Source organism: Peromyscus californicus, unplaced genomic scaffold (genome assembly GCF_007827085.1).
Source record: "Peromyscus californicus insignis strain IS unplaced genomic scaffold, ASM782708v3 Scaffold_4__1_contigs__length_199733344, whole genome shotgun sequence".
NCBI classification, from domain to species: Eukaryota; Metazoa; Chordata; class Mammalia; order Rodentia; family Cricetidae; genus Peromyscus; species Peromyscus californicus.
Window position 1 is genome coordinate 189283569 of NW_026294562.1, and position 144179 is coordinate 189427747.

Here is a 144179-nt window from a genome sequence, read left to right on the forward strand (position 1 = left end):
GAGGTGAAGCGATTGATGTTCACCAACCACCAATTGTTATTATACAAAAGAGTAATATAACCTCTTAAGATGGAGGAGAGAGTGTAAAAAGCAAGAAAGGTAATCACTAGGGTGAGAATGTTCTGGGTTATTCTGGATTCAGGGGAGTTTCTGATGGAAACATGAGTGCTGCGGATGTGTTGAACCCTCTGCTTGTGTCTGTAAAGAATAATAGTCATGGATCCACTGGACCAGGCCATGAGCACAGAAAAGAAGACTTCAGGGCATACTACCAATGCTGCATAGAGTAAACTACCAATTTCATCGTACTCTACAATGGAGCAATATTCATAATCTCGTTTTCTTGTCACATTTTTGCTATTCCTATTGACAAGTGTGTATGCAAAATAAATGAAATTTATGAACATGTACATGATCCAGAGGAGGGAAATGTGGCAGCTGATGTTCTTCTCTACTTTGAATTTATGGTTCTTCCAACAGGACTTCCTGGAACTAATGGTCAAGGCCTGGAAGACACTCAAGAGGCAAGCGGTGCCAATAGACATACTCCTACCAAGTCCTTGAATATATACTAGAAGCTTGCATCCAAAATCACTCAAGAAATACTTAAATCCCAATAATGCCATTGTTTGGGGCACTCCTGCAGAGAGAATGACCAAGGCATTGGCTGCCATTATATTCATGAGAATCAAGTCTCTGGGCTTTAATGTCCATTCTTTGCAGTAAAGGTATAGGTAGTAGAAAATTAGGGAGAAATTTCCCAGAATTCCAGTTGTAGTTTGTGATAAGAAAATAATTATGATTGCTAGGTTCCAGAAGTCCATTCTGTGATTTGAAACAATTTCCTTTAATGTATGACAGCACTAATCATCTGGTCAAATAAATACTGACAAATATTTACCAGCTACAGTAGATGAAGAAGTATTTACACCATGGAGTACTGAGGGACTGAAACAAAGGGTCTTTTATGCTCAAGTAGGTGTTGAAGGCCAGCCCTGACCACTTCAAAAGACCTCATCCACTAATGTTTGACAAGAGTAGAAACTATCTGCTGGACCAGAGCCCTATCAGGAAGGCTCCTCTTCTCCAAGACCCCTGGCAGACCCTGCAACCTCCACGCCCTGACCCCATGCCCATCTGCCCAAGACCCCAGCCACTTCCTGAGATTTAGAGACCAGCCCCCAGGTCCCATCCTGCCCCAGACTTCGCTTCTGGACCAGAGGTAAGTGTCTGAGCTCAGCCTAGATCCCATCCCTGGGCACCAGCCACTCCTGGGAAGACCTGCCCAACTTGGCCCCAGGTTCTGGGGACTGGGCAGGTTCCCTTCTATCCCTACCAGGAAGGCTCCCCTTCTCCAAGAACCCAGCAGACCCTGCATTCTCCACGCCCTGCCCCCACGCCCATCTGCCCAGACCCCAGCCACTTCCTAAGACTTAGAGACCGGCCCCCAGCTCCCATCCTGCCCCAGAATTCCCTTCTGGACCAGAGGTAAGTGTCCAGGCTCAGCCTAGACCCCATCCCTGGGCACCAGCCACTCCGGGGAAGACCTGCCCAACTTGGCCCCAGGCTCTGGCCACCAGGCAGGTTCCCTTCTAGCCCTACCAGGAAGGCTCCTCTTCTCCAACAACCCCAACAGACCCTGCAATCTCCACACCCTGCCCCCACGCCCATCAGCCAGGGACCCCAGCAACTCCCTGATACTTAGAGACTGGCCCATCCTGTCCCTGGACTTCCCTCTGGACAAGAGGTGAGAGGTGAGTGTCTGGGCTCAGCCTAGATCCCATCCCTGGGCACCAGTCACTCCGGGGAAGATCTGCCCAACTTGGCCCCAGGTTCTGGCCCTACCGGGAAGGCTCCCCTTCTCCAAAACCCCTGGAAGACCCTGCAATCATCACGCCTAACCCCATGCCCATCCACCCAAGATGCCAGCCACTTACTGAGACTTAGAGACCAGCCCCCAGCTCCCATCCTGCCCCCGGACTTCCCTTCTGGACAAGAGCTCCCATCCTGCTGGACACTTCCCTTCTGGACAAGAGCACCCATCCTGCCCCCGACTTCCCTTCTGGACAAGAGCGCCCATCCTGACCCAGACCCTGTCTGGACAAGAGCTCCCATCCTGCCCTGGACTTCTGGTCTGGACAAGAGTTCCCATCCTGCCCCAGAGTTCCCATTTTGACAAGAGAGCTCCCATCTGGACAAGAGAGAGAGACTTCCTGATTCTGTCAACTCTGTCTGAACCAAGTGTGCTGATAAGACCAAGAACGAACCACAAGGAGATGGGCAGACGTCAAGGCAGAAGTACATACAACAAAATGAAGAGCAATACAGCATCACCAGAACCTAGCCCTCCTCCATCTAGACCTGAACATCAAAAATTGGAAGAAGCAGAAGAAAACAGCCTTATGAATAAGATCATGAAGAAGGTAGAGGCTTATATAGAGGAAAAGACAAAAAAAAAGGGAAGAACGCTATAAAAAACCCTAGGAAAAGACAAATAAATTAGAAGAAAACAATAAAGTCCTGAAGAAAACAATAAAGCACTGAAAGAAAATAATGAAAAAGCAATGAAACAAATGAAGGAAACAGTCCAAGACCTGAAAAGGGAAATAGAAAAAATGAAGAAGACACAAACAGAGGGAATTTTGGAAATAGAAAATCTGAGTAAATGATTGTGAACTTAAGATGCAAGTATAACCAACAGAATGTAAGAGATGGAAGAGAGGATCTTTGGTGTTAAAGATACAGTAGAAGAAATAGATTCATTAGTCAAAGAAAACACTAAAGCCAACAAAGTCATGAACCAAAATGACCAAGAAAATTGGGACACCATGAAAAGATCAAATCTACAAATAATAGGGATAGAAGGAGAAGAATACCAACTCAAGGGCACAGAAAATATATTCAACAAGATCATAGAAGAAAACTTTCCCAACTTAAAGAAGGAAATGCTTATGAAAATACAAGAAGAGTATAGAACACAAAACTGACTAGACCTCCCCAAAAAGTCCCCTTGCCACATAATAATTAAACAACTAGACATACAGAATAAAGAAAGAATATTAAGAGCAGCTAAGGAAAAAGGCCAAGTGACTTAGAAAGGCAAACCCATCAAAATAACGCCTGATTTCTCAATGGAGACTCTGAAAGCCAGAAGGACATAGACAGATGTAATGCAGACACTAAGAGACCATGGATGCCAGCCTAGACTAATATACCCAGCAAACCTTTCAATCATCATAGACAGAGTGAACAAGACATTCCAAGACAAAGCCAGATTTGAACAATACTTATCCACAAACCCAGCCCTACAGAAAGCACTGGAAGGAAAATTCCAACCTAAGGAAGTCAGATCCACCCTCAAAAACACTGGCAATAGATAAAACCACAGCAGTAAACCCCAAAGAAGAGAAGTACACACACACTACCACCAAACAATAACAGGAATGAACAATCACTGGTCATTAATATCCCTTAATATCAATGGACTTAATTCACCTATAAAAAGACATAGGCTTACAGATTACATATGAAAGCAGGACCCTTCTTTCTGCTGCAAACAAGAAACACATCTCAAATTCAAAGATAGACACTACTTAAGAATAAAAGGCTGGGAAAAGACTTTCCAATCAAACGGTCTTAAGAAACAAGCGGGTGTAGTCACCCTGATATCTGGCAAAATAGACTTCAAACTAAAATCCATCAAAAAAGATCAAAAAGGGCATTACATACTCATCATAGGAAAGATTCACCAAGATGAAATTTCAATTCTGAACATTCATGCCCCAAACACAAGGGCACCCACATATGTAAAAGAAACATTACTAAAGCTTAAATGACATATAAAACCCCACACATTAATAGTGGGAGACTTCAACTCCCCACTCTCACTACTGGACAGATCTCCCAAAACGAAACTTAACAGAGAAATAAAGGACTTAACTGATGTCATGACCCAAATGGACTTAATATCTACAGAACAATCCATCCTAACAAAAAGGAATATACCTTCTCAGCACCCCATGGAACCTTCTCTAAAATCGATCACATACTTGGCCACAAAGCAAATCTCAACAGATACAAAACAATTGGAATAACCTCCTGTGTTCTATCAGACCACCATGGTTTAAAGTTAGATTTCAACAACAACAAAAACTACAGAAAACCTACAATCTCATGGAAACTGAATAATGCTCAACTGAATCACCAATGGGTTAAGGAAGAAATAAAGACAGAAATTAAAGACTTCCTAGAGATCAATGAAAATGAAGACGCCACATAGTCAAAATTATGGGACACTATGAAAGCAGTGCTAAGAGGGAAATTCATAGCACTAAATGCCCACATAAAGAAGTTGGAGAAATCTCACACTAGTTACTTAACTTCACACCTGAAAGCTCTAGAACAAGAAGAAGCAAAGTCAACTAGGAAGAATAGACACCAGGAAATAAAGTGAGAGCTGAAATCAATTAAATAGAAACAAAGAGAACAATACAAAAATTAATGAAACAAAGAGTTGGTTCTTTGAGAAAATCAACAAGACAGACAAGCCCTTATCCAAAGTAACCAAAAGACAGAGAGAGAGCATCCAAATTAACAAAATCAGAAATGAAAAGGGGGTCATAACAACAGACATTGAGGACATCCAGTGAATCATCAGTTCATACTTCAAAAACATCTGCTCCACAAAACTGGAAAACCTAAAAGAAATGGATAATTTTCTGGATAGGTACCATATACCTAAGTTAAATGAAGACCAGATAAACTATTTAAATAGTCCAATAACCCCTAAGGGAATAGAAACAGTCATTAAAAGTCTCCCAACCAAAAAAAGCCCAGGACCAGATGGTTTCAGCGCAGAATTCTACCAGATCTTCCAAGAAGAGTTAATACCAATACTCTCTAAATTGTTCCACACAAGAGAAACAGAAAGAATATTACCAAACTCCTTCTATGAGGCTACAATTCCCTTGATTCCTAAACCAAACAAGGATACAACAAAGAAAGAGAACTACAGACCGATCTCCCTCATGAACATTGATGCAAAAATACTCAATAAAATACTAGCAAACAGACTCCAAGAACACATCAAAACAATTATCCACCATGATCAAGTAGGCTTCATCAATGGGATGCAAGGGTGTTTCAACATATGAAAGTCTGTCAATGTAATACACCATATAAACAAACTCAAAGAAAAAACCGTATGATCATCTCACTAGATGCAGAAAAATCATTTGACAAAATCCAACACCCCTTCATGATAAAGGTCTTGGAGTGAACAGGAATACAGGGAACATACCTAAACATAATAAAGGCAATTTATAGCAAGTCAACAGCCAATATCAAATTGAATGGAGAGAAACTCAAAGCAATTCCACTAAAATCAGGAATGAGGCAAGGCTGCCCACTCTCCTCATACTTATACAATATAGTACTTGAAGTTCTAGCCAGAGCAATAAGACAACATAAGGAGATTAAGGGGCTCCAAATTGGAAAGGAAGAGGTCAAGCTTTCCCTATTGCAGATGACATGGTAGTATACATGAGTGACCCCAATGATTCAACCAAGGAACTGATACACCCTATAAACACCTTCAGCAACATAGCATAATAAAAGATCAACTCAAAAAAATTAGTAGCCCTCCTATATACAATTGACAAAGAGACTGAGACTGAAATCAGAGATACATCACCCTTTACAATAGCCAAAATGACATAAAATACCTTGGGGTAACACTAACCAAGCAAGTGAAGGACTTATATGACAAGAACTTTAAGTCCCTGAAAAAAGAAATTGAAGAAGATGCCAGAAAATGGAAAGATCTCCCATGCTCATGGATAGGCAGGACTAACATAGTAAAGATGGCAATTTTACCAAAAGCAATCTACAGATTCAATGCAATCCCCATCAAAATACCAACACAATTCTCCACAGACTTGGAAAGAATAATATTCAACTTCATATGGAAAAACAAAAAACCCAGGATAGCCAAAAGAATCTTGTGAAATAAGACGACCTCTGGAGGCATCACAATCATGACTTCAAGCTCTACTATAGAGCCACAGTAATAAAAACAGCTTGGTACTGGCATATAAACCAACATGTAGACCAATGGAATCGAATTTAAGAGCCTGACATTAATCCACACATCTATGAACATACAATTTTTAACAAATGTGTACAATGGAAAAAAGAAGGCATCTTCAACAAATGGTGCTGGCATAACTGGATATCAACATGTTGAAGGCTGCCAATAGATCCATATCTGACACCGTGCACAAAACTTAAGTCCAAGTGGATCAAGGACCTCAACATAAATCCAGCTACTCTGAACTTGCTAGAAGAGAAAGTAGGAAGTAGTCTTGAATGCACTGGCATAGGAGATCACTTCCTAAATATAACACCAGTAGCACAGACACTGAGAGAAGTCAATGGGACTTCTTAAAACTGAGAAGCTTTTGTAGAGCAAAGGATACAGTCAACAAGGCAAAGCAACAGTCTACAAAATGCAAAAAGATCTTCACCAACCCCACATCTGACAGAGGACTGATATCCAGAGTATATAAGTAACTCAAGAAATTAGACATCAAAATGCCCAACAATCCAATTAAGAAATGGGCTTAGAATTAAACAGAGACTTCTCAACAGAGGAAACTCAAATGGCTGGAAGACATTTAAGGAATTGCTCAACATCCCTAATCATCAGGGAAATGCAAATCAAAACAACTCTGAGATACCACCTTACGCCTGTCAGAATGGCTAAGATCAAAAACACTGAAGACACCTTATGCTGGAGAGGATGTGGAGCTAGGGGAACTCTCCTCCACCGCTGGTGGGAATGCAAGCTTGTACAACCACTTTGAAAATCAATATGGCGCTTTCTTAGAAAATTGTGAATCAATCTCCCCCAAGATCCAGCTATACCACTCTTGGGCATGTACCCAAGGAATGACCAATCATACCACAGGAGCACTTGCTCAGCTATGTTTATATCAGCATTGTTTGTAATAGCCAGAACCTGGAAACAACCTAGATGCCCTTCAACTAAAGAATGGATAAACACAATGTGGTACATATACACAATGGTATACTACTCAGCAGAGAAAAACAATGACATCATGAGGTTTTCAGGCAAATGGATGGATATAGAAAAAATCATCCTGAGTGAGGTAACCCAGACTCAGAAAGACAAACTTGGTATATAATCACTCATAGGAGGATAGTAGATGTGGAACAAGGATGACTGGACTGCTACTCACATCACCAGAGAGGCTACCTGGAAAACAGGACCCTAAGAAAGACACGGGAATCACCCAATGACAGAGAAATGTATGAGATCTACATGAACAATCTGGACATGAGTGAAGGTAATGAAGGACAAGGCTTGAGGGAAAGAGAGCTTGGGGGAGCCTGAGATCCCAGCTGGATCAACAACAGAGAGGGAGAACAAGGAATAGGAGACCATGGTAAATGAAGACCACATAAGAATAGGAAGAAGCAAAGTGCTAGAGAGGCCCACAGAAATCCACAAAGATACCCCCACAATAAAGTGCTGGCAATAGTCCAGAGACAGCCCGAACTGACCTACTCTGGTGATGGGATGGCCAAACATCCTAATTGTCGTGCTAGAAACCCCATTCAATGACTGAGGGAACTGGATGCAGAGATCCATGGCTAGGCCCTGGGTGGAGCTCCGAGAGTCCAATTAGCGAGAAAGAGGATTGTTTATATGAGCAAGAATTGTTGAGATCAAGGTTGGATAAAGCACAGGGATAAATAGCCAAACAAATGGAAACATATTAACTATGAACCAATGGTTGAGGGGCCCCCAACTGGATCAGGCCCTCTGAATGGGTGAGATAGTCAATAGGCTTGATCTGTTTGGGAGGCATCCAGGCAGTGGGACCGGGTCCTGTGCTCATTGCATGAGTTGGCTGTTTGAAACCTGGGGTTTATACAGGGTCGCTTGGCTTGGCCTGGGAGGAGGGGACTGAACCTGCCTGGACTGAGTGTACCAGGTTGATCTCAGTCCTCAGGGGAAGCTTTGCCCTGGATGAGGTTGGAATTGGGGGTACGCTGGGGGGAAGGGGAGGGGTTGGAAGGGGGGAGATCAAAGGAATCCTTCGCTGATATGTAGAACTGAATTGTATTGTAAAATAAAATTAAATTAAATTATAAAAAAGAGTAGAGACTATCCATGTACATTACTATGAGAATGTGCAATACCTCAGAACATACATAATGATGGAATGAGAGCCTTCAAGTTTAACAGAAAATGAAAACATTCAGAATGATGTCACATTGACCCAAGACAAATAATGAAAAGTGACAGCCCATAGAAACAAATATAATGAAAGATATCCAGAATATATTGAAATTTTCTAGATGTGTTTTAATGAAAAAAAACTTCAATAATTTCAACAAAATTAAATATATCAATGCTTAATGTGTATCTCATCTAAAAATGAAAGATATGGAATGAGAAATTTATAACCACTCAGAATACACCTATGATCTTTGACATGGCCAAGATTCCATCTTGACTCAAATAGAGCCATCTTTGGTTTAACATGAAACAACTCTCCTTTTTCTACTCTATACTTGAAAAGTCTTTTGGAAAAGTACTATACTCATTCTACAAACTGAGGGTTGAAATGCCTCAAATAACAGCATGTTTTTATCTTCTGTTAAATTGCTTGATTGCTGTACTCACCACTCACCCCTGCCAACTGCCAATCAGGTTATGCCTGTTCTTATATGTTTGCCCTTACAAGCTCCCTGTAAATTGAAGTTGAGGCTACAGTGTGAGAAAAGTTTTTCTCCATGTAGTAAACGAATTCACTTAATATAGACTCTCAGTTTGGAATTTTGTCATGCTGAGTACTTTTTGGTGTTTACCCTGCAACAGACTTAGATGAGGGTAAATTATTAAAAGCACAAAATGCATTAGAATGATGTTCATATGATAACTCACATCAAGTAAAATCATGGCTTCATGAAAATCCTTTCACATAGATGCACACATGTGTGCACACTCATTTCAGGTTTGTTAGAAAGAGGAATATCCAGTATGATGAAATCTCACATAATAAACAGCAGCATAAAATAAGGCAAAAAAATGCTACCATAAATGACAAGGGGAAGGACAATATATGATGAATGAAAGCTACTGAGGAAATGTTTAGGGTCTCTATTGAAACTGTTTCTGGAATAATCATGGACCAATCCTTAGTATTAGAGTAAAAATGATAGGAAAGTTGAAAGTTTTCAGTCCATCAGGTCAATGTTGTAAGAGTAAATTCTCAGCACACCATACTCTATTCCTTTAGCAGAAGTTGTCTGAAATGATTTTAGTTATGGTCATATCCCCTAGAAGAAATAGACAGAGGCAGCTTTGAATCAGTGCCAGGCTGAACCATTCAGTCCCAGTATATCACCAGTGTTCAATACAATCATCAGCCATGCAATGACAGTCAGTTGAACAATCAGGGGAACAGAATTGGCTATGGGTCTTGGGATCTGATCATATACTAGCAATCTCCACTTTTCCATGTACTGGCACTGTAGAACACCATTGGTTTGGTTACAGCAGAATATAGAAAATATTCTATTCAGTGAGTTAAGACAGGCCCAGAAAGGTCACTAGCCTACATTCTCTCTCTATGTGGTTTTATCATGTATAGGTGTTAGAAATATATGTTTATGTGGAATGAGTGTATGACCAGACCAGGAAATGAGAATGGGGCTCATACAGGAGACAGAAAAACATGAACAAAAGAAAGAAAGATAAAAGGATGAAAATACCAAACTTGAAAATTTTTGTAGCTAAACCAAGAACCTTGTAGCCAGGCAATGCTCCTGAATGTAACCACCAAGACTGTGGAAAATTTCTTACTTCTGCTTAAGTAGAATAAATACAAACATACATGCCAAGAACTCCAGTACTAAGAATAACTTTGGTCTTAGTTACGATTTCTGTTGTTATGAAGAGACACCATAACTGCAGCACGTCTTATAAAGGATAATATTTAATTGGGACTGACTTACCATTTCAGAGATTAAGTCCATTAACTTGATGGCTAGAAACATGGCAACATGATGGCAAAATTTGGTGCTGGAGAGGTAGCTGAGAGTTCAACATCTCGATATGCAGGAAACAGGAAGTGAACTGCCTCCCATACTGGGCATAACCTGTGTATTTGAGACAGTTTTCAAACCTCATCTCTGCAGTGACACATACTCCAACTATGCTACCCCTACCCTAACAAGGCCACACCTAATAATGCTACTCCTTATAGGCCAAACATTCAAACACATGAGTCTATGGGGGCCATCCCTATTCAAAACCACCACATTCCACTGCATGGCCCCCACTGAATTGTAACCATAACATAATGCAAAAGTGCATTCAGTACAATTTCAAGAATCTCTATAATTTTTCAGTCTCAAAAAGGTTTTGAAATCCAAAGTTTGAAATCTCTTCTCAGATTCAGTCTCTTAAATGTAATCAATCCCCTATAAAATCAAAATAAATAAAAAACAGATCACATGCTTCCAACATATAATGTCACAGATTTTATATATATATATATATATATATATATATATATATATATATATATATATATATAACTGTTCCAAAGTGGAGGAAAGGGAGGATAGTGAAGAAATATTGGAACAGAGCAACATGAAAAAACCACCAGGGCAAACTCTAAACTCTGCTCTTCTATGTCAACAGCTCCTTAGATCTCCAGGCCATTTCAACTTTGTTGATTGTAACACACTTCTCTCTTTTAGGCTGGTTCCATTCCCTGTATTCAGTTATCATCATCAGGTATGCCACAGCAATTGCATCTCTAAAATCTTGGGGTCTGCAAGGCAATCCAGGATTCACTTTCACAGATTCACAAGATGGTCTCACTGGGGCTCCATGTAGGGACACCCCTGTAACATGCCTGGCCTCATTTGCTTTCCTTAGCCACAGGAGGAGGGAGAATCCATAACCACTTTCTACTATCCTTGACTATAAAGCCAGGATCACATGGTATTAGCTGCCAAGTTCTGCTGCTTGCTGTGGCTGGAACATATCCCCTTGTTCAACAGCATTTTCACCAACTTTTTATTTTCAAAGTTTTCCTTCACCCCTAATCATGAATATAATGAAACTGGCTCTGTACACCAGGCTGGCCTTGAACTCAAAGATCTTTCAATTATAGCTTTACCAGCTTACTGTTTTTGATGGTTTCCTTCATTGCCTAAACTTGGCTGATCTGGAACTTTCTATCCAGACCAGCCTGACCTCAAAGTCAGAAATCTACCAGCCTCTGCTTTTCAATGCTGAAATAAACAGTGTGAACTTCCAAACCTGGCTCTAAAATTTTTTTAATTATTTTTCATAAGTTGAACACTTACATGAGTCTGATCTTACCCTAAGGTAATCACTCCCCTTATTACATTACTTAATCTGTTTATATCCTTGAATTAAACTTGCTCCATTCCACTTGCTGGTGCTCCTTTTCTCCTCAAATTGTACATTTCGTATTTTTCCTTCCTTAACTTTCTCCTTTTAATTAAAGAAACATGCACAAGAGTGAACACTGTTAGTTACAAGACAGTCAACTCCATACTATTTTGTGATATACTCTGCCAATGGTATTAAACAAAACTCTTAACTTTAGGTCAGAAAAACTTTTCAAACAAGGGCAAACAGCAGTCACATTCTTCACCAAAATATCACAAGACCATTCTCTAAGTCACATACTAACATTATTACCCTCTGAAAACTCTTGAGGCAGGCCTCCACTGTTCAAATCATCCTCAGCACCACTGTCTTCCATGATCCAATGAGAATGACCCATTAAGCCTGGCTTAAAGCATTCAACTTCTTTCTAATCCATAGTCTCAAATTCCATATTCCTCCAAATAAAACCAAGGAAAGGCCTATCACAGCAATATACCACTCCCTGATGTCAAATTCTGTCTTAGTTACAGATGTCATTGCTGTAAAGACCACCATGACTATGACAACACTTGTAAATAAAAAATTTAATTGTACCTAGCTTACAGTTTTAGAAGTTAAGTTTTGTGGCAAGAAATATGTTAGAGTGTAGGCAGATGTGTAGCTGGAGAGGTAGCTTAGAGTTCTACATCTTTATCCACAGGCAACAGGAAGTGAACTGAGTCCCATGCTAGGCATAGCTTGAGCATAGAGAAATCAAAGCCTGTGCCCACAATGACACTCTTCCTCCAACAAGACCATGTCTGCTGCAACAATGTTATACCTCCTAATACTGTTACTCCCTAGAGTCCAAAACTTCAAACACACATGTTTTTGGGGAAAATACATACCTATTCAAACCACCACAATAAACAAAGTAAATTTCTTTTTCACACTGAATCAATTTGGAGTTTACAATCCAATAATAGTCTTGGGAGTATCAACTTGCATATCATCCCCATGGGCTCAGTATCAGCCCATGATCAATTAATCAATATAAACATCATAGAATTCTCCACACATGGAGGTTCTTGAAAATCTTACACTTTTGATGTTTCTGTATCTAATGGGTTCCAAGTGATATTTTAGTTGGGAAACTCCCATGCAATGTATGGTTATGTGTGCTAAGTACTTAAAATACAAAAAAAAAAAAGCGAGTGTGGTTTAAGTCTTTTGGTTGAATGGCAGCTGATATCTGTACATGAAACTCAGAAATCACAGTTGAAACCAATATCCCAACAAATGCCATCCCGTTTTTGTGAACACTGACACTGACTAATATGTTAATTCACTGAAATGTTTGTCAAGATATAATCACAAAAATGTTCTTTGTTTATGCTTTTGCTGTTCCATGTGATAATCATATAAATAGGAAATGTGACATCATTTATGATACACAATGTTCAACAGTGGACACATGAAAACACAATATCCCTGGTTGCTTTTCAAGGCTCAACCTACCTTTTATTGTTTCCTTTCTGAGGTGCCAGGCACATTTCTAGGAAGTTGATGCCAATTGTCTAACCATGCTGCATCTGTGAGGATAGAAAACAATACAAGTATTGACAAGATGCTTCACCTAAAGACCTGATGTGGCCTTGGAGAATCTGTGACTGAAAAAGACTAAGAAGTATCTGTACCACATCTTTGAGAATTGAGTATTTTGTTGTCCACCTGCAAGCAGTGTAAGGAAGGAAGAAGAAATGTAAGAAATTTTAAAGAGGGGCTGGAGATAAGGCTCAGAGGTTAAGAACACTGACTGTTCTTCCAAAGGTCCTGAGTTCAATTCCCAGCACCCATATGGTAGCTCACAATGATCTGTAATGAAATCTGGTACCCTCTTCTGTGTACATAATAAATAAATAAATCTTTTGTAAAAAAAAAACGAAATTTTAAAGAAAAGAGATAGTGACCAATGATCACCACAGTATGAGACCACACCAGTGCTCAAATCTGTGAGGTTACTCTGCCCAATTCTGGTAAGGCATATTTGTATTCACAGCCATAGAACACTGCACATGAAAGTACAGAAGGTACTGGTTACATCCAGTGAACTACAATGTTCACTCTACTAAATATTCACTTACTTAATTTTAGGTGTTAAGAATTGAGTGTATAAGAGCAAATAAAATTTTTATGAGTTAATTGCATATATGGCAGATAGTAATGACAATTTGTGAGTCACTGTTATCCTGTTAGTTTGATACTTTTCTTGATCTTTCTAAAAGTATAATGCAGACACCATTGTGATAAGACTTTAGAAACACTGAAGATGAATGACTCTTTAAATCCAACAGCTGTTTAGAGACAGAGTGGATACAGGAAGGTCATAAACACGGCTAATTTGACACAAACACAATCACCTCAGTTTGTGATCACAAAGCTGTCAGGGATGTTCTCAGACACATTTAATTCTTAGATGCAGTTTGTGTTCCCCACCTTAAATTTTTCACATTGTTTGTATGTAAATGTATGCTTTTTACTGTATCTTTTCATTTGAGAGGACTAGAGCAATGGCTAAATAGTAAAGAACACTTGCTGCTGTTGCAGATGACCTGGGTTTGGTCCCCAGCACCCACGTGGTGCCTCACAATTACCTGCAACTCCAGTTCCATTGATTACCTACACCTTCTTATGACATTGAGGTTACTAAATTCTCATAGTGCACACAAATATATCAGGCAAAACATTCATACACAAAAAATAAAAATAGATAAATAAATACATCTTTTTAAAACTAAGTTTTCACTTCAATATGAATTTTCACTTATAGAAAAATGACAAATTCAAATAAGTATTTCAAGATTTAAAAAAAAATACAGTGTTTTAAGTGTGGTTTGAAATGAGAGAAAGTTATCTCCTAGTTCAACATCACAAGAACAAGATACACCTGTTGTTTATGATTCCACCAGAAATATGCATTGTTATTATGGCAGAGGTAAAAGAATATTGTGGCAACTATCAAAGAATTACAAACATTATTACTCTACACACAATGCAACTTGAAATACTAACCTGTGATTAACAAATAACAGCATGAGAAGAAAATTATATCACTAAGACAATTGACTTCAAATTCTGCATGTATTTGCTAATATTCTTGGTGGTGTTGTTTTTAAGTCAGGTGTCACTATGTGGCTCTGAATATCCTGGAAATCACTATGTAGACCATGGTGACCTCAAAATCACAGAGCCCTGCCTATCCCTGCTTCACAAATGATGAGATTAAAGCATTGCACCACCACAACAGGATTATTTGATAATTCTTATATTGATTTATCTATTATAATGAAATTCATGATGCATTAAAATAGAGGTGGCACATGAGATAATAAATAATCAGAATAATGAGAATCCTTAAATATTGTCCAATGAGATATAACACTAGTACGGATAAAAAGGATCTGAGTGGTACAGCCCAGGCCTTCAAAGCACCAGGCCCTATATTTTGTTATCAACAAGAATAAACAGTGAGGAAAGGCACTGTATCAAGTTCTTCATATCAACTGAGTAAGAATAGTTCAAGAGAGATACTCAGGACATATGCGGTTCTCATTGTAATTGCCCAATGTTCTATCATCCACTCCATTTCTCCTTTTCATGTTCAAGAGGGAGAGTTTTCAAATCAGTCATTCTACAACTGACCATTCAGTACAAAGTAACTACTGCCTCTATAACCAGATAATAAATGTAGTGTCACATAAGAATACTTTTTACTCCAGAAACATATTTACATACTACACTTTTATAGAGTTCTATGCTTCTTATATTTCAATTTTAATGTCCAATATGGCCATGAAACCATGATAACTCCATATTTAATAATACTTCAAACAATGTCAACACATCATGGAGTGTGAGATAAATTAACACACTGACTTATTACCATAATTCTTCAGAACCTTCACAGATGCACTGTGATATCCTTATATACCCACAATAGCCCTCAGTGGGGGACTTATATTACAGTAAGAACCAACAGGGACTGGCACAAGGTTAGGAACACTTCTATCTTTCTCAGTAACTTCCTAGCTATGGAATTATTCCTGCACCTTCTCTCTCTGTTCCATGGAGCTGGTTCTACCCCAAATTCCCATTACCAGAAATAAGCACTTACCCTTGTCTCTCTCCTTTGCTGGATCTTTCACTTCAACTGAAATGCTAAGTACTCTCCTGGCTTTTACATCTGCAGGATTGTGGGGTCATTGGGCAGATTCCAACCCTTAATAAGCAGTTGGAAGGGAGTCAGATCACACCTGAGGTAGAGGTCTGTGACCTCACCTCCCTCTAGAACTGCAAGTTTTCATTTCACCTGACAAGGTAATGAAAGTGTTGACTTTGAGAGACAAAATAATTCATGAAACTTTTCCCGTTGCTCATTAACAAAGATACCGAAGAGTTTCCTGTGAATATCTCCACAGAGACAAAGACTTTTTAGGAGGCTTTGAGTTTTCATGATCCCTGAAGGCTGATCAGATCTCCTGTGGAAGGTGTTAGAATCTTTGGAGTGAGTTTCTTAATAAAATTAGTAAAGTTTCTTGGTCTCAATGGATACAAGTTTCACTGACTACTTGAGCATAAGTTAAATTAGTTCTTTAAAAAGGAAACAAGACCTGAACTGAGGCAGCACCACTTTACATGCCAACATGAATGGAAAATCTTTCAAAGATCCACATCTGGATAAAAAGCTACAGCTAAAAGTACAGATAAAGGGAGAATAAGTCTTCTCTAGGGATGTGTCCCTTAATTAGTTACTCAATACCATGTTGTCAGCTCTAAAATAGATACATACATGATCAAAAGTAAATGGACTTAGCAGATTATAAATTTGCATGGATACATATATAATTAAAGTAAAAGAGGCTATGAATTTGAAAAGCAGCAGGAGGACAAGGGAGACTTGGAGTAGGGAGAGAGAGGGGAGGAAGTGATATAAATACAATACTCACACATGAAATTCTCAATAGAGGGTGATGCCAGTGTGACTAGAATAAAAGATGGGAAGTTAGAGAAAGCAACAGAACAGAATGGAAGTGGGAATTTAGTATAGTAGGATGTAGCACATAAATGGAGAAAAAGATATAGAATTCAGAAAGAATCAATTAAAATGAAATATTCACAAAGGTTTTATATGCAACCTTATCAAAGTGTAAACTGATTATTAAAAATAAGAAGAAAATATTTTAAAAACAGATCTTACGCAGACAAAGATAAACCACTGTTGGCCTGCCAACTAGAACACCATCATAAAGGCACAATGGAGTGTCAAGGTCATTAGCCAAGGAGAGTGAGAGCAGAGTGTTCCCAAGACTACCTCAGAGTTGCTTAGGGCATCCTCATATTTTGCAGATGTTGGTCTCTGCATGGGATTTATGATCCTATTAAAAGCTGTGCTTTCCAAGTCCTAGGGATAACAGAAATCTTTGGGAGGATGAAATGTGGCATATACTAACATCGGTTTGCTATAATTTGATTACATATTCCCATAAAATGGACAGAATTTAAGGGAAAATGTAAGTAATAGTTAGAATAAAATAAATATATATTTTATCAAGTAAATAAAGGTTAGTGTACAAAGCATGGATATAAATAGACTTGTAGGTTTTCAGAAGTTTTGTCTGTTTAGTGTCAGGCATCATGGATTTTAGAATTTCATGGAGAAAGTGTAATTTGAAGCACATATTCTCTTCCTAAGGGAGTCTTGACTTATATGGGAAGCTAGGCCCTCTATCACTTGTATCTCAGTGCATTTAATCAATATTGTTCGAAAAATAATGAGTTCCCTAAATGTTTTTGAGATTTTAATGTAATTACATCATATGCATCTCCAATTCTTTCCTCCAAACCCTCTTTTATACCCCTCCTCACTTTCTTTGAAATTTGTAGAATTTTTATGCATTATTGTTACCCAAATATGTTATGAGTGTTCTCATGCTTCTTGTAATCTTAAAACTGATCACACTTGAAAGGGGAAATTAGCCATTACAATTAACATGGCACATTGTAAGGGATAATATTTAGACACTTCATAGTGGAGAAGGTACCTGAAATGGCTTACACCACTAATCAGATCGGTGAATACCCTAACTGTTGTCATAGAGACTTCATCCAGGAACTGATGGCAGCAGATGCAGAGATCTACAGCCAAGCACCAGACCAAACTCCACAAATCCAGTCTTAGAGAGAGAAGAGGGATTTATTAGCAAGGGGCATCAAGATCGTGATAGGGAAACCTACAGAGACAACAAACCAAGTTGAGAATTTTAGACTAACAGCTGTGGAGTATCCATGCGACTGGACTAGGCCCTCTGCATAAGTGAGGCAGTTGTGCAGACTGATCTGCTTGCAGGACTTCATGGTAGTAGGATAAGGATCAACCCCTGGTGCATGAGTCGGCTTTTTGGAGCCCACTACCTAAGGTAGGACACTTTGCACAGCCTTGATGCAAGAGGATGAACCTGGACTTGCCTCAACTGAATGTTCCCCATACCAAAGTTAAATCAAGACCAGATAAACTTTTTAAATAGACCAATAACCCCTAAGGAAATAGAAATGGTCATTAAAAGTCTCCCAACATAAAAAAGAACCAGATGATTTCAGTGCAGAATTCTACCAGAATTTCAAAGAAGAGCTAATACCAATACTCTTCAAATTGTTCCACACCATAGAAACAGAAGGAACATTACAAAATTCTTTTTATGAGGCTACAGTTACCCTGATACCCAAACCACACAAAGATGCAACAAAGAAAGAGAACTACAGACCAATCTCTCTCATGAACATTGATGCAAAGTTACTCAATAAAATACTGGCTAACTGAATCCAGGAACACATCAAATCAATTATCTACCATGACCAAGTAGGCTTCATTCTAGGGATGCAAGGATGGTTCAACATATGAAAGCCTGTCAATGTAATACACCATATGAACAAACTGAAAGAAAAGAACTACATGATCATCTCATTAGATGCTGAAAAATCCTTTGACAAAATCCAACACCCCTTCATGATAAAGGTCTTGGAGAGATCAGGAATACAAGGAACATACCTAAACATAATAAAGGCAATTTACAGCAAGCCAATAGCCAGCAGCAAATTAAATGGAGAGAAACTCAAAGCAATTCCACTAAAATCAGGAACAAGACAAGGCTGTCCACTCTCCCCATACTTATTCAATATAGTACTTGAAGTTCTAGCTAGAGCAATAAGACAACAAAAGGAGATCAAGAGGATAAAAATTGGAAAGGAAGAAGTCAAACTTTCATTATTTGCAGAAGATATGATACTATACATAATTGACCCCAAAAATTCTACCAGGGAACTCCTACAGCTGATAAACTCCTTCAGTAAAGTGGCAGGATACAAAATTAACTCAAAAAATCAGTAGCCCTCCTATATCAAATGAGAAGGGCCTGGGAAAGAAATCAGAGATACATCACCCTTTACAATAGCCACAAATAATATAAAATACCTTGGTGTAACTCTAACTAAGCAAGTGAAAGACCTGTATAATAAGAACTTTAAGTCTCTGAAGAAAGAAATTGAAAAAGATATCAGAAAATGGAAAGATCTCCCATGCTCATGCATAGGTAGGATTAACTTAGTAAAAATGGTAATCTTAACCAAAAGCAATCTACAGATTCAATGCAATCCCCATCAAAACACCAACACAATTCTTCACAGACCTGGAAAGAACAATACTTATTTACATGGAAAAACAAAAAACCTAGGATAGCTAAAAGAATCCTGTATAATAAAGCAACCTCTGGAGGCATCATGATCCCTGACCTCAAGCTCTACTATAGAGCTATAGTAATAAAAACAGCTTGTTACTGGCATAAAAACCAACATGTGGACCAATGGAATCAAATGTAAGACCCTGACATTCATCCAGACACCTATGAACATATGATTTTCGACAAAGTAACCAAAACTGTGCCATGGGGGAAAAAAGCATCTTCAAGAAGAAATGGTGCTGGCATAACTGGATGTCAACATGCAGAAGATTGCAAATAGATCCATATCTGTCACCATGCACAAAACTTTAGTCCAAGTGGATCAAAGACCTCAACATAAATCCAGTTACACTGAACTTGATAGAAGAGAAAGTAGGAAGTAGTCTGGAACAAATTGGCACAGGAGACTACTTCCTGAATATAACACCAGTAGCACAGACACTGAGAGCAACAATTAATAAATGGGACTTCCTGAAACTGAAAAGCTTTTGTAGAGCAAAGGACACAATCAATAAGACTAAACGACAGAATACAGAATGGGAAAAGATCTTCACCAACCCCACATCTGACAGAAGGATGATCTCCAAAATATATAAAGAACCCAAAAAGCTAGTCATCAAAATACTGAACAATCCAATTAAAAAATGGGCTGCAGAGCTTAACAGAGAATTCTCAACAGAAGAATCTCAAATGGCTGAAAGACATTTAAGGAATTGTTAAACATCCTTAGTCATCAGGGAAGTGCAAATCAAAACAACCCTGAGGTATCATCTTACACCTGTAAGAATGGCTAAGATCAAAAACACTGAAGACAGCTTTTGTTAGAGAGGATGTGGAGCAAGCGGAACACTCCTCCACTCTTGGTGGGAATGCAAACTTGCAGAGCCACTCTGGAAATCAGTATGGCGGTTTCTCAGAAAGTTGGGAATAATTCTTCCTCAAGACCCAGTTATACCACTATTACTGAACACATTCACTTCCCTGTCTTCCCATGTCCACCCTACTTCCTTGTGAATTCCACCAATGACAAGAAAAAAAAAAGATAAAAAATAATAAGTCCAAGTTGTGTTGTCTATATACGCACTGGAACATTGTCAGTTTTCTTTAATAAAGCCATTATTTTTTAATTAATTAATTAATTTATTTATATTCATTTATTTATATGGGTGCAGTTTCCCCTTCCTCCTCTCCTCCTAGTACCTTCCACCCACTCCCCTCTTTTTCCATCCCCAAACCACTCCTTATTCCTCTCTGTTTAAGAAAGGGCAGATGTCCAATGAGTATCAACAAAAGTGGCCTACCAAGGTGTAGTAAGACTAAGCACCTCCCATGTATTAAGGCTGGGCAGGGTGACCCTTATATCTCATCTAAATCAAGAGATAATAATGAGAAATGTACATGGCTGAGAGAATATCTGTATGTTCTGGCAGCGCAAAGGTTCCTGTATCTTTTCTCAGATGCAGCCATATGTGGTTTAGCCTGAAATTGATTCTCCCTTCTCTAACCATGCCATTAAAAGTCTGCTGGGAAAGTACCTAACTCTGTTAAAACAGTGGGGCTGAAGTTCCCCAGCTAACAGAAATATTTGGGATCTCTAAAATTGCTTGCTTGCCTTGCTTCCCCCTTCCAAGTGCCAACCAGAATGTTGATTTTCTGAATGCTTTGTCTTCACAGGCTCCATGTAAAAGATATTCTAAGCTGCTCTGTGAGAAGTGTTTTTTCTGTAGGGAGTCACCAAGCCTTCTAAATACAGACTTAGATTATGGATTTTACCACAGGGATGATGCCACCTTAGACTGTTGGCAGTGATTGAGGGGTGCCTGGACTGGTCTACTCTGGTGATCGGTCTAGTGAATACCTTAAGTGTCACCATAGAGCCTTTGTCCAGTGACTGATGGAGGCAGATGCCGGGATCTGCAGCCAGGCACCAGGCTAAGTTCTGGGAATCCAGTAAAAGGGAGAGAGGAGGGATTCTGTGGGCAGGGGATGTGGAGATCATGAAGGGAAGACTTGCAGAGATGACTGGCCACACTTGTGGAGACCCATGAACTGTGGACTAGTGGCTGTGGATCCTCCATAGAATTGGACTAGGCCATCTGGATACAGGAGACTTGTTTAGCTCAAACTATTTAGGGGACACACGGGCGGCAGGGGCAGGGTGTTGGGATCCATCCCTGGTGCATGGTCATGCTTTTGGGAGCCTGGTGCCTGCGGTGTGGCACATTGCACAGCCTTGGTGTGGCAGGGAGGGACTTTGACCTGCCTCAGCACGGTGTGCTGGGCTCTGCTGACTCCCCATAGGAGACCTTGATTTAGAGGATGTGGGGATGGGGGGTGGCTTGGGAGAGAGGGCTGTGGGGTAGGAGAAGGGAGGAGGGAGGAGGTGAGATTTGTGGGTAGTATGTAGGGTGAGTAGAAAATTTCTTAATAAAAACATGGAAAAAAAGAATATGGATGTTAGTCAGGGTCAGTGATCTTTGGGTCTTTATTCCACAACAGTCTAAGATATGGAAATTAATTAAAATGTTGGTTCTAGTCACAACCTACTTCATAGTAAGTTATGAGCTAGCTCATATAAAAAGTCACACCTCAAACACACACACACACACACACACACACACACACACACACACACACACACACATGTGTCCAATTCATGTCAGGACTGTTAGAGACAAGGGAACATCTGGTGTGATGAAATCTCACAGAATGAGCAATAAATTAAAAATGGGCAAAATATGACAGTAGAAGGGTCAAAGGTAACGACAATATCTGACAAATGATAGCTACTGGGGAAATGTTTAGTGTATCCATTGAAATTGTGTCTGGGACAATCAGGGACCACTCAGAAGTCTATGGTGGAAGTGATAGGATAGAAGTGATTTAGAGAGTCCATCACTGCAGTGAAGTTGGATGAAACTCTCCGGACACCACACTCTTTTTTGTAAGAGAAAGTGTCTGTAAACCACTCTTAAATTGGATGAGATTCCTTTGCAGAAGTGGAGAGTAGCAGCTGTGAATCAGCACCAGGCTGAATCCTGCAGCCCAGAGAGGGCAGTGTTATCTATCTCTCACATTCATCAGCCATGGAGGGACAGTCAGCTGGACAATCAAAAACCGAGGCAGAATTGGCAGTTAATCCTGGCGTCTGAAGTAGTTTAAACAGAGTGGGAAGGTAAACAAATTTAGAAACTCCCAAACACAGTCTCTATTTCCCTATGCGCTGGCACTGTAGAACACCCTAGGGAACAGATACAGCCCAAACTAGAAACTACTCGATTAAGTGATGTTAGACAGGCAAAGAAGAACAGATAGCACTGTTCCAAGTATGATTTCATAGCTTTCAATTTTTAGGAATGCGTGTTTGTGTGGGAGTAAGTGTGGGTAGTTTCCAGGAGACTTGAAAGGGGCCCCAAAGAATGTCTCAGAGTAGGGTGGGGACAGTAAAGCGATACATGTGTGTGTGTTTTGAAAGTGAAAGTAGGAATAATGTACAAAGGACCCCATGAACTGGGAGGAGAGAAGAGAAACGGGGAAAGGGGAGGGGTTGGGCCAATCTAAACAGTAAGTATGAAAATGCCTTTAGGATGCTTGATATTTGTATGCTAATAAAACATGAAAAAATAAATAAATGAAACAAAATAAAAATCAGTATAAAATGAAGGAAGAAAATTTTGAAAATACCGAATTTGGATGTGCTTATAGAAAAACCATGATCTCATGTCCTGTAAATTTCTGTGAAGGTCACAACAAATATTGTTGAAAGGGTTGCATCTGTTTAAGTGAAAGAAACATAACCCTACACTCCAATTAACATACACTGCTTCTGTTTTTCCAACATTCTATTCAGTATTTAACTATTCTGAGAAGAAACAATTATTATAATTACAATTCCATTTGTGTAATCTAGAGTAATTTTTGTAATCTGTAGTTCCATCTCTTTAATTTTTGAAATAAAATTATAATTGCATCATCGTGACTTTCTTCCCTCCCACCAGTTCCATGTACCCACACAAACATTTCATCTCTAATTCATGGCCTCTGTGTGTTTATATAAAATCTTCTCAATCTGTATAAATTTATTTCTACGTATTTGATTTCAGTTTTCATCATTTGGTGCTAGATAATCAATTAGATATTATTTTTCCATACTCACAGCAGTTCTGTCATCGTTCATGGTTTTAACAACTAACAGGAAAAAAAAACAACTTCTCATTGCAAAAGTAGTAGAGTATTAAAAAAAAAAGCTAATAAAAAGGCAAAAAGAAGAAAAAAAAAGAACCTATTCAAAATACAGAGCACAACATACGGTGTTTTGCCAAGCCATACTTGTACACCCACAATAAAACTCCTGCACTCAGGGCTCAGGGAATATTGTGCTGGAGGAGTCAGAAAGATTGTAGGAATGAGAGAAATATATATGTGCTGTGAGACTTCATCTCCTAAAAATGTTGGGGAAGCTGCACCCATGAAGTCTCAACTTGCCTGCTTATAAAAAATCTGAATAAGGACAACAGACATGCTAATGCAGAAGAGGAAAATACCACTGGCTTCCAGTAATCTGACTTTTAAGAATAACCATACAAATGAGTTTACTTTTGACATCATCCAGTAGCAATCAAGGGATCATTAACTTGTGGGCTACCGAGACATGCCCAGTGGTGGCCCATCATCAATGAACTGTTATGCACAAAATAGAATTCTACATACCAATTCTGGCCTCAGGAGATTCTACGTCATCACAGCCATGGGGCAAATGGGTGTCTGCTGCTGGCCAGAAGGAGAGGAGTGCACCGGCATCATCATGCAGCAGAGACAATGCAGCCACAATGACCAATGTGAACATGGATGGTTCCACGGTGTTAAGAAAGTATGTGAAGAGTTTGCTGTGGTCCTGTGACCACTGAGGTCCTATCCAGCATCAGCCATCAAAGAGAAATCTCCTTTCACAGATGATTCTCTGTTTCTTCTCTCACAACTGCAAAAGCTAGAACAGTCTGCTGTAAGCTATGTGAGTTCAGGTCTGAACTAGTCTTTCTCTTTCACTAGAGAAACCAGCACAGGCAAAATACCTACAGAGGGACTGATTCCCCTTGATACCTCAGGGTAATAAGGGTTAAAGAAGGTACATGAGATGCTCTTTCAGTCCTATTAAGCTCTTCTTGGTACTATTTGCTATGGTTTTAGCTGTAGGTTTGTACCACAAAAAAGGGACGTGGTATCATTGCCATTAAAACACGTGGTGACAGTGCTTATGGGTTCACCTCCTCTCCCTTTCCTTTGGAAGAAAACTCAGGATCTATTCAGTGAGTACTGCAGTACATGGCAAAACTGTGAGCTAAGAGAGAGGCTTCTTACAGACTTGAGCCACCCCTGCTTGACTTTATAAGCTCCCCCTTTTTAACCCTGGCTTCCAGAAAAAAATTGATAATTTTCTTTTTCCTAGTGAAAACATTAGTGCACAGTTGGAATTAAGAGCTATGTCCCTTTGTAAAGGGAAGTAATAGTAAAAAAAGATCTAATGTCATATGTATGTGTATAAAATGTAGAAAAGGCAAATATCTGTAGATATCAATAGCAAATAATTCTAAAGGGGTTTCATTCTCTATACCAACTTTACATTTTCATAGTTGGAGCTCACTGCTCAAAACACTTCTGTTTGAGTTTCTAACTGTGTTTTATGATTTTCTCTTCTGGATATATCCTTGGACATATGTACAGACACAGATCATATTTTTGTCCTGTCTGTCTAATATGAAATATTGTATGTTGTAAATATAATTGTATATATAATTTAATTTACCATATATTTAGGCAACTACACTATGCCTTAGCTACGAAATTGTAGGTAAATTTCACATGAATGTAATGCTAATATTGAAGCTATTTTTACCTTTATTGAATTTAAATTTATGTAAAATTATCTTTGCTATGGATATCACTCTGTATGCTGTGAGTGTGTTGCTCTGATTGGTTAACAAATAAAATACTGATTGGCCAGTAGCCAGGCAGGAAGTATAGGCAGGACAAAGAGAGAGGAGAATTCTGGAAACAGGAAGGCTGAGTCAGGAGTCATCAGCCAGACACAGAGAAAGCAAGATGTAAAGATAGCTGTAAGCCTCTAGCCTTGTTGCAAGGTATAGATTTATAGAAATGGGTTAATTTAAGATGTAAGATCTAGCTAGCAAGAAGCCTGAGCCATTAGGCCAAACAGCTTTAATTAATATAAGCCTCGGTGTATTTATTTGGGTCTGAGCAGCTGCAGGCCTAGCCGAGACTAGAGAAAACTCCAGCTACATATCTTTTTTTTTTTTCCAAGGGAGGGTTTCTCTGTGTAGCTTTGTACCTTTCCTGGAACTCACTCTGTCTCCAGGCTGGCCTTGAACTCAAGGAAGTCTGCCTGCCTCTGCCTCCTGAGTGCTGGGATTAAAGGCGTGTGCCACCACCACCCAGTTTTTTATTTTTTTATTTATTTTATTTTATTTTATTTTTTTTGGTTTTTCGAGGCAGGGTTTCTCTGTGTAGCTTTGCGCCTTTCCTGGGACTCACTTGGTAGCCCAGGCTGGCCTCGAACTCACAGAGATCCGCCTGGCTCTGCCTCCTGAGTGCTGGGATTAAAGGCATGTGCCACCACCACCCGGCTATTTTTTTTTTATTTTTATTTTATGTAAAATTTATTTTTAACTGGCTACATTTTTGTCTTTGAGTAATTGTGCTTTATAACTGCATAATATAAGCCTACAGAATACTTCAGGATTCACGAGGATAGTTTCCCATCTGAGAGAAGGGGTTATAAGATGGAACAAAGCAAAGAACAGTCAGATGAACAAAATTATTTATATTAAAAAAAGGAGTATTTTAAGGGGTGATGAGTGGTAGTGTTGCAGATATCCTATGATTATAATGTTATTTGGTGCAGATGTTCTCAGTCCTGCTAAGTCTGTCTTTTCCCATTGGTGGGATCTGGGGAATCAGGGAGTTAGAGTGATGGTGCAGTGGGTAAACACACATGCCTCCAAGCCTGAGAATTCCAGAGGCTTACATGGTTGAAGGGGAGACATGATTCCTTCCTTTGAGTTGTTCTCTCTCTCTCTCTCTCTCTCTCTCTCTCTCTCTCTCTCTCTCTCTCTCTGTCACTCTATCTATCTATCTATCACTTTCTAAAGTATAAATAATTGTTTTAGCCTTCTCACCACTGGACCGTCAGGCACAATGCTGCAACAAATCTGAATTGAATATTGATTATGAGGCATTGTGCAACATGCCAACTCAAAGTGAAGGATACCGTAAGGATGACTGCTCACCACAGCCAGGACACTTCCAAACTCAGGAAAATTCTTGTGAAAATGACACACTTTCTAATTCCTCAAGAATCGAATGTACTGGTTGCTGGGGAGCACAATATTTAGCATGGCATGGAGACAGTAGTCCTGCCTGTCTGTCAAGACTTCTCTAGATAAAACGTTAAGTGACAGTCACAGAGGTATAACCGAATCTCATACACAGATATGGCCGTGGGGATCCTCTTCCTGTCTCAGAATGCACTGGCAATGCTGGGTATCTCAGCCTTGCTTTGCTGTTTTATCAATGTTGTATTCTCTGGGATCAGATCTAGGCCAACAGACCTAATTGTCAAATACCTGACTATGGCTAACTTCATGGTTCTTCTCTGTAAAGGAATCCCTCAGACAATGGCTGCTTTTGGTCAGACATATTTTCTAGATAACATTGCATGTAGACTTGTTTTTATTTTTATTTTCAGAGTTGCCAGAGGATTATCTCATGCATCTATATCACTCTTAACTTTATGCCAGGCTATCTTGATCATTTCAAGGAATGCCGAGTATGTATAGTTCAATGCCATAACCCCCAGTATCATTGAACACTCTCTCAAACTGTGTTGAGCCCTGCAAATAATGGTAAATGACTTCATTCCTGTGCTTGTGACAGACATGTGGGATGGAAGAAACTGTACTGGGATTAGAGATTTTCTATATTGTGCTGTAGCCAAGCCTCAAAAATCTAATCTACACAGTTTATGTCATCTTATTGGCATCCTTTCATATCATGTGTTTGGGAATCATGATGTGGGCCAGTGGTTCCATGGAGCTTTTCCTGCTTTAGCACAAGCAGTAGATTCAAAACATTTGTAGAGCTCTGTGTCCTAGGTCATCTCCTGAGACCAGAGCCACCCAAATCATCATTGTCCTGGTCATCAATTTTGTGTTCTTTTATACAACTCCTGGTATCTTAACCATGTGTTTAAGCATTATAAATGGAACCACCAGGTGGATGGTCAATGCCAGTGTAGAACGAGCTGCATGCTTCCCAGCACTTTGTCCCTTTCTTATCATTGGAAACTACAACTCAATTTCCAGGCTCTGATGGACTTGCTAATATTGAAAAACAAATGTTAGAATTCAGAGAGTTGTGACATTTATACTGCATACCCTCTTTTGTTCTTTTTGTTCTATTTTCTTCTATCAATATATTTTGTCTAAAAGGTGAGACTTAGCTATAAGCTTACACTTTCTGAAATTTCAACTTTAAACAGGGTTTTACCTAAGGATGCATGAAAATATGAAAGGTATTAGCTATTCTTTCTGATAAAATTATTACCAATAGAAAAGTGTCAACAGCAGGACTACATGTATCACAGCAATTAAGAGTTTTTATGAGAGTGCATCTTAATCAAAGATACATCATGAATGAGAGAAAATTTATGTTCAATAGAAAAGAGAAAAAAGGAAAGAAAAGACCATGTAAAAAAGCAAAGAAACAAAAAATGAAAAGCTACAGATAATAAGTGCAGAAAGAGGTAGAATTAGTCTTCACTAGGAATGAATCCATTAATTGTTAATCCAATATCGAGTGCTCAGCCCAAAAAGTATATACATATGATCAACACTAAACGGACTTAACAGATTATAAATATTCATATATACATATACAATTAAAGTAAAAGAGGCTATGAATTTGGGAAGACAGCAGTGGAATCTAAGGAGAGTTGGAGTAGGAAGGTAGAGGAAATGAGGTTAAATACAGTCCTCATATGTGATGGACCTCTGTGATTCTAATAAAAGGTGGGGAGTGAGAAAATGAAACATAACAAAATGGAAATGGGAATTCAGTATAATAGAACATAGCAGAGAGGTGGAAACAAGGAGATGGAGTAGGGAAAGAATCAATCAAAACGAAATGTGACAAAGATTTTATATATAGTTAGTTTCCAAAGCCTTCAAGACCCTGAGGCATTTTCACAGCAATTACTGTGTCTAAAACTGGGCATGCATGTGCCCAGGATACAGAGCAATTGGCATTTGTGGAATATCCTCTCTGCGACATGGTGAGGGCTTTGTACTGTAGGCCAATATCTAGACTCAGAAAAGGGTTCAGAGGCTCCTCAGGATCATTGTGAAAGCACTGTCTTTATCCACAATCTTTCTCCAAATGTAGCTAGCTTATAGAAATCCACTATGATGCTTCACTATTGCTCCATTGCATTTTTTCCACTTTGCAAACTCTTTGAATGTTTTTTACTAGTTAAAGTTCCTTAGTATTGACCTTCCTAGCCTTCCATCCATTGTCAATCATCTGTGTCTTCCACCCTCCTGTTCTCTGTCTCCTCCAAATCCAAATATCTTAGACAATTCCCTATGTCCTCTGTATTCTACACCTTTATTTGCCAGGTGGCAGTGGCACAGACCTTTAATCCGAGTACTCAGGAGGCAGAGCCAGGTGGATCTCTTTGAGTTCATGGCCAGCCTGGTCTACAGAACAAGGTCCAGGACAGGCATCAAAACTACTTGGAGAAACTCTGTCTTGAAAAACCAAAAAAAAAAAATTACTACCTATAGGTCTCTTTTCTGAATGTTATCCTGAAGTTACATTTACATCCATTTGCACACACACACACACACACACACACACACACACACACACACACACACCACCATATATATATATATATATATATATAACATACATTATAAGATAGTGTCTTACTTAGGGTTTTCTATTGCTTCAACAAAACACCGTGACTAAAAAAATCAAGTTGGAGAGGAAGGGTTCTTCTTTTTCTTTCTTTCTTTCTTTTCTTTCTTTCTTTCTTCTTTCTTTCTTTTCTTTCTTTCTTTCTTTCTTTCTTTCTTTCTTTCTTTCTTTTTTGCTTACATCTCAGCATTGCTGTTCATCACTGAAGGAAGTCCTTATCATTTACTTAAGAAAATATAATGTGACACTCAAATGCAACTTTTATGTTGCCTGATGGTTTCTGTTGAATATAGATAGCTGTAAGAACAAAGAGGAAGGGAAGCCAACAAGAGAAAATAGATAGAGAAGCATAGATGAGAGCAGAGAGCAAATGAGAAATAAGAAAGTTATCATTCGAATATGTATGTTTCTTTACTAAGACCCAGAGATAAAAATTAGCCCCCAAATCTCCTTACTCTGAATCATTCTCTCTACCAAACCCGGGAATAGCCTGGAAGCTGGTCTTTCAGACAGCAATAGGACAGGAAGTAAACCAGAGCAGGATCCCAGAGACAAGCTAATCAGAGTCCATGGAGGGGAGCTACTTACTGGCTTGCTTCCTGTGGCTTGCTCATCCCACATTCTTATAGAACCCCCAAGCCCAACATTCAAGGGATGACACCATCCACCATAGGCTGGGCCCTCCTCCATTGATCACTAAATGAGAAAATGCCTTATAGCTGAATGTCATTGATGCATTTCCTCAACTGAGGCTCCTTCCACTAATGATTCTAGCTTGTGTCAAGTTGACACCCAAAACCACCCAGTATAGATAGGATCAACATATAAATGGGAACAGAATTTATTTTTTGTCTTTCTGAGTTTGGGTGACCAGGGTTACTATTATCCATTATAAATCCACCAATTTTCCTATGTATCTTGTGATTTCATTGTTTACCCATCATCATTTGTCCATTTTACATATGATTACAAATTTAAGTACCAATTTATCTGCTTATGGATATGTAGATCCCTCCAAATTTCTTTTCTATAGTAAATGGAGCAGCAGTGAACTCGGATGTAAAAATATGTCTATGGTATGATATGGAGTTCTCTGGGTAAATGCACAGTTGTTCCATTTTTAATATTTTTGAAACCACAAAACTGATTTCCATAAGGGTTTTGTTAATGGCTTCCAAATGTTTGTTGATGAAACACAAAGCATTACTGTGTTGCCAAAGCAGATAAAGACAGAATAAAAACACAGAAAATTTATAGGTCACTGTCACTGATGATACAAAAGTTCTCAATAAAATAGTAGCTAACCAATTTTAAGATCATGTCAAAACCATCATTCAATTAGAATTGATTTCTTTTTTGGGGATAGCAGATCAACTCTAATTCTAGCACCTGAAGCTACACAAGGGTCCATTTTATAAACTTCATGGGACTGTTGTACACATTCAATAAAGTGACCACTGTGCAATACCACTGAGAGTCGCAAAACCAGGAACACACTTTGGATTGCTTAAACAGAATCCACAGAGTTAAAAACAAAATCGGAAGCCATCCAGAGTTACACTAATTGTCAAGTAGAGGTTGTACACGGAATACTTGATATAACAAGTCAATAATCTAGCAGGGACATTGAATGCAACTTCACAGTCTCGTCCTGTTGTGTTCTGTAGGGAAGTTTTTCTGATTATTAGCCACTGGTGGATATAGCAAGGACCAAGGTTTTCCACAGAAGGTGAAACATATTAATATGACTCTTTGGTACTGATGAAAGCTAAAGCAGTTGTGATGGGACCAGGGCCCCCTGAAGAACAAGTTCATTGCCAGCTATGGATTCAGTTTTTCTTGCTGTTAGAAATGTGGTACACAGTGGTGTCTGTGAATTCATCAAGCAGCCATGATTCCCTGACAGGAGTAAAGCAACAAGAAGGGCAGATTTATTGACAGCATTTTTTTGTTGGCTACTACAAACATTAGGTGTGCACTGGGAAGACTCTCCTAGCTGCAAGTTCAAGAATGTAATGGGCCAGGTGGTGGTGGCGCACGCCTTTAATCCCAGCACTGGAGGCAGAGCCAGGTGGATCTCTATGAATTTGAGGCCAGCCTGGGCTACCAAGTGAGTTCTAGGAAAGGCGCAAAGCTACACGGAGAAACCCTGTCTTAAAAAACCTAAAAAAAAAAAAAAAAAGAATGTAATGGTTCTCAGCTCATCCAGTCTGCTGATTCAAGAAAATGACAAAATTCCCATACTCATTTTGGCTAATGTTAGAAAGACTTTCTGAATTGAATTTTTAAGTGTGATGGGAGGAGTAAAAAAGGAGATATGAAGCAAAACATATCATGTAATTACTTACAATAAGATGAAGAGGTTTTGTTCCTCAACCATACAAAACTTAATCTGCACAGAATGGAATAATGACTCATAAGAACAAAGGGTCCAATGATTGAAAACATAGAGAAGTGAAGCAGGTGATGTTCACAAGCCACCAATTTTAATTATGCAAAAGAGCAAGGCAGCCTCATAAGATGGAGGAGAGGGTATAAAAAACCAGAAAGGTAGCCACCAATGCCAGGATGTTCTGGGTGGCTCTGGGCTCAGGAGAGGTTCTGCTAGAACCAGTAGTGCTGTGTATGTGTTGGACACTTTGCTTGTGTCTGTACAGAATGACAATCATGGAACTGCTGGGCCCAGGTGATCATCACAGAAAAGAGGATTTCAGGACATTTGTGTCTTGAACCATCATTCTAATGCATTATCTGCTTTTAATAATATTTTAGATATTACTGCTACAGAGTAAAAGACCTAAAGACCACTCAGCTATGCTGGAATAAGAGTAAGAAATGGGGGGAAGATGTTTTGGGTCAAACAAAACAGTAAATATTACAAAGCCATAAATAAATCAGCTACTTTTAAGATAATTAAATACAAAAAGAAAATAAATATTAACAAAAAGTGAAACAAAAAGTATTCTAATACTAAACTTGGACATGAGTGTAGATAAACCAAGAACTTTATAGCCTAAGGTAATCTGTGAATGTCCCTAGGAAGGTTGTGGAAAACTAGTTAGATCTGCTTAGTTCAAACAAATACAAAGCTGCAGGCCAATAACCCTGCTCTAAGAATAACATGTCTTAGTTTGTATATATTGTTGTCAGGAGACACCATGACAAAGGCAACTCTTATAAAAGAAAACAGTTAATTGATCCTGGCTTAAAGTTTCCGAAATTTAGTACATTATCTTCATGGTGAAAACATGTAGGGAGACATGGTGTTGGAGAGGAATCTGAAAGTTCTACTTCTTGATTCACAGGCACCAGGAGTTGAACTTAGTCCTACACTGTGCATAGATGGAGGACATTAGACCTCAAGGCCTAACCCCACAGTGAGTCACTTCCTCCAACAAGGCCACACATTCTAGTAATATCATGTCACTCATTATGAGCCAAGCATTCAAACACGTAAGTCTATAGGGGTCATACTTACTCAAATAGCTACATTCCACTTCCTGCCCACAAAGGCTGGTTGCCATAACAATTTGAAATGCATTTAGTCCAAATTCAAAAGTCCCCATAGTCTGTCACAGTCTCAACAATGTTTAGAAGTCTAGAGTTCAAAATCTCTTCTGAGATTCATGCAATCTGTTATCTCTAATTTAGTTTATAGTAAAATCAAAAATTTTAAAAACAGATCACTTACTTCCAACTTACAATGGCACAGGATATAATTACTCTTCTAAAGAGGAAGAAAGGTAGGGTAGTGAGGAAATACTGGATCAATGCAAGACCAAAAACCAGCTGTTCAAATTCCAAACTCTTCATCTCCATGTCTGATGTTAAGGTGCTTTTCAAATCTCCAAGTCTTTTCAACTTTTTTGATTGCAAAACAGTTCTTTCTTGGGTTGATTCTACTTCCTGTTAACATCTCTTCTGTAAGTATCCCATGATTCTGGCATCCCCAACGTCTTGGTATGACCCAGATAATGAAGACTTCAACTTCCCAGCATCAAAAAGTGGCCTAGATAGCTCTCAATGAAGGGGTACCCCTGAAACTTTCCTGTTCTCAATGACTTCCCTTGATCTTAGGGGGAGATTACATTACCTATTCCTTTAATCATTGACATTAATGACAGACACTTTGCCAAAGCTGCCAAGTTCTGCTGCTTTCTGGGCTGCAACAAGCATGCCTTTTCAACTCCACCTTCACCAGCTTTCTGTTTTCTGTCGTTTCCTTCTGTGCAGAAGCTTGGCTGTCCTGGAACATGTCTATCATGCTGTCTTTGAACTCAAAGTTGTTTAAATTACATCTTCATCAGCTCTATTTTTGATGATTTCTCTCACTGCCTAAGGCAAGATGTTATGGAATTACTCTTAGCCCAGCCTGACCTCAGACTCGGAGATCCACATGCCACTTCCTCAGCCTCTGCAGTGTTGGGATTAAGGCATCCACTATCACACATTGTTCTCAGTTTTCTTTTTATTTCTTTTCACAAGTTGGAAACAGCAAGGTGGGATCTTGCCCTAAGTTCACCACCCTTTTTATTCCATTCCTTAATCTTTTTATCTCCTTGATCACAGGACTTAGTACTATTCTATTTTGTGGTGCTAATTTTATCTTCAAAATGTGTAATTTTTATTTTTCTTAGCTCACCTTGCTTCTTTTCATTATTTATCTGAATGAGATTGAACACTAATAACCACCTGTCAGAGTCAATACTAGACTTTTGTGAGATTTCTTCTGCAAGAAGAAATTAACCCAAAACTAATCACAATTAAAATCACCCTCAGGACTTTTGTCTTCCATGTTCCTACAAGGATTGCCCATTAAAAAACACAACTGCCGGGCTGGAGGGATGGCTCAGAGGTTAAGAGCACCGACTGCTCTTCCAGAGGTCCTGAGTTCAATTCCCAGCACCCACATGGTGGCTCACAACCATCTGTAATGAGATCTGACACCCTCTTCTGTATACATAATAAATAAATAAATAAATTTAAAACAAACAAACAAACAAAACACAACTGCCTTTCTAATTCATAGTCATAAAGTTTAAATTCCTCCAAAACAAAACATGGTCCAGCCTATCACTGGAATATTCCAGTCCATGGTAAAAGTTTTGGTCTCTGTGCTGATATATTGTGTATCAAATAAAGCTTGCCTGAGAAACAGGGCAGAGCAAGCATCTAGATTAAACATAGAGGTCAGGCAGTGCTGGTACACACCTTTAATCCTAGCGCCAAAGAGGCAGAGATCTGTCTGGATCTCTGTGAGTTCAAAGACACCCTGGATTATGTGAGATTGATTAGGTCTAGGAGAGAAACAGAGCCAGACTCTGGTGGCACACAATTTTAATCCCAGTACTTGGGAGTCACAGTCCTTTAATTCCACCACTTGAGTTCTGATGACTTTGCTTGGCAAGCACACATGTCTCTAATCCCAGCACTAGGAAGGAAGTACTATGACTGGGCAGAGAAAGGTATATAACACATGAGGAGAAAGGATTTGGAACCTCTTTTCAGCTAAGGGCTTTTTGGCTGAAGCCTTTTCAGCTGAGTCCTTTTCACCTAGAACCAAAAAAGGGTTCCTCCATCAGAGAATTGTTCATCTGGTGGGTTAACATCTGAACTTTAATTGTCATCTGCGGCACCTCTGATGAAAACATTGGTACCAGCAGCTGTCAGCAGTGTAGCTTGAGTATAGGATACATCAAAGCCCACCTCCACAGTGACCCACTTCCTCCAACAATGCCATACCTCTAATAGTGCCACTTCCTATAGTCTAAGCATTCAAACATTTGAGTTTATTGGGGCCATACCTATTCAAGCCACAACAACCTAAATAAATATCTTTTTGTCACTGAAGAAATTTGGAGTTTAGAATCCAGTAACAGTCTTGGAAGCATCTTGCTTCATATGATCCACATGTGCTTATTAATATCCTTGGATCAGTTAATCAATGTACACACAATAGAGTACACACATGTAGAGTCTGGGAAATCTTACACTGTTGGTTTTAGCTATATCTACTGGATTCCAAGTGATGTTTCATTTGTGAAAATTAAGATTTAGAAAACCAAGGCTTTAGAGATTTTAATGAAATACAGAGTTGTATATGTGGTTTGTTTTGATAGATAGAAATCCCACCTCCCAATTTAGTTTCACAAGTATGAGGTAGACCTGACGTTCATGAGGACATCAGAAATATGCATGGTTACTATCTCAGAGATAAAGGCTATAGTGGTAACTACAGAGGAATTATTAAAATTTGCTCCGTACAAAAATGCAGCAAGAAATACTAACATAAGATTAACAAATAATAGCATGAGAAGAAAATTAAGTTACTAAAACAATACACTTAAAATTCTGCATATATTTGCTGTTTGTTTTTGCTGTTTTCAAGTCAAAGTGTCATTATGTAGCACTAGGTGCCCTGAAACTCCATATGTAGATGATATTGGACTAAAACTCACAGTGGTGTGCCTACTGATGCTTCTCAAGTTCTGAGATTAAATGTTAGCACCACCACAATTGACTTATTTGAAAATATTTACAATGAATTATATATTTCGATTAAATTTATGATGCAGTCAAATAGATGTGATGCATGACAGATAATAAAAAATAATCATAATAATGTGAAACCTAAAATATTGCCCAATGAGATATAGCACTAGTGTGGACAAAAATGCGGGTGAATGGTAGAGGTCTGGCCTGGGAATACAGGCTCTGCATTACATTAACAAGAAGGATAAACACTGAGGGAAGAATGGTATCAGATTCTGATTAAGAGTAGAGTAAGACTAATCCAGGAGAGATAACTCAGAATACATATGATCCTGGTTGTCACTGCCCAATATTTATTCTGTATCTTCCATTCTGTGTTATCTTTCTAAGAAAGGGAGGGTGGGGGGAGAGGTTTCAAACCAGTTATCTAACCAATGGCTATTCAATAGAGCCTCAGTTATTGCCTCTATAACTGGATGATAAATGCAGTGTCACATAAGAATATTTTTAATACATAAACATATTTATATCCTGCATCTTTTCAAGGATGTATGCTTCTTATATTTCCATTTTTATGTCCACTCTGTGCATGAAACCATGATAAGTTCACCTGTAATACTAATACTTCAAATATAGTCAAAACATCATGGAGGATAAATAAGGTCAATCATCACATTGACTGATTACAATAATCATTCTCCACATGCTCTGCATTATCCTGGTGTGTCCCTAGTCACCCTCAGTGGGGCATTTATATTAAGAACTAATAGGGACTGACACAAGGTTAGGAACAGTTCTATCTTTCTCAATCACTTCTTAGTTATGGAATTATTTTTGTGCCTTCTCTCTTTGTTCCATGGATCACGTTCTACCACAAATTCTCATTACCTGATGTGAAAACTTACCCAGATTTCTATTCCTTGATGGCTCTCTGTTCCAACAGGAATACAAAGTACTCACCTGGCTTCACACATATGCAGGATGATGGTTTCATTGGGCAGATCCTTACTCTTAAATAGCAACACTGTAAGAGAGAAGTATAAAGCCTGAGGTAGAGGTCTATGACTTCATCTCTCATCAGGATGGTAATTTTTATTTCACCTGCAGTAGCAATGACAGTGCTTGCTTTGGGAGACAAAATCATTTATAAAACATTTTTTGGATGCCAATTAACAAAGAGTCTTAAGACTTTCCTGTGTCTATCTCCACAGAGACAATATTTTGGAGGAGTGGAGTTTTTATGATCCCTAAAGCCTGACCTGGCATCCTGTGGAAGATGATAGAAACTTTCAGGTCATTTTGATAAGGAAGTTAGAGAAGTTTCTCTATCTTATTGAATTTCAGGTTTCACTGACATCTTCAGCATAAATCAACTTAGTTCTTTTAAAAATATTTATAACATTTTTTACTTAAAATTATCATTGAGAGTTTTATAGATGCACGTGAGTTATAGTCAAGTGCACTCACATTATCTTCTTTCCAATGTGGAATGTTCTGTATGGCAAATGTGTTGCTAATTAGTTAATAAATAAAACACTGATTGGCCATTGGCTAGGCAGGAAGTGTAGGCGGGACAAGGAGGAGAATAAAGCTGGGAAGTGGAAGGCTGAGTCAGAGAGACACTGCCAGCTGCCACGATGAGAAACAGCATGTGAAGATACCGGTAAGCCACGAGCCACGTGGCAAGGTATAGATTAATAGAAATGGGTTAATTTAAGCTGTAAGAACAGTTAGCAAAAAGCCTGCCACGGCCATACAGTTTGTAAGCAAAATAAGCCTCTGTGTTTACTTGGTTGGGTTTGAAAGGCTGTGGGACTGGCAGGTGAGAGAGATTTGTCCTGACTGTGGGCCAGGCAGGAAAACTCTACCTACAAATATTTATAACATTTCTTACTTAAAATCATCATTGAGAGTTTTATAGATGCACGTGAGTTATAGTCAAGTGCACTCACATTATCTTCTTTCCAATTTCTCTTTTATGTCCTCACACCACTATTCTTTGTAAATTTCATATGTCCCCCCAAAAAGAAACAAACAAAAACACTGAGTCTACTTAGCAATGTTAGTATGTGCCGAACTCAGGGACACATATAAAAGCATTTTAATCTCTTAAATGTTGAATTCTCTAAGAAATCTGACACTTCCTCTCCCAGAAGGACAATAGCTTTTCAGCAAGGACTGTGACCACCTCACCTCATTCACTGTGCAGCTTTTGTGCATACTGTCCTAAGTAGTAAATTCACATGTGCAGGTGCCTGTTTAGTCTGGACAAAATTGTTACCTTGAAATCATCTGCCACCTCTAGTTCTCAAATTCTTTCTGCCTCTTCTTCCAAGATGATCCTTGAGTGTTTAAAGGAAAAGGTATTGTATGGATGTCCCATTTAAAGATGACCTGTCCAGAGTCACATTTTTGCCATTTTTGTTTTGAGACAGGGTTTCTCTGTGTAGCTTTGGAGCCTGTCCTGGAACTTGCTCTGTAGACCAAGCTGGCCTAGAATTCAGAGATCTGCCCACTTCTGCCTCCCAAGTGCTGTTATTAAAGGTGTGTGAAACCACTACCTGGCCCCTCCAGAGTCTCTATTTCTCAGCACATTAGAGCAATTGTGGGCCTGTATGTTAATCACTATATAGTGCCAAAAGAAGCTTCGTTGATGAGGGTTGACAGTTATACTGCAGAGGTAGGCAGATCTCTGAATTTGAGGCCAATTTGGTCTCTAGAGTGAGTTCCAGGACAGGCTCCAAAGCTACACAGAGTAATCCTGTCTCAAAACAACAACAGCGAAAACGTGACTCTAGATGGGCCATCTTTAAGTGAGACATCCATATGATATGATACCTTTTCCTTTAAACACTCAGGGATCATCTCGGAAGAAGGGACAGAAAGAATGTAAGAACCACAGGTGGCAGATGATTTCAAGGAAACAATTTTTGTCAAGACTAAACAGGGTACTTCTACATGTGAATTTACTTGATAGAATAGTTATACTAATCCCTTTTTATGAACATAGGAGCAGAGAAAACAGTTTATTACTTTGTCCCCACTTACTTCTTTCAAGCATTAACTAGGAAAAAGCAATGTTACTTGTAGGAAAATGGATGAAAAGAGAGAATTACATTAAGTTAACAAAAACCTTTCATGGACAAAACAATTACAGAATTGGTATGGTGGCACATAAATTCAACCCAAGCATTCAGGATACAAGGCTGGCAGATCTGTGAGTTCAAGGCCAGCCTGGCCAATGTATTGAGTTTCAGTACAACAAGAGAAATGTACAGAGACCTAGTCTCAAAAAATAATAGAATGACAGAAAAAAAAGAGAAAGGAAAAGAAAGAAATTAAAAGAAAAAAGACACTCACACATTTTTTTGTTGTTCATAGACGTTATATGGATACATAAACTTACGGTTCCATCTATGTATGATATATATATATGTATGTATGTATATATATATATGTATGTATGTATATATATGTATATACATATATAATTTGTATATATCATATATTACACGCACACACACACACATATCGAAGAGGGTAGTTGAAGCATATGGGGGAAATGCACTCAGTGAAATATAATCTTTTATGAAAAGCCCTACTGTGACACAGTATCATATACAATAAACATTCATAAAGAAAAAAATAAAGTAAAATGATCTTTTCCCCCTCATCCTGGCAATATTCCAGTTACCATGGTTTTTACTGTCCTTTCTGCATTTTACTGCTGTGACAACAGCTTTTGTCTTCTCCAGAGAATCCTTGAGTTTGCCTGGTATAGCCTGCTTGACAGGAATGCATCATAAAATTTTCAGAGTAGAGTTCATGGCTCCTGGGCACTGTGTGTCTTTCAAGTCCAGAAAAACTCACACTTTGAAGCATTCAGGCCACCTGGGTATCTCTGTGTTCCCTAGAACACAGTCAGTGAAGACTATAGAATTATGGATAACCAATTAGTATGAGAATTTAATCTTATATACCCAACTAGCTTGTAGACATGGATGTATCCTTGCAACCTCCATTACATTCTGTTTTGATAAATGTATAAAAAGGTTGATGGCTTGGAATGAGGAGCAACATTTGGATTGCAGACATTCTGTAAACTTGGTTGCTGACAAGTTAAAGCAGGAAATCATCCATAGATGAAATTTCTACAGTTCATTAGTGAACTTCAACCTTCTTTCCCTGAAGAGGAATCTCTGAATCCCAGTACTTGGGTAGCAAGTGCTGAATCCCTGGGGAGCAAGAGCAATACAGGGAGAATTAGAGAAAAGAAGAGATGAGGGGAGAGGAGGAGAGGAAAGCAAGAGTAAAACAGAGAGAAAATGAGAGAGGATATGATGGAAAAGGTAGGAGATAGAGTAAATGAAAAAGAGGAAAGGAGTGAATTAATGACAAAGTATCCAAATTAAGCTTCTCATGTAGGAAAAACTATGGATTTTACTTGTAACCAGATTTTTTTCTGTGTTTTGCTATTTTTTGCACTGTTCTCTGGTGACTTTCAATATCTCCTGGATTATTTTTAGCAAATAGAAATGTTCAATTAAATGTCTTTTTGCTTAAGCAATTATACATTCCCTTCTAAAGCTCTCTATGTATTGATTTATTGTCTCCATGGACATGAGGAGCAAAATGGATACTCTAAGCCCTCCATGCTCTCTGAGTGACTTATGCATAAACCTGAGTGAGGTAAAGCCAAAATCTAAAGGTTTCCAGAACTTTCTTGTGACTCTTTTAATTATGGTTTAACTCACACTCCTCCTTTACAACATTGACCTATCTGCTTTCTGTAAAATTGTTTCAGGTTTCTTTTCCACATGATTCCCAATCTTTTCCTTCACTTCTTCTGGGATTACTTGAGCAGTGAAGCCTGAAACTTTATCTCACCATGTCTTTAAATCCCTATTCTCAGTGTTGTATGATCCTATGGATCCATCAAGGGCACAGTGTAAGACATGATAAACAAATGATAAACATTGCCTTTGACTACATTGGTCTCTGTGATTCACAGTTAACATACTTACAGAAGTAGTTTTGCATCCAGTACATTGAAGATTTTAATTACTATGCCTAAGATGCCTGTATAAAACACAAACGTCCCTAAATTTTATAGGCTATACCATAACAGCCCATTACCATTTTTCCAGACATAGAAATCTATTTTTAAAACAGACTGATATTGTAAAATTTGATATTCTTAAAAGATAGTATGTCATAAGACTATCTGCTATTTCTGCTTTTGTAATCAAACTTCCTTACTCTGCTCTGAAAGATGACTAAGACACCTGCAAGTCATATATTTTAAAATCAGCATCTACATACACGTAGGCAGAACACAAAATGTTGTGAATTTTGCCTTAACCTACCCTTGGATGGTTAAGGCTAGTTTCTACAGCTTGGGCTCAATCAGTAAAGGTGCCAGTACCAATATAAAAAGCCTTTTCTTACTAAAATTGATTCCTGGCCATGGTGAATCTCTGAGTGACCCCAGACATATAACAAAAGCAATCTATGCTATGTAGAATTTTCATTCTCATAGTGCTTACTTAATTCCCCTTGTTCCTAAATTATAATAACAATATATTCCCTAAGTTTTGACAGAAATTGAGGAAAGTGACACGGATTACTCCAAGCTTTGTTCCTACAAAGAAATTACTGCAGATCATGTTTGGCTTCATGGAAAAATATTTTGGTTTTATATTCTGTCTGTCTGTCTGTCAGTATGACTCTCTCTCTCTCTCTCTCTCTCTCTCTCTCTCTCTCTCTCTCTCTCTCTCTCGGGGTTTGTGTGTGTGTGTGTGTGTGTGTGTGTGTGTGTGTGTGTGTGTGTGTGTGAGTGTGTGGTCATTTTCAATTTGTTTATTCAATATATTTTGGGGGAGAATGGCTCCACAATTCAAAATTCATCCATTGTCCCTTTTCACCATCACTCACTCTTCCTCAATATCCATCCTTCTCCTCCAGCTCCCTGGTTCCCTGTGTGTCCTAACACGCCAGGAGAGCAAAATAGACATGTCTTTAGCACGTCTTTCTGTAGTTCAAACCAGATTGAAAGTACCTCAGTTTGTGATGGGAAGATGTATTCTTTAGGGGTGACATCAATTCCTCAGCAGGAAGTATTATGGCTGCTTCCTATAGCATCAAATTGACCACAAGGAAGATGAGGTCTCAGCATATGAACTTGTTAGTAACACTGTATTAGGGAATCTTTCCTACATGGAAACAGGCCTCTCATGTCTCTCTGACCACTGAGGATATATCTATTATTTGCAATCACAGAGAAATCTACATCATATCTGAGTCTTGATTTATTTCCTGTGGCCTAAAGAAGCTAGGACATTCTACTGCAAGCCATGTGAGTTGAGCTCAAATCTAGTTACTTTCACTAGAGAAAGCACCACAGGCAAAATGTCTTCTGTAGATGTAACAGTCTTATTAAATAAGAAACACAGAGCCATACATATACATAATGGTACATATACACAATGGAATACTTCTCAGCAGAGAAAAACAATGACATCATGAGGTTTGCAGAAAAATGGATGGATCTCGAAAAAATCATCCTGAGTGAGGTAACCCAGACTCAGAAAGACAAACATGGTATGTACTTACTCATAGCAGGATACTATATGTGGAACAAGGATGACTTGTCTGCTACTCACATCACCAGGGAGGTTACCTGGAAAACAGGACCCCAAGAAAGACACAGGGATCACCCAATGACAGAGAAATGGAATGAGATTTACATGAACAGCCTGGACATGAGTGGGGGTAGTGAAAGGCGAGGGTCGAGGGAAAGAGCTTGGGGGACCTGGAAATCCCAGCTGGATCATCAACAGAGAGGGAGAACAAGCAATAGGAGACCATGGTAAATGAAGACCACATGAGAATAGGAAGAAGCAAAGTGCTAGAGAGGCCCACAGAAATCCACAAAGATACCCACACAACAGACTGCTGGCAATGGTCGAGAGACAGCCCGAACTGACCTACTCTGGTGATGGGATGGCCAAACACCCTAATTGTCGTGCTAGAAACCCCATCCAACTACTGAGGGATCTGGATGCAGAGATCCATGGCTAGGCCCTGGGTGGATCTCTGGGAGTCCAATTAGCGAGAATGAGGAGGGTTTATATGAGCGAGAATTGTTGAGACCAAGGTTGGATAAAGCACAGGGACAAATAGCCAAATGAATGGAAACACATGAACTATGAACCAATGGCTGAGGGGTCCCCACTGGATCAGGCCCTCCGAATGGGTGAGACAGTTGATTGGCTTGATCTGTTTGGGAGGCATCCAGGCAGTGGGACCGGGTCCTGTGCTCATTGCATGAGTTGGCTGTTTGAAACCTGGGGCCTATGCAGGATTGCTTGGCTCGGCCTGGGAGGAGGGGACTGGACCTACCTGGACTGAGTCTACCAGGTTGATCTCAGTCTGTGGGGAAGGCTTTTCCCTGGAGGGATGGGAATGGGGGTGGGCTGGGGGGAAGGTGAGGGGGATGGGAGGGGGGAGAACAAGGGAATCCATGACTGATATGTAGAACTGAATTGTACTGCAAAAAAAAAAAAAGAAAGAAAAGAAAGCAGAGCCAAATGAAGAGTTAAAAGCCCAAAAGGTCAGAGCAGTAGCTAAGAGCTGATACTAAAAACCCTTTCTTACCCTTCACTGCCACTGCCATTCTTCCCCTCAGAAAGATACCTACTTCCTGTGTATCTGTCTTTTGATTGACTTTCTGTTCTGCCTTCTCATTGGTTGTAAACACAACCACATGACCTCCTCGTCACTGCCATTCTATACAGACCTCTAGGTCTCTATGGTTGGTATTGAGATTAAAGGCGTGTATCTACATGCTGGCTTTATCCTTGAACACACAGATCTGCTTGTCATGTGATTGGGATTAAAGGTGTGTGCCACCACCACCTGCCTTCTGCTATGGCTTGCTATTAGCTCTGACCCCCAGGCAACTTTATTTATTAACATACAAATAAAATCACAATTTAGCACAAATATCACCATATTTCCCCCTTTCTATTTTAATAAAACCAAAAAAGGAAAAATGTTATAACTAATGTAAGTAAAACTATATTCAAAATGTACAATAACTATATACAATATATACAAGCAATAAATACCTAAATAATGTTTAGTCCATTTGCATGACATATTCAGAGAAAATAATTCCATTATCTATTCTATTTTGGGAAATCCAAAATGTACTTGATTCACTTTCTATCCTAACTTATATTATTAACAGAACTGTCTTATAACGTCTTTCAAATTTATACACAGATGGCCAAACGAATGGAAACACAAGAACTATGAACCAATGGCTGAGGAACCCCCAACTGGATCAGGCCCTCTGAATAGGTGAGACAGTTTATCAGCTTGATCTATTTGGGAGGCATCAAGGCAGTGGGACCGGGTCCTGTACTCAGTGCATGAGTTGGCTGTTTGAAACCTGGGACTTATGCAGGGTCACTGGGCTCAGCCTGGGAGGAGGGGACTGGACCTGCCTGGACTGAATCTGCCAGGTTGAACTCAATCCTCAGGGGAGTCTTTGCCCTGGAGGAGATGGGAATGGAGGGTGGATTGGGGGGGAAGGCAGGAGTGGGAAGGGGGGTGGGAGGGGAGAGAACAGGGAAATCCGTGGCTGATATGTAGAATTGAATTAAATTATAAAATAAAAAAAATACACTTACACCTCTTTAACTAGTTTCTTTTCTGAAATTCTTAACAAGGAAAACTATAACTATAACTATCTAATCTTCAACTATAGCTAACTAATCTTCAACTCCCTTAGAGACCCAAGAAGAAAATAATATTACCTAACAAAAATAAAAACAGGAAGTGTATGCAAGCAGCTTCCAAAAAATGTGAGTTGCAGAAACAGCCAGCTGCCTGAAGAGTCACCTGAGGTTTCTCCGCAGTGCTGGGGCATCATCTTCAGCCTATAGCCTTAGCCTCTAGGTCTCTATGGTTGGTATTTAGATTAAAGGTATGTGTCTCCGTGCTGGCTGTGTCCTTGAACACACAGAGATCTGCTTGTCATGTGATTGGGATTAAAGGTGTGTGCCACCACCACCTGGCTTCTGCTATGGCTTGATATTAGCTCTGACCCCTAGGCAACTTTATTTATTAACAAACAAATAAGGTCACATTTCAGCACAAATATCAACATAGCCTTCACAGGGATTGATGACCAATAATACCTCAGCATGATAACCTTAAAGAAACCTGTACATGAGATGCTCTTTCAGTTCTGTTCAGCTCTTCTTGGAACTCTTTGAGATGCTTATAACTGCAGGTTTGTACCAGTAATAGAGAGGTGGTACCTCTGTGTTTGAAACATGCTGTCACAGGGCTTATATGCTCCCCTCTTCTCCCTACCCCTTTGAAGAAATATCAGGGTTTAATCAGTGAGATTCTGCAGTGAATGGGGCCCACAATGAGTTGAGAGAGTGATTTCTTATTTACTTGATCCACCTTAGGTTGACTGTATAAACACCCCTTCCAGAACAATTCAGTGGTTTTCTTTTTCTTAGTGTAAACCTCAGTGAGCAGTGGATATTAAGGGACTATGTTCCCTTTGTAAAGGAAAGTGATAGTAATGAGGATCTAAGGCTATATTAATGTATATACAATGTAGAAATGTCAGACATCTGTAGATACCAATAGCAAGTAATTTTTATGCTGTTTCTCTCACTATACCAAATTTATGTTTTCAAAGTTGGAGCTGAATGTGAACATGATTAATTTTTGAAATTCTAACTGGTAGGCACTATTTTGTCTTCTGTGTTTTCCTTGGTCATATGTGCAGACACAGTACATATTTTTGCTCTATATAATTGCTATTACTATATACTGTGTATATTAGTGTGCCTATACTTTAATTTGAAATATATTTAGACAATGACACTGTATCAGTGATAATTTTATCAGTGTTAATAATGATACATTAGAAAATATTATTTAAAAGTTCCTGTGATTGTAATTCTTATATTGAGGCAATTTTTTACATTTATTGAATTCAATTTTAGGTGAAGTTGATTTTAATATGATCAGCATTGATGCATTTGGGTAACTGTATTTTAAATATACACGATATACACCTACAAAATATCTCCAGATTCAATAAGATAGTGTAAATTGATATTTCCTGCCCTGACTGCATGGTCCTCAATAATCAACTCAGAAGCTGAAAATGAACTATAAATGCTCTGCCAGTAGCTCAGGTTTGTTACTAGCTAACACTTACACTGAAATTAACCCATATTTCTACCTATGCTTTGCCACGTGGCACAAAGCTTGTTATCTCATTTGAGGCAACCTAATTGTATGTCAGCTGCTCATGTCTCCTCAACTCCCCTGACTCTACCCTTCTTCTTCCCATCATCTCAGTTTGGCTTTCCTGCCTAACTTGATGCCCAGCCAATGGACTGTCAATTTTTATTAACCCATGAAAGTAATACATATTCATAGTGTAGAAAAGGATTGTTCCATAGCAGGAGAGTTTGCAAACACAGATGGAGTTTTTAAAGGGAACAAAGAAAAGAACAGCCAGATGAACAAAATACATTTTTATATTCAAACAAGGAGTATTTTAACAGATAATGTATGGGTAGTGTTGCATGCATTGTGATGATTTAATTTTATTTGCTGGAGGTCATCTCAGTCCTGCTAAGTCTGACTTTTACTATTGGTGGAATCTGGTGTTCTCAAAGTTAGAGTGATGGTGCAGTGGGTAAAAGTGCCTGCTTGCAAGCCTGGTCATTCTAAAGGCTTACATGGTTGAAGAGGATATAACTCATGTGAGTTGTTCTCTAACACCCTTTCTCTCCCTGGCTCTGTCTCTTTATCTATCTTTCTCATTTCTAAAGTATAATGTATGGTATTAACAGTCTCACCTCAGGGAAAAGGCTGCAACAAATTCAAATTAAATATTCATTGTGAAGCACTATAAATATGTAAACTCAAAGTGAAGGACACTATAAATCTGACATTTCACCACTTCCAAGTCACTTTCAATCGCAGGAAGCTTCTTATGAAAATGATACACTTTCTAATTCCTCAAGAATAGAATGTTATTTGTTGCTGAGGAGCACAGTATTTAGCATGGCATGAAGATGCTAGTACTGCATGTCTATCTAGAGATCTCTGGATCTCATATTAAATGATATCCAAAGAGGTATATCAGAATGTCATACACAGACCTGACCATGCTATCCCAGACTACAATGGAAATGCTCTGAACTCAGCCTTGCTTTTGTACTTTTTCTTTTTTTTTTTTAGACAGGGTTTCTCTGTGTAGTTTTTGTGCCTGTCCTCAATCTCACTCTATAGACCAGACTGGCCTCAAACTCACAGAGATCCACCTGGCTCTGCCTCCAGAGTGCTGGGATTAAAGGCATACGCCACCACCACCCAGTTAGCCTTGCTTTGCTGTATTATCATGGATGAATTCTCTGTTGTCAGGGTCAGGTCTATCGACCAAATTAGTAATCCCTCAGACAATGCTGTGGTTTGTTGGATGTATATTCTACATAACGTTGTATGTTAACTTGTTTTTATTTCCACAGAATGGCCATAGGTGTGTGCCTATGCTCCACATCCCTTTTAAGTTTCTTCCAGTCTAGCATGATCATTACAAGGAATGTTGAGTACAAACATTTTAAAGCCAGATCCCCCAAGATCATTGGACTTTTTGTCATGCTATGCTGGTCCCTGGTATTGATCATTATGGATACATTCCTCTGATGTTGACAGACATTAGGGATAGAAAGAAAAGCACTGAGTTTAGAGATTTCCTATGCTGTGCTGTTCCCAAACCTGAAAATCTAATCTACACCTTATATGTAACCTTATTGTGCTCTTCTAATGTCACCTGTTTGGGATTCATAATGTGGGTCAGTGGTTACATGGTACTTATCTTACAGAAGCACAATCAGAGGTTCCAGCACATGTATAGAGTTCTGTGTCCTAAGTCTTCTCGTGACATCAGAGCCACCCAAAGCAGCCTTGTCCCAGTGAACAGTTTTGTGCTCTTTCATACAATATCTGACATCTTAACCGTGTGTTTAACTTTTGGAAATGGAATCGCTAGGTGGCTGGTCATTGACATTGCACAATCAGCTCCATGATTTCCAGCATTTTGTCCCTTTCTGCTCATCAGGCACTATACCGCAGTTTCTGTGCTCTGCTGCACTTGCTAATATCAAACAACACAATACAATTCAGAGACTTCCGACATTTATATTGCCTGCCCCTTCTATTATTTTGTTGTGTCATCTTATCATTCCTATAATACCTAAAGATGGGTGTAAACAATTACCATTTCTTTTCAACATGATCATAACCAATAAAGAAATGTCAACATTGGAACTGTATGCATCATAGCAATGAAGAGCTTTAAGAGCATGCATCATAATCAATGATACATTGTGTGTGTGTGTGTGTGTGTGTGTGTGTGTGTGTGTGTGTGTGTGTGTTTGTGTCTGAATTTTATTGAGTTGTGGAGAAAAATATTAAAGAACAAATCTGAAGCAAAATGGATTTAACTTGGAAAAACAACATATGTTTACTCTCATGTACAAGCTGTCCTATGATTATCATATATGGATTGAAGTGTGCAAGTAAATAAAGGAAATGTGAAGGTAGGTAGAAAGGGCCTATATATTTTGCTTCCATGTTATATAGAGATGATATCATTTCTCAGCATATATACTAGCCCTTAAGTTCTACATTTCCACTCCTTGCAAGTTGTTCTTTGATACATAGTCGTAGTACATGTGTTGTAGATTCATTAAATTGGGGGCTCAGCACCTTATTGTCAGTTGTTCTCTTCATGTTGATCAGTTGTGGACTTCTGTAATGGTCTCTATTTACTACCAATGGAAGCTTCTTTGCTGATAATGGCTGAGACCTACTCTTGCCTCTGGGTATCAGAATAAGTACAAAAAATGCAATTTTAAATTATATTGATTTAGGAAGGTGGAAATAGTAAGTTCTCTTCTAGGTTGATGTTCTCACCAGCCATTAGACTATTGAGCAAAGTTTACAGTCCCAGGCAGGCATAGATTCTCTCCTTTTGAGCCGGGCTGAAGTTGATTCATGAAATTACAAGAAAATGATTTTCTAAAGAAGGCCTGAACAGTGGCAGCATTATCTGAGATGCCAATGTGGATGGGGAAACTGACAATTCTCTACATCTGGATGGAATACAAATAATTAATGAATGCACATAAAGGGAGACTTTGTCTTCCCTAGGGATTGGTTATACAATACTATGTAGTCAGTTCTAAAATTATGTACATTTGACCAACACTAAATGAATATAAAAGAGTATAAATATGCATACAATGGTAATTATTATAAAAATTAACATATGTAATATATCTTATTATATACTTATTTTTTTATAATTCAAAATATATCATTATATGCTTAATATTACATATGTATTTAAAGTAAAAGAGATTATTGATTTGAAAGACAGCTGGGCATCAAGGGTCAAATTGAGGATAGGATGGCACCCCTCTAATGGTAGATCTTCTTTATTATAGCATATTAATTACACAAAATAATGAGTCTCATTATGTACGATCATTTCCAAGGACAGGATCAGACATTATGACATAAAGTTCTAAATTTAGCAATTGGAAGTTGTCTACACATGATGATAACTATTACTGTTTTAAAACTGGGCATGGATAAGAATGGATTCAGAGTAAATATGATTAGGCGAGGTGAGGCATGGTGAGTGCTTTGAACTAGAGACCAATATCTAAGATCAGAAAAGGGTTCAGAGGCTTTACAGGGTCATTGTGAAAGCATTGTTGAAAGCCACCATCTTTCTACCACTGTGAATTTCAGAAATGCACTGCACCTCATCATACCTCACGAGTATCATGGCATCCCTTTCTACCCTGAAAACTCTTAAAGTGGTTCTGTGTTTGCATTAGTTTATGCTCCTTTGTAGTGACCTTATCAGCCTCCAGTCTATTGTCAATCATTTGTGTTTTCTATCCTCTTGTTCTATGCCTCCTCCCAATCAAAATATTTTAGAATAGACATTAGGTCCTCTGTATTCAATTCCAAATGCTTTACCCCTCAATTTTTAGGCATTTTCAACTCCTCTATGACACTAATGCATACTCTTGACACCTAGAGTCTTAGTCAGTTTTGAAGAGCACTTTATAAACTCATTTATGCAATTGTCCTGTATTCCCTGATTCCCTTCAGGATTTGTGTTCATTTTTCTTCCCTCCTCATATCTTTATTATTCCCCCAACTGGTTTCTTTTATTGATATGGTTGGACTAGAAAATGTTTTTGAAAGACTTGGGTTTTATAGGATATACCCCAACTATGGAAGTATTTACAAAAATTGTGGACACTTTTGAAGGTTAAATATAACTGGAGGTGTTCAGTAAGCCTGTAAATCTTGTGTATAATATTTGTTGAATCCTAACTCTTGGGTGCAGATTTGTAGTATGTAGCCTTCATTATGCTGAGGTATTATATTGCACAAATCCTAAATGGTCTTATGATAAAAACCTGGAGCCAGATATTGGAGTCAATGCTGAAAGATCAGAGAGACAATGGAACCAACCACTAGATAAACTTCTCACAATTACCAAATCCTCAGGACAAATGGAAGGCCAGATACTATCTCCACATAGCCTTTGACTGAATGCCTCTGAGTCCTCAGCCGAAAAGGGTCTAGTTCCTGTCTCCTTATGCCTTATAGGCCTTTCTCTGTCCAAATGGTGTGTGTGCTTATCAAATACTGGTAGAAAAGGCATGAAATCTCAAGAACTGCTATTAAAGGCATGTGACTCCCAAGTACTGGGATTAAAGGTAGGTGCCACAACTTCCTGGCTCTGTTTCTATCCTACTGAATCAAACTCATGTAGTCAAGGATGGCTTTGAACTCACAAAGATCCAGATGAATCTCTGCCTCCTAAATACTAGGATTAAAGGTGTGTGCCACCACTGTCTGGCCTCTATGTTTAATCTAGTGGCTGCTTCTGTCTTCTGATCCTCAGGCAAATTTTGTTTGATATGCAACATATCACCACAGTGTTATTGGTGTATCTCTTGACACTTCATGGCATTTATGGGAAAGGAATGTTGGGTTTAGTAAAAGTATTTCTGGCATCAGAGATGGCAAATGGGATGTTTCCATCAAATCCATTCCCTCAGAGTTCAGACAACACCATGGGAGAAAAGGGAGGAAGAGTGTAAGGGCCACAGGGGATGGATGACATCAGGAGAACAAGGCCTTCTGAGCCAACTGAGCAAAAGTCTATGGACTCACTGACATGGAAGCCAGAAGCATAGGTACTGCACACATCTCCATCTAGTCCCCTGCATATAAATTATAGTTTTCAGTTTAGCATATTTATGGGCCTCCTGAGTATATGAATGAGTGTGTTTGTTTTGTTCAACCTCGATGTGATATATTTTATCTCATTATACCTTATCTTGTCATTTTTTGTTATATATCAGAAGACTATTCTTTTCTAACGACAGAAAGGAAGTGGATCAGATTGGGAGGGGAGATGGTAGAGTGAGGAAAAGCTGTAATCAGGATATATTGTATAAGAAAATAAACTATTTTCAATAAAAAAGAAAAAAGAATATTTTGTGGCATCTAATAAGTCATTCATGTGATTTCTGACTTTTAGTCTGACATTTACTGGTGGCCATAGCTAAGCCATCCCTATATCTTTGGATAAGTTGTGATAGCATTTTATTATAAACTGAAATCATTGTATTGTAATGAACTCATGAATAAAAGCATTAAAGATCTACGATGAGATAGCTACTCAAATGAACACTTGCCCAGACCCAATTTCTTTATATTTCAATTTAGTTTTATACAGTTAGAATAGCTATACTGTAGCCATAGACCTTTGCTTAGGGTTTTACACTGTCACTCACAAGTATATTTTTATGCCCTTATCCACTACAGAATAAGAAATTGGTAGAGTTGAAGACAGAAGAATAACTAACTTGATATACTCTCACATAACTACCTTACTGCCATGTTGCTAGAGTTTTCCTGCCTGGCCCACAGTCAGGGCAAATCTCTCTCACCTGCCAGTCCCACAGCCACTCAGACCCGACCAAGTAAACACAGAGATTTATATTGGTTACAAACTGTATGGCCGTGGCAGACCTCTTGCTAACTGTTCTTACAGCTTAAATTAATCCATTTCTATAAATTTATACCTTGCCACGTAGCTCGTGGCTTACCGGCATCTTCATATTCTGTTTCTCATCGTGGCAGCTGGCAGTGTCTCTCTGACTCAGCCTTCCACTTCCCAGCTCTATTCTCCTCCTTGTCCCGCCTACACTTCCTACCTAGCCAATGGCCAATCAGTGTTTTATTTATTGACTAATTAGCAACACATTTGCCATACAGAACATCCCACAGCACTTCCCCCCCCTTTTTTTTTCAAAAAGGAAGGTTTTAACCTTAACAAAATAAAATTACATATAATTTGGGAATTTGGGCGTAGCTTCTCTTACTACTTCCTGCTGGAGGGGGGCGCTGTATCTTATGGGGATACAAAGAAAATTTTAAAATTATGGAATAGTCCATGAGGGTGTATCGTCTGAGCCAGTTGCCTTCAAACCGTTCTGGATGTTGGATCATCTGGGCCATGGTGTCATCGGAGAACTTTCAGGGGGTCTTGGATGGTCAAACCTGATGCATCTTAATCTGGAACAAATCCATAGCATTTGGCTTTCTGTGGGAACAAAAGCAGAGTCTCCTTTCCAAAACAACATATCCTTATATCCTAATTTTGAAGTTAAGGTACCTTTAAAATATACATTTTGGCATAACTCAACAGCATTTACAATTAAATGTTTTTCTGCAGTTAAAAATCCCAAAGATAACACAATCCAGATTCTCTGTGTAATATTCATCTTTATGTGGCTTATTTTTTATATTAATTTTACTGTCTCTTTAAAGACTTTATTTTTTAAAACTATGTATTTGTTTATATAACTGTATATATCACCTTTTTTGTCTCTTTCAAGCCTATGCATATTTTACACACATTGTAAATTATTACATCTGAATCTGTCTTATTGTGAATCTATTGCTTTAAACTGCAGCAGCTGTGGCTGCTGACTCCACCCATCTCAGCTTCCCAACATGGTGGTGGTTCCTTTTCCACCAGCTCTGGGAGTTATCATGGTTCTATGCTTTTATCCAAGCAGTGTGTAGTCCAGAAACCTCTTTTTTTGTTTTGTACCAGCAAAGGCTAAATCCACCATACAGCTTAATGTGCCACTTGCAGAGGCCTCATTCCCGCCAAACTGCAGGTCGAGCATGCACACCAGAAACCCACAAGGAGCTCAAACCAGCAGCTGCCACTCATTTGAGAGAGACAATTAGGAACTGCTTTTAGCTCCGTTTTAGAATCTTTTTTCTCAGTTTTTAGGTGGAAACTCTTGCCACCACGGTGGACGCCATTTGTTGCTAGAGTTTTCCTGCCTGGCCCACAGTCAGGGCAAATCTCTCTCACCTGCCAGTCCCACAGCCACTCAGACCCGACCAAGTAAACACGGAGACTTATATTGGTTACAAACTGTATGGCTGTGGCAGGCTTCTTGCTAACTGTTCTTACAGCTTAAATTAATCCATTTCTATAAATTTATACCTTGCCACATAGCTCGTGGCTTACTGGCATCTTCATATGCTGTTTCTCATCATGGGGCTGGCAGTGTCTCTCTGACTCAGCCTTCCACTTCCCAGCTTTATTCTCCTCCTTGACCAGCCTACACTTCCTGCCTAGCCAATGGCCAATCAGTGTTTTATTTATTGACTAATTAGCAACACATTTGCCATACAGAACATCCCACAGCACTGCCACTTTGCCTGACATTACCTTTTGGGGTCTCCTTTCTAAGTGTCATAAGAAAGTTAAAGTTTCTACTTACATATAAACATTTGAACCATATAGGATAAGATCTGCATATGAAGCAGACGATGTGAGTTTCTTTTTGAGTTGGTGTTACCTGATTTAATACTATTCATTAAAAGTCCATCAAACTCTCTACATTTTTTGTGATTTATTCTATCACTGTAGTTGAATAATAGTCTATTTTATATATGAAAACACGTTTGATTATGGATTTATCTGTTTATGGATATATAGCTGGGCTGAATTTCCTCAATATAATAAATACAGCATCAATAAAAATAGTTTTGCATATATCTCTGTGGAAGTATATGGAGTTGACCCGGAATAGGCCCAGAAGAAGATTAGCTGTGTCAAATAGTAGTTCTTTTTTAGTTTTTTAGGAACTTCCAAACTGATTTCTATAATTTCACTATTAATTGGCTTCCAAACTATTGATTAATCCAGCATTTTAGTGATTTAAAACCAGATACCAATAAAGAAAATTTTCAGACTAATCTCCCTAGTATACATAGATGAAAAATTTCTAAAACATGTTGACATATAAAATTCAAGATAACATCAAAACCATCATTAATTTCCATTGATCATATTTTTGGCTAAGTGGTAAGGGAAGATGCTCTTTTCGGAGACCTTGTTGAGAACTATTGCTATAAGCTTTGCAAACCAACCTGATTGCTTCTAGTGCAGCTAAAAGCAGGGTATTTGGGAGTTAGGGCTAAAGAACTTTTCTCATACTGGTGCAGGCTAGAGCTTTTGTGAATGGACCAGGGACTCCTGAAGCACAACTTCATAGTCAGCCATGATTTTAATTTTCTTTATCATTAGACAGTAAGACCCATAAGCTGTATGTGAAATAACCAAGCTCTCAGGATGCCCTAGAGAACAAAAGTGGGAAGAAAGGCACCTTTTTTGAAAGGATTTTGCTAGTTTTTTTGTACATCAGTAAGACAAAGGGAAGCCTAGCAGGGGTAAGTTGAAAAGTAAGATAGTCCTCTTACAATAGGATAAGCTCATGTAGGCTGCTAATTAAACCAGCTGACAAAGCTCCCAATTTATCATTTTGGTTAATTGTTAAAAGACAAGACACTAACTCCTTCACTTTCTGTACTGACATTGTGATGGAGATGGTAAACACCTGGATACCACAACAAAATATCATTTGCATACTTAAAATAAGAATTAAAGATTTTATTCCTTATCCAGGTCAAACTGAGTCTAGGAACCACAGAGTACCAATTTAAAAGAACAAATGGGGGAAAACCTAGAGAAGTGAAGATACTGAAGTTGAGCACCCACCAATTGTGATTATACCAAAGAGCGACACAGCCTTGTAAGATGGAGGAGAGAGTATAAAAAGCCAGAAAGGTAGACACCAGGGCCAGGATGCTCTGGGTGGCTTTGGACTCAAAACAGATTCTACTGGAACCACGAGTGCTACGGATGTTTTGAATCCTCTGCTTGTGTCTGTACAGAATGACAATCATGTAACCACTAGACCAGGTCATGAGCAAAGAAAAGAAGATTTCAGGGCACACCACCAGTGCTGAATAGAGTGAGTCATTGATTTCATTACTCTCTACAGTGGAACAGTATCCAAAATCTCGTTTTCTTGTCAGATTTCTACTATTCCTTTCAATAAGTGGGTACACAGGGAAAATGACATTTATCAACATGCACAAAACCCAGAGGACGGCAATGGAGCAGCCAATGTACTTTGAAGCTTTGATTTTTTGATCCTTACAGCAACATTCCTTGTGACTGATGGTGATGGCTTGGAAAACACTCAAGAGGCAGGTGGTGCCAATGGACACAGTCCTGCCAACTCTTTGAGTGTAAAAAATTAATTTGCACCCAAGATCATTTAAAAACTGCTTCAACCCAAACGCTGCCACTGTATTTGGCACTCCTGAAGAGAGAATGATCAAAGCATTGGCGGCATTTAGGTGCATGCGAATCAAATCTGTGGGCTTTAATTTGTTCTCTCCATAGTGAACTAGATAGTAGTAAAGAAGATAGAAATTTCCCAGAATTCCAGCTGTAGTTTGTGACAAGAAAATGATTTTGATGGCCGATTTCCAGAAGTCTATTCTATGACCTGGCATGATTCTCTTTAGACAATGGCCAAAGCCATTTCTCTGCTCAAAATGAATGAAAAGTATTAGTAATCCAAAGACATACAGAGAAACTAAATCAGAATGTTTCTTAGATCTCAGGAGTAACATCTCAGCCTAGACTACATAACAAGAATTTCTCCAAGTTAATGCCAGAAAAAGTTATTACTTACAACACACTACTATAAGGGTTCAAAAGGCCTCAGCACACATATATGTATCATTGATATGCCTTCATAATCATTGAATAAGCAGCATTATGGGTAAGGATATTTGGCCTGTGAGAAGCAATGGAAAGTGAGAGCCAATAATATCAAGCAAAATATAAGACAATAAAAATATACTGATATATTCTAGACTTAGTATAAAAGAAGGCAATTTCAGTATCTATAACCAAACTCAAAAACATCAATTCTCACAGTATATCTTATGTAAATTAAAAGATGATTAATGAAAAACTTACAATATCATCCAGAATATATCTACAGTTATGCATAGAAAATTTGTTAACAGCGTAGAATGTATTCAAATTATGGGTTAAATGACAACTTTCATCTCGTTAAGTTAAGAGCTAGCTCTTATGAAAAGTCACAACAAATAGACACACACAAACAAACATACATGTGCACACACAAGTTAGGACTGTAAGAGCATTGGGACATTCAATACAATGAAATCCCAAAAATACTCAACAGAATAATAAGAGGCTAAATAAGTCAGCAGAAATGGCAAGAAGATGATCACTATATGAAGAGTGATATCTAATGGGGAAATATTCATTGTCTCTATTGAAACTATGTCTAGAATAATCAGGCACCAGTCAAAAGTCTTGAGTGTAAACACTAGGTAAGATGGCAGTCTGTTAAACATCCAATCAGTGTAGTGGGAGGAGACTCTCAGGATGCAATACTCTTCCTGCAGGAGAATGTGTGCGTAGCCCTCTTAAGTAGGGTGAGATCCCCTTGAAGAAGTAGGCAGAAGCAGCTGTGAATCAGTACCAGGCTGAACCAAAAAGCCTCAGGAAGGGAAAAAATGCTCCACTTACTGATTTGCTATGCAAAGACAGTTAGCCAGCCAATCAGCAGGACAATCAAGAACTGGGAAAAAATTACCAGTGAATCTTGAAATCTGAAGAAGTTAAAAGAAAGTGCAGAGATAAGCTGAGACCTTAGGAACTACCAGATAGTAGCAGTTTCTCTTTATCCATGCTCTGGTATTGACTTCAAAATTTGGATGTAAGAATATGTTACTTTGGAAAGGAGACTCTGCTTTTGTTCCCACAGAAAGTCAGAGGCTATGGATTTGTTCCAGATTAAGATACATCAGGTTTGACCAGTCATAACCACCTGAAAAGTCTCCGATGACACCATGGCCCAGATGATCCAACATCCAGAACCATTTCAAGGCAACTGGCTCAGACGATACACCCTCATGGACTACTCTATAACCCTAAAATATTCTTTGTGTCCCCATAAGATACAGCGCCCCACTCCAGCAGGAAGTAGTAAGAGAAGCTACGCCCAAATTCCCAAATATACCAAGCTGGCTTTGGAGATGTGTAAAGGTTAAAACCTTCCTTTTTAAGAAAAGAAAAGGGGAAGTGCTGTGGGATGGTCTGTATGTCAAATGTGTTGCTGATTGGTCAATAAATAAATCACTGATTGGCCAGTGGCCAGGCAGGAAGTATAGGCGGGACTAACAGAGAGGAGAATTGAGAGAACAGGAAGCTGGGTGAGAGAGACACTGCCAGCCACCATGATGACAAGCCGCATGTGAAGATGCCGGTAAGCCACGAGCCATGTGGCAAGGTATAGATTAATGGATATGGATTAATTTAAGCTGTAAGAACAGTTAGCAAGAAGCCTGCCACGGCCATACAGTTTGTAACCAATATAAGTCTCTGTGTTTACTTTGTCAGGTCTGAATGGCTGTGGAACTGGCGGGTGAGAGAGATTTGTCCTGACTGTGGGCCAGGCAGGAAAACTCTAGCAACACTCCAGGACTGGAAACTCCCTAGAAAGTGGCTATATCAGAAAATAGAAAGTATTCTAGTAAGTGAGGAAATATAGGCTAAGAAGGATCAATAGTGTACATTCTGTCTCAATGTTGTTTCTTAGCTTATCATTTTTAAAATATGTGATTACGTGGGAGTGACTGTGTATCAAGGCCACAAAAGTTAATATGGAGCCTTTAAGAGGATTAAAAAGAGACTCTATGAGAGATCAGTGAAAATGAGAACATACAATGTTAACAGCATAGAAGAAGTGTGCCTGGATCACATATGCTGGATATGGGTGGACAGACGGGAAAAACGTGTGATTGGTTCAATCAAAACACTAAATAGAAAAAAAAAGCTTAAAAGAAACCTGCTACTTTTATCTAATTAAAAAATACTAACAAAAATACAAAAGATAATTAAAATGAAAAATAATAAAGGAAAATATAGTTGACAACACAAAAGATGGTTATAATTCTGGGTAAACTAAGAACTTCATGGCCTGGCAATGCCTGTGAATGTCACCACAAACACTCAGAAATCTGGTCACTTCTGCTTATGGGGAACAAATACAAAAAAAAACCCTACATGCCAATAACGTGAGTCCTAAGAATGACAACCCAAATAATTTTCTTTTTAACATCAAAGAAATCAAAGAAAAGTGGTGGTTATAACCCACTGATAGTCTTGGATACTTCAATCTGCAGACCACCCTCATTTGCCCAGTTACAGTTCTTGATCAATTAACCAATACAGACACAGGATAGAATTCTGCATATGAGTAGATCCTTGAAATCTTACAGTATTGTTTTGTGATTCATCTTTGGATTCTAAGTGATATTTCCCTTGTGACATTCCCATGAGATGTATGGGTATAAGTTTTGTTTCCTTATTTGAAAATGTACAAATCTCAGACAAAGAAGAAATTGAGTTTGGTTTAAGGTTATTGGAAGAATGGCAGCTGGTGTCTACACATGAAACTCATGGAATCACAGTTTGAGACTGATATTGCAACAAACATGTTCCAATTTCTGTCAACACTGATGCTGACTGAGAGATGAGATCACTGAAAAGTTAACCAGAACAGTATCACAAACATGTTCTTTATTGATGTTTTTGCTTATCTGCTGATGATCATGCACGTAGGAAATACGACTTTTTTTAATTTTTAACTTCTTTATTGATTATTTGTGAGTTTCACATCATTCAACCCCAATTCTGTTCACCTCCTCATCCCTCCATTTCCACCCCTCACCCTGCAGTGCCTTCCCATAAAAAAAAAAACAATCAAGGAAGCAAGTAAGCAGAAAAACAAAAACAAGAACAAAACAAACAAAAATTCTCTTAGCTTCTCCTTCTATCTCACCTCACCAAAACCTCTTCATTCATCCTGGTGGCATTGGGGGTCTCAATGTGTCATATATTATAACCTTTTTTCCTATTAGCATTACTAGCAAATGTTCACTACAACGTGTCACTGGTCTGGTTCAAGGCCCCTGTATGCTATCATCACTGGATTCTCACTCGAAGTCCTCTGGGATATTCCATGGCTGCTGAGTCTTAGAGATTCCCCAGTATTGTTTCATAGGACCAGTCTCTTCAAAAGCTGCAGCATGTCCTAAATGGGGTAGATGTTAGGGTCGACCTGGTTATAGGCCTGAGTAGTAACTGAGCCAGTCATTCTGGGACCACCCACCTCAGGTGAGGCAGAGTCAAATCCTTTATGCCCACACCTTCAGCATTGGTTCAACCTTGCCCGTGATGTGGGGTTTGAACACCTCTCTGGAGTGCAGGGGTCAACTGTGACATACTTTAAGATACACAATGTTTAACATGTGACAAATGAAAACTCAACATCCCTGGAAGCTTGGTAAAGTTCCACATACCTGGCATTGGGCTTAATGAGAGTCCAGGAACATTTCTAGGAAAAAGATGCCAGTTCTTCTACCTTGTCACATCCGGGAAGATGTAAAAAGGAAAATATTGTAGGTAGAGTGTCGTCACAATGGTCACATCCATTGATATCCTGTATTCTACATGAAAATATTGTTTTAAAAATTGTAAAGAGTTAAGTGTATAATAGAAAATATAATTTTTGTGAATTAAATATAATTTATGTATATGTGGAAAACAGCAATGACAATTTATGATTCACTGCTATACTCTCAGTTTGACCTCTTTTTTGATGTTTAAAATTATATAATATAGATAGACCACTATTTCCACTGTTAAGAACTGAACTTAGAATAAAAAAGGATGTGTGCCTCTTTAAATACAATAAGTGCTTAGAGGCAGAGTCAATATTGAAGGGCATTGACCATGGCTAGTGTGGCACAAGCAAGGTCATCTCAGCCTATGATAACAAAGCCATGTAGGGTGGTATCAAACATGATTCAACCTTCTGTGCAGTTTGGGTTCCTCATTTGATTTTTGTTCACTTTATTGGTATTCAGATGTATGTTTCTAGCTTTAAAGTGTTTTCATCAGGGAGTACTGGAGAGGTTGCTCAGTGGTAAGGAAAATGTGTTGTTACTGTAAGGGATTTGTTTGGTCCCCCACACATGCTTTACAACTGCCTGTGACTCCAGTTCCATGGGGTTATCTTACCTTCTAGTGGCCTCTGCAGGCACTGCATTCTCCAAGAGCTCATAGTTGATGCAGACACCAACATACATGCATACAATATAAAGATAACCATATAAATATTTTTAGAAATAAATTTTCACTTTGATATGAAGGTTTAACTCATAGGCAATGTCAAGTTCAGTGCTTCTGAGCTTTAGTAAAGTGCACTGTTCTCAGTGAAGTCTGACCGACAGAAAACTGACCCATCTTCCAGTTTGATTTCAAAAGGACAAGATGGACATGATGTTTATGATGCCACAAGAAATATGAATTTTTGTCATTACATGGGCAAAGGCTATAGTAGATAAAACAGAGACATTACTAATACTGTTAATCTGTACAAAATATAACATGAAACACTAATATGTAACTAACAAATAATAGCATGAGAAGAACATTAAATTCCTAAATATTTCTTTTAAAAGGGAGCATGTACTTGCTGATTTTTTTTGTTATTTTTCGTGATTGTATATCACCATGTAGTTGTGGCCTACCACAAACTCACTACATAGATCCTGTTGGGTTCAAATTCACAGAGATATGCCTTCCTCTACCTCTGAAGTCTTAGGATGAAAGGTTTTCACCACACATCTGGCTTATTTGCATATTCTTATATTGATGAATCTTTTATAATGATATTTATGATGCATTCAGAAAGAGGAGCAGCATGTGAGAAATAAAGTACAATCTGAATAATGTGAAACCTTAAATATTGGCCAGTGAGATATAGCATACTAAATATTAGTTCCACTTTAGTTGAGAGCTAGAACCCTGGAACATCATGCACAAGGCTCTGTCTCTTTTAGCAATACAGATAAACAGTGAGTAAAGACATGCCATAAGGTTGTGCTTAATAATAGAGTATGATGAAACCAGGGGAAATAACTCAAGATAAACTTGGTACTGGATGTCCTTGTCTGATATTTATTCTGGACATTCCCTTTCATTTGCCTTTCCCAAGGACAAGAGGCAGAGGCTCCAAACCAGTCATTTTAACAATGGCCCTTAAACAAAAATTCAGTTATTGCTTCTATAACCAGATCATAAATTTAGTGTCATATATGAACTTTTTACTTCACAAACCTAGTTTTATCCTGCTGTTCCCAGGAATGTGTGCTTCTTATATTTCTATTCTAATATTTACTAGGACATAAAACCATGGTAAATTCAACTAAAATAATAATACTGAAAAGAGAGTCTACATATCATGTTAGCTGAGGTGAATTATCACACTGTGTTATTACCACAACCCTTTCGCACATTCACATATGGGTTGCATTATCCTGTGTTACCCAATTTCACCCTTGGTGTGGGTCTTATATTACATTAAGAAACAACAGAGACAAGGATAGGAACACTTAATTATTTCTAACTCATCATTTGCTTATGCAATTATTCTTGTGCCTTTTTTGTCTATTCCATGGATCTGTTTCTATCCCCAATCCCTTACCAGACAGGAACACTTACTCAGGCCTTCCTTCTTCGCTGACTCTGCCACTCAGACTGAAATGCAAAGCACTCACCTAGCTTCTTGTCTCTGCAGGATGGTGGGTTCATTGGACAGATCTAGTCCCATTAATAAGCATCACTGGGCTAGAAATATAACAAGCTAGAGTTCTGTGACTTTGTGACCTCACCTCCCTCCAGAACTTCAATTTTCATTTCAACTGTGGTGGCGATGACAGTGACAGAGCTGGCTTTGGGAGACTAGATCATTTATGAAAAAGTTCTCCTTGTTAATTAGCAAAGACTTTTTAGTGTTCCTTGTGATTTTATCCAAAGGGGTAAGGTGTATTGAAGAGGCACTGAGTTTTCATGATCCATGAAGGCAGACCAGGGCACCTGGGGAAGGTGCTAGAAACTGAATTCAGATTTATGAGAAAGTTAAAGAAGCCTCTGTATTTCTTTGGATTCCACACTTCACTGACTTCTTCCAACACAAACCAACATAATTAACTTTTAGAATATTTATATCATTTACTACTTAAAATGTGAATGTTTTATACATGCATGTGTTTTAGTCAAGTCTACAAATGTTTATCTCTTTTCAGTTCCTTTTTTATCCTCACACCACAATTCTTTTCAATTTTCATGTGTCCCTTAACACACACACACACACACACACACACACACACACACACACACACACACACACACACAAGAAACCCAAAAATAGTAAGGCTACTATGTGTGTAATGGAGTGGCATCTATGGAATCATGAGTAGTCTCTAAAAGTTAGAAATCTGACACATCCTCTCCCAGAAATCATCTGTGTCGATTAGCTCTTCAGCTAAGAGTGGAACTTCCTGAACACCTCCACTCTACTTGGATTTTTCTAGATTAATCTGTGCAGGTTTTGTGCTTAGGGTCACAACAAGTAAATTAACATATGCAAGAGCTCTCTTTCCTTAGAATCATCTATTACCAAAAGGATTCTAAAATGCTTTCTGCCTCTTTTTTCATGATGTTCCTTGATTCTTCGGAGGAAGAGTTATTATATAGATGTCCCATTTTTAGCTGGAACCTCCAGGATATCTTATGCTCAGTTCCTTGCATAATCAGGGCCTCTGTGTCAATCCCCACAGACTGAAAAAAGAAGCTTCTCTACCAAGAGTTGAGAGATATACTAATTAATTAAGATAAGAGCTTAGTGGTGAGTTTATTACTATATCCTTTCAGCAGAATGATATTATTAGGTTTTTCCCAAGTGATGAATCAATCTGACTCTATCTTAAGATTGGTAGCTGTCCTGTTACAATGTCAAAATAAGTTCATTTCTGTTTACTTTAAAACTCAACTCTCTGGTTTCTGGAATTTGACATGTTGCACACCTTGACTTTACCTTGACCTCCATCCTTTCTCAAACCACAAGAAGATATTTTGCCAGTTAATCTTAAACTGCTATTTGCTCCTGTATTTTGCTTGCAAAGTTCCTATTTTGCACAATTCCTCAGGCAATTACAAGATTATGATTTTCCCATATAAAAGGAGTCTAGACATTTATCTGTTGCTGTTCTTCTAAGCTCCACATCAGGGACCACAGCTGCTGGACCAGCTTTGGTGTGCACAGAAGTAAAACTTGATTAATTGGATCAAAATTATGGCTGGGAAGTAGTGATGCTTGCTGTTAACCCAAGAACTTGGAAGGCAGAGGCAGGTGAATGTCTTTAGTTTGAAGCTAGCCTTGTCTTCAGAGGGAGTCCCAGGACAGGCAAGGCTACACAGAGAAACCCTGACCTGAAATCAAAACCAATAAAAGCAACATCATCAACAAAATTTGGGTTAATGTCATTATACTGATGGTCTTTGTATTTATTTTGTGGATTTAACATTGGACCTATGTACCCCTTAGTCACATAATCTTGTCCCTGATAGTACCTCAAATCACGGGTTCAATCACGTGAAATGGATCTTCATCCTTTCTGAAGTTGTTAGTTACTCTCATGATGTTCACGACCCTATTGTGCCAGGCTACTTGTTAGGGTTACTCTGGTAGAATCTATTGTGTTTTCATGGCACTAGATTACCACCTCCGAATGTGCCCCCAAATCCCGTAGTTTCTCCCAGTATTTTCCCCCTTCCTTCCCACAACTTGATCACTACTGTTCCCAACACCACCCACTGCCAGTACATGCATGAAATCTATTCTACTTGCCTTTCCCAGGGAGATCTTTGCATCCTCATTAATTTCACTGTGTTACTTAGCCCCTCTGGGTCTGTTGATGGTAGCCTGATTATTTTTTACTTACCAACTAATATCCATTTATAAGTGAGTAAATACCATGCTATTCTTTCTGCATCTTGATTGCCTCATCGGGATGATTTTTTTCAACATCGTTTTTTTTTTTCAATTTGCCTGCAAAATCCATGATTCCACTGTTTTTAACAATAAAGTAATACTTCATTGCATAAATGTACAACATTTTCTTTATCCCTTCTTTATTTGTGTAACATCTAGGTTGTTTCGTGCTTCTGTTTATTATGAATGAAAGTGCTATGACATAGTTGAGCAAGTGTCCTTGTGACAGGATGAAATATCTTTGGGTATATTCCCAGGAATGTTATGGTCTTGAGGTAGATAGATTCCCAGTTTCTAAGAAACCAACACATTTATTTCAATAGTGGCTGTACAAGTTTGAACTCCCACCAGCAGTGGAGGAGTGTTTCCTTGCTCTACATCCTCACCAGCATGAGATGTCCCTTGTGTTACTGATCTTAGCCATTCTGACATGTATAAGACAGAGTTTATGAGTCACTTTGAATTTCATTTTACTTATTGCAAAGGATATTGACCATTTCTTTAAGTGCTGCTCAGCCATTTTAGATTCTTCTGTTGAGAATTCTGTTTAGATATCTACTCCATTTTTAATTGAATTATTTAGTTTGTTGATGTTTAATTTCTTGATCTCTATGCATTTGGGGTATCAGTGCTCTGTTAGATGTGGAATTGGGGAAAAACTTTTCCCATTCTGTGGGCTGACTTTTTGTCCTATCGACAGTGTACTTTGCCTTACAAATATTCAGTTTCATGAAAATTTGTTAATTGTCTAACTTAGTACATGAGCTATGTGTTCTGTTCAGGATGTTGTCGCCTTTGCCACAGAGTTTAAGGCTATTCCTCTTGTTCTGTAGCAAGTTTGTGCAAGGTGATTGGTATGGATTCTGCTACAAACAGACATCCAGCTAGGTGAACATAATTTGTTGAAGATGCTTCCTGTTTCCATTTTATTACTTCTGGATTTTTTAATCAAAAATCAGTGGTCAATAAGTGTGTGGATTTATGTCTAGATCTTTGATTCAATGCCATTGATCAACATTTCTGTTTTTATGCCAACACCATGAACTTTTTATTACTGGAACTATGTAGTAGAGCTTGATTTCAGGGTTGGTGAAACCTCCAGGCGTTCTTTTATTTCGTAGGATATTTTTACCTATCCTGTTTTTTTATTTTTCCATATGAATATGAGTATTGGTCTTTCATGTTTGTAAAGAATTGTGTCAGAATTTTCATGAGGATTGCATTGAATCTATAGCTTTCTTTTAGTAAGGTGGCCATTTTTACTATGTTAATCTTAGTGATCCATAAGTATGGGAGGTCTTTCCATCTTCTAACATATTCTTCAATGTTCATCTTCCAAGTCTTGAAGTTTCTATCATACCAGTCTTTCACTTGCTTGGGTAGAGCTACTCAAATATATTTTATATTATTTGTGTCTATTGTGAAGGGTGTTGTTTCCCTGATTTCTTTCTCAGATCATTTGTCATGATAGGAGGGCCATTGATTGTTTTAAGTCAATCTTGTATCCAGACAATTCACTGATGGTATGTATCAGGTGTAGGTATTCCCTGGTAAAATTTTTGAGCTTTCTTATTTAACTATCATATCTTTGCAAATGGCAGTACTTTGACTTCTTCCTTACCAATTTGTATCTTGACCTCTTTTAGTTTCTTGGTTGGTCTAGCTAGTTGTTGCTAGATATATATGGAAAGAGTAGACAAGAGTGTGATGTTCTTGAACTTAGTGGAATTGCTTTGAGCTTCTTTCCATTTGTCTTGATGTCAGCTATAGACTTGCTGTAAGTTGCCTTTATTATATTTAGTTACGTCCCTTGTAACCCTGATCTTTCCAAAGGGTTTTGAATTTTGTCAAAGAACTTTTCAATATCTAAGGAGATGATCATGTGGCTAATTTTCTTTCAGTTTGTTTATATGTTAAGTTACATTGACAGATTATCATATGGTGAATGATGTTTGCAATTTTAGGATGAAAACATCTTGATCATGATAGATGATGTTTTAGATATGTTCTTGGATTCGGTTTTTGAGTATTTTATTGAGTACTTTTGCGTTAATATTCATGAGGGCAATTGGTCTGTGATTCTCTTTCACTATTGAGACTTTGTGTGGCTTGGGTATCAGGGTGACTCTGGCTTCAGAAAAAAAATTTAGTAATGTTCTTTCTGTTTCTACTTTAGTTACATAATTTGAGGAATTTGGGTATTAGGTCTTCTTTGCAAATCTGGTGGAATTTTATGTTAAAACATCTGGCTCTGGACTTTTTGTTTGTTTGTTTGTTTGGGAGACTTTTAATGAATGCTTGTATTTCCTTAAGGGCTATAGATCTATTTAAGTTGTTTATTTTATCTGTATTTAGCTATGTTAAGTCATATCTATTGAGAAAATTGTTCATTTCTATTTAATTTTCAAATTTTGTAGAGTACAGGTTTTTTAAGTATGACCTAATAATTCTTAGGTTTTCCTCCATGTCTGTTATGTCCATTTCTGGTTTTGTTTTGGACATTCTCTGCCTTTTATTTATTTTGGATAAGGGTTTGCCTCCCTAGTTTATTTTTTCAAAGATCCAACTCTTTGTTTCATTGATTTTTTATATTTTTCTTTGTCTTTAATTTGTTGTTTTTGTTTGAGTTTGATTATTTCCTGACTTCTACCCCTCTTGGTTGTGTTTGATTCTTTTTGTTCAAGAGTTTTCAGGTATGCTGTTAAGTTGCTAGTATGAGATCTTTACAATTTCTTTATGAAAGCACTTACTGCTGTGAAATTTCCTCTAAGCACCACTTTCAATGTGTCCCATAAGTTTGGGTATGTTGTGCCTTCATTTTCATTAAATTCTATGAAGTTTAATTTCTCTATTTCTGCATTGACCCAGTATTAGTTGAATAGGGAATTGTTAATTTTCAATGACTTTGTAGGATTTCTGCTGTTTCTGTTATTTTTGATATCCAACTTCAATCTGTGGTTTTCTGGTAGCATATAGAAGATTATTTCAATTTTCTTATATCTGATTAGACTTGCTTTGTGACCAAGTGCGTGTTCAATTTTTGAGAAGGTTCCTTGTCATGCTAACAAGGGATATGCTATTTGTGTTTGGATGAAATGTTCTGTAGATATTTGTTAGGTCCACATGATCCAAAACATCTATTAGCTCCAGTATTTCTCTGTTTAGTTTTTTTCTGGATGATCTGCCCATTGGTGAGAGTGGGTTATTAAAGTCTGCCACTATTTATGTGTGAGGTTCAACATGTGATTTCCGCTTCAGTAATGTTTCTCTTACAAATGTGTATGACCTTGCATTTGGGACAATGATATTCAGAATTGAACTGTTATCTTGGGAAAGTTCTCCTTTGATGAGTATGAAGTGCCCTTCACCATCTCTTTTGAATAATTTTTGTTTAAAGTCTATTTTGCTAGATATTAGAATGGCTATACCAACCTGCTTCTTAGGTCCATTTGCTTGGAAAATATTTTTCCCACACTTAACTCTGAGCTAATGCCTATCTTTAATGTTGAGTTATGTTTCTTTTATGAAGAAAAGGATGGATCCTATTTGCTTATCTGTTTGTTTTGCCTATGTCTTTTTGTTGGAGAATTGAGTCTGTTCATATTGAGAGGTATTAACTAACAACAATTGCTAATTGTTGGTATTTTATTGTTGTTGGTTGTGGTGGTGGTGGTGGTGGTGGTGGTGTTTGTGTGTGTGTAATTGTGTGTGTGTGTGTGTGTCTGATTTTCCATTTTGTACATTTTGCTGGTGTGAAATTATCTATTTCCTTCGTTTTGTGGGTCTAGTTAACTTTATTTTGTTGTTTTCCTTCTAATAACCTCTATAGGAATGAATTTGTGGGTATATATTATTTAAATTTGACTTTGTTATCAAATATCTTGATTCCTTCATCTATAGCAATTGAAAACATTGGTGGGTATAGTAGTGTGGGCCTGTATCCATGGCCCCTTAGAGTCTCCAGGATATCTGTCCAATCCCTTCTGGCTTTTAGAGTCTCCCATGAAAAGTCAGGTGTAATTCTATGAGGTCTGTCTTTATATTTTACTTGGTCTTTTTCCCTTGTAGTTTTTAATATGCATTCTTATTCTGCATGTTTAGTGTTTTCATCATTATGTGGTGTTGGAAATTACTTTTCTGATCAAATTTATGTGGTGTTCTATAAGCTTCTTGTACCCTTACAGGCATGTGCTTTCTTAGGTTAGGAATTTTTCTTCTGTGATTTTGATAAATATAATTTCTGTATTTTCTTCTTCTTCTATTCCTATTATACTTAGGTTTGATCTTCTCACACTTTTCCAGATTTTTTGGATGTTTTATGTTAGGAATTTTCTTAGATTTAATATTTGCTTTGACTGATGAATCTATTTTATTTAATGTGTATTCAACATCTAAGATTTTTCTCCTCCATCTCTTGTGTTCTGTTGATGATGCTTGTGTTTATAGTTCCTCTTCACTTACCCAGATTTTCCATTTCCAGAAAACCCTCAGTTTGTATTTTTTTTATTGCTTCTATTTTGATTTTTATGTCTTGAACAGTTTCCTTGGCCTGGGTGGTTTTTGTTTACTTTCTTGCCTTCTTGGCATTATTTAAGGGACTTATTTATTTCGTCCAATTCTTTGTTTGTGTTTTTCTGGATTTCTTTAAGGGATCTTTTCATTTTCTCTTTAGGAATCTCTATCATCTTCATAAAGTTGTATTAAGGTAGTTTTCTTGTGCTTCAGATGCATTGGAATATTCATGTTTTGCCACCGTGGGATATCTGGAATCTGGTGGTACCATATTAACCTGAATGTTGTCATATATATACATACATATATAGATATAGATAGATAGTATGTTTTCATTATATATATATATAACACACATATATGTTATATATAAATATATATAACATACACATATACATACACACACATATATATTATATATTTTTTTTTCAAGATTTCAAGATTGGGTTTGTCTGTGTAGTTTTGGTGCCTGACCTGGATCTTGCTCTGTAGACCAGGATGACCATGAACTCAAAGAGATCTGCCTAGCTCTACCTCCTGATTGCTGGGATATTTTGGCATGAGCCACCACCACCCAGCTCATCAATTGTATTCTTACACTGGCATTTATACATCTGGATTGGGTTGATTATAGATCTAGGTGCTGATTTCTGAGGTTGTCTTTTTGGATGGATGTTTTATTTCATTGTTTCTGTTTCCTCTTTGGTCTTCTTTCTTTGTGGCCTTGGTTTCTCATGGTTAGTGTGACCTCTAAGCCAGGAGCAATTTTCCTTCCAAGTTTGGGGCTGTCCTGGCTTTCTTAGCCTTTGGTTCAGCATGGAGTCTCTGTTCTTTTTTTTTTTTTTTTTTTTTTTTTTTTTGGTTTTTCGAGACAGGGTTTCTCTGTGTTGCTTTGCGCCTTTCATGGAACTCACTTGGTAGCTCAGGCTGGCCTCGAACTCACAGAGATCCGCCGGCCTCTGCCTCCCGAGTGAGTCTCTGTTCTTTTAACTGTTGGGGCCTGTAGCTGAGAAATGGAAGTCTGCAGGATTGGGCGTAGGGGCCTGGCCATTGGGAAGTTGGTGAGATAAGAGAGGGCAGAACTTGAAGTGAGTCTTCGGTAGTTGAATCTAGTGAGTGAGTCACTTCATTTGGCGAGTGGGTCACTCACCCTTCATTAAGAGTTGTGTGGCCTGTACCTGAACAGAGGAAATTCAGAGAAGTTTGGCATGCCAGAGTTGGAGACAAGTCCATGCTGCTGGGCCACTAGTGGGGTTGAAGGAGTATTGTTCAAATGCTAAATGGCTTTTAATAAAAAAAAATCCCAGAGCCTGATATTGGGGGTGAAAGCAGAAATATCAAAGAACCAGAGCAAGCCATAGCCACCAGCTCTACCTCACCAACTCCTCAGCCTGAAAGAGCTTCAGCTGAAAGGATTTCAGCTGAAAAAGCTTCCTCAGCTGAAAATGCCTTTAGCCAAAAAGGTTTAGTTCCTGTCTCCTCACACCTTATATACCTTTCTCCACCCAGCCAGGTCATTTCCTGTCTCAACTTTCTTTTTTTTTTTTTTTTTTTTTTTTGGTTTTTCAAGACAGGGTTTCTCTGTGTAGCTTTGCGCCTTTCCTGGAACTCACTTGGCAGTCCAGGCTGGCCTCGAACTCACAGAGATCCACCTACCTCTGCCTCCCGAGTGCTGGGATTAAAGGCGTGCGCCACCACCGCCCAGCCCTGTCTCAACTTTCTTACTGCTGAGATTAAAGGTGTGTGGTCCCAATTACTGGGATTAAAGGTGTGTGCCACCACTGTCTGGCTCTGTTTCTCTCCTAGAATGAGTCAATCTTATATATTCCAGGGTGGCTTTGAACTCACAGAGATCCAGACGGATGTCTGCCTCCTGAGTGCTAGGATTAAAGGTGTGTGCCACTACTCTATGGACTCTATATTTAATCTAGTGCTTATTTTGTTCTCTGATCCTCAGGCAAGCTTTATTAGGGTACACAATATAGCACCACAGAGGAGATGGGTGGTGGAATAGATCTTAGGGAGCCAAACCTAGGTATTAAGAGAATTCAGCTGACAAGTAGGTCACTCACTCTTCTTCTGACTGGTGTTGCCTGAACCTGAGCAGCAAATTCCACTGAAGTACAAAAATTAATTTTATAATAATGGGATGAAAATCTGGGAAAAATTTTTTAAAATATGGACCTTATTGTGAAACAGAATCTTTAAATTCTCTAAAATATATTTTTACTTTAAAACTTAACTATAGTTACATTATTTCACCTTTCTCTTTCCTCCCAAGAGCCCTTTCTGTGTATACTCCCCAATTGTTTCCAAATTAAGAGCTTCTCTTTCTTTCACTGTAAAACACACACACACACACACACACACACACACACACACACACACACACACACACACACTAAATATATAAATACAACTTGATTTGTACATAAAATGTTACTTGTATGTATTCTTTTTCAAAGTTGACTAATGGTATTGGATGGCCAATTGGTAGGTTAATCCCTGGAGAAGACTATTTCTTCTGTTCTCAGTATTCATTGGTTGTATGTAGCTGTCTGTCTATGGTTGAGATCTCATGAGATTCACCCCTCCCATGTTTGCATGTCTATCACAATCACCCTTGTTTAGGTCTCATTTTGGAAGCCACATTGATGAGATTTCATGGGTGAATCTTCTCTGACATTTCTAGGAGATGTACTATCACAGAAATCTTCCCATTCCTATGGCTCTTATAATCTTGCCAACCTTTCTTGCACTATGATTCTTGAGGCTGAGGTGCACTTATTATATTGTAGATGTATTAGATGAGGCCAGGCAACACATGGCCTCTTGTTCTCAGCATTTTGGTTTGTTATAGTTCTATCTAATGGACCCCATCTGTTGTAAATCACATTTCTCTGATGACATCTGAGGCCTATGCTTATCTGTGGTGGTGAGGATATAAATTTGCCATGTGTTTAGGAATCATGCTGGTTTAATAACATGATAGTACCAGATTCTCCTCTAAGACTCATGACCTCACTCTTTATGATTAGTTGGTTCCATGTCAAGAACCAAAAATGAATTTCCTCTACAAAACAGTAATATTTCCAAATTCTTTTATGCAGCCATTATAAACCTGAAACCAAGGCCAGACAAAATGTGTTTTCGCACAGACATGGTCTCTTAATAATTCTACAACCAATTAGTATGTTATAAATTGGCAAAGCCATAACTCATATAGGCCAGGATCAAGAGGATTGGCAAAGCTTCCCTTTGGATTCTGAAAGTTCATGAATAAATGACCTGTGTGTGAGAAGACAAACAAGTAGTCTTCCTCAGCTCAGATATTAACAGCCTGTAACTGTTCACACACAAACACCTGCTATGGAGAAAATTTTGCCATGGGTTGTATTTAGTGAATATGATGAAGTTCCAGGTTGCAGTGGTAGCTGTATAAGAGAACACCACTCCATCTAAAATTCTCTGCATGTGTGTCTGTGAGTCTGTCCTTTCTTCATTCCTTTATCCACTTAGCCAGGGTTCTAGGACACAAGCTGCATGAGACCTGACAAAGGGCTCAGAGCATAAGCCAGCTCCTCAGCAGGCTTCAAACAAGAGTAAAATAAAATACACAGCATGTTGTTCTTTCAGGAAGTTTGTCCTCAGCTTTAGAAAAGTAACTTATACATACTTAATATACCAACATTACTGAAAGGTATAAAGCAGGAAGTTTTAGATGTGTTAGACATATTTAGGAGTGTTTGTGAACATTAGATGTGTTACACATAACAAAAGCAGTCTTATACTATACATTAAATATCCATTAATAAACTTCAATTATTGATGAATAGTGTAAAAGTAAACATTATTTTAAATCTGTGCATAGGAGCATGAGAGAGGGGAGTATGGACTGGACATCCCTGTCAGTGGTTAGCAATCACAGGTCCTTACTCTCAGCACTCTGAGTGGTTATGCATCTCTCAATTGACTTATGCCCATTTGCAAAAAGAATATTCCTGGATTAAGGTTTAGAGCTGCCCAAGTGTATGGTTATAAACATAATACCCAGAAGGCAATTTAACAGCTTGGCAAGAAAATAAAATAACAATAGGAGGTTCTACCTTAAGGTTATGATTTACCAAGCCATGGTCTTTTTTATCTAAGATGACAGTGGCAGGCATGAAATTAATTCACTCTTGTAAAATAGGTCTAAAATCTGTTCAGGAAGTATTTACCCTTTCTATATGTGTATGAATGGGCACATCTTGCTTGGCAGGTCAGGATTAAAGTATGAAGGATCGAGGAAGAGATAAGAGCAATGACGTTATTTCCCCTGAAAACCTACATCGTATCTTCTAGCTATATGAATGCTCTCCAGCAGAGATGCTTCCTGATCAGTGTTCAAGAGCTTGAGAGAATCTGTGCTTTGGAATATTCAGGGAGAGAATAGTGATCAGAGTAGGCATCTTTGAGGAATCTGTACAGATGGATGGGCTGAATTTCACAATAAAACAGTATTTGAGTAACTGCTTTGTCAGCCTGAAAATGTCCAGCAGTAGATGTTGTGATTTGAGGCTGGGATGACACTGTTAGGTCTACAGTTTCTCCCCATCTGGACATTCCTACACTGTTACCCAGGGGATATTAGAACATAACGTGGCAATTGTTTTCTATTAAGTCTTATATTATAGGATATTAATTATACAGTAATATGAGTCTCTACAAATGGCTATTTCCAAGGACAGGCTCATATGTATCAGACAGTTCAAAATCTAACACCCATGTTTCTGAGAAGACCCATTGCATAGTGGCAGCTATCATCTTGTCTATAACTAAGCATAGGAGGTACTTGGACTCAGAGCAGCTGGAATTTATCAAATGTACTCTATAAAGCCTGAGGAGTTCTTTGCATTATAGTCCAATATCTGCGGTCACAAACTAATTCAGAATCCTCATGCAGTCATTATCAAAACATGATCTATATCCACCATCTTTCTGTCCCTATGACATAGAGAAATTCACTAGACATTCATCATCCCTTCTAGTTCCCACACCTTCTCATACCTATTATGCCACAACTTCATCTTGTCAGCATTTTGGGAACATTTTTATTTAGCCCAAGCACTGAGGAGTGATCTTCCTAAACTTCAGTCCATTATCCAAAATTCGTGTTTTCCATTCCCTTGTTCTGTGCCACCAAACACATACAGCTTCCCACATATACTACATCCTCTATGTCCAAGATGCAAATGCTATATGCTCAAGTTTTAGGGATTATCATCTCCTCCATGACCTTATTTTACACTATTGACCTCTGACTCATGACTGTACAGTCCTTATCAGTTATTTTCAGATTCTTTTAACCAAATCATGTCAAGTTCTTTTTTCCGTCCTCTGTAGCTCAATGAATTTTCTTGTTTTAACATGTCTTCCATTCTCATGTCTAACATAAACTCACAAGTTTTCATTTTTAATAATTGAAAAAGTAAATCATAATAATTGTGATTGCTTGTTTTGTCTGAAGCAAGAAAATCCATGCCTACTCCTGATCTAGCAGTGATAAACATCACAACCTGTACTTCAAGGACAGCCTTCACTACGTAGTTAATGGAAAATCAGCAAGGGATATATTAGATAACTTCCCAACCCAATCGCACACATACTGTTCAAATTTTAGATGGTCTTTTAATTAAAAACATTTATTAAGTGGGTTTTATTAAGTTCATATTATTTATGATGAAAGGCTGTCGGATTTTTGTTAAAAGAACTTCTGATGTCAGGGCTGGCAAATGGGCTGTCTCCATCTTCTCCTTGTGTTCAGATTGGAGGGAATCCTGATGAATTGGAGGTAGAAAGAGGATATAGAGCTGGAGAGAATGGATGACACAGGAGAACCTGGTCCTCTAAGTCAACTGAGAAAACTCTTATGAACTAACTGAGACTGAAAGAAAAAGCCCTGGGCATGCCCAGGTCTGCACCAGGTCCTCTGTGTACATATTATATCTTTCAGTTTAGTGTTGTTGTGGGATTCCTGATATGTGAATGAGTGGATCTCAGATTCATGTGCCTTCTCTTGGGCTATTTACTATTGTGTGTTTGCCTTGTCTATCTTCCATGTGATGGTTTTTGTTTTATCTTATTATATTTTATTCTGTTCTGTTTGCATGATGTCTTAGAAGCCTTTTATTTCCTAATAACAGAAAGGGAATGGAAGATGTGGGGAGAATTTCCAGCTGTCAAGGGCAGTGAAAATGCAATCAGGATGTATTGGATGAGATTAGAAGCTATTTTCTATTTTTTCAATTCAATTTTTTATGGATTCTTTGTGGATTTCACATCACTCATCTTGATCCCACTCATGCCCCCATCCCTTCCTATCCAACCTCTATGTTTGCAACCTCCCCCAGGATGAAATAAAATAATATTTAAAAAGAAAACAAAAATTTTGTCATGGAAGCTATAGTATGACACAGTGAGTCACACAGTATACAATTAGTGCCTATATAATTACTTGCAAGTGTTCATTGCAACACAACATTGGTCTGGATTTTGCTACATCATTGGCCTCTGATTTATCCTACATCATTGGCCTCTGATTTTTCCTACATCACTGGCCTCTGGTGTGTGATATACCATTGGAATCTGGTTTTTGTTACATCATTAACACTGGGCACTCACTGGGGCTCCTCTTGGATATCCTGGTGTTGTCCTGTATCATGGAATTCTTGCAACTTTGTGTCTTCATGGCTTCATGCCCCTTCACTTGCTCCAGTGGGTCATAGGTGTGGTGGATGATGGGATGGACAATGCATAGTCCTGGATTACTGCTGGATTGGTTATCCCAGTAGCTCTCCTTCATCCTCAACTCCAGGATCAGCTCTCCAGCACCAACCTGACTGTTTCACCAGTGCTATATAGTAAGTAGAAAGGATCAGGTCCTGCTCTAAGGGCCTGCTCACCTACACATACACTACCAGGGCTAGTGTTGTAGGTATAGGGGCCACTTTGTCCAGTGCTGCATCAGGTGAGAGGCAGGGCCAGCTCTCTTCTTCTCATAACCTCAGAGATAGCACTCCTACGTGCCACAGCCCTAGAAAGGTGTGTGTGCAGATTCTGTCCTTTGCTCACCGCACCATACAACAGATTAGGGGAAGGAAAAGATCTCTCATAATTACATTCTTGAGCCAGGCTCACCTGCACCACTGCCAGGAGGGTTACCTCTACCATATTGCCCAAACAAGATTCGGTCCCCATTCGTTCTAGTGCTACAGCTAGTGATATACTGGGTCAGCTTATCTGTTCTCATGATCTCAGAGACAGCTCTCCCATCCGCCATAGGTAGTGAGGGATGGGGTGGGAAGATATCACTCCCTCCCTCACACCATTATATGGCAGATGAAGGTTGGGACAAGATATCCCATTCCCACATTCTTGGGGTTGGATCACCTGTGCCCTTGTCAACAGGATCAGCTCTACTCTGCTGCCTTGGAGAGGTACAGGGTCTTCTTTCCCTAGTGCTGCAGTTTTTGAGGGGCATGGTCACCTCTCCTGCCTGACAGAGGTGAGGGAGAGGGCATCTTTCCCTTGCCCATACCACCATAGAGCAGACAAGGGGGACAGGACCAGCCCTCCCTCTTCCATGCACTCAGGGCCAGTGCACCCAAGGGCCTGCCAGCAGGTTCAGACAAGTCATGCTGCCCAGTCAAGGTACAAAGCCTGCTTTCCCAAGTGCTTTAGCCTAGGAGGGGTAGGACCAGTTGCTCCTATTGTTGCAGCCAGTGATGTGTGGGTCTAACTCTGTGCAGCCCTATTCTTTTGGCCTTCACTAAAACAGGAACCACAGACATCAGCACAGTCCATGGTTACTGCAGGGCCATTGGCATAGACATAGACCTTGGCTGTAACTCAGACTCCAACAGCACTGTGGCCGCAGGTGGCAAACAAGCCACCCACCACAGCCCATCCTCACTGCCTTCACCTCGTCAAATCTGCCTCTCTCCACAGGGCATAAACCATTCTCTCTCTCTCTCTCTCTCTCTCTCTCTCTCTCTCTCTCTCTCTCCCTCTCCCTCTCTCTCTCTCTTCCCCTCTCCCTCTATCTCTCTCTCCCATACCGCACCATATAGTACCATATACTTGCTCACCATAAAATACCCCATCCGCTTGGCACATTGTAGTACCCTCAGACCAGAATGTGAATCTTTGTCTCCCACTCAGGCTTATTGGCAATGGACAGGATCCTTTTTTTTTCTTCTCTGTGTCTGAGGCAGAAAATCCTGGACCAGAATGTGGATCTTTTGTAGACTCTTTATTCAATGAAATGTTAAAAAAAAGGAAAAAAAATACTTTCTGGCTTCTAATATCATAATCATGTGGTTTCTGTCTTTGAGTCCATCTGTGTGATGTGTTACATTTACTGATGGCTATATGTGAAAATATCCCTGAATCTTAGGAAATATTGAGATGCTGTTTCATTTTAAACTAAGATCAGTTTATTGTAATGAACTCAAAATTAAAAGCATTAAAAAGTTGCAATGAAATAGTCAATCAGAAGAACACAGGCCAAGGAGTCGCAAATTATGTACATTTAACTGAACTAGGGAAGAGTTAAGATAGATATGCTGAAGCATGTGATTTCATCATTTACTGTCATCAAATACTAGTCCATTTTACATAGGAACACAAACTTAAGTACCATTTTATCTGTTTATGGATATGTAGATCCCTACAAATTTCTTATCTAATAAATAGTAAATATTTCTATTTCTAGTTAATAGAGCAGCAGTGAACATGGATGTACAGCTATCTCTATGGTATGATATGGAGTTCTCTGGGTATATGCCCATAACTGAAATACCAGAGTCAATAGTTGTTTGATTTTGCTTTTTTAGAAACCACAAAACTGGTGTTCATAATGATTTTATTAATGTCTCCCAAAAGTTTTTGGTGAAGCCCAAAGCATTACTATGATGCCAAATCATATAAAGACAGAATAACAACGAAGAAAATTTGTAGGTCAATATCACCGATGATACAAAAATTCTCAATAAAATACTGGCAAACAAAATTCAAGATCATGTCAAAACCACCATTCAATTTGAATTGATTTCTATATGAGGTGAAAGATAATAATATGATTTTTTCGGAATTGGTGAAAGCTAAAGAGTTGTGATGGGACCAGTACCCCATGAAGAACAAATCCATGGTCAGCTATAGCTTCAGTTTTCCTTGCTGTTACAACGTAGTACATAGTGATGTCTGTGAAATCATCAAGCAGCCAAGATACCCTGACAGTAAGAAAGTAAGAAGTGGAGCTTAACTGACAAGATTTTTTTTTACTGGCTCCTTTAAACATCTATAGGCAATAGGAAGACTCTCCCAGCTGCAAGTTGAAGAGCATAACGGACCTCAGAAACTATGATTATCTCATCCAAATTGCTGATTCAACCAGATTACAAAATTCCCATACTCATCTTAGTTAATCTTAGAAAGATTATGTGTTACCCACTTAACTCTGTGTATCAAAGTTTTGAGGGTTATGGGCAACTAAACAACCAGTTACAAAGCAAAACATATTATGTAAATACTTATAAGATTAAGAGGTCTTATTCCTCATCCATACAAAACTGAATCGGGTCAGAATAGAATAATGACTCATAAGAACAAAGGGTCCAAAAGATGGAAAACACAGAGAAGTGAATCTGTTGATATTTACAAGCCACCAATTTTGATTATGCACAACAGCAATGCAGCCTCGTAAAATGGAAGAGAGGGTATAAAAAAACAGAAAGGTAGCCAGCAAGGCCAGGATGTTCTGGGTGGCTCTGGACTCAGGAGAGGTTCTGCTGGAACCACGAGTGCTGCGGATGTGTTGGACACTCTGCTTGTGTCTGTACAGAATGACAGTCATGGAGCTGCTGGACCAGGTGATCATCACGGAAAAGAAGATTTCAGGACACACAAGCAATGCTGCATAGAGTGAGCCACTGATTTCATCTCTCCCTACAACTGAGCAGTATCCAAAGTCTCGTTTTCCTGTCACATTGTTGCTATGCATTTGGATAAAAGGGTACATAAAGAAGACAAAATTTATCAACAAGTACAAGACCCAGAGGAGGGCAATGGAGCAGTCAATGTACTTTGCAGCTTTGACTTTATGATCCCTCCAAAAGGATTCCCTGGGACTGATGGTCATGGCTTGGAGGACACTCAAGAGACAAGTGGTACCAATTGACACACCCCGTCCAAATGCCTGAATGTATATTAGGAACCTGCATCCAAAATCATTCAAGAACTCTTTCAACCCAAAAGCTCTCATTGTGTGGGGCACTCCTGAAGATAGAATGATTATGGCGTTTGCTGCCATTAGGTGCATGATAATCAAATCTGTGGGCTTTAATGTGCATTCTCTATAGTAAAGGACTAGATAGTACACAATAAGAGAGAAATTTCCCAGAATTCCAGTTGTAGTTTGTGATAAGAAAGTGATTCTGATTGCCAGATTCCAGAAGTCCATTTTGTGATTCAGCAAAATTTCTTTTAGAATATGGCCCTGCTAATTCTCAGCATAATTAATGACAAATATTTATAGCCTAGGATGGAGGAAGTAGCCTTTATTCCATGCACCAACTCCAAAGACTGAAGCAAAGGTTCCTTTAATCTCAGGAGATCAAGGCTATTCCTGACCACTTAAAGAAACCTCATCCCAAATTTTTGACAGGAGTAGTTACTTCCCATGTATGTTACTGTGAGATTACATAATACCTCACAATGTACAAAATGATGAAAGGAGATCCATCAAGTTTCAGAGAAAATGGTCATGCAAGACAACATGGTGTTCACCTGTGAGGAACAATAAAATGTAACAGCCCATACAAACAAACATAATGCAAGCCTTCTAGAAGATATTCAGATTTGCTAGTCATGTTATAATAGAAAACAACTTCAATAATGATCACAAGCATTAAATATTTCAATTCTTAATGTATATCTCATCTAGAATCGAAATAAAAGTAATGAGAAGTTTATAATACCACTAAGAATAGATGTATGGTCTTGTGAGCAGGTAAAGTTTCCTTCATCTTATCATGGGTGGAGCCATCTTCGTGTTAGGCTGAAACTAACACCCCTTTTTCTACCCCCTCCATTATAAAGTACCCAGACCTGTTCTAGAAACTGTGGGGTCAAAATGTGCAAATTAATGCCCTACTTCTAGCTTCTATTAATCTTCTTGATTGTGTTACTTCCTCCTTCCAACTGTCAAACAAGATATAGATTTCTGGCATTTTTTTCCCATAACAGCACCTTGTAAATGCATTTAAGGCTGCTCTGGGAAAAGTACTTCTCTCCATGTAGTCACCAAGCCCACTTAGTACTGACTCTCAATTTTGACTGTGGTCATGCTGAGTGATCTTTAGGTCTTTAGTCTGTATCATACCTAAAAAATTATTAAAATTATATGATGCATTAGAATGATGGTTCTTGAGATAACTTGCATCATATTAAATTAAGAAATAGGTTTCGGAAAAACCATATCACATAAATACACACACACACACACACACACACACACACACACACATACACACACACACACACACACACACACACACACACACACAAATATGTACTCATGACAGGGCTATAGCAGATAAGGGAATATCTGTTATGATGAAATCTTACACAATACACAAAAGAATGAAAATAGGCAAAATATGCCAGCAAAAATTGCAAGGAGAAGGACAAGATCTGATGAATGCTAACTAGGCAAAATCTTTAATGTCTATTAAAAATGTGTCTGACATAATCATGTTCAACTCATTAGTCTAGTGTTGAAATGGTAGGAAAGAATACAGTGTATTTGAATGTCCATCAGTGCAGTTCAGAGGGAGGAAACTCTCAGGACACTATATTTTATTCCTGCAGGAGTATACATGTAAAATCATTCTAAGTGGAGTGAGGTCCCCTTGAAGAAGTAGGCAGAAGAAGCTTTGAATCAGTACCAAGTTGAACCAAGCAACCATAGGAAGGACATTCTTACTCCACATACTCATCAGCCATGTGAGATGGTCAGCTGAACAATCAAGAATATGTAGAATTGGCAGTGAATCTTGGAATCTTAAGAAGTTAAAACAAAGTGAGTAGATGAGCTGAGACCATTGGAACTACCAGATACTAGGAGTCTCTCCTCCTCCATGCACTGGCAATGTAGAACACGCTAGGAAATGGCTTCAGCAAAATAATGGAAAGTATTCTGTTAAGTGAGGTAATGCAGGCCCAGGAATCACTAGTATATGCTCTGTCTCAGCATGGTTTCATTCTTATAGTTGTTTAGAAACACGTGTTTATGTGGAATGAATGTGTTAAACCCAGAAAACTAGAAAAGAGTCCACAATATGGTTAAAAGGAGCCTCTATAAGAGGCTGGTGAAGGTAAGAAAACATATGATATGAGTAAAGATAGAAGAATAATGATTGTAAAACAGCTATGCTGGAATAAGAGCAGGAGATGGAGAGATGAAGGTCTGGGTCAAACAAAAGAGTAAATGTTAAAAAGTCATAAATAAATCAGCAAATTTTAAGATAATTAAATACAAAACAAAAATAAAAATTAACAAAAAGTGAAAGAAAAAGGATTCATAAAACAAACTTGGACATGATTATAGATAAACCAAGAAATCCATAGCCTAGCATTATCTGTGAATGTCACTATATCATTGTGGAAAACTAGTTAGGTCTGCTTAGTTCAAGCAAATACAAAGCTGCATGACAATAACCCTGTCATAATAATAACATGTCTTAGTTATTGTTTCTATTGCTATAAAGAGTCATCATGACCAAGGCAACTCTTATAAAAGAAAAGAATTAGTTGTGGCTGGCTCACAGTTTCAGAAATTTAGTCTATTTTCTTCTTTGTGAGAAAAATGGCAGCATGTAGGGAGATATGGTGTTGGAGAGGTAACTCAGAGTTCTACGCCTTGATTCCCAGGAAATAGGAAGTGAACTTAGCCAGCATAGCTGGAGCACATGAGACCTCAAGGCCAACCCCAACAGTGACACACTTCCTCCAACCAGGCCAACCCACTCCATGAAGGCCACACCTACTAATAATGCCACTTACTATAATCCAAGCATTCAATCACATAAGTCCTTAGCACCATACTTATTCGAATAATCACATTCCATTCCCTGGCCCCCATAGCCTTGTTGTCATGACAATTCAAAATGCATTCTGTCTGATTTCATACTCTATCACAGTCTCAACAGTGTTTTAAAAAGTCCAGTTTTCAAAATCTCTTCTGAGATTCATGCAATCCATTAACTGTAACTTAGTTTACAATAAAATCAAAATTTCAAAAAAAGACCACATACTTCCAACATTAAATGGCTCAGGATATAATTACTCTTCAAAAGTGGAGGAAAGGTAGGATAGTGAGGAAATATTGGATCAATGAAAGACCAAAAATCAGCTGTTCAAAGTCCAAACTCTTCATCTCCATGTCTGATGTTAAAGTGTTCTTCAGGTCTCCAAGTCTTTTCATCTTTATGATTGCAAAACAGTTCTCTCTCTTGTGCTGGTTCTACTCTCTGTTAGCAGCTCTCCTCAGGGTATCCCATGATTCTGGCATCTCCAACATCTTGGCATCCTTGGCATCTCCAAGACAAAGTAGGCTGCAACTTCACAGTTTCAAATAGTGGCCTAACTAGGCTAACTAGGTCTCAATGCAGGAGCCTCCCTGAAAGTTTCCTGCCCTCAGTGGCTTCCCTTGATCTTAGTGGAAAACTACATTATCTATTTGTTTCATCATTGACCTTAATACCAGTACTACATGGCCAAAGTTGCCCAGTTCTACTGTTTTTTGGACTGAAACATATTTCCCTTTTCAACTACATCTTCACCAGCCTACTGTTTTCCACAGTTCCTTCTCTGCAGAAGCTTGAGTGTCCTGGAATTTTCTTTGTTGAACATGCTGTCATTGAACTCAAAGATCTTTAGATTACATCTTCATCAGATATGTTATTGAGGGTTTCCTTAACTGCATAAGGCAAGTTTTTCTGGAATTTACTCTTTTTTTTATTTTATTTTAATTTATTTTGCAATACAATTCATTTCTACATATCAGCCACGGATTCCCTTGTTCTCCCCCCTCCCGTCCCCCTCACCTTCCCCCCAACCCCCCCCCCATTCCCATCTCCTCCAGGGCAAAGCCTTCCCCACAGACTGAGGTCAACCTGGTAGACTCAGTCCAGGTAGGTCTAGTCCCCTCCTCCCAGGCCGAGCCAAACAATCCTGCATAGACCCCAGGTTTCAAACAGCCAACTCATGCAATGAGCACAGGACCCGGTCCCACTGCCTGGATGCCTCCCAAACAGATCAAGCCAATCAACTGTCTCACCCATTCAGAGGGCCTGATCCAGTGGGGACCCCTCAGCCATTGGTTCATAGTTCATGTGTTTCCATTCATTTGGCTATTTGTCCCTGTGCTTTATCCAACCTTGGTCTCAACAATTCTCGCTCATATAAACCCTCCTCATTCTCGCTAATTGGACTCCCAGAGATCCACCCGGGGCCTAGTCATGGATCTCTGCATCCAGATCCCTCAGTAGTTGGATGAGGTTTCTAGCACAACAATTAGGGTGTTTGGCCATCCCATCACCAGAGTAGGTCAGTTCGGGCTGTCTCTCGACCATTGCCAGCAGTCTGTTGTGTGGGTATCTTTGTGGATTTCTGTGGGCCTCTCTAGCACTTTGCTTCTTCCTATTCTCATGTGGTCTTCATTTGCCATGTTCTCCTATTCCTTGTTCTCCTTCTCTGTTGTTGATCCAGCTGGGATCTCCCGCTCCCTCAAGCTCTCTTTCCCTCGACCCTCGCCCTTCACTACCCCCACTCATGTCCAGGCTGTTCATGTAGATCTCATTCCATTTCTCTGTCATTGGGCGATCCCTGTGTCTTTCTTGGGGTCCTGTTTTCCAGGTAGCCTCCCTGGTGATGTGAGTAGCAGACAAGTCATCCTTGTTTCATGTCTAGTATCCTGCTATGAGTGAGTACATACCATGTTTGTCTTTCTGAGTCTGGGTTACCTCACTCAGGATGATTTTTTCTAGATCCATCCATTTGTCTGCAAACCTCATGATGCCATTGTTTTTCTCTGCTGAGTAGTATTCCATTGTGTATATGTACCACATTTTGTTTATCCATTCTTCAGTTGAAGGGCATCTGGGTTGTTTCCATGATCTGGCTATTACAAACAATGCTGATATGAACATAGCTGAACAAGTGCTCTTATGGTGTGGTTGAGCATTTCTTGGGTATATGCCCAAGAGTGGTATAGCTGGATCTTGGGGGAGATTGATTCCCAATTTTCTAAGAAAGCGCCATATTGATTTCCAAAGTGGTTGTACAAGCTTGCATTCCCACCAGCAGTGGAGGAGAGTTCCCCTAGCTCCACATCCTCTCCAGCATAAGGTGTCTTCAGTGTTTTTGATCTTAACCATTCTGACAGGCGTAAGGTGGTATCTCAGAGTTGTTTTGATTTGCATTTCCCTGATGATTAGGGATGTTGAGCAGTTCCTTAAATGTCTTTCGGCCATTTGAGTTTCCTCTGTTGAGAATTCTCTGTTTAGTTCTATAGCCCATTTCTTAATTGGACTGTTGGGCATTTTGATGTCTAATTTCTTGAATTCCTTATATATTCTGGATATCAGTCCTCTGTCAGATGTGGGGTTGGTGAAGATCTTTTCCCATTCTGTAGGCTGTCGCTTTGCCTTGTTGACCGTATCCTTTGCTCTACAAAAGCTTCTCAGTTTCAAGAGGTCCCATTGATTGATTGTTTCTCTCAGAGTGTGTGCTACTGGTGTTCTATTTAGGAAGTGGTCTCCTATGCCAATGCGTTCAAGACTACTTCCTACTTTCTCTTCTAGCAGGTTCAGAGTAGCTGGATTTATGTTGAGGTCCTTGATCCACTTGGACTTAAGTTTTGTGCATGGTGATAGATATGGATCTATTTGCAGCCTTCTACATGTTGATATCCAGTTTTGCCAGCACCATTTGTTGAAGATGCTTTCTTTTTTCCATTGTGCACTTTTGGCTTCTTTGTCAAAAATTATATGTTCATAGGTGTGCGGATTAATGTCAAGGTCTTCAATTCGATTCCATTGGTCCACATGTCGGTTTTTATGCCAGTACCAAGCTGTTTTTATTACTGTAGCTCTATAGTAGAGCTTGAAGTCAGGGATTGTGATGCCTCCAGAAGTTGTGTTATTGTACAGGATTCCTTTGGCTATCCTGGGTTTTTTGTTTTTCATATGAAGTTGAGTATTATTTTTTCTGGAATTTACTCTTAGACCAGTCTGGCCTCAAACTCAGAGTTCCACATGCCTCTTCCTCAACTTCTGCAGTGTTGGGATTAAAGGCATGCAACACCATACATAGCTCCAAACTTTCTTTTACGTTCTTTTCACAAGTTAGAAATTTAATGTGGTGGGACCTTGCCCTAGGTTCACCACTCCCTTTATTCCATTCCTTAATACTTTTATCTCCTTGAACACAAGACTGAGCTCCATTCCACTTTCTGCTGCTCCCTTTATCCTCAAATTGTATATATTTTTTATTTTTCCTTGCTCAGCTTGCTCCTCTTCATTATAAATCTGAATAAGAGCAAACACTAATAACCACATATTAGAGTCAATAATAGGCAAGAGGTAATTAATTAATCCAGAACTCATCACAATTCAAATCACCCTCTTCCAAGTTCTTATAAAGATGGCCAATTAAACACACAACTGCCTTTCTAATTTATAGTCATAAAGTCCAAATTCCTCCAAATGAAAACATGATCCAGCCTAACACAGCAATCCTCCAGTCCCTGGTACCAGTTTTGGTCTTTGTGGGTTTCTATTGCTATAAGATACAACGACCATGATGACCCTAATAAAGAAAAAGCATTTAATTGGGGATGGCTTAAAGTTTCAGAGGTTTAGTCCATTATCTTCTCGGTGGGAATTATGGTAGAGTGCAGGCAGACATGGGGCTGGAGAGGTAGTTGAGAGTTCTACTTCTTGATCCACAGGCTACATGAAGTGAAATGAGTCCCACCCACATGGAGTGAGTTATTGCAGCCTGTGAGACCAGCTCCCAGGGCTGCTAGAGGGTGATAAAAAGAATGCTTTCAGAGTAGCAGAGCTTAAGAATAATTCTAATTTATCTGGGGAAATAATACTCACACATGTAGTAATGATCATTCTGTTTATTTCTCTCAAGCTTCTCCTTCCTTCCTTGTTCTACATAACCATATATACATCTAATGGAAGACAATATAAAAAGTTACATTTGAAGAGTGAAAAACCATTGAGTAAAGCTGCTGAGGAATTTGTGCAGGGACTTGAGTCTTTATTAGTCAGACTTTAGCAAGCGAGGAACTGATATCAAATTTGCTTTGTGCCTGACCTTGGTTCTACATTTAGGTGCATGAGAATTTGTCCTTGTGAAGGTTTATCTTACAAATTCATTTTGTAAGTCTACTTTGATTTTGCTCTGAGGTTTTAAATCAGCTAGTTGTATGTACCTGTCTAGAATTGGGGAGAAATTGCCTTTCTCCAATGTTAGCCTGAGACAATGATAAAAAAACAGGGCCTAAGTATCTTACTGTCCTCATGATACAAGAGATCTAGTTATGAAGCATAATCTAATATATTTTCTATTAATAAAAATTATACAGTTTAATGATAAGTCATCTTTAGACAGTCCAAAGAATAAATGCTAACAAGATTGAGATCTAATCATGAGATTACACATACACAGTACATAAAAATGCACAGTAATGGGGAGACTCGATGTCTGTTTTGGAATATGTGAAATTACAGGAAGAAGTAATCAGTTTTCAGAGTTTCTGGTTCTATGAGCCTTGCTTAAAATGGAGTTCCTCAGAGAATTGTTCATCTGGTGGGTTAACGTCTGAACTTTAATTGCCATCTGCTGCACCTCTGATAAAACCATTGCTACCAGCAGCTATCAGCAGCATAGCTTGGGTAAATGATACCTCAAAGCCCACCCCCACAATGACCCACTTCTTCAAAAAATGCCACACATCCTAGTAGTGCACTTCCTATATTCCAAGCATTCAAAAACTTGAGTTTGAAGAGGGCCATACCTATTTAAGCCATAACAACATAAATAAATTTCTTTTTGCCACTGAAGAAATTTGAAGTTTATAATCCAGTAGCAGTCTTGGAAGCATCAAGCTACATATGAACCACAAGTGCTCAGTAACTGCCCTTGATCAATTAATCAATCTACACATGATAGAATTCTACAGACATGTAGAGTCTTGGAAATCTTACACTATTGGTTTTAGCTATATCTACTGTATTCCAGGTGATGTTTCACTTGTGAAAATCAAGATTTAGAAAAGCAAGACTGTAGAGATTTTAAAGAAATACAGAGTTCTTTGTTGGACATGATAGAAAGATATCCCGTCTCCAAATTTTTTTCACAAGTATGAGATAGGCTTGGTATTCATGATGACACCAGAAATATGCATGGTTGCTACTTCAGAGAGAAAATGTTAATTACAGAGGAATTACTAATATTTACTCTGTACAATATGCAACAAGAAATACTAACATATGATTAACAAATAGTAGCATGAGAAGAAAATTAAGTTACTAAAACAATACACTTAAAATTCTGTGTATATTTGCAGATTTTTTTATTGTTCCTTTTTTCAGGTCATGGTGTGATTATGTAGCTTTGGCTGTCCTGAAACTCACTATGTAGACCATGTCGGCCTAAAACTCAGAGATGTGCCTACTGCTGCTTCTCAAGTTCTAAGATTAAAGGTATGCAACACCACAATTGGCTTATTTGAAAATTCTTACATTGATTTACCTCTTATAATTAAATTTGTGATGCAGTCAAACAGAGGTGATGCATGAAAAATAATAAAAGAATAATTATAATAATGTGAAACCTTAAATATTGCACAATGAGATATATCACTAGTGTGGATATAAATGCAGGTGAGGGGTTGAGCCATGGCCTGCAAGTACAAGCTCTCTGTTACATTAACAAGAACAATAAACACTGAGGGAAGAGTGGTATCAGGTTCTGAGTAAGAGTCGAAGAAGACTAATCCAGGAGAGAAAACTCAGAATACATATGGTCTTAGTTGTCACTGCCCAATATTTATTCTGTATCTTCCATCCTGTGTTATCTTTCTGAGAGACAGAGAAGGAGAAAGAGACATTAAGAGAGAGAGACAGAGACAGAGAGACAGAGATTTCAAACATGTCATCTAGTCAAAAGCTATTCAATAGAGCCTCAGTTACTGCCTCTGTAACCAGGTGATAAATGTAGTGTCACATAAGAATAATTTTTTTTTACTACATAAACACGTTTATATCCTACATTTTCTCATGGATGTATGCTTCTTATATTTCCAATTTAATGTCTACTCTGTGCCTTAAACCATGATAAGTTCACCTATAATAATACTCAAATATAGTCAACACATCATGAGGATAAGGTCAATTATCACATTGACTGATTACAGTAGTCCTTAAACACATTCACACATGCCTGCATTATCCTGGTGCATCCACAGTTACCCTCACTGTGGCATTTATAGTAGGAACTAATAGGAACTGACACAAGGTTAGGAACAATTCTAACTTTCTCAATCACTTCTTAGTTATGGAATTACTTTTGTGCCTTCTCATTGTTCCATGGATCACTTTCTACCCCAAATTCTCATTACCAGACATGAGCACTTACACAGATCTCTCTCCCTTGCTGGCTCTCTGATACAACTGAAATACAAAGAACTCACCTGGCTTCACACATCTGCAGGATGATGGGTTTGCTGGGCAGATCCTTACTCTTAAATAGCAATGCTATAAGAGAGTCACATCAAGCCTGAGGTAGACGTCTATGACCTCATCTCTCATCAGGATGGTAATTTTCATTTCACCTGCAGTGCTTGCTTTGGGAGACAAAATCATTTATAAAACTTTTTTAGATGCCAATTAACAAAGAGTTTTAAGACTTGCCTGTGACTATCTCCACAGAGACAATTTTGGGAGGCATGGAGTTTTTATGATCCCTAAAGCCTGACCTGGCATCCTGTGGAAGATGATAGAAACTTTCATGTCATTTTGATAAGGAAGTTATCTATCTCATTGAATTTCAGGTTTCACTGACATCTTCAACATAAATCAGCTTAGTTCTTTTAAAAAATATTTATAACATTTATTACTTAAAATTATCATTGAGAGTTTATAGATGCATGGGAGTTATAGTCAAGAGTACTCACATTATCTCCTTTCCAATTTCTCTTTTATTTCCTCACACCACTTTTCTCTCTAAGTTTTATATGTCCCCCAAAACCAAAAAAAAAAAAAATACTGAGTCTACTTAACAATGCTAGTATGTGCCAAATTCAGGGACACTTATAAAAGTGTTTTTAGTCTCTTAAATGTTGAATTCTCTAAGAAATCTGACACTTCCTCTCTCAGAAGCCATCTATGAACAATAGCTGTTGAGCTAGGACTGTGACCAACTCACCTCATTCACTGTCCTGGAATTAGGACTGCTTGATTTTGTGCAGATCTTGTGCATCCTGTCCTAAACAGGAAATTCACATGTGCAAGTGACCTGTTTAATCTGGACAAACGTGTTACCTTGAAATCATCTGCTACCTCTGGTACTTAAACTCTTTCTGTCCCTTCTTCCAAGATGATACCTGAGTATTTAAAGGAAAAAGTATAGTATGGATGTCCCATTTAAAGATGACCCATCCAGAGTCACTTTTTTGCTGTTGTTTTGAGACAGGGTTTCTCTGTGTAGCTTTGGAGCCTGTCCTGGAACTCCCTCTGTACACCAAGCTGGCCTGGAATTCAGAGATCTGCCTGCCTCTGTCTCCCAAGTGCTGTTATTAAAGGTATGTGAAACCACTACCCGGCCCCTCCAGAGTCTCTATTTCTCAGCATATTCAGGGATCATGATGCCTCCAGAGGTTGTTTTATTGTACAGGATTCTTTTGGCTATTCTGGGTTTTTTGTTTTTCCATATGAAGTTGAGTATTAGTCTTTCCAGGTCTGTGAAGAATTGTGTTGGTATTTTGATGGGGATTGCATTGAATCTGTAGATTGCTTTTGGTAAGATTGTCATTTTTACTATGTTAATCCTGCCTATCCATGAGCATGGGAGACCTTCCCATTTTCTGACATCTTCTTTAATTTCTTTTTTCAGGGACATAAAGTTCTTGTCATATAGATATTTCACTTCCTTAGTTAGAGTTACCACAAGGTATTTTATATCATTTGTGGCTATTGTAAAGGGTGATGTATCTCTGATTTCCTTCTCAGCCTTTTTGTCAATTGTATATAGGAGGGCTACTGATTTTTTTGAGTTGATCTTGTATGCAGTTATGTTGCTGGAGGTGTTTATAAGCTGTATCAGTTCCTTGGTTGAAATTTTGGGGTCACTCAAGTATACTATCATGTCATCTGCAAATAGGGAAATCTTCACTTCTTCCTTTCCTATTTGTATCCTCTTAATCTCCATATGTTGTCTTATTGCTCTGGCTAGAACTTCAAGTACTATATTGAATAAGTATCTGGAGAGCGGACAGCCTTTCCTCGTTCCTGATTTTAGTGGAATTGCTTTGAGTTTCTGTCCATTTAATTTGATGTTTGCTGGTGGTTTGCTGTAAATTGTCTTTATTATGTTTAGGTATGTTCCCTGTATTCCTGATTGCTCCAAGACCTTTATCATGAAGGGGTGTTGGATTTTGTCAAATGCCTTTTCTGCATCTAGTGAGATGATCATGCGGTTTTTTTCTTTGAGTTTGTTTACATGGTGCATTACATTGACGGACTTTCGTATGATGAACCACCCTTGCATCCCTGGAATGAAGCCTACTTGATCATGGTGGATAATTGTTTTGATGTGTTCTTGGAGTCTGTTTGCCAGTATTTTATTGAGTATTTTTGCATCAATATTCATGAGCGAGATCGGTCTGTAGTTCTCTTTCTTTGTTGTATCCTTGTTTGGTTTAGGAATCAGGGTAATTGTAGCCTCATAGAAGGAGTTTGGTAATGTTCCATCTGTTTCTATTGTGTGGAACAATATTAACATGTCAGTCACACTGTATGATGGACTCCCTCCTACATGGATACAGGCTATCTGTCCATCTGACCACTGAGTGCCTATCTAGGATTTGTCATAACAGAGAAATCTATTTTAATAAGTGAGTCTTGGTTTATTCCCTCCAGTATGCAGAAGGTAAAAAAGTCTACTGCAAGCTTTATGAGTAGAGCTCAGTAGTAGTTTCCTCTTTCATTCGAGAAACCACCAGAGGCAAAATATCTACAGGGAGACTGATGAACCATGATTACTCAGCATAAAAGGTTCAATAAACCTGTACATGAGGTGCTGTTTCAGTCCCGTTCAGGTCTTTTTGGAACTATTTGCTATTGTTTTAGCTGTAGGTCTGTACCAGTAATATGGAGGTGGGATCATTGTGATTTTAACTTGTTATCATGGTGCTTAGGGGTTCTCCTCTCTACCCCTTTGCAGATATCTCAGACTCTATTCAATGAGATGCTGCAATGCATGGCAGCCATGGTGAGATAGGGAAGTGGTTTCCTATAGACTTGAGCCACCTTTGCTTGACTGTATAAACTCGGCTTCCAGAAGAAATTGATCAATGGCTTTCTTTTTCCTAGTGTAAATCTCAGTGCACAGTGGATATTAAGAGGCTATTTTCCATTTGTAAAGGGAAATAATAGTACTGAGGAAATAATGTTGAATTTATGTGTATAAAAAGTACAAAAGTCAGACATCTGCAGATACCAATATCAAGTAACTCTAATGGGGTTCTCTCACTGTACCAAATATAATTTTCATTGTTGAAGCTGGATGTTTACATCAATAATCTTTGAATTTCTAATTGTTAGACATTATTTTGTCTTCTGGATACTTCCCTGGTTGTATATGCAGACATAGTTGGTATTTTCGTTCTGTATACTTGTCAATATCAGATACTGTATTTATTTATGTCAATAAAATTTAATTTGTAATATATTTATAAAACTACACTGAATTAGTGATAATTGTCTAGGTGTAAATAATGATAACTGATAAAAAATTAGGTAAATGTTCTCATGACTTTAATTCTGATATTGAAGCAATTTTTAAATTTATTGAATTCAAGTTATAGGTAAAGATGTGTTAATGTATTATATGATCAGCATTGACACTTTGTATAATTATATTTTATACCTACATTATATTGGCCTACAAAACAATTCAAGCTTCAATAGAATAGTTTGCAAACACAGATGCAGTTTTTAAATGGAACAAAGCAAACAAACAGTCATATAAACAAAATTCATTTTTGTATTCAAATAAGAATTATTGATGTAGATCGGTGCTGCCAGGAGCAGACATGTCTCATAGTCATCAAAAAGAATCTGTGCTATTAAAGCACCTTAACTGTCATATTGAGTAGATCTCTAAAGTGTTTGAAGATAACCTGTCTGTCTAAAATATATCTGCTTCACCTTGAAAACGTACCTAACATGCTTCAGTTTGTAAAGATGCCTCCCTTTAACCCTTGTAATTTCAGAGGTTTACGTGAGTGAAGGGGACATGACACCTGTGAGTTGTTAGCTAAATCTTTTTCTCTGTTTTGGAAGTATATTAGAATGCCATCCACAAGACATGGCCATGCTGGCCCAAACAGCAATGGGAATGCTCTGAACCTAGCCTTGCTTTGCTGTATTACCATGGATGAATTCTCTGAGATCAGCGCAAGAGTTATAGACCTAATTGTCAAACACATGACTAGGGCTAACTTCATTTTCTTTTGCATGAAGTAATACCTCAAGAAATGCTGCATTTTGTTGGATGTATATTCTATATAGCATTGTATATTAAATTGTTTTTATTTCTATAGAGTGGCCATAAGATTGTCCCTATGCTCCAAATCCCTCTTAAGTTTCTTCCAGTCAGGCATGATCACGTCAAGGAATGCCAAATATAAACATTTTAAAGCCACAGCCCCCAAGATTATTGGACTTTCTGTCATCCTATGCTGGTCCCTGCAACTGATCACTATGGATTCATTGCTCTACTGCTGACAGACATCTGGGATGGAAGGAACTGCACTGGGTTTAGAGATTTCCTATGCTGTGCTGTACCCAAACCTAAAAAATATACATCCACATCTTATGTGTAACCTTATTGGGCTCCTCTGATGTCACGTGTTTAGGACTCATGATGCAGGCCAGTAGTTACATGGTGCTTATCTTGTTGAAACACAATCAGAGGTTCCAACACATGTATAGAGTCCTGTGTCCTAGGTCATCTCATGACACCAGAGTCACCCAAATCATCCTTGTCCTGGTAAACAGTTTTGTGCTCTTTTATACAATATCTGACATCTGAACCAAGTGTTTAACTTTTATAACTGGAATCACTAGGTGGCTGGTCATTGCCATTGCATAAACAGCTCCTTGATTTCCAGCATTTTGTCCCTTTCTGCTCATCAGTCACTACACCTCAGCTTCAATGCTCTGCTGCACTTGCTAATATCAAACAACACATTACAATTCAGAGTTCCAACATTTACATTGCCTGTCCTCTTTCTATTCTTTTGTTGTATCATCTTTTCATTCCTCTAATCAAACTTTTACTGAAAATTCATCTCTACTCAGGACAATGTCTAAAGATGGATGTAAATATTAAAACAATTACCATTTCTTTCAATGAGATCATAATCCATAGAGAAAAATAGGTATCACAGCAATTAAGAGCATTAAGAGTATGTATCATAATCAATGATACATTGTGTGTGTATGAATTTTATTGAGTTATGGAGAAAAAAATAAAAGAACAAATTTGCAGCAAGTTGGATTTAGCTTAGAAAAATAGCATATATTTACTCATGAACATGCTGGTCTATAATTGTTATATATGGATTTAAATGTGGGAGTAAATAAAGGAAATGTGAAGGTAGTTAGAAAGGGCCTGTATGTTCTGCTTCTTTTTTTTATATAGAGAGAATATAATTTCTCAGCATATGTATTGACCCTTGAATTTTACATTTCCACTGCTCAAAAGTTGTTCTTTGATTTAGTTGCAGTATATGTGTTGTAGAAACATCAAATTGTGGCTCAGCACCCCATAGTTAGTTGTTCTCTGCATTTTGACTAGTTTTGGACTTCTGTAATGATCTCTATTTACTACCAATGGAAGTTTCTTTGCTGATGAAGGCTGAGACCTTCTCTTTACCTCTGGGTATCAGAGTAAGTACATAGAATACAATTTTAAATTATATTGGTGTAGGAAGGTGGGAATACTAAGTTCTCTTCTAGGTTAATGGCCTCATCAGGCACTAAATATGGAGCTAAGTTAACAGTCCCAGACATGAATTCTCTCCTGTTAAGACAGCCTTAAGTTTATTCATGAAATTTCAAGAATATGATTTTGGAAACAAGGCCTGAACAGTGGCAGCACCATTTGACATGCCAACATGGATGGCAAATCTGCCAATTCTCAACCTCTGGATGGAAAGCTATTTAATGGGTGCACGTAAAGGGAGAATCAGTCTTCCTTAGGGATTGGTTATCCAATACTATATAGTCAGCCCTAAACTTATATACATATGACCAACACTAAATGAATTTAGCAGTGTATTAGTATGCATATAATGCTAATTATTATAAAGATAAACATATGTAATATATTTCTCATATATTTATATTTTATATAATTCAAAATATATCATTATGTATATATATGCCTAATTTTATATGTATGTAAAGTAAAAGAGACTAGGAATTTGAAAGACAGCTAGCACCATTCTAATGGTAGATCTTATAGTATATTAATTACAAAAAATAATGAATATCATTATGTATGATCACTTCTTAGGACAGGTTCAGACATTGCAACACAAAGTTCTAAATTCAGGATCTGTAAAACTCCTAGGCATGTTGACAGTGGTTATTGTGTCTAAATCTGAGTATGAATGTAACCTAGATTCACTTTAAATGTTATTTGCATCATGTGCTTTCTGATGCATGTTGAATGTTTTGAAGTATAGACCAATATCTAGTATCAGAAAAGGGTTCAGGGGCTTTATAGGGTCATTGTGAAATATTATCTGTATTCAACGTCTCTCTATCACTGTGATTTTCACAAATCCACTACACCTCATCATACCTCACTAGTGTCTATTACATCCCATTTCTACCCTGGAAACTCTTTGAGTGACTCTGTGTTTTCACTTAGCAGTGACCTTCCCATCCTCCAGCCAATTGTTCATTGTCAGTCCTCTTTGTCTCGATCCTCATGTTCTATGCCTCCTCTCAATCACAATATCTTACACTAGACACTACTCCAAATGCTTTGCCCCTCATGTTTTTGGCATTTTCAAATCCTCTATGACACTAATAAATACTGTTAACACCTAGAGTCTTTGTCATTTCTTGGAGTACTTTTTTATACAACTCAGACACACTATTGTCCTGTATTCCCTAGTTCCCTTTGGGTTTTTTTGTGCTCATTTAACTTTTCTCATCATATCTTTATCGTTCACCCAACCTGTTTCTTTTATTAATAAGGCTCCAATAGAAAGTTTTTCAAAGACTTTTGTTTTACAGGATGTACCCTAACTGTAGCACTATTTAGAAAAATCGTGGACCTTTTTGCCGGTTAAACATAACTGGAAGTGGTCAGTAAGCATGTAATTCCTATGTATATTATTCTTGGGTCCTAACCTTTGGTTGTAGGTTTGTAATATGTGGCATTTTTTTATGCTGAGGTATTATCCCTGTATCTCTCAACACTCCATGACATTTATGATGAAGGAATGCTGGATTTTTTTTTAAAGTATTTCTGGCATCAGAGCTGGCAAAGTGGATGATTCCATCAAATCCATCCGTTCAGAGATCAGACATCCCCATGGGAGAGGAGGCAGAAAGAGTGCAAGAGCCAGAGGGGATGGGTGACATCAGGACAACAAGGCCCTCTGAAACAACTGAGCAAAACTCTATGAATTCACTGAGACTGAAGCCAAAAGAAAGGGACTGCACAGGTCTTCACTGAGTCCTCTGTAACACAATGTAGCTTTCCATTTAGTATTTTTATTGTCCTCCTGAGTATTTTCAATAAAAGGGAAAAAAGAAAGTGTATTTTTGTGGCATCTAAGTAGATAATCAAGATATCTTTCATTGAGTCCATCTCTGTGATGTACTACATTTAAAGGTGGCCATAGCTCAGCCATTATTATATCTTTTGAAAAATTGTGACAACATTTTATTTTATACTAAAATCACTTTATTGCAATGAGTTCATGAATTAACGCATTAAAGAGATAACATTGCAATAAATACTCAAAGGGACACTTGCCCAGACCTAAGCTCAGTATGATTCACTTTAGTTCTATACAGTTAGAATAGCAATGGTGAAGCCATAGAGTTTTGCTTAGGGTTTTACACTGTCACTAGCAATTTTATTTTTATGCCCCTATCCACTGCAGAATAAGAAAATGGCAGAGTTGAAATTAGAAAAATAATTAACTTGATATACTGTTCCATAACTAACAAATGCTTTTGCCTGCTCCTTTGCCTAACATTACCGTTCTTGGTCTGCTTTATACGTGTTATAATATAGTTATACTCACCCATTTACCTATACACATTTGCACATTATAGGATAGGATTTGCACAAGAAAGAGAACATGTGATTTTTTTTCTTTCTCAGTTTGTGTGATCTGACTTAATGTTATTAGGTATGTCCATCAATTTTCTTACACATTTTGAGACTTCTTCAATCACTGTTGTTGAGTAATAGTCCATTTTATATATGAACACAAATTTGATTATGGATTTAAATGTTTATTAATATATATGTGGGTTTCAATTCATTGTTATAGTAAATAGAGCAGCAATAATCATGGATGTACATATTTCTCCATGGAAGAATACAGAGTTGGGTATATGCCCTGGAGTGGAATAGCTGGGTTATAAAGTAGTTCTATTTTTAGTATTTTTATGAATGTCCTCAATGGGTATATTAATTGCCTTCACAACCCTTTTTTTCTTTTCTTTTTTATTAAGAATTTTTTTATTTATTTTACATGCCAACCACAGATCCCCTCCCCTCCCTCCTTCCATGCCACAGCCTTCCCCCCAACCCCCATTCCCACCTCCTCCAAGGCAAGGCCTCCAGTGGAGAGTTAGCAGAGTCTGATATACTCACTTGAGTCAGGTCCAAACACCTCCCCATGAACCAAGGCTATTTTGATACCAAACCAGATACAACACCACAGCAATAAGAAAATTTATAGACTAATCTCCCTAATGAACATAAATGCAACCCAAATTCAAGATAACATCAAAATCATCATTCATTTTCAATGGTTTTGATCATATTTTTTTGAAAAGATATTGATCATATTTTTTTGAAAAAGGGGCAAGGGAAGATTATCTTTTCTGAGACTTTGTTGAGGACTGTTGCTACAAGCTTCAGACCAAATCAACCTAATTGTCTCTCATGGAGCTGAAAGCAAGTATTTGGGAAGTTACAGCTGAAGAAGTTTGCTGGTACTGATACAGAGTAGAACAGTAATGAATGGACCAGGGCCTCCTGAAGCACAACTTCATGGCCAAACACAGTTTTAGTTTTCCTTGAAGTTAGAATGTAGGACCAACAAGCTGTCTGTAAAATAACCAAGTACTCAGGATTCCCTGGCAGAATAAAAGCCAGAAGATGGGCAGCATTATTGAGAGAAATTTTTCCTTTATCCTTTGGACATCAGGGGGACAAAAGGAAGCCTAGCAGGTGTAAATTGAAGTGTGAGATCATCCTCTATACAATGGGATAAGTTCAGGGAGATTGCTAATACAACCAGCTGACAAAATTCTGCGACTCATCATTTTTGTTAATAGTTAAAAGACAAGGCATTACCTCCTTAACTTTCTGTACTGACTTTCTGAGGGTGACGTGTAAGTAAACACCTGTATACCACACAAAACATATCACTTACACACTTAAAATAAGAACAAGTGATATTTTCATGATACAGAACAAGTAAGTCTAGGCACCATGGAGTAATGATTCATAAAAACAAAGGGTCCAAAACAGGGAAAACACAGAGATGTTAGGAAAGTTATGTTCACCAGCCACTGATTGTAATTATGCAAAAGAGCAATGCAGCCTTGTAAGATGGAGGAGAGAGTATAAAATGCAAGAAATGTAGACACCAGGACCAGGATGCTCTGGGTGGCTCTGGACTCAAAACTGATTCTGCTGGAACTACAAGTGCTATGGATGTGTTGAACCCTCTGTTTGTGTCTGTACAGAATGACAATCATGTAACCACTAGACCAGGCCATGAGAAAAGAAAAGAAGATTTCAGGGCATACCACCAGTGCTGAATAGAGGGAGTCATTGATTTCATGCCGCCCACCAGTTGAGCAGTATCCAAAGTCCCATTTTCCTGTCACATTTTTACTATTCCTTTTGATAAATTGGTACACAGGGAAAATGACATTTATCAACATGTACAAGACCCAGAGGAGGGCAATGCAACATTCAATGTATTTTGCAGATTTAACTTTTTGATTCTTACAGCAGAATTCCTTCTGACTGATGGTCATGGCCTGGAAGACACTCAAGAGGCAGGTGGTGCCAATGGACACACTCCTACCAACTCTTTGAATATATAAAATCAGTCTGCATCCAAAATAATTTACAAAATGTTTCAATCCAAAAGCTGCCATTGTGAGTGGAACTCCTCTAGAGAGAATGATCAAGGAGTTGGCTGTCATTAGGTGCATGTGAATCAAATCTGTGGGTTTTAATTTGCTTTCTCCATAGTGAAATAGATAGTAGTAAAAAAGAGAGCAATTTCCCAGAATCCCAGCTGTAGTTTGTGACAATAAAATGATTTTGATGGTCAGATTCCAGAAGTCCATTCTGTGATGGGGTATGATTTTATGTAAATAATGGTCAAATCCATTTCTCTGGTCAAATGAATGAAAAGTATTAGTAATCCAAGGAGCTATAAAAATGACTAAATCAAAATGTCCTTTAAAGCTCTGGAGTACAATCTCAGCCTGGACTACATACTAAGAATTTCTCAAAGTTAATGACAGGGGCAATTATTTCTTACCATGCATACTACTCTAATCTATCTAAAGGCCTTACCACACACAAGTGACTGAGGGATATACCTTCATAATGGTGGAACAGGCAGCATTATGGGCTAGGATATTTGGCCTGTGAGAAGCAATGGAATGTGAGAGCCAATACTATCAAGTACAATGTAAGAAAATGAAAATATACTAATATTTTCTAGAATTGGTATAAAAGAAGATAATTTTAGAAGCTATAAAAACACTCAAAGACATCAATTCTTCATATATATCTCATCTAAAATTAAAAGATGAGTAATGAAGAGTTTATAATGTCATTCAGAATATATCTAGAGTTATACATAAGAAAATTTTATTAAGAGCATAAAACATATTCAGATGATGGGGTAAGTGACAGGTTTTATCTTATGAAATTAAGAGCTAGCTCTTATGTAAAGTCACACCAAATAGAGACACACACTATTGTGCACACTTAGGTTAGGACTGTTAGAGAATTGGGGACATCCAATTGGATGAAATGCCACACAATACTCAACACAATAATAGTAGGCAAAATAAGTCAGCAGAAATAACAAGGAGAGGGTCACTATCTGAAAAATGACAGCTAATGGGGAAATGTTCATTGTCTCTATTGAAACTATGTCTGTGATATTCAGTCAGCACTCAGAAGTCTAGAGTAGAAATTGTAGAAAAGAAGGCAGTTGGTTAAACAGCCCGTAAGTGCAGATGGAGGAGACTGTCAGGATGCAATACTCTTCCTGCAGGAGAATGCGTCTGTAGCCCTCTTTAGTAGGGTGAGATCCCCTTGAAGATGTAGGCAGAAGCAGCTGTGAATCAGTACCAGGCTGAACCAAGGAGCCTCAGGAAGGAAGACATTACTTCACTAATTTGCTTTGCAAAGACAGTTAGCTGGACAATCGGCAGGGCAATCAAGAACTAGAGAAGAATTGCAAGTGAATCTTGAAATCTGAAGAAGTTAAAAGAAAGTGCAGAGATGACCTTAGGAACTACCAGACAGGAGCAGTTTCTCTTTAACCATGCTCTGGGACTGGAAACTCCCTAGAAAATGGATGCATCAGAAAATAGAAAGTATTGTAAGTGAGGTACTACAGGCCTTGAAGGATCAATAGCATACATTGTGTCTCAATGTTGTTTCTTAGCTTATCATTTTTAAAATATGTGATTATGTGAGAGTGACAGTGTATCAAGGCCACAAAAGCTGTTATGCGGCCCATAAGAAGATTAAAAAGAGACTCTATAAGATGCCAGTGAAGATGAGAAAATACAATAATAACAGCATAGAAGAAATATGTTTGGATCACATATGCTGGATATGGGTGGACAAATGGGGAAAAAGTGGGATTGCTTAAATCAAAACACTAAATAGGAAAAAGCACAAAAGAAACCTACTACTTTTAATCTAATTGAAAATTAGTTACCAAAATATAATAGATAATCAAAATGAAAATTAGTAAAGGAAAATATAGTTGACAACACCAAAGTTGGTTATAATTCTGGGTAAACCAAGAACATCGTGACCTGGCAATGTCAGTGAATGTCACTACAAGCACTCAAAAATCTGGTCACATCTGTTTATGGGGAACAAATACAACAAAACAACCTACATGCCAATAAGGCCACTCCAAATAATGACAACCAAAATAAATTTCTTTGTATCATCAGATAAAATTGGTGGTTATAATCCACTAATAGTCTTGGATACTTCAACCTGCAGACCCTCCACATTCGCCCAGCTACAGTTCTTGATCAATTAATCAATAGAACCACAGGATAGAATTCTGCATATCAGTTGGTCCTTGAAATCTTACAGTATTGTTTTGTGCTTCATCTGTTGGGTTCTAAGTGATATTTCCCTTGTGACATTCCCATGAGATGTATGAGTATGAGTTTTGTTTCCTTATTTGAAAATGTACAGTTCTCAAACAAAAAAGAAACTGAGTTTGTTTTAAGGTTGTTGGAGGAATGGCAGCTGGTGTCTGCACATGAAACTCATGGAATTACAGTTTGAGACTGATATTGCAACAAACATGTTCCAATTTCTGTCAACAGTGATGTTCACTGGCAGTTGAGTTCACTGAAAAGTTCACCAGAACAGTATCACAAACATGTTCTGTGTTAATGTTTTTGTTTCTTCTGATGATGATCACATACATAGGAAACATGACATATTTTTTTAACTTCTTTATTGATTCTTTCTAAATTTCACATCATTCACCCCAATTCTGTTCACCTCATGATCCCTCCATTTCCCCCCTCACCACTGCAGTGCCCTCCCACAAAAGAAAACAAAACAAACAAGGAAGGAAGCAAGCAGACAAACAAAAAAAGAACAAACAAAAAACCCTTCTTAGCTTCTCCTTCTTCACTACCTCTCCAACACCTCTTCATTCATCCTGGAGGCATTGTGGACCTCAATGTGTCTTATATTATATCCTTTCATCCTATCAGCTTTACTAGCAAATGTTCATTGAATGAGTCACCCTTCTTGTTCAAGGCCTCTGGTTTCTTATACACCGTCATCATTGGATTCTCACTGGAACTCCTCTGGGATACCCCATCCATCACTGCCCTAAGTCTTGGAGATCCTAGGAATATTGTTTCATAGGACCAGTCTCTTCAAAAGCTACAGCATGTCCTAAATGGGGTAGATGCTAGGGTGCCCAAACCCATTGTCCAGGTTTGGGCCTGGTTGGTAACTTCGAGGGTCATTCTGGATCACTGTGGCCACCCACCTCAGGAGGGACAGAGTCAAATCCCTTATGTCCATGCCTGCAGCATCGCATCATCCTTGCCTCTGCTGAGGGGTGGGGACACCTCTCTGGAGTGCAGGGGCCAACTGTGATATAGTTTAAGATAGACAATATCTAACATGGTTCAAATGAAACCTCAACATTCCTGGAAGCTTTTGAAAGTTGTACTTACCTGGAGTTGTGCTTACTGGGAGTCCAGGAACATTTCTAGGGAATTGATGCCAGTGCATCTACCCTGTCAAATCTGGGAGGATGAACCAAAATACAAGTATTGAAGGATGAGTGTGGTCACAGTGGTCACATCCATTGATATCCTGTATTCTCACATGAAAATATTCATTTTTTAAAATTTTTGTAGATATGTGTATAATATAAAATAAAATTATTGTGAGTTAAATGTAATATATATATATCAGAAAACAGTAATGACAATTTATGATTCACTGCTATACTCTAAGTTTGACACCTTCTTTGATGTTTAAAACTGTATAATATAGACAGTATCATTATTTCCATTGTCAGGAACTGACTTAGAATCACAAAGAGCATGTGCCTCTTTAAAGACCAAAAAATGCTTTAGGCAAAGTGAATATTGGGACTAGACCATGGCTAGTTTGGCACAAGCACAGCCATCTCAGTCAATGCTAACAAAGCTAGATGGTCTCAAACCTGTTCCAGAATTCTACGCAGTTTGTGTTCCTCATGTGATTGTTTTTTGTTCACTATATTGGTATTCTGTTGTATGTTTTGGCTTTAAAAGGTTGTCATTTGAGGGGACTAGAGGTTGCTCAGTGTAAGGAAAATGTGCTGTTGCTGTAAGTGTTCTGTGTTGGGTTCCCCGAACCCAGCATGGTGCCTTAAACTGCCTGTGACTCTAATTCCATGGGGTTCCCTCGCCCACCCTCTAGTGGCCTCTGATGGCACTGCATTCTCATAGATCTCATAGTTACATGCAGGCAAAAACATACATGCACACAAAATAAAGATAGACATATAAATCTTTTTAGAAATAACTTTTCCCTTTGACATTAAGGTTTATCTCATTGGAAATGTCAAGTTCCAGCACTTCTGAGCTTTAAGTGAAGAGCTGTGTTGTCAGTGCCATCTCACCTGACAGAAAACTGTCCTAACTCCAGTTTGATTTCAGAAGTACAAAATGTCACAACAAATATAAATTAGTGTCATCACACAGGTAAAGGCTTTAGTAGGTAATACAGAGGAATTATTAACACAATTAATCTGTACAAAATATACATGAAACACTAATATGTAATTAACAAATAATAGCATGAGAGGAACATTAAGTTCCTAAACATTTCTTTTAAAAGTGAGCATGTACTTGCTGATTTTTGTAATTTTTCATGACTAGGTATCACTATGCAGCTATGGCTGACCTCAGACTCACTATGTAGATCCCGTTGGGCTCAAATTCACAGAAATATGGGTTCCTCTGCCTCCCAAGTCCGGGGATGAAGATTTTCACAACACATCTGGCTTATTTGCTTATTCTTATATTGATGAATCTATTACAATAAAATTTATGATGCATTCAAAAAAAGGGGTGACATGTGAGATAATAAAGTGCAATCTGAATAATGTGAAACCTTAAATATTGGCCAGTGAGATGTAGCATACTAAATGTTAGTACCAATTTAGTTGAGAGAACCCTGGAACGTCATGCACAAGGCTCTGTCTCCCTTTAGCAATACAGATAAACAGTGAGTAAGACATGCCATCAGGTTGTGCTTAATAATAGAGTATGGTGAAACCAGGGGAAATAACTCAAGATAAACTTGGTACTGGATGTCCTTGTCTGATACTCATGCTGGACATTCCCTTCCATTTGCCTTTTCCAAGGACAAGAGGCAGAGGCTTCAAACCAGTCATTTTAACAATGGCCCTTAAACAAAAACTCAGTTATTGCTTCTATTAACCAGATCATAAATTTATTGTCACATATGAACATTTACTTTACAAACCTAGTTTTATCCTGCACTTCCCAAGGATGTGTACTTATTATATTTCCATTCTGATGTTTACTAGGACATAAAACCATGGTAAATTCAACTAAAATAATACTATTTAAAAGAGAGTATACACATCATGGTAGCTGAGGTGACTTATCATATTGTCTTATTACCAAAACGCTTCAACACATTCACAGATGAACTGCATTATCCTGGTGTTACCCAAAGTCACCCGTAGTGGGGGGCTTACATTACATTAACAAAAAAACAGACACAAGGTTAGGGACACTTTGATCTGACTCATCTCTTACTTATGCAGTTATTCTTGTGCCCTCTTTGTCTATTCCATAGATCTGTTTCTATCCTCTATCTCATTACCAGAGAGTAACACTTACTCAGACCTTCCTTCTTTGCTGATTCTGCCAATCAAAATGAAGTACAAAGCACTCACCTAGCTACTTATCTCTGCAGGATGGTGGTTTCATAGGGCAGATCTATTCTCACTAACCAGTATCACTGTGGAAGTGTTATAACAAGTTGGATGGAGAGGTCTGTGACTCTGTGACCTCACATCCCTCCAGAACTGTAATTTCCATTTCAACTGCGGTGGCAATGACAGAGACAGAGCTCGCTTTGGGAGACTAGATCATTTATGAAAAAGTTCTCATTGTTAATTAGTAAAGACGCTTTGGAGTTCCTTGTGATTTTATCCATAGGGATAAGGTGTATTGAAGAGGCACTGAGTTTTCATGAGCCTTGAAGGCTGACCAGGGCACCTGGGGATGGAGCTAGAAACTTTGAGTTCAGATTTATGAGAAAGTAAGAGAAGTCTCTGTGTATCTTTGGATTCCACACTTCACTGACTTCTTCTAACACAAACCAACACAATTAACTTTTAGAATATTTATATCACTTGTTACTTAAAACATTTGAGTGTTTTATACATGCATGTGTGTTCTAGTCAAGTCTACAAATGATTTTCTCCTTTCAGTTCCTTTTTTATCCACAGACTACAATTTCTTTCAATTTTCATTTGTTCCTTAACACAAGCAAAAAAAAAAAAACCTCAAAAATTAAAAATCAACACATCTACTTAGTGACACTACTATGTGCCTAGTAGAATGGCATCTATGGAATCCTGAGTGGTCTCTAAAAGTTACATATCTGACACATTATCTCCCAGAAACCATCTGTGGCAATTAGATCTTCAGCTAAGAGTGGACTTCCTGAACTCCTCCACTCTACTTGGATTTTTCTAGACTGATCTGTGCAGGTTTTGTGCTTAGGGTCACAACAAGCAAATTCCCATGTACAAGGGCATGGTTCTGTCTGGACAAAACCAGTTTTCTTGAAATCACCTACCACCAGAAATGTTCTAACATACTTTCTGCCTCTTCTTTCATGATGATCCTTAAATTTTGAAGGAAGAGTGCTGTGAGATAATGTACACTGATTTAATAAAATGCTGATTGGCCAGTAGCCAGGCAAGAAGAATAGGTGGGAGAATTCTGGGAAGAGGAAGGCTGGGTGGAGAGATGCCAGCCCACCATCCAGGGAGCACCATGTAATGGCACACAGGTAAAGCCACAGAACATGTGACGACATATAGATGAACAGAAATGGGTTAGTTTAAGTGTAAGAACTAGTCAGTGGTAGGCCTGAGCTAATGGCCAAGCAGTTTTAATTAATATTAAGCCTCTTTGTGACTACTTCTTAAAAGGCTGTGGGATTGTGTGTGAGAGTTTTGTCCCAACCACGGGACAGGTGGGGCACAGAAAAAATTCAGCTACATAAGAGGTATTATAAAGATCTCCCATTTTTAGCTGTATTCTCCAGGATATCTTATTTTCAGTATCTTGCATGATCTGGGCGTCTGTGTCAATCCCCACAGACTGAAAAAAGAAGCTCTCTAATAAGAGTTGAGAGATATATTAATCAATTGATATAAAGATAAGAGCTTAGTGAAGAGTTTGTTACTATGTACTTTTACCAGAATAATAGTAGTAGGTTCTTCCCAGGTGATGAATCAGTCTGACTATATTTTTGTATTGGTAGCCATCTTGTTACAATGTCAAAATAAGTTCATTTCTATTTACTTTAAAATTCAACTCTCTGGTTTCTGGAATTTGACTCCACACCTTGACTTTATTTCGACCTCCATCCTTTCCGAAACTACAAGATGTTCTGCTAGCTAATCTTAAGCTGTTATCTGCTCCTGTATTTTGCTTTCAAGTTTCCTGTGTTGCCCAGTTCCTTAGGCAACCACAAAATTATGGTTTTCCAATAAAAATGGAATCTAGATATTTATCTTGTGGCTGGTCTTCTAAGTCCCACATAAGGGGACACAGCTGCTGGACCAGCTTTGCTGTACACAGAAGTAAAGCTTGCTTAATTGGATCAAAATTATGGCTGGGAAGTGGTGGTGTTTGCTTTTAATCCCAGCACTTAGGAGGCAGAGACAGTTGGATGTTTTTTGAGTTTGAAACCAGCCTTGTCTTCAGAGGGAGTGACAGGACAGCCAAGGCTGCAAAGAGAAACTCTGTCATAAAATACCAAAGTAATAAACGCAACAACACCACCAACAAAATTTGGGTTAATATCATTATACTGATGGTCTTTGTATTTACTCAGTGGATTTACCACTGGGTCTATGTACCCCCCTAGCCACACATTCTTGTCCCTCTTAATACCTCAATACACAGGTTCCATCATGAGAAGTGAACCTTGAGTTCCTCATGAAATTGTTAGTCATTCCCATGATGGTCAGCCTATTGCACCAGGTTTGTTGTTGTTAGGGTTACCCTGGTAGATTCAACTGTGTTTTCGTGGCACTGTATTAGTACTTCTGAAATGTGCCCCCAATTCTAGTAGTTTCTCCCATTATTTTCTCCCTTCTCCCCACAACTTGATCACTACTGATACCAAATCTACCCACTGCCAGTAAATATGTGAAATCTATTCTATTTTCCCTTTACAGGGAGATCCTTGTGTCCTCATTAATTTCACTGTGTTACTTAGCCTCTCCGAGTCTGTGGATGATAGCCTGATAATTTTTTATGTTACAAATAATATCCATTTATAAGTGAGTAAATACCATGTTATTCTTTTTGCATCTTGTTTACCTCATCAGGATGATTTTTTTCAAGATCAACTTTTTTTTTTACAGATTGTCTGCCAATTTCATGATGTTTTTTAACAGCAGATTATTACTCCAATATGTAAATGCACAACATTTCCTTTATCCTTTCTTTACTTGGGGACATCTTGTTGTTCTAGCTTTTCACTGTTATGAATAAAGCTGCTATGAACATAGTTGAGCAAGTGTCCTTGTGGTGGGATGGAATATCTTTGGGTATATGCCCAAGAGTGTTATGGTAATGAGGCAGAAAGTTTCCCAATATTTAAGAAACCAACATGTTTATTTCAATAGTGTCTATACAAATTTGAACTCCCACCAGCAGGGGAGGATTGATTCCTTGCTCTAAATCCTCAACAGCATGAGATGTCATTTGTGTTATTGATCTTAGGCATTCTGATGGGTAAAAGATAGAGGTTATGAGTTATTTTGAATTGCATTTCACTGCTTGTAAAGGATGTTGTACATTTCTTTGTAAGTGTTGCTCAGCCATTTCAGATTCTTCTGTTGAGAATTCTGTTTAGATCTCCACTCCATTTTAAAATGAATTATTTAGTTTGTTGATGTTTAATTTCTTGATTTCTTTATATATTTGTGGTATCAGTGCTTTGTTAGATATGGAGTCTTTAATGTTGAGGTATGTTTCTTGTAAGCAGCAGAAGGATGGATTTTGTTTGCTCATCCATTCTGTTTGCCTATGTCTTTTTAATGAACAATTAGTCCACTCATATTGAGAGATATTAATGAACAATAATTGTTAATTCTTGTTATTTTGTTATTGTTGTTGTTGTTGGTGGTGGTGATGGTGGTGGTGATTTTGTGTGTGTGTGTGATTGTGCATGTCTGTGTGTGTTTGCATTTTGTGCGTTTCGTAGGTGTGAGATTATCATTTCCTGTGTTTCGTTGGTATACTTAAATTTCTTTTGTTGTTTTCCTTCTAGTAACCTCTATAGGGATGGATTGGTGGGTATATGTTGTTTAAATTTACTTTGTCATCAAATATCTCATTTTCCATCTATATTCAATGAAAATTTTGCTGTGTATAGTAGTGTGGGCCTGTATCCATGTTCTTTTAGAGTATCCAGGACATCTGTCCAAGCCCATCTGGCTTTTAGAGTCTCCATTGAGAAGTTGGGTGTAATTCTAACAAGTCTGTCTTTATATGTTTCTTGGTCTTTTTCCCTTGCAGCTTTTAATATGCATCCTTATTCTACGTGTTTAGTGTTTTCATCATTATGTGGTGTGAGAAATTACTTTTCTGATCAAATATATGAGGTATTCTGTAAGCTTCTTGTAGCGTTACAGGCATGTTTTTCCTTGTTTTAGGAATCTTTTCTTCTGTGATTTTGTTAAATATATTTTCTGGACTTTTCACCAGAAATTCTTGTTCTTCTATTTCTATTATTCTTAGGTTTGGTCTTCTCTTCATTTCCCAGATTTCTTGGCAGTTTTGTGTAAGGAATTTTTTAGATTTAATATTTGCCTTGACTAACAAATCTATTTCATCTATCATGTCTTCAACCTTTGAGATATCTCATCCATCTCTTGGGCTCTGTTGATGATATTTGTTTCTGTAGTTCCTGTTCACTTATCCAGATTTTCCATTTCTGGAAATCCCTCAGTTTTCATTTTTTTACTTCTACTTGGATTTTTTTGTCTTCAAATATTTCCTTGGCCTGGTTGTTTTTTCTCTACTTTCTTGGCATTATCTAAGGGACTTAACTGATTTCCCCCAATTCTTTGTTTGTGCTTTCTTGGATTTCTTTAAGGGATCTTTTCATTTCCTATTTAGGACTCTCTACCGTCTTCATAAAGTTTTTTTAAGGTAGTTTTCTTGTGCTTCAGATGCATTGGGATATTCATGGGTTGCCACAATAGGATAGCTGAATCTAGTGAATGGGTCACATCAGCTGGCATGTGGGTCAAAACATGTTCTTCAGAATTGTGTGGCCTGTACATGAATAGAGGAAATTCAGAGAAATTTGTCATTCCAGAGTTGAGGACAATTCCCTGCTTCTGGGCCAGTAATGGGCTTGGAGGGAGTGGGTGGTAGAATAAGTCTTAGGGATCCAATCCTAGGTATTAAGGCAGTTCAGCTGACAAGTATGTCACTCACCGATTCCTCTGACTGGTGTGGTCGGCAACTGAGCAGCAGAAGTCCACTGAGGTACACAAGTTAATTTTATAATGATGGAATGAAAATCTGGGGAAAATTTTAAAAAAATATGGACCGTGTTGTGAAACAGATTCTTTAACTTTTGTAACACATTTTTTTGGGTTTGAAACTTAGCTATACTTACATCATTTCCCCTTTCTCTTTCCTCCCAAGAGCCCTTTCTATATATACCACTCAATCGCTCCCAAATTAAGACCCTGTCTTTGTTTAACTGTACACACACACACACACACACACACACACACACACACACATGCATACTCATCCACACCACAACACATACTACATATATAGATACAAACTAATATTTCCATAAAATGTTACTTGTATGTATTATTTTTCAGGGCTGATTAATTGGGGTTAGATGGCCAATTGATAGGTTCTTCCCTAGAGAAGATTATTTCTTCTCTTCTCAGTATTCTTTGGTTGTGTGAAGTTGTCTGTCTATGGTTGGAGCCTCAAGAGATTCACCCATTCCATGTTTGCATGTCTATCAATATCACCCTTGTTTAGGTCTTATTTTGGAAGCCACATTGATGAGACTTCATGGGTGAAGCTTCTCTGACATTTCTAGGAGATGTACTATCACAGAAATCTTCCCGTTCCTCTGGCTCTTATAATCTTCTCAACCTTTCTTGCACTATGATCCTTGAGGATTAGGTGCAGTTATATTGTAGATGTAACAGATGAGACCAGGCAACACATGGCCTCTTGTTCTCAGCATTTTTGTTTGTTATAGTTCTCTCTAATGGACTCCATCTGTTGCAAGACATATTTCTCTGATGAGGTGTGAGGCCTATACTTAGCTGTGTTTATAAGGAAAAAAATTGCAATGCAGTTAGGAAACATGCTGATTTAATAATATGGTAGTAGCAGATTCTCCTCTAAGACTCATGACCTCTCTATTTAAGAGTAATTGCCTCAGTGTCAAGCACAAAAAAATGAATTCCCTCTACAAAGCAAAAATATTTCCATTTTTTTATGCAGCCATTATAAACCTTAAACCAAGGACAGACAAAATGTATTTGGCACAGACATGCTCTCTTAAGGATTCTACCACCAAATGGTGTGGTAAATTGGAATAACCATTAACCATATGAGCTAAGATAAAGAGGATTGGCAAAGCTTCCCTTTGGATTCTGAGAGTTTGTGACTAAATGACCTATGTGTGAGGAAATTGACAAGAAGACTTCCTCAGCTCAGATATTAACAGCCTGTGACTGCTCACATAGAGATACCTGCTATAGAGAAAAGTCACATTTTGCCATGGGTTGTACTTACTTTAGTAAATATGATAAGGTTCTAGGTTGCAGTGGTAGCTGTATAAGAGAACACCACCCCATCTAAAATTCACTGTATGTGTGTCTGTGAGTCTGTCCTTTCTTCATTCCTTTACCCACTTAGCCAGGGTTCTAGGACACAAGCTGCATGAGACCTGACAAAGGTCTCAGTGCATAAGCTAGATCCTCAGCAGGCTTCAAATAAGAGCAAAATAAAACACCCGGCATGTTGTTCTTTCAGGTAGTCTGTCGTCAGCTTTAGAAAAGTAACTTGTGCAGACTTAATATACCAACATTACTGAGAAGTATAAAGCAGGAAGTTTTAAATGTATTAGACATATTTATGAGTAAGTATAAATGTAAGATGTGTTACACATAACAAAAGCAGCCTTATGCTATACATTAAATATCCATTAATAAACTTCAATTATTGATGAATAGTGTAAAAGTAAACTTTATTTTAAAACTGTGTATAGGAGCATGGGAGAGGGGAATATGGACTGGAAATCCCTTTCAGTGGTTAGCTCTCACTGCCTCTTACTCTCAGCACACTGAGTGGTTATACATCTCTCAATTGACTTATGACTATTTGCAAAAAGAAGTTTCTCTGATAAAGAATGAGAACAGCCTGAGTGTATTGATTTAAACATAATACCCAGAAGGCAATTTAACAGCATGGCAACAAAATAAAATAACAATAGGAGGTTCTACCTTAAGCCATGGTCTTTTATCCAAGATGACAGGGCCAGGCACGAAATTCACTCTTGTAAAATAGGTCTCAAATATGTTCAGGAAACATTTAGCCTTTTCATAGGCAAGAAGTCCCCATGGCCCCTATGGGAACATCTTGCTTGGCAGGTCAGTACTGAAGTATGAAGGATCCAACAAGAGGTAAGAGCAATGATGTCTTTTTCCCCACAAAAGCTACATACTATCTTCTGGCAACATGAACTCTATCCAGCATAGATGCTTCCAGGTCAGGGTTCAATAGGTGGAGAGAACCTGTGCTTTGGAATATTCAGGGAGAGAATAGTGACTACAGTAGGCATCTTGAGGAATCTGTACAGATGGACTTGCTGTATTTCCCACTAAAACAGTATTTTAGTACCTACTTTGCCAGCCTGAAAATGTCCAGCTATAGATGTTGTGATCTGAGACTGATATGACACTGTTGGGTCTACAGTTTCTGCCCATCTGGACATTCTTGTACTGCTTGCTGCTCAGGAGATATTAGAACATAGCATGGCAAGTGTTTTCTATTAAATCTTCTATATTATAGGATATTAATTATGCAATATAATGAGTCTCTCCAAATGGCTATTTCTAAGTACAGGCTCAAAAGTATCAGACAGTTCAAAATATAACACCCATATGTCTGAAAAGACCTTTTGCATATGGTAGCTATCACCTTGTTTATAATGAAGCAATGGAAGTACTTGGATTCAGAGACTATGGCATTTATCAAATATACTCTATAAAGCCTGAGGAATGCTTTGCATCATGGTCCAGTATTCAAGGTTGCAAACTAGTTCTGAATCCTCATGGAGTCATTATCAAAACATGATCTATATCCACCATTTTTCTACTCCTAGGAAATAGAGAAATTCACCATATATCCATCATCCCTTACAGTTCAGAATCTTCTAATACCTATTGTGCCATGACGTCATCTTGTCAGCACTTTGGAAACATCTTTATTTAGTCCAAGCACCAACAAGTGATCTTCCTAAACTTCAATCCATTATCTATCATTCATGTTCTCTATTTTCTTGTTCTGTGCCACCCAATACATACATCTTCCCTCATAGCCTACATCCTTTATGTCCAAGATGCAAATGCTATAATGCTCAGGTTTTAGACGTCATCATCTCCTCCATGGCCTTATTGTACACTATTGACCTCTGACCCATGCCCCTATAGCCCTTACCAATTATTTTGGATATTTTTAACCAAATCATGTCCACTTCTTTCCTCTGTCCACTGTAACTCAAAGAATTTTCTTGTGTTTTCTTCCATCCTCATGTACACCATAAGCTCCCAAGTTTTAATTTTTAATAAATGAAAAAATAAATCACAATAATTGTCATTGGTTTTGTCTGAAGCAGGAACAGCGCTGACTGATCCTGATTTAGTAGTGATAAAGACCACAATCTGCATGTGGTGATATTTTATTTGTGCTGAAATGTGGTGATATTTTATTTGTATATTAATAAATAAATTTTGCCTGGAGATCAGAGAAAATAGCAAGCCATTTTAAGTAAACATAGAAGTCAGTCAGCACATGCCCTTAACCTGATCACTTAGCAGGCAAGGTCTCTGTGTGTTCAAGGCCACACTTTGGAACAGAGCCAATCGTGAAAAGACATTCCTTTAATCCCAGTACCAACCATAGAAACCTGGAGGTCTGTACAGACAGGCAGTGACAAAGAAGTGAGGTAGCTTGGCTAAGAGAGCCAATGAGAGTGTAGAACAGCAAGGCAATAAATGTACAGGTAAACAGGAAGTAGCTTGCATTTGGTAGCTGCAAGACCTGGTGAGGTAAGGTTGGCTGGTGGCTATTCCTATCTCCCTGATCTCTAAGGCTTTCATCCTCATATTTGACTCCATGTTTTTTTTAATAAGACCCTTTAGAAATTCATCTACATCTACACATCAAGGTCAGTCTTCACTACATAGCTAGTGGAAAATCAGCAAGGGATATATTACATAAATAATTTCACAACCCAATCTGCGCTCTCCTACACACTCACACACTTCCTTTGGTGTATAACAAGGCTACTAATAAGGGGGTTTATGTTGTGAGTACTCTGCTGAAATTTTAACATTGCTAAATGTTTTCGGGGAAGACTTTGGAGGAGATCACTTATGTATAGAATCATATTAATCATATTACCTGAGAAAATAGAGACATTTTGACTTCTTTTCCTATTTCCATACCTTGTTTCTTTCTTTTGTCTTATTTCCTTGGCTTATGAGTTTGACTCAAGGCATTGTAGTGAATTGCAGTGGAAAGAGGAGATATACTTGTCTTGTTCCTGATTCTAGTGGGAGTAGTTTGAGTTCTTCCAATTTAGTATTATGTTGGCTCTAAGTTTGTCGCATGTAACCTTTATTATGTTGAGGTATAATCCCTCATCCTTGTATATTCTCTGTGACTTTTATGATGAAGTGATTGTAGAAATTACCAAAGGCATTTCTGTATCTAATGAGAAAATTATCTGATTTCTCTCTTTGAGTCCATTGATAGGATGAAGTGTATTTTTTTGCTGATTGTATGCTTAAGTATCTGAATATCTCTGCAAGGAAGCAATTTTATTACAGTTAATAATGGTTGAAAATAAAAATCACTTTATTGTAATGAAATAAAATAAAATAAAAATATCACACAGTGGGTTTAAAGTAAACAACTACATGGCCAATCCCAAATTTTATTTATCTCAGTGAACAACTTTGCTGTTAGAATCACCATTCTAAAGCCATAGAGATTTGTACAAGGATTTTTCTTTCATTATAAATTACCTTTTATTCCCTTATCCACCATGTGCAAACATACACACACACACACACACACACACACACAAACAAGAAAAACATATACTGACAAAGTTGAAAGAAGAAAAGAAGAAAAATCACTATCTTTCTACCATATTTCATGCCACAATTTGCCCGTTGCCCGAATTTTGTCCAACCTCTTCATTTAAACTGTTCTTGGATTCCTTTCAAATATTATATTGCATCTACACTCACAGCTGTTTACATGTATACATTATAAACGAAGATCTGCATGTGAATAAGAAAATCCAGGGTTGTTTTTTTTCTGAGTTTGGATGACATTACTGATTAATATATACTCCTTAAGTACACCATTTTCTGGCAGACTTTTATTTCATTTTAATTAAACTGAATAGCATTTCATTTTATATATGAGCCCAGATATAAATATTAATTATTCTGTTCGTGGATGTCTATTCCATTTCTTTGTTATAGAGAGTAGAACAGCAATAATACACATTTGAAAATATCTCTATTTTAGGATACCAAATTCTCTGGGTATATGTCAAGAAATTGAACAAATGGGTCATATAGTAGTTCTTCTTTTAATTTTACAGAAAATCTCAACAGTGATTTGTGGTGATATTTTATTTGTGCTGAAATGTGGTGATATTTTATTTGTGCTTTAATAAATAAAGCTTGCCTGGAGATCAGAGGAATAGGAACAGTCATTATAACTAAACAAAGAAGTCATGCAATGGTAGCACATTCCCTTAATCCTATCACTTGGCAGGCAGGAATCTGTCTGGATCTATGTGAGTTCAAGGCCACACTGGAAACAGAGCCAGGTGTGGTGGCACACACATAAATTCCAACACTAAGCATGGAGGTCTGGAGGTCTGAAAAAACAGACATTAATCAACAGAGCTGGGCAGGAAGAAAAAGTGATGTAGCAGAACAGAGAGAACAAATCAGATGGTAGAAGAGCAAGGCACATAGGTATAGGAAGACAGGAAGTAACTCACATTTGGAAGCTGCCAAGTTGGTGAGGTAAGGTTAGTTGTGGCTTGCCCTATTTCACTGATCTCTCTAAATCTTTCACCCCTAAAAAATAGTAGAAAAATAAAAAGCATTGTAACTAATATAAGAAAAACTATATACAATGAGTACAATAACTATATACATTATATACAAGCAATAAATGCATCAACAATGTCTAGTCCATTTGCATTTGACAAATTCAGAGAAAATATGCCATATCTATCCTATTTTGGTGAGTCCAAAATGTACCTAATTCACTTTCTATCATATCTTGTATTATGAACCGAAAACTATCTTATGATGTCTTTCAAATTTATACACTTTTAACAACTTTTAGTGAGTTTCTTTTCTGAATTTCTTAACAAGGAAAACTATAACTATCTAATCATCAACTCCCTCAGAGACCCGAGAAGTAAATAATATTACCTAGTAAAACAGGAAGTGCAAACAAGCAACTTCCAAAAAACATGAGTTATGACAGAAACAGCCAGCTTCCTGGACAATTACCAGAGGTTTCTCTACACATTGGGGCATCATCTTCATTCTAACAGGGTTAGCATATGTGGCAGACTCATTTGTGAAGTAGGATGTACACAAGGCCTACAGCTAGACCTCAAATTTGGTGTGAGTATTCCATGTACCAGGTAAATCTGCATTCCACAAGAGTCATGTCATGGTTAAGAATTTCAAATTCTGGAAATTACTGGTCTTTTTGGAATTCAGCTTCCCATTCTTCTCAGTTTGTGGGTGGCTTCATATCCTTTATTAAATGCCAGTCTACCTTTGAGAGGCCAGACTCCATCAACCTAGTTACTCTTCCAAGAATAACTGCTTCAGCTACTGTTCCACTGCACACCAGGAGCCATCAGCCCACTGCCTACTCAGATGCCTTTGAAGAAAGGGGTTCTGTACCTTTTCTGGATTGCAAAGCCACTTCAGCAATGGTGCCATGTTGCCCTGCCTCAGAGAATGTCTGTTGCCAAAGCTGCAACCACACTTGTCTTGGCAAGGATCTGAAATCCTTTTTTCATGTCCTGCTTGTCCATTTTGGATAGCATACTGTCAGGAGTCGATGAGAGGGCACTTTCTTGCCCAGTGGTTAACATTTGCCACAGTGAAAGTTAACTACATATGCAGTTTCCTCAATGGCCATATCTTTTTTGAAGTAGGTGGGTGCTGCCAGAAGCAGACATGTCTCATAGTCAAAAAAAAAGGAAAAATATCTGTTATTGAAATATCTTAAATGCCATATTCTGTGGATCTCTGAAGGGTGTAAAGATGACCTGTCTAGCTGAAATAAAACTCTGCTTGACCTTGAAAACATACCTAATATGACTACAAGTTCATGTAATGACTAACTACTAACTTTCATTTCTTTTTATCCTAATAGTTGGTAATAATAACTTTCAAGATTAGCAAATTGCATTACATTGTTAACTGAAATATATAGGTACAATATCCTGAACAAAATTAGAAATATATATATATATATATATATATATATATATATATATATATAATTGGTATCAATATACATAATTTGTATATAATATACAAATATCCAATTCCATGTAAAATATTTAAAACTAATAGTGGCTTCTTAAAAGTAGATTTAATAATCTACCTTTTTATCTACATCCTCTCTTTTTTCTTTTCAGAGTAGATTCAATAATCTACACTTAATTCTATCATTTATATTTTTTTAATTTTTTTATTTTAAAATACAATTAAGTTCTACATAACAGCCACGGATTCCCTTGTTCTCCCCCCTCCCGCCCCCCTCACATTCCCCCAGCCCACCCCCCATTCCCACCTCCTCCAGGGCAAAGCCTCCCCCAAGGACTGAGATGAACCTGGTAGACTCAGTCCAGACAGGTCCAGTCCCCTCCTCCCAGGCCTAGCCAAGTGACTCTGCATAGGCCCCAGGTTTCAAACAGCCAACTCATGCAAAGAGCACAGGACCCGGTCCCACTGCCTGGATGCCTCCCAAACAGATCAAGCCAATCAACTCTCTCACCCTTTCAGAGGGCCTGATCCAGTTGGGGAACCCTCAGCCATTGGTTCATAGTTCATGTGTTTCCATTCGTTTGGCTCTTTGTTCCTGTGTTTTATCCAACCTTGGTCTTTTTTTCAGAGTAGATTCAATAATCTACCTCTTATCTATATCCTCTTTTTTCTTTGTATTTCTTTTTCCTTTTCTCTCTCTTTTTATTATCCAAAAAAAGAGGAAATGTGATATTTTACTTGTCCTGAAATGTGATCATATTTTTTTTGTACTTTAATAAATAAAGCTTGCCTAGAGATCAGAGGAATAGGAACTGTAGCTAAAGTTTTTCTGCCTGGCCCAGTCAGGACAATTCTCTCTCACCTGCCAGTCCCACAGTCGCTCAGAACCGACCAAGCAAACACAGAGACTTATATTTGTTACAAACTGTATGGCCGTGGCAGGCTTCTTGCTAACTGTTCTTACAGCTTAAATTAATCCATTTCTATAAATCTATACCTTGCCACATGGCTCATGGCTTACCGGCATCTTCACATGCTGTTTCTCATCATGGCGGCTGGAAGTGTCTCTCTGACTCAGCCTTCCACTTCCCAGCTTTATTCTCCTCCTTGTCCTGCATATACTTCCTGCCTAGCCACTGGCCAATCAGTGATTTATTTATTGACCAATCAGCAACACATTTGACATACAGACCATTCCACAGCACTTCCCCTTTTCTTTTTTTTTTTCAAAAAGGAAGGTTTTAACCTTAACAAAGTAAAATTACATATAATTTGGAAATTTGGGCGTAGCTTCTCTTACTACTTCCTGCTGGAGGGGGGCGCTGTATCTTATGGGCACACAAAGAAAATTTTAGGATTATGGAATATTCCATGAGGCTGTATGTATCATCTGAGCCAGTTGCCTGGAAACGGTTCTGGATGCTGGATCACCTGGGCCTTGGTGTCATCAGAGACCTTTCAGGGGGTCTTGGCTGGTCAAACCTGATGTATCTTAATCTGGAACAAATCCATAGCCTTTGGCTTTCTGTGGGAACAAAAGCAGAGTCTCCTTTCCAAAGCAACATATCCTTATATCCAAATTTTGAAGTCAAGGTACCTTTAAAATATACATTTTGGCATAACTCAAGAGCTTTTACAATCAAATGTTTTTCTGCAGTTAAAAATCCCAAAGACAACACAATCCAGATTCTCTGTGTAATATTCATCTTTATGTGGCTTATTTTTATATTAATTTTACTGTCTCTTTAAAGACTTTATTTTTTAAAACTATGTATTTGTTTATATAACTGTATATATCACATTTTTTGTCTCTTTCAAGCCTACGTATATTTTACACACATTGTAAACTATTACATCTGAATCTGTCTTATTGTGAATCTATTGATTTAAACTGCAGCAGCTGTGGCTGCTGGCTCCGCCCACCTCAGCTTCCCAACATGGTGGTGGTGCGTTTACCACCAGCTCTGGGAACTATCATGGGTCTGTGCTTTCATCCAAGCAGCGTGTAGCCCAGAAACCTCTTTTTTTTTTTGTTTTGTGCTAGCAAAGTCTAAATCCACCACACAGCTTAATGTGCCACTTGCAGAGGCCTCATTCCCTCCATATGGCAGGTCGAGTGGCGTACGCTAGGAACCCACCAGTAGCTCAAACGGGCAGCTGCCGCTCATTTGAGAGAGACAATTAGGAACTGTTTTTAGCTCCATTTTAGTATCTTTTTTCTCAGTTTTTAGGTGGAAACTCTTGCCACCACATCGGACGCCATTTGTAGATGTAACCAACCATCTTATTAAATAAGAAACACAGAACCAATGCAAAGAAGAAAGCCAAGAGGTCAGAGCTAAGAGCTAAAACCTTACCCTTCCTCCTGCAGTGGTCCTACCTCTCTGAATCAGAGCTACCCTTGTGTTAAAGTCTTTATATAGAGTTCCTGTTCTGCCTTCTCATTGGTTGTAAACCCAACCACATGACCGCCTCCTCATGGCCTGTCTGTATAGGCCTTCAGGTTTTCCATGATTGGTATTGAGATTAAAGGCATGTATCCAATAATGGCTGTATCCCTGAACACACAGAGACTTACCCAGCTTTGCCTACCAAGTGCTGGGATTACAAGTGTACGCCACCACTGCTCTGCTTTCCTATGACTTGCTAAGAGCTCTGACCCCCGGGCAACTTTATTTATTAACATACAAAAAACATTTTAATACAAATAAAATATCACCATAAGGAACAGCCATTATAAGTAAACAAAGAAGTCAGGCAATGGTAGCACATTCCCTTAATCCTATCACTTGGTAGGCAGGGATCTGTCTGGATCTATGTGAGTTCAAGGCCACACTGGAAACAGAGCCAGGTGTGATGGCACACACCTTAAATTCCAGCACTAATTACCATGGAGGTCTGGAGGGCTGAACAAACAGACATTAAGTGAAAAAACTGGTCAGGAAGAAGAAGTGATGTAGCTGGACAGAGAGAACAAATCAGATGGTAGAGCAGCAAGGCTTATAGGTCTAGGTAGACAGGAAGTAACTCGCATTATTAAGCTGCCAAGTTGTGGCTTTCCCTATTTTCTCTGATCTCTAAAGCTTTCACCCTTATATCTGGCTCCATATTTTTATTTAATAAGATTGTTTAGAAATTCACCTACAGTCATTTCCATAATGGAAGTATTAATTTGCACCCTTGGCAGCAGTGAAAAAGAAGAACTCCTTGCTTTCATCACCTCCAACATTTCTTGTCAACTATTTTGATAATAGCACTTTGAATGTGGTGAATTGGTATCATAAAATAACCTTAATTTTTATTTTCATGATGATGAGGGTGTTAAACACATTTTTTGAAATACTTATTGGTCATTTGCATTTCTTGTTGGAGAAAACAAATTTCAATTCATTAATTCATTGATAAAGGCAATTTTTTTCTTGACACATAATTTCTAAAAGACTTTGTAAATACTGAATATTAGTTCCGTATCTGCCACCATTCCCAGGGTATTTTGCAGGTCATGGTAAAACATGACCTTTCTTCCATCTGTGAACCTCCTCAGACCCTTCTGCCTCTTAGCCCATCTCCATTCATAAGTGTCAAATCCCAATACCTTGGAAGATATTTTACCTTGAATCCCCAGTGGAAATGTCTATCAATTATCCCATAAGAACTTAAAGAATATTATAAGCAGCAAGTGAAAAGAACAAGTAAATATAAAGGCAGAATTATTAGAATCACACTTCATTTCTTAATCAAAACTCTAAAGGAAAAAAGATGAAAAGATGAGATATATGCTTAAGATGTGCTACAAACTCTGAGAGATCACAGCTGCCATTCCAGACTACTACACCCAGCAATATTTGCAATGACCATAGTTGGAGAAAACAAGATTTTCCATGATAAAAATATACCTAAACAATCTCTAACTCCAAATCCAGCCACACAGAAGGTGGTAGAGGGAAAATTCCAGTAGAAGAAGGTTATTCACAACCAAGAAAAGCAAGGAATAAATAGTCCCAGAAAGCCAGTCCAAAGAAGGGAAACACACACACACACACACACACACACACACACACACACACACACACACACTCATACACACACCAACACAACAAACACTGCACATTGACATTGTAACATCAATGGTCTCAATGCCCCTTTAAAAAGCACTAACGTAATGAATGTAAAATCAGGATTCACTCTTTGACTGCATCCAAGAAACCTCTGTTAAACTCAAGGAGAGATATTGCATTAATGAAAAAAGATAGAAAAAATATACTAAGAAATTGGGCATAAAAGGCAAGCTGAAGCAGCCATTTTTAACATTTGATAAAATAGACTTCAAACCACAACTAATCAGAATGGTTATAGAAGGACACTACATTAACAGAAAAGGAAAAATCCAACAATATGACATTTCATTTCCTAATATCTATGCATCAGCCACAAGGTTTGTAAAAGAAACAACAGGACAACTAAATCACTTATGGACCCTCACACAGTAATAGTGGGAGAATTCAGTACCCAGATCTCCCCAAAAGACAGATCGTCCAGACAAAAAATAAAGAGAGAAAGGCTAGAAAAGACTGACATTATAAAACAAATGGACCTCAGAGATAGAACACATCACTCGGAGACAAAGAATGTACATGCTGCTCCATACCTCACGGAACATTGTCCAAATGTAACCACAAACTCAGACCCCAATCAAGTCTCAACAGACACAAAAAATTGAAATAATACTATAGAGGCTATCTTACCACTATGGATTAAAATTGGATATCAACAACAGAAACAGCAGAAAGATTAGAACTCTTAGAACCTGAACACACGCCTACTGAATGAAAAGTGCTTCAAGACAAAATTTAAGAAAGAAATGAAAGATATTCAAGAATTGAATGAAAATGAATACACGGCATACCCAAACTTCTAGAACACAATGATGAAAGTTTTATGATGCAAGTTCTTAGCACTGGGTCAACCATAAAAAAGGAGCAATCTCATACTAATAATTTAACATCAAACCTGAAAGCTCTAAAACAAAATACAGAAATCACACCCCAAAGAAGTAAACAGCAATGGATACTCACATTCAGGCCTGAAAGCAGAAAAAACCTACAATAACAATAAAAAAGTAAATAAAACAAAAAATGTAAATAAAACAAAATGTTGGTTGCTTAAGAAAATCAATAAAATTGACAAACCCTTATCTAATGAACTAAATGGCAGAGAATATCCAAATTAACAAACTTTGAAATTAGGAGTGGAAATAGCTACAAAACCAAAGGGAATCCAGAAAATCATAAGAACATACTTTAAAAACATCTACTCCACCAAACTGGAAAAATCTAAAGGAAATTGATAATTTTCATGATTCAAGTTAAGTCAAGATGAGATAAACAATTAAAACAGACATATAAACAATAATAGTGATTTTCAAAATGAAACTCAAATGGCTGAGGGACACAGAAATGTTCAAAATCCTTAGCAATCCAAAAACTCCAAATCAAAATAATGTTTAGATTCCAACAGAATGTAATGTCAGAACCTGTCAGAATGTCTAAAATTAATTAAACAATTGACAGATCATGATGGTAAGGACTTGAGTAAGGGGAACACTCCTCCAGTGCTGTCGGGAGTAAGCACAGCCACTATTGACATCAATGTGGTGGTTCCACAAAATATTGGGACTCAGTCTACCTCAAGACACAGCTATACAACTTGTGGACTTACACCCAATTTTTTATCCAACTACTGGAACACTTGATGAAACATGTTAATTGCATCATACTAGTCAGAAATTGAAAACAAGCTAAATGTCCCTCAACATAAATATGATTGGAGAAAATGTGATACATTTGCCCAAAGGAGTAACACTCATCTCTTAAAACAAAGAAATTTGCAGACAAGTGGGAAGAACTAGGAAAAAATCCATAGTGAGGTAACCTAGATCTGGAAAGTTAAACATGGTATGTGTTCATTTATTCCTGGATATGAGATTTTAAATAAATGATAACAAAGTCATAACCCATAGACCCTGAGAAATTAGGCATAGAGGAAGAAACTAGGGGAGACCCATGGATCTCCCTGAGACAAGGAAATATTATAAACTTTATGGTTGTACTGGAGTCAGAGTAGAGGAGGGATAAGATTAAGAAGTTTAGGTGGGAAGGGAGGGGAGATAGGTTTGAGAGAGGGAATGAGGGAGAGACAGCTGGAAATGAAGGACATTGATGTATGATGGAAACCTAGTTCTAGTTCTGTGGAAACTTTGTTAGCAATGCTAATTGAATTCCCAAGTAATGAGGGAGAAAGAACCCCAACTGGCCAACTCATGTCACCAAAGCTTCCAGTACCAAGACGCTGTTTCATCTAATTTAGTTGTTGGTCAAAGCATCCCAAAATGTCTTAGTTAGTGTTTCTATTGCTGCCACAAAATTCTATGACCAAAGGACAAGTTGATCCCCAAAAGGATCATTTGGCTTATACTTCCAGATCATAGTCCATCATTTGAGGATGTCATAATGGAAATCAAACAGGTCTGGAACCTGGAGGCAGAAGCTGAGGTAGAGGCCAAGGAAGAGAGCTACTTACTGGTTTGCTTCTCTCAGGATGCTCAGCTGATTTCTTATAGAACGTAGGACCATCAGCCCATGGATGGTAACACCACCATAGACAGGCCTCTCTCACATCAATCAGTAATTGAGAAAATACATTACAGCTGGATCTCATGAAGGCATGTCCTCAACCAAGGCTCCGTTGATGACTCCATCTTGGATCAATTTAACACACAACCCCATCCAGTGTACATATGGAAATCACCAGATAGCCCAGGCAGTTACCAAGAGAATGGATTGCTCTCAACAAACTGACAACAAGGACCCACTGCTAAAGAAAACATCCATACAAGTCACAGAACATGGAGAGGTCCAGCTGATGGCTACATAGAAATTTTGCCCCCATATTCTAGTGTCCATGAACCAACCAGAAAATCTTTGATCTAACTACTTGCAAATATGTTAAGGCAATGGTGGGACAAACCTTTTAGGAATAGCCAGTCAATGTCTGATTTGACAGAAGTCCTAGTCAAAGAGATAAAATCCATACCTGACAATGTTTGATTACCAAACCCAGAGGCTAGATATTCAAGAGTCCTAGGGTAAAACCAAAGGTTACTTATCTAATAAAAGAAAAAAATAGAAAAGAAAGGAAAATGACTCCTAATGTTATTCTGTTATACTCATAAATCTGTGTCATATTCTGCCAACATCAGAGATGCTTTCTTCTGCAACTGATGGTAACAAAAACAGAGACCCATAGCCAGATATCACACACACACACACACACACACACACACACACACACACACACACACACACACACACACTCATACTCAGAGATATAGATTGGTACATAGATAGATGATAGATGGATGATACATACATAGATAGATAGATAAATAGAATGATAGATAGATAGAATGATAGATAGATGATAGAACTTTGAACACACAGTTCTAAATGAGTTGTATCCATTAAATCTCTCCCCTCATACCTCAGGGAACCCCACAGAAGGGGAGGCAGAAGGAGTTGGAGAGACTAAGAGGACAGAGGAGGACAACAGGAGGGCCAGGTTCTCTCACCTGAGCAAAGCTCGTGTGAACTCACAGAGACTGAAGCAGCAATCACAGGGTCTACATGGTCTGCTGCAAGCCCTCTGTATTTAAATGATAACTTTTAGTTCAGTACTTTGTGGGACTCCTGGATACAGAAACAAATGAAGCTCTGAATCTTGGCACATCTCTTGAGTTCCCTTTATTTTTTCTGCTGGCTTGCTTGTCCAAATTCGATATGATGAGTTTTGTTTGAGCGCATTACATTTTATTATGTTTTTTAGTTACCTCTCAGAAGCCTGTTTTTTTCTAATAAGAAATCAAAAGCAAAAGGATCTAGATGGGAGAGGATGTGGATGTAACTAAGAGGATTAAAATGAGAGGAAACTGTACTCAGGTAATATAATATGAGAAAAAGCTATGTTAAATAAAAGGGAAAAGGAAAAACACTATCTAACAAAATTGAAGATCACCTCATAAACATAAACATAATTTTTAATTAACAAAGTGAAAGATAGGAGTCACAATTTTTGTCCTTCGTGGCTAGAGGAGATGCCCATCTTCACAGACTATGTTGAACACTGTCACTAAAAGGTTGGAAACAGTCAAACATTTTCTTTTTCTGGAACAGCTGAAATCAAAACACGTGGGAAATGATCATTGAAGAAGATTCCTGGTCCTAGAGGATGCTAGAGCAGCTGTCATAGGACAAGGGCCACCAGAAGTACAATTTATGGTACACCATGATGTCAGTTTGCCTTGCAACTAGAGTGTGTTATACACAGGTGTCTATCCAACATCAGGCAAGCAGTCAAGAGTATAAAAGCCACAAGAAAGTCAGCTCCATTGGCAACAAGTTATTGGCTTCTTTGCACATCATATGGGCAAAGGAAAAACTCCACTTTCTGAAAGTTGAAGACTATACATTGTGCACTAAATACAGTAGGATCAGTTCATATAGGCTGTTGATTCAACCATCTGACAAAACTCCCATACTCATTTGACTAGTCTTAGGACGACAAGGGGCTAAACCTTAACTTTCTTTGTTGATTTCATAAGGTGATAATTGAGTAAAATTTGTATGACAAGACAAACTAATATTTTCATAGTTATAATAAAATTAGGAGAAATTTATTTTCTTAACCATATCAAACTGAATAAGGACAAAATTGAGTAATGTCTCATAATAACAAAAGGTACAAAACATGGAAAACAAAGAGAAGTGAGGCGAGAAATGTACACCAGCCACCAACCGTGATGATACAATAGAGCAATGCAGCCTCGCAAGATAGTGGAGAGCGTATAAAAGGCCAGGAAGGTAGCCAACAGGACAAGGATGTTCTGGGTCGCTCTGGACTCAGGGTAGTTTCTCCTGGAACCATGAGAGCTGCGGATATTTTGAACCTTCCTCTTGTGTCTGTAGAGAATGACAATCATGGAGGCACTGGACCACGTGATGAGCACAGCAAAAAAGGACTCAGGACATATCACTAACGCTGCATAGAGTGAGTCACTGATTTCATCACGCCCTACAGTAGAGCAATATCCAAAATCTCTACCTCTTGTAATATTTTTGCTATTCATTTTGAAAAATGTGTGCATAAGGAAAGTGAACCATATCACCATGTAGAAGACCCACAGAAGGGGAATGGAACAGTCAATGTACTTTGAAGCTTTGACTGTATGGTCATTCCAACAGGATTTCCTGGGACTGAGGGTCATGGCCTGGAAGACACTCAAGAGGCAAGTGGTACCAATGAACACACTTCGAGCAAATCCTTGAATGTACAGTAGGAGGTCACATCCCAAATCATTCAAGAACTGCTTCAATCCCCAAACTACCATTGTTTGGGGAACTCCTGCAGAGAGAATGACCAAGGTATTGGCTGATATTAGGTGCATGAGAATCAAATCTGTGGGCTTTAATGTATATTCTCTGTAGTAAAGGACTAGATAGTATAACTTAAGATGGAGATTTCCCAGAATTCCAGTGGTAGTTTGTGATAAGAAAATGATTCTGATAGCCAGATTCCAGATATTCATTCTGTGATTCAGTACAATACCTTTATGAATATGGGCACACTATTTCTTAGGTCAAATGAATAATGGCAAATGATGGTAGCCAGGGGTGAAGAAAGATGCCATTAATCCATGAAGATCCTCAGAGGCCAAAACTGAGTGTTCTTGAAATTCAGGAGTTCAAGGCCAACCTAGATTACATGAAATACCTTAACCCCCAAATTTTGACATGAGTAGTTATTTTCCATGTTTGTTACTTTGAAATTTTTAATACTTCAGAACGCAAGTGTTGATGGAAAAATATTGATCACATTTCCTAAAAATGAAACACTCAGGATGATAAGATGTTGGCCCATTAAAAAATTTTTACAGACACTGTAAACAAACTGAACGTAAGTCTTTCAGAATATACTGATTTTTTCTAGTCATGTTGTAAAAGAAGTCAGCTTTAAGAACAGCCACAAAACTTAAATATATCAATAAGTTTTTCCAACACAACATTATTATTGATTACTTGGAGGTTTCCCATAATGCACCCTGATCAGAGTCACTTCCCTGTTATCCCATGTCTACCCTCTCTTCCTTGTTACCTTCCCCAAAGAAAATTTAAAAAAAGGAAAAATACCAAGTCCAATTTGTGTTGCCTATGTACTCACTGGATCGTGGTCACTTTTCTTTATTAAAGCAATTCTTAATGTATATCTCACCTACAGTCCAAAGACATTAATGAGAAATGTATAATACCACCCTAATCTATAGTCTTGTGATAGGGCAAAAGCTCTTCTATTTTTCTCAACTGGAGCCTTCTTAGATATAACCTGAAATTGGCTGTCCCTTTTCTACCCACTCCATGATAATTCTCTTGGGAATGTACCCAACCCTGTTCTAGGTAGTGGGGGCTGAAGTGCCCTAGCGAACTGCATATTTTGGATTCTGTAAATTGCTTCCTTGCTTTGCTTTCCTCTGACAATTGCTAGCCAGGATGATGATTTTCTTGATTATTTGCCTTTACAAACCCCATGTAAAAGGCATTCCTGGCAGCTCTGGGAGAAGTATTTCTCTCTAGGCAGTCACCAAGGCTCCTAAATACAAACTATGAACATGGACTTTGGTTGGGCTCTGTGGTCTTTTGGTCTTTACCCCACAATAGTCTGAGATAAGAAAAAATATTAAAAGCACAAAATGGTGTAGAATGGTATTTCAAGTTACACATTATATCATATTGAGTGATGAGCTAGCACTTTTGATAAGTCACACCTCAGAGATACATACACATGTAAGCACACTCAAGTCAGGACTGTCAGAAAGAAGGGAAAATCTGTTGTGGTGAACTCTCACTGAATGCACAACAGAATGAAATACGCAAAATGTGCTAGGAGAAACTGAAAGAAGGACAATATCTGCTGTGTCATAGCTACTGGAGAAATATTCAGTGTCTCTTTTGAAACTGTGTCTGAGAGAATCAGGCACCACTCAGAAGTCTAGAGTGGAAATGACAGAAAAGAAGGCATTAGATTACACAGCCCACCAGTGTAGTGAAGGTGGAGGAATCCCTTAAGACACCACACTCTATTCTCATGAGAGAAGTTGTGTGCAAACCATTTCTAAATTGGGTGAGATCCCCTTGCAGAAGGAGAGAGTATCAGCTATGAATGAGCACCTGGCTGAACCATGCAACCTGAGGGAGATCACTGTTGCCCCTCACAGTCAGATGTCAATCAAGAGCTTGGGTATAATTGTCAATGTAGCCTAGGATCTAAAGAAGTTTACACAGAATAGGGAGATGAGTTGAAATCTTAGGTACTACCAAATACAGGCTTCCCTTCCCTGTGCACTTTCATGTAGAACACCCTAGGAAATAGCTGCGGCAGAAATAGAAAATACTCTATTAAATGATGTAATAAAGGCCAAGAAAGACAGATATCACTGTCACAAGCATGACTTCACAGCTTCTAATTTTTAGAAATGTGTGTTTATGTTGTAATGAGTGTGGGTAGCATCCACGAAATTTGAAAGGGGCCAATAAGAATAGTTCATAGTGTGATCAGAATGGTAAAACACTACATGTGTTTTGAAAGTGAAGGAAGGAATTGTGTATATTGGACTATATAAGCTGGGATGAGGGAAGAGAAATGGGGGAAATGGAAGGGTTAAGCCTATCAAAATAGTAAGTATGAAAATGCCTTAAGGAAGATTGCTATCTTGTAGCCTCTCAAAACATAAAAAATAAAGAACAATCCAAACAAAATAATGATTAATAAAAAGTAAAGGAAGAAAATATTGATAATACAAAATTTGGTGATTCCTATACGAAAACCAAGAATCTCATGCCTTGCAGTATCTGTGAATGCCACTACAAACATTGACATAAGGGATACATCTGCTTAATCAGGGCAAACATAACCCTACCCACCAATAGTCACACTTTCAAAATTTTTTCCAACATTCTCATCTGTATTTAACTATTCTGAGAAGAAGCAATTTGTAGAACTATGATTTAATTTGTGTTATAGAAGGTAAGTAATTTTTATAAGCTGTAGTTGCATCTCTTTAATTTTCTAACGAAAAAACCATAATTGTATCATTGTGCCTTTCTTCTCTCCAACCACTTCCAAGTACCTACACAAACCCCAACTCTCAAATTCTTGGTCTTTGGCCTCTTTTTCTTTAATTTGTGTTACATGTAAATGTATATGTGTCTATGTTTCATACTAATATATAAATACAGCTCAGTATATAAAATATATAAAATCAGCTCAATTTGTATAATGTAACTTGTACATACATGATTTCAGTGTTTACAATTTGGTGCTAGATAAAAAAGTAGGGCCTATTTTCTTGTACTCAAAGCAATTCCTTCATTACTTGTAGCTCTAATCACTAAAGGAAAAAATTTCTCAAGACAAAAGATCATTATAAAAAATACAGGTAATCCAAAGGTAGAAAACAGAAAAAGCATGAGTGATCAAAAACAGACAACAACAGATTGTGGTGTTGTGTTGTGCCAAGTTCCAGTTATGCACCCACAATACAACCCCTGAATATAGGGCTCAGGGCACCTTGTGGTAGAGGAAGCAGAAAGATTTTAAGAGCCATAGGTATATGTATCTGTTGTGAGATTGCATCTCCTAAAATGTTGGGAAAGCTATGCTCATGAAGTCTCAACATGGTTGCATAAACAAATCTGAATAATGACACCATCACACATGCTCACAAGGAAGGGGGAAGTAACAAAAGGCCCCAATCATCCCACTTTTAAAAACAACCACGCAAATGAACTTAGTTTTTACATCACACAGTAACAATCATGGAAGCTTTTACCTGTAGACTAACCAGAAATGCCCAATAGCAGCTCATCATCAACTAACTGATGAGCAGAAAATATAATTTTACATATCAGTTGCAGCCTTGGGAGACCCCATATCATCTCAGGCATGGGGCAAATGAATGACTGCTGTGGACCGCATGGTTGGCATGCCAAGATGTTGCCATGTTACAGACACTGTGCATCCACCATGACCAATGTGAGCATTGAAGGTTGTAAAGCATGAGGGAAGTGTGTGGAGATTTTGCTGTGCTGGAGGAATACACAGTGTCTCATAGCATGCAGTTACAAGAGGCTGAGCTTCATTGGTATCAAACACTCACTGGAACCATGTGGACCGTGCCATCCGCAGGTGTCTGAGCAACTGCAAAAAGACGATCTAAGAACTTCAACTCAGAGACAGAAGTGCTACAAAGACCTTGAACAGGAAGATGGAGAAATTCTCAAAAAATCAGGAGAATCATGTAATTTAGGTTGATATGAGGCATTCAGGAGAAGAAAATGTGGATATAGTGTATCTTTTGTGAAAAAGGTAAGGGCAGAGGAAAAAGAATTAACACATTCCAGACTTTTCTGGCGGCAACAGTTACCATGGAGAGGATGGGGGAATGAAACCAAGAGTGATGAAAGAAGTTGTTTCTACTCCAGCTCATGTGACCCACAGGCATTAGGAAAGTTATGGTACTGAAAGGAAAGTTTTGTTACTGAAATTACCCAGAAATTGAAAATATATAAAAAAAAAAAACTTTTGAAAATTGATGACTGAAGAAAAGAAAGATTACAAGAAAACTAAAGCGTGTGAAAAGTCATTGTTGGACAAAAGAAAACATATCCCTGACTGCAAGCAAAAGCAGCTAGTCAAAAGACAGAGATGAAAGTAGTATTCTAAGATAGACATGCCATCCAAACCCCACCACTGACAATAAAAATGAACCCTGAGAATCTGGATCACAGCCATTTCACAAACCAGCATAGTGCCACTTGTCAATTCTCAAAAATCTGAGTCTTCTCATAAAGAATTTCATGACAAATAGTAAAAAAAAAAGTGTCTCGAAAATGGTCTCACTGAAATAAATGTGACTAAATGATACAAAATGCGTCCACACTGAATAATTTCCTAGTATCTGGCCTTCTGAGGGGTTACTCTCAAGTGTTTTCCTAGCTTTAAACAATATTGGTTCAATAAAAAAAAGAAATTTTGCATAGCATTGGTTAGAAAGACAATAATGTATTCTCAAATTCACATATACTAATAAAAACAACAAAATGTACAACCACACACAAGGAAAATGTGCACGAATCTATTAAATGTTACCTATAAGTCTGTGCCCTTCAAAAATGCAACAGAGGTCTGATTTTGCTAAAGTAGTTAAAGGAAACTGTTGAGGACATTACTGTATAATTTTTGATGTACCTATTGTATTCCAAGAGGTATTTTAGTGTAAAAGTCCTCTAAGATATAGATTAGGCTTTTTTACTTCATTAGTAGGAAAAGTATGTCATGGACAAATAAGAAAAAAGTAAGAAAGCAAGGAAAAGAAAGAAAGAGAGAGAGAGAGAGAGAGAGAGAGAGAGAGAGAGAGAGAGAGAGAGAGAGAGAAAGAAAGAAAGAAAGAAAGAAAGAAAGAAAGAAAGAAAGAAAGAAAGAAGGGAAGGAAGGAGAAGGGAAGGAATGAATGAAGGGAGGTAAAGGGAAGGGAGGAAGGAAAAAAGGAAAGAAGGAAGGAAGGAAGGGAGGAAGGAAAGAAGGAAGGAAGAAACAGACAAACAGAAACAAAGGGAGCAAATAAGGAGGCAGAGAGCAAGAGAGACAGAAAGAGAATGATGTTTGGGGTCAGTTTTTTTATTTTTTATTATTTACTTATCTATTTATTTATTTATTTTAACAAATGAAGCTGGTGTCTGTACACAAACTCATGGAATCACACAGTTTGAGACCAAGATCCCAACAAACAACATCCAATATTTGTGAATGCTGATGTTTAATGATATGTGAGTTCACTGAGTGGCTGTCAGAGCACTATCACAAACATATTCTTTATTTTTGTTTTAACTTTTTAACTGCTCCATCTGATAATCATTAATATAGGAAATATGACATTATTTACGATTCACACTTTCAAAAAACGAGCAGGTGAAAATGGAATGTCCTTGATAAGGATACACAGTGCCCAATATGAGGCAAGTGAAAAGGCAACATCGCTGGAAGCTTTTTAAAGTTCTACCTACCTGGAGTTGTGCTTACTGAGAGACCGGGCACATTCCCAGGAAGATGATGTCAGTGGACCTGTACCAAAACATCTGTGAGGATGGAAAATTTTAGTTACAATTATTGACAAGATGCTTCATGCTAAAAGGTGCTGTGGCTACTGAGACACCTTGAATGCAAATGACCAAGAAGTATGTGTGCCATGTGCTTGAGAATTGAGCATTTGTGTATCCACCTGCATTCAGTGGAATGAGGTAAGAAGCAATGTTAATGAAAAGAAAGAGTGACCAACATCAATCACAGGCTGAGATTGCTCTTTTGCTCAGATCTGTGAAGTCACTCTGCTCAATCCAGAAATGAGTGTTTGTCTTCACAGCCATAGGATTCTGCACACAAAGATGCAGTATGGTCAAATCCACTGAAATCCAATATCCTCACTGATAATCATTCACTTTGTTTTATTTTATAAGAGTTGCATGTGTAGTGGCAAATGCAATTTGTAACAAGATTTATTGTTAGTGTATGTATATCAATATACATAACTCAAATTCTACAGCCTTTTCTGATCATATCTCATAGTGTGCATCAACACAGACATAAAATTCAATACCAGTGCAGAGGTCACTTGATTTTTTTCCTACCTTAATAGAGAACACAGTCCTATTCTACTCAGTGAATAAATCTTCTCTCTCATATTTCCAGGTCCCTCAGTCATGCCTGACCATCTTTTGGGATATTTCAATTTGTTTTGTTCACTAACATGTCAGACAGAAATAACATGTCCTTAGTAAATCACAAAAGCCACTCACTCAGTCCATGATTTATTTATCTTATAAAGACTCATCTATGCACCCTTGTTCCAAAAGAGAGGGATTAAGTTGCATTCCACAATTTCTCTGCTTCCAAAGTTCTCACAGTGATCACATCAGACCCATATTTCAATTGCCATATGATTCTTTGTTCTGAAGAATCCCAATGTAGGCAGTTCAGACACTGTGTTTTGCCTAATTTTCCTAGCATCCTCTACTGAGCCATGTCCATACTCATTCATTCATAGATTTTCTATTTCTATGAGCTACAGCTTATACTTCATGGTTGCTTTCTATTGCTTCATCTGTAATTTCTTTCTTTTTTGCATCCTAAACATTATAAGAAAATGCAGGGTTGATGATTTTAGTAACTAAGTGTATAAGTTACTAACAATTGTAACAGTTTTTGAGACACTGTCCATTTTTTAGTTGCACTTTGAAGACCAGAACATGGAAAATCAGGGCTAAGTGACTCTTTAAATCCAAATGCTGTTTGTGTCAAGTGGACACTACAGACTTGAACATAACTAGTGTAGTACAAACACAGACACCAAAGACCCTGATCACAAAGGCATGGGACATGTTCTCAAACATATTCCAGGCTATATGCAGTTTGTGTTACCTACTTGATGTTTTATGTGCTTCATTGGTTGTACCTTGGATGATTTGGCTGTAGAAAGTTTTCATTTCTGGGGACTAGAGAGAAGAAGGCTCTGTGGTAAAGAACACTTGCAGCTTTTGCAGAGGGCCTGAGTTTCTTTCCCAACACCCATGTGGGGGCTCAAAGCTTCCTGTAAGTCTAATTCCAAGGGGATCATACATCTTCTTCTGTCCTTTGTATTCAACACATTCTTATAGTGCACATATATACATACATGCAAAACATTCATGCACATGAAAATATAAGATAATAAAGTCTTTTTAAATGTAAGTTTTTATTTTGTCATAAAGGCTTATTTCAACAGCCAAATGACACATTCAAATAAGGGTGTGGAACTATTATTAAAATGCAGTGTCTCTGTGTGTTCTGATGTGACAGCAAGTTGTCCCACCTCCCAGTTTCCTATCATAAGTACAATATAGACCAGATGTTTATGATGCCCCCAAAATATGCATTCTTACAATGGAGAGGCAAAGGCTAACGTGATAACAACAGATGAATTACTAACACCATGACTCAGTACAAACTGTAACATGAAATACATGTATATGAGAAAGAAATTGAGTCACTGGAACATTTCATTTAAAATTCTGTGTATACTTGCTACTTCTTTGTTGGGCACTGACCCCCATTCCTTGGGTAGCTGTTGCCTTGCTTGCTGACCTTGATCAGATGTCCTCCCTATGCTAATTCCCTGGCAGTTTCCTTTCTCCTAAACAGCTTACAGGAGGTTCCTTGTTTGTATATCCTACATATTGGTGTAAACAGCTGGGATACAAGAATGTAAAACATCTGTAGTGCACTTCTGCCCTCCAGGGTACTCCCACTGTGCTGTAAGCCTGTAACTAAGGCCTCTTCCCTCCTTCAATAAATGACATTCTACTGAGATGATGACCTGCTGTCTTGCCTCTGTTTTAATCCTCAGCCCCTTACTTGGACATAGTGAATGGGTAGTAGTGCAGGCACTACACTTCTTATACTGATGAACCAATTATAATAACACTGAAAGTGCACTCCAAGAGAGTAGATGTATGTGAAATACCTAAAAGGAATCTGAAAACTTAACCATTGTCCAAACTAAAATGATAACTAAGTGGGGTTATGGGTAGAGCCTTGAACCTCCATGCACAAGGCCCTGTGCTCCATTAGCAACAATGATAAACAGTGGGAAGGCACATCATCAAGATATGTTTAAAATTTCAGTATAACTACACAAGAGGAGAAAATTCAAGACAGATTTGGACCTGGATGTCTTTGCCTCATACTTATACTGTGACTCTTCCCTTCAGTGTTATTTTCCCAAGTTCACAGGGAAGATTCAAACAGTCATTGTAACAGGGCTCATTCAATGCAGACACAGTTATTGCCTCTGTAGCTCATCAATGTACTCTTAAGTAAGAGTACATTTTACTCCATATGAGATTCATATTGTGTACCTTCCCACATTTGTGTGCTTCTTATATGTCCATTCTAATGATTTCTATGGCTGTGAATCCAGGAAGTTCACCTAAAACAATAATACGTGCAATGTTAGCCTACACTACACATCATGTGAAGTAAGTGAGTTATCACATTGACTTCCTTCTACAATCCTTCAGCACTTCCACAGATGAACTGTATTACCCTGGTGTTACCCACAATCACCCCCAGTAGGAGACTTATATTATGGTAAAAACAAACAGGAACTGGCACAAGGTTAGGAACACTTTGTTCTTTCTCACTCACCTCTTAACTATGCAATAATTCTTGTGCTTTCTCTCTTTGTTCCACAGATGTATTTCTACCCAGAATTCTCATCATCAGACATGAGCACTTACATAGGCCTCTCCATTGCTGGCTCAGCAGCACACTGCAATATCATGTACTTACCTGGATTCTTACCTCTGCAATATGGTGGGCTCAGTGTACAGATCCTGACCTCATAATAACCAGCACTGTGAGAGAGGAAGGGAGCTCAAACTCAAGCCGGAGATAAAGGGTTGTGACTCTGTGACCTCACCTCTCTTCAGGATGACAATTTTCATGTAACCTTTCCTAGTAATGACAGTGTGGCTTTGGGAAACAAAATCATTTATGAAACTTTTTCCAGTTGCTAATTAAAAAGACAATTAAGATTTCTCATGTATATCTCCAATGACACAAAGTGTTTTGAAGAGCTGTGCAGTTTTCCTGATCGCTGAACTGTGACCAGGTCTCCAGTGGAAGTTGCTAAAACTTTGAGATCAGATTCAGGAAAATTTACTTAAATCTCTATGCCTCATTGAATATCGGCTTCTCTGACTTCTTCCCATACAAATAAACTTAGTTATTTTTAAAAGATTTAGAACATTTACTACTTAATGTCCTCTTGAGTATTTCATGTATTCATATGCCTTTTAGTCAAGTCAGTCCCTTTATCTCCTACCATGTCATTTCTTTCCACCCACCACTATTCCCTCCAAATTTCATCTGTTACTAATATCAAATCAAAACAAGCCAAACAAAAACAGACACTTCTTGTACTTCTTGATGTTAGTATGTGCCTAGCAAGGGGCATCTATGGAAGCACAGGTGGCCTCTCAAAGTTCAAATGTAAAGAAATCTGGTACATCCTCTCCTGTGGTCAGATAATTTCCTGTGTCCCATCTGTCTGGGGATAGGGACAAATCTCTCCTACTCATGTCCCCCAAGTAAACACACAGAGGCTTGTATTAATTATAACTGGTTGGCCACTAGCTCAGGCTTATTACTGACTAGCTCTTATACTTATAATAACCCATAATTCTTATCGATATTTAACCAAGTGGCTTGGTACCTTTTCTCAGTTCTGCCTTGTCATCTTGCTTCCTCTGTGTCTGGCCTGTCTTTTTTGAGCTTGCTACCTAAGATGGGACACCGCTCGCAGCCCTTGAGGCAAGGGGTAGGGCTTGGACTTGCCTCTACTTGCCGTCCTTGTGAGGTCACTGCCTGGACCTGATGCCCTGGCTGCCTTCCTGTGCCCAGAAAGGAAGGGGCTTGTTGCCCCCTCCCAGCAGCATTCCCTTTCTCCTGTGAATTCTCCCATAAGCCATCTGGTCTACTCTTAAGGCCAGTTGAAGATGATTCCTTATGGTTTCTCTAGTTAGGTTAGTGATGTGAAATGCTCCTGTCCCTAGCTCTTAACCAGGCCCCACCCCTGCAGAAGGCAACTGCTGACTTTCTCTACCAAGTATGTTTTGTTTATTCTACTTCCAAAACTCTTGAGCCAGAAGTGGGGGGCTTATACTCCCAAACTCTGAGTATCAAGCCTTCCCCCTGTTGAGTTTTCAGTCTCTCGTGCTGTGCCTAGTGGCACCTGGGCTGGGGAGGGCATTGCACTGTCTGGGTTTTATAAATGTCTTACTCAAGTTCAAACCTCCAGCTTGTGAATCAATTGTATCTCTCTGACTTGATAAGCAAGCATTTGGCTTTGGTATGGGAGGGAATTCTGCAATGTGAAACAACATTGGTGTCTCTTTTTTTCCCTCCCATCTTTGTAAATAACTTTTAATGGCCAAACACCAGATTTGTATTTTTTTTATCCTAACTGCCAAAACTATTCTCTTACATCTGGATTCACTTTAACATTTGGGAAAGGAATAAATGCTGTTCCTTAAAAACAAACAAACAAATAGACTAAATATTGTAACTGTAATTTTTGCTTGATAACTGTTCTATTATATGAAATTCTACTATGTTAAAGCTAAAACCTTCCTTTTTGATTAGACAGAAAGGGGGAAGTGCTGTAGAATGTCATTCTATATTCTGTGAATGTGCCTTGTTCTGATTGGTTGATAAAGTGCTGATTGGCCAGTAGCCAAGCAGGAAGTATAGGCGAAATAAGAAGACAAGGAGAATTCTGGGAAGTGGAAGGGCTAAGTCAGGAGTTGCCCATGCACCAGAGATGAATTCTGATCCTACTGCCAGGGGGCCCCCCAAACAGATCAAGCTGCACAACTGTCTCACAATGCAGAAGGCCTACTCCAGTCCCATGTAAGCTCTGCAGCCATTGACCCAACTTTCCTGAGTTCCCTCTAGTTTGTTTTGATCGTCCCTGCATGTTTCCCCATCATGATGCTGATGCACTTGTTTATAGAATCCCTCTTCTCTCTCATTGACTGGAGCTCTGCCTCATGATTGGATGTGGATCTCTGCATCTGCTTCCATCAGTTATTGGAGAAAAGCTCTGTAATTACAGTTAGGGTATTCATCAGTCTGATCTCTGGGGCAAGCCAGTTCAGTTCAGGCACCCCCTCCACTATTGCTAGTAGTCTTGGCTGGGGTCATTCTTGGGGATTCCTGGCAACTTCCCTAGCACCAGAGTTTCTCTCTATCCCCATGTTGTCTCCTTCTATCTTGGTATCTCTTTCATTGCTTTACCCCTCCCTCCTTGTTCCAGTTCAACCATCCCATTCCCAAATGCTCTCATCCCCTATCCCCTACCCTCCATTGACACCCTTAATCCCCAGTTTACTCATGGTGATCTCATCAATTTCCTCTTCCCAGGAATGGTCCATGCATCCCACTATGAGTCTTCCCTGTTAGTTAGCTTCTCTGGAGTTATGGGTGGTTGCCTGATTACCCTTTGCTTTATATCTAGTATAAAGTTATGAGTGGGTACATACCATGTTTGTCCTTCTGAGTCTGGTTTACCACACTCAGGATGATATTTTCTAGTCCTATCCATTTGCCTGCAAATTTCATGATGTCATTGTTTTTCTCTGCTGAGTAGTACTCCGTTATGTATATGTACCACATTTTATGTATCCATTCTTCAGTTGAGAGGCATCTAGGTTGTTTCCAGGTTCTGGCTATTACAAATAATGCTGTTATAAAAATAGTTGAGCATGTGTCCTTGTGGTATGAGTGAGCATTCCTTGGGTATATGCCCAAGAGTGGTATAGCAGGGTCTTGAGGTAGATTGATTTCCAGTTTTCTAAGAAACCATCATACTGATTTCCAAAGTGGTTGTAGCAGTTTGCACTCCCATCAACAGTGTAGGAGTGTTCCCCTTGCTCCACATCCTCTCCAACATAAGGTGTCTGCAATGCTTTTGATCTGACAGGTATGGGATTTCATCTCAGATATTTTTTGATTTGCATCTCCCAGATAATTAAGGATGATGAGCAATTCCTTAAATGTCTTTCAGCCATTTGAAATTTCTTTGAGAATTATTTGTTTAGCTCTATAGCCCACTTTTTAAATGGATTGTTTGTTATTTTGATGTCCAGTTTCTTGAATTCTTTATATATTTTGGAGATCAGCCCTCTGTCAGATGTGGGGCTGGTGAAAATCTTTTCCTATTCTGTAGGCTGTCTTTTTGGCTTATTTACTGTGTCCTTTCCCTTACAGAAGCATCTCAGTTTCAGGAGGTCCAATTTGTTAATTTTTCTTCTCAGTGTCAGAAGAACAACAGCAAAGGAAATTAAAAGTCAATACCCCCGATGATGCTAAAATTCTCAATAAAATACTAGCAAACCAGCACTCGGGAGGCGGAGCCAGGTGGATCTCTGTGAGTTCGAGGCCAGCCTGGTCTACCAAGTGAGTTCCAGGAAAAAGTGCAAAGCTACACAGAGAAACCCTGTCTCGGAAAAAAAAAAAAAAAAAAAAAAACATCAGTTGTTATTATGTGAGATTTGTAGGAGGTGACTGATGTTAATTCTATTTTTATTGATATTGGTGCAGGCTACAGCTGTTGTCATGCAAACTGGGCCTCCTGATGCACAAATTCATATTTATGCAGTGAGAATGTACTACACAAAGTGAAGTGTGAAATCACCAAGCTGTCAAGTTTTCCTGAAAAGAATGAAAGCCACAAGAAGGGCATGTTTATTGAGAGATTTTGCTAGCTCAGATGGGCAAAGAGAAGCCTCTCACAGCTTCAAGTTGAAGAGTAAAATGGGGCTCATACAATATGACTGGATCATGTAGGCTGTTGATACAAAAAGCTAACTAAACTCCCATAATTTTTCCAGCTACCTACTTAACTGTCTGCATTGACCTTATGAGGTGACAGATGAGTAAACAACTTTATACCAAGCAAAACATATCACTTGCATACTCATTATGATATTAAATGATTTTTATTTCTTATCAGCCCTGAACAAAACCTGGATACAAAACAGTAATTATTAATGACAATAAAGGGTCCAAAAGATGGGAAACACATAGAAACAAGGCATTTGATGTTCACCAGCCACCAATTGTGATTATAAAAAAGAGTAATGTAGCCTCTTAAGATGGAGAAGAGAGTGTAAAAAGCCAGAAAGGTAGACACTAGGATCAGAATGTTCCTGTTGGCTCTGGATTCAGGAGAGTTTTTCCTGGAACCACGAGTGCTGTGAATGTGTTGAATTCTCTGCGTGTGTCTGTACAGAATGGCAGTCATGGATGCACTAGTCCAGACCATGAGCACAGAAAAGAAGACTTCAGGGCACACCACAAATGCTGCATGGATTGAATCACCAATTATACCCTCGCTTTCAATGCAGCAGAATCCAAAATCTCATTTTATGGTCATATTTTTACTATTCCTGTTGACAACAGTGTATGCAAAATGAATGAAATGTATGAATATGTACATGATCCAGAGGAGATAAGTGTGGCAGCCAATGTTCTTCTCAACTTTGACTTTATATTCCTTCCAAATGGATTCCTGAGACAAATGGTCAAGGCTTGGAAGACACTCAAGAGGCAAGTGGTGCCAATAGACATACTCCTACCAAATCCTTTTATGTACACTAGGATCTTGCATCCAAACTCATTCAAGAAATTCTTAAATCCCAAAACTGCCATTGTCTGGAGCACTCCTGTAGAAAGAACTATCAAGACATTGGATGCAGTTAGATGCATGAGAATCAAATCTGTGGGCTTAATGTGCATTCTCTGCAGTAAAGGACTAGATAGTAGAAAATTAGAGAGAAATTTCCCATAATTCCAGTTGTAACTTATAATAAGAAAATAAAAATGATTGCCAGATTCCAGAAGTCCATTCTGTCATTCGACACAATTTCCTTTGGAATGTGGACCCATTATTGTTCTGTTCAAATAAATACTGACAAACATTTACAGCCTGCAGTGAAGGAAGAAGCCATTAATCAATGGGACTGATGAGACACTGAAACAGAAAGTCTTTTAAGTTTAGTTGATCAAGGCCAGCCCTGACTGCTTGGAAAGTAATCCTTCTCAAATGTGTCACAGGAGTAGTTACTTTCCATGCATGTTACTGTGTGAACATTTAGTATCTCAGGATATATATAATGGTGGAAGGAGAACCATCAAGTTTCATAGAAAATGAATCATTCAGAATGATATGAAATTGGTCCATGAGAAATAATGAAAAGTGACAGCCCATACAAACAAAAATAAGATAAAAGACATACAGAATATATTGACATTTCCTAGTCATGTTGTAGAAGAAAACTTCAATAATGTCAAAAATTAAATATATCAAATCTTTTTAATTTTTTTTATTTATTATGTATACAGCATGTATGACTGCAGGCCAGAAGAGGGCATCAGATCTCGTTACAGATGGTTGTGTGCCACCATGTGCTTGCTGGGAATTGAACTCAGGACTTCTGGAAGAGCAGTCAGTGCTCTTAACCTCTGAGCCATCTCTCCAGCCCCAATATATCAAATCTTTATGTATGTCTTAAATAAAATAAAAGATATGAATTGAGAAATTTGTAAATACCACTCAAGAACTGGAATAAAATCAGCTAGGAATCTTGCAATCTGAATAAGGTAAAACAAGGTGAGGACAAGATCTGAGACCTAGGAACTACCAGATACACACAGTCTCCTCTTCATCATGCATTGGTACTGTAGAGCACCCTAGGGAATAGCTAATCCAGAGTATAGAAAGTATTCTATTCAGTGAGGTAAGACAGTCCCAGAAAGATCACTAGCATACATTCTGTCTCAATACAGTTTCATTAATTATAGGTTTTAGAAATCTGCGATTATGTGGTGTGAATGAATGTTGAGCCCAGGAAACAAGAACAGAGCCCATAAGAAAGTTAAAAATGTCTCTATGTGAGAGGCTGGTAAAGGAAAGAAAACACACATGACATGAAAACAGAAAGAAAATGATGTGCATGCATCAGATAAGCTGAAATAGAAGCAGAGTGACAATGAGAGGAAACAATGGCTCACCCAAAAATCAAATCTGAAAAACCCTTAAAGAAACCAGCTATGCTTAAGCTAATTATAAACAAAAGAAAATAAAAAATAAATTAAAATGAAAGATAAAAGGAAGAAAATACCAAACGTGATCTATTTGTATATAAACTAAGAACTTATACCTTGCCAATGCTCCTGAATGAACCCACCAACACTTTGTAAAACTCTTTGCATCTGCTTAAGTAGGACAATTATAAGCCTACACACCAAAAACTCCAGTCTAAGAAAAACTTCTATCTCCATTATGATTTCTCTTGCTGTGAAGAGGTACCATGACTACAGCACCTGTTATAAAGAAAAATTTTAGGAGAATTAGTTGGTGAAGTATCGCTTTCTCATGGGATAGAGGTTTCACTGACTTTTTCAGTACAAATTAAATAATTTCTTCAAAAGTGAAGATCTATAACATTTAGTACTTAAATGTTTCTTTGAGTATTTCATAGATGCATGTGAGTTATAGTTCAGCACATGCCCACTATCTCCTTCCAATATCTTTATTATATCCTCCAACCACTATTCTCTTTAAATCTCATGTGTAAAAAATCAAACCAAAACAAAACAAACACTGAGACTACTTACTTACTTTCATATGTGCTGAATTCAGGGAAACCTATGGATGCATTGTTAGTCTCTTAAGGTTTGAATCTGTAGGGAATCTGACAATGTGTCTCTCAGAAACCATCTGTGACCTGTAGCTCTTCAAAAAAAGTGGGACTTCCTAACCTCTTCCACTGTGCTAGGATTTTGTCTAGGTTGATTATGTGCAGGTTTTGTGCATACTGTCCTAACAAGTAAATTCAAATGAGTAAGTGACATGTTATTGCTTACAATACCTTGGAAACATCTGCCACATCTGGTTCTGAAACTCTTTCTATCTCTTCTTCCATAATAATCCCTGAGTCTTTGGAGGAAAAGGTATGATATAGATGTTCCATTTAAAGGAGAAACTTCCAGAGTCTCTTAATCTCATCACTAATAACAATGTGGGCCTATGTGTTAATCATCATGAAGTACAAAAAGAAGCTTCTCTGATGAGCATTGAGAGATATACAAATCTTTAGCTTGAAGAGAAGAGCATAGGAAACAGTTTATTGCAATATTCACTTAGCAGAATAATAGTATTATGTTCTTTGTCAGGGTCTAAGTACTCTTAATCCACAGGCTCTTGTCTCTGATAGTGGTGACAGGCATAGGTTCCATCATGTAAGGTGGGTTTTTACTTCAGTCATAAAATGGTTGGTTACTCCCATGATGTTCACGCAACAATTGAACCAGCCTTGTTTCTGTTATAGCTTTCATGATTCACTCTCGTGTAAAGTTCATGATTACTTTGTACACAATGAAAATATTCTAGTAGGGATGAAGTTTCCAGTTGACTACCAGCTTGATTCCTCATGAACTATGGCTCAAGCACATGATACACTCAGCAACAACTTACCATCTAGGGACCACAGACCCCTAAACATTACAGGATATTGAAATTGTTCTTGGATGCATTCAATTGATTTCTTAACTGTCAATAATCTAATTTCATGATTTTCTAGTACTCAGCAGAAGAATATAGTCACTCAAGTCTGAAAACATCTATTGAAGTAGGAGTAAAAGGAAAAGCATGATATCACAATAAGAAACTACAGTATTAGAATACTTAATATCATTTAGTATAAATCAATTTTATAGTGATGACATGAAAATACTCTGAGAAAAGTGAAAAATGTGGATTTTTTTCATGAAGCACACAATTCAAATTTAAAATGTACTCTCTTTCATTTTTGATATTGAAGTATACTCTAATTAGTTCCCATTCCTCTTTACTGCCTCCAACCCATAATATGTACACAACATGATTTTTTCAACTGCATGTCCTATGTACATTTATATGCTGCTACACACACATACCCATACACATACAAACACAAACACACATGCATATGGACTCACAAGCCCAAACACACACTCAGGAGGACACATGCACACACAAAGACACATAAGTTCTTAAATAAATAAAGACAAATTCCTTTCTCCATACAGTGTTATTTTTAGGTATAAGATTTCAGGGCTGACCAATAGGTATTTGATGACCAATTGGGAAATTATTTCCTGTGGAAGACTACTTCACACAATGTGAGCATATATTGGTTGTCTGAAGCACTTTTTCTATGGATCATGATTCATGAGATTTACCCCTTCCATATTAGCATGTCTATCAATAAAATCTTTGTTCAGGTCTGGTTTAGGAAGCCACTTTTCTAGAAGATACATTCTCACAGCAAACTTCTGGTTTCTCACTTGCAATTTTTAAACCTCTCTTCTACTATGATTCCCAGAACTTAGGTGCAGTTGTAGTGTATACTTGTATGAGACAGTGCTTGCCACCACACAGTGAATTGTTTATGAAGATTTGTTATTTTAATTTCACTATAATGGTCTGCATGTGTTGCAATTCACAATTCTTTGATAAAGGGTGAAACCTATACTTTTGTGTATACAATGATAGACATTTAGAATCTGTTGAGTAATTTTGCTAGTCTAGTAAAGTGACAATAGCAGATTCTTCTCTTATATCTATGAACTCACAAATTCTAGGTTCTAGCACCACACATGATTTCCCTCCACAAAGCAGAAACATTTCCAAATTCCTTTTACACAGCCATTATTAGCCTGAAACCAAAACCAGAAAAACATGAAACAAAAATTATATATATATATGTTCTTCTTAGATTTCTTTTAAACCATTTAGTAGGACAAAGTTATGTTGTTTATAAGAAAATGGATGAAAACAGAATTACATTCAGTGAATAAAACCAGTCATGGATAAACCAATATTATGATTGGTATGATGGCAGATGCCTTGAACCCAAGTATTCAGGAGGAAAGGCTGGCAGATATGTGAGTCCAAGGCCAGCCTGGTCTATGGATTGATTTCTAGACTAGCAAAAGAAATGTAGGGAGACCCAGACTCACATAAAAAGAATGAAACCAAGAAAATAGAAAAGATAAGAAATAAATGAAAAGAAAAACCACTCACATTTATTGTTTTCCTGTTTGTAGTTCATAGGTGTTTTAGCAATACACAAAATTGTGTGTGTGTGTGTGTGTGTGTGTGTGTGTGTGTGTGTGTGTATACATACAATCAAAATTGTCCAGGAGAACATTGCAGACCT

General features: G+C 38.2%; 4 protein-coding genes and 1 pseudogene across 4 annotated transcripts in view; all 5 read right to left on the bottom strand.

Annotated features, from left to right (window-relative positions):
* Positions 1–848, bottom strand: part of LOC128124240 (vomeronasal type-1 receptor 4-like) — a 957-nt gene extending 109 nt beyond the window's left edge. Inside the window, exon 1 of the mRNA XM_052760418.1 lies at positions 1–848. This exon is cut by the window's left edge and continues 109 nt beyond it. Coding sequence (XP_052616378.1) covers positions 1–824 — 824 coding nt within the window. The 5' untranslated portion in view covers positions 825–848.
* A 30718-nt stretch (positions 849–31566) lies between these two features.
* On the bottom strand, positions 31567–55755 carry LOC128124241 (vomeronasal type-1 receptor 4-like; annotated as a pseudogene).
* A 22521-nt stretch (positions 55756–78276) lies between these two features.
* LOC128095080 (vomeronasal type-1 receptor 4-like) lies at positions 78277–79206 on the bottom strand. The gene has a single exon (XM_052713782.1). The coding sequence runs from the start codon at positions 79195–79197 to the stop codon at positions 78277–78279; it is 921 nt and encodes a 306-aa protein (XP_052569742.1). The 5' UTR covers positions 79198–79206.
* Positions 79207–97762: 18556 nt separating this feature from the next.
* Positions 97763–98674, bottom strand: LOC128124242 (vomeronasal type-1 receptor 4-like). Its single transcript, XM_052760419.1, has one exon. The coding sequence runs from the start codon at positions 98663–98665 to the stop codon at positions 97763–97765; it is 903 nt and encodes a 300-aa protein (XP_052616379.1). The 5' UTR covers positions 98666–98674.
* Positions 98675–124942: 26268 nt separating this feature from the next.
* Positions 124943–125863, bottom strand: LOC128095267 (vomeronasal type-1 receptor 4-like). The gene has a single exon (XM_052714095.1). The coding sequence runs from the start codon at positions 125852–125854 to the stop codon at positions 124943–124945; it is 912 nt and encodes a 303-aa protein (XP_052570055.1). The 5' UTR covers positions 125855–125863.
* Positions 125864–144179: the final 18316 nt, after the last annotated feature.

Excerpts from the sequence above, each read along its gene's own strand:
- LOC128095080 (XM_052713782.1), bottom strand. The coding sequence starts at position 79,197 with ATGGACTTCTGGAATCTGGCAATCAGAATCACTTTCTTATCACAAACT.
- LOC128124242 (XM_052760419.1), bottom strand. The coding sequence starts at position 98,665 with ATGGACTTCTGGAATCTGACCATCAAAATCATTTTATTGTCACAAACT.
- LOC128095267 (XM_052714095.1), bottom strand. The coding sequence starts at position 125,854 with ATGAATATCTGGAATCTGGCTATCAGAATCATTTTCTTATCACAAACT.